This window comes from Ranitomeya imitator, chromosome 3 (assembly GCF_032444005.1).
Source record: "Ranitomeya imitator isolate aRanImi1 chromosome 3, aRanImi1.pri, whole genome shotgun sequence".
Classification (NCBI taxonomy): Eukaryota; Metazoa; Chordata; class Amphibia; order Anura; family Dendrobatidae; genus Ranitomeya; species Ranitomeya imitator.
This window is the reverse complement of record NC_091284.1, coordinates 473,869,116-473,996,899: the sequence shown is the minus strand read 5'-3', so window position 1 is coordinate 473,996,899 and position 127,784 is coordinate 473,869,116. Positions and strand designations below refer to the sequence as shown.

Here is a 127,784-nt window from a genome sequence, read left to right as displayed (position 1 = left end):
GTGTTATATATAAAAAAATGAATCCAGAGCACAGAATAGTGTGCGGGTAAGAAATTTAACCCAGGGAATTTTTTTAATGTTTTCTTTTGGAGAGTTATATAACACAAACAAGTTACACAAATCACATAATACTTGATGGATCAAAGTATATTCTATTTTTTAACCGCCACCCCCCCCCCAAAAAAAGCTGCAGCTATATATTTGCCAACGGACTGCACAGTCCCAATCTCTGGCTACAGACTGGGTTCTGTCACTCTCCCTGCTCTTGCGACTCTCACCTCCTAGGCTAAATGCAGATTGTATGTGATATAAACAGCAAAGCAAACGATTAGCCCTTAGAAGGACTGTTAGTATGATGGCTCAGCTTCAACACCAGTATCCTCACTACAGGCCTCTGATTAGTTATACTGTGCACACAGGCCTAGACAAGCACTCTCTCCCTCCAGGAGCTATGCAATGGCGTCAATGTGCCAAAACGGGCAGCGTCTGTTCTTTTATAAGCCCTGATGATGTCACACGGCCAGCCAATCACAGTCATGCCACAACCAAGATGGCTACGGCATTACAGTAATGAGCAGGCAATCCCCGCATGCTTATTTACTGTGTAAGAGGTGCCAAAATGCAGGGCGTGCATTTCAATTTTACATAGAGCACTACCCATTACTCGCCGAGTAACGAGTACATCTGAGGACCGAGATACTCAAATGATAAGCGAAAAGGATGCTATCTACATATATGTCCATCGTGAAACATATAAGGGGGGGTGTGATGGTGTGGGGTGCTTTGCTGGTGACACTATTGGTCATTTTTTTCAAATTCACGGCACACTTACCCACCATGGCTGACTCCAAAAATGTACAAAAATACTTAAGTGGAGATGTCTAGCCATAAGGCGCTGTGTCACATTTGGAGAAAATCAAATACTGTATGTCAGCACAAACACCTCATATCAATTGTCAAGAACGGTGAAAAGAGGGAATGGTTTGGGCTGGTTTTACAATCACCGGAGATACCTTGCAGTCACTAAGTCAACTATGAACTGCTCTGCACCTGAGTATTCAAGATTCAACTGTGAGGCGATCCATCCAAAAGCTAAAGCTTTGCACAAAACTTGGTCATGCAACAGAACAATGATCCAAAGAATACCAGCAATAGCTGAAAAAGAAAAGAATTAAGATGATATAAAGATCCAGTAAAAACCCAAATCTCAACCCAACTATCACAGAAATACCACGACAGAGTTGGGTCAGACGATCGCAGCATCTGGGGACACTTACACCTGTGGTTGTTAGAACGGCTTCTGCAAGGGTTAAACTGCTTAGTGGGACTTCTGTAGTACTCTGTCTTATTGTATCAGCTATTTTTGAGTTGGTTACTCCCTGCGGGTTTAAAAACCTTCATCCTTGTTTCTTTCCTTGCCAGTGACAGCTTACCACTTTCTGGTTTGGAGTTGAAGGAGAGTTCAGAGTTAAGAGCAGGAGGTTGGAGTAGTTTTCAGGAGATTTCTGCTTGGATTTTGTTTGTGTGTGTTCCTATTTATCCGCTTCTCATTTGTTTGTTGGTTTTCCTTTATCCTTGTCTGTTTCCCCCTGTGTGTCTGGTTTGTGTTATTCCATATTTTTCTGTCCCATTTCTTCATGGGCGGGGGGAGGAAACATAGGTTTCATATAGGAGTATAGCGAGGTACAAAACCCCGGCATCTCCACCATCAGGGTTAATCTGGGGATAGCCTAGGGTTCCCTTAGCTTGAAAGAACCCATTGTCCTTGCAAATCCTACCACAATATCATGACACCAACTGAAATGCTATGGTGGGATGTGAGAGAGCTGTGCAGAAGCAAAAGTCTACAAACCTCAATTAATTTAATCAAAGTAGTAAATAAGAATGGGTCAAATTTCCTCCAGATTAATGGGAAAGACTTGTAAAGTCCACGGAAAACTATTACCGTACTTAAAGTTATTGCTGCTAAAGGTGATTGGCAATCTATTGATTCATGTGGTGTACTTAACTGTTCATATGCTGCTTCTGCATTTTGGCATAGCTTTTGGCAAAAAAATAATAACACAGTGTGATTTGTCATGTGTTGTTTATCTCGGGTTGTATTTACTTAATTTTAAGACCTTGTAAGGACAAATGTTCTTTTTCCTGATATGTAACACCATACTCTTGACTCATGACTGTATGTTTCTTCAAGATTTTTTTTTTCCAATTGCAAGTATACTGTGACAATTTTTGGATCAAAACTACTTAGTACCTACAGGAAAGACCCTACCTTCTATTTCACTTTTAGAGCCTCTTGCTATATGTTATATGTAGACAGTATACATATACCGTAAGTAATTAGCAAGCAAGTATTATATATACATACACATACTGACCAACGATCACGTTATTAAACTACGTTGAATCAAAGAGTGTTTTAGTTTTTTTTAAATGTTACAACTTTTTTAACATATATGCCAACAAAACAATACATACAAGTTAAAATAGTGCCTCTAAACCGCTAAAATACTATAATAATAGGTAAGCGTAAGAAATACATAAATCCAGGGAAAAATTCAATTGTAACAGTTTTCAATTAGACATCAGGATTATATTACTTTAGGACATAAACAGTCCCAGATGAAAAGACAGCATTGTGTCAAAGGACATATAGCATGCTGAGAAAATACCTCGAAGTGCAAATTAACCTAATGTATATTCTTTCTGTTAATAAATCAAAAATTATCTGTAAAAATTATTAAAGTGCTAATGTCAAAAAGTAGTACATAGAGCGTAATAATAGCAGCTAAATCTATCAAATTATCAGTAATAATACCTTAAGACCACGTACAAGCAAAAAAACAGCATCAGAATATGCAGGTTGAATGGCTATAATAAACCAACCTATTCAAAAAAGCCCAACCAACAGATCGGATCAATACCATAAGTCGCGCTAAATTAGCAGTGTTACTGAAAAATGCTTGAAACATGGTAGATCACGCTGTAATCGTATATGGGAGCAGGTAGGGACCTGTTCGGACTGGTGAATATAAAGAAACAGGTAGAGACCTGTGCGGAAAGTTGCAGAACAGAGATAGAGCAAGACCGCAAGAGCGGATGCAAAGCAGAACCACAGGAGGCGGAGTTAAGAGCAGGAGGCGGAGCCAATAACAGAAACACAGCTAAGAGAAAAGAAGAGGAAGGCGGAGCTAAGAGCAGAGAAGGCAGAGAAGGAGAAGGTGGAGCTAAGGACGGAGCCGCTGGAGGCAGAGCCAAGAGCGGAGACGCTGGGGGAGAGCCTAGAGCGGAGATGCTGAGGACTGAGCCAAGAGTGGAGACGCTGGGGGGCGGAGCCAAGAGCGGAGACGCTGGGGGCGGAGCCAAGAGCAGAACCACAGGAGGCAACGCCAAGAGCCAGAACCGCAGGAGGCAAAGCCCAGAGCCAGAAGGCGTAGAGCCACAGGTCGTGGTGAGCAGAGCAGAGAAGCGCAGAGCCACAGGTTGTGGCGAGAAGAGAGGTGCAGAGCCACTGGTAGTGGTGAGTAGAGCAGAGAAGTGCAGAGCAACAGGTAGTGGCGAGCAGAGCAGAGAAGTGCAGAGCCACGGGTTGTGGCGAGAAGAGAGGTGCAGAGCCACTGGTAGTGGTGAGTAGAGCAGAGAAGTCCAAAGCCACAGGTAGTGGCGAGCAAAGCAGAGAAGTGCCACAGACTGTGGCAAGCAGAGCAGAGAGGTGCAGAGCCACTGGCAGTGGCAAACAGCAGAGATAAGGCAGAGGTACACACAGCAGAGTGGGAATGGCAAACAAACAAGGAACAGGAATGGACATAGACCAGAGTTCAGACAGGAACAGAGACAGATACACAAACAGAACACGGATAAAGGCCTGCAAATTGCAGGCCTCAGAGTCAGACACAGAAGTAACGGAACACAGATTCAAACCAGGGTACGACGCCCCACTGGGTGGCAGGCACGGAGAACAGAGACGAGACCTGGCACCTCAGTAGCAAGATGCTGAGATACTTTGCTCAGGTGTCCTCCAATGGCCTTAAGTATCAGAGGTCTCTAGGCAATTGGCCAGGGACACCATAGGGAGGTTTACACAGTCTCAATAAGAATCCAGATTTGCCAGTGCCGCCCCCCTATGCACACAGCCAGGAAGTGTACACAGAGCAAGCCACCATGAAGCACACAGCATGGAGTCGGCAGCAGACAGATCTCACAGCATGGCACAGGGTGAATGAGTTGATGTATCAGGCAGGTGGAGGATGGAAGGCCATGCAGTGATGCCGGCAGGGTTGTTACACTTGTCCCTGCCGAGGAAAGATTTGTCTTCCTGTGCTGTGTGATAAAGTTACGTGGTTGGAGTGGAGTTGTTCTAGTAGTGTTCTGTGGTTTGCTGTTGTACATGTGTGTTTATCTCCTGGTCCCTGTTCCTATATAGTTTATTCCTCCCTATCCCTATCCTCCTATTGTTGACTAGTGCTTTTGTATAATAGAGGTTTTCTGTTAGCCCTGTTTTGTCTTTGGGTTTTGTTTACCTTACATTTCTGTCTCATGGGGTGGGGGAGGGGACAAATCAGGGTTTAGCAGGAGCATAGTAAAGTCAGAGACTTGGGCTTCTCTACCTTCAAGAGTACCCCTGGGACAGGGATAGTTAGGTTCCCAGTTCCAGTGACAGTTGAGGCCCCCCTTCCTTAACAAAGACTGTCACAGCTTGACACCAATAATTTAACTGTGAAAGAAGCTGCTTTCTGCTTTGGAGGTGGAAGTGGCCCCTTTACCTCTTGGTTTTCTGTCCAGCTGCACAGGTTTGTCTGCCCCTAGTTTTACATTTGAGCTATGATTATATTATACACTGCTGGTGTGAGTGCTGTCCACTAGGGTTGAGCGAAACGGGTCGAACATTTTCAAAAGTCGCCGACTTTTGGCTAAGTCGGGGTTTCATGAAACCCGATCCGACCCCTGTGCGGGGTCGGCCATGCGGTACGCGACTTTCGCGCCAAAGTCGCGTTTCAATGACGCGAAAAGCGCCATTTCTCAGCCAATGAAGGTAAACGCAGAGTGTGGGCAGCGTGATGACATAGGTCCTGGTCCCCACCATCTTAGAGAAGGGCATTGCAGTGATTGGCTTGCTGTCTGCAACGTCACAGGGGCTATAAAGAGGCGTTCCCGCCGACCGCCATCTTACTGCTGCTGATCTGAGCTTAGGGAGAGGTTGCTGCCGCTTTGTCAGAAGCAGGGATAGCGTTAGGCAGGGTCCATTAACCACAAAACCGCTTGTGCTGCAGCGATTTGCACTGTCCAACACCACCCTCGGTGTGCAGGGACAGTGGAAGTTTTTTTTTTTTTTTTTTCCCCTCAGCGCTGTAGCTCATTGGGCTGCCCTAGAAGGCTCCCTGATAGCTGCATTGCTGTGTGTACGCCGCTGTGCAAACCAACTGCTTTTTTCAAAGCACAAATCCTCTTGTTCCTTCCTTTCTGCACAGCTATCTTTTTTGTTTGTCCACACTTTTTATTTCATTTGTGCATCAGTCCACTCCTTATTGCTGCCTGCCATACCTGGCTGAGATTACTGCAGGCAGGGAGATAGTAGCTGCCTGCCATACCTGGCTGAGATTACTGCAGGCAGGGAGATAGTAATTGTAGGACATTCCCTGTTTTTTTTTTTTTTTTTTTTTTGGTGGGAGATTAAGATTGGCAATTTGGCATTTCTGCTAGAGTGCCATCCCTGTGTGTGCCATCTCTCTCACATAGTGGGCCATAGAAAGCCTTTTCATTTTTCTGTATTTTTTTTTGTGGGGTGTATAAATTCTCCCTGATAAAAATACAGTGGGAGATTAATATTGGCCTTTGGGCTTGTGTGCCAGTCCTGAGTGTGCCATCTCTCTCACAAATAGTGGGCCATAGAAAGCCTATTTTATTTTTTTTTGGGTTTTATAAATTCTCCCTGAAAAAAAGGGAGATTAATATTGGCCTCTGGGCTTCTGTGCCAGTCCTGAGCGTGCCATCTGTGCCAGTCCTGAGCGTCCCATCTCTCTCACAAATAGTGGGCCATAGAAAGCCTATTTAATTTTTTTTTTGGTTTTATAAATTTTCCCTGAAAAAAGGGAGATTAATATTGGCCTCTGGGCTTGTGTGCCAGTTGTGAGCGTGCCATCTGTGCCAGTCCTGAGCGTGCCATCTCTCTCACAAATAGTGGGCCATAGAAAGCCTATTTAATTTTTTTTTTGGTTTTATAAATTTTCCCTGAAAAAAGGGAGATTAATATTGGCCTCTGGGCTTGTATGCCAGTTGTGAGCGTGCCATCTGTGCCAGTCCTGAGCGTGCCATCTCTCTCACAAATAGTGGGCCATAGAAAGCCTATTTAATTTTTTTTTTGGTTTTATAAATTTTCCCTGAAAAAAGGGAGATTAATATTGGCCTCTGGGCTTGTGTGCCAGTTGTGAGCGTGCCATCTGTGCCAGTCCTGAGCGTGCCATCTCTCTCACAAATAGTGGGCCATAGAAAGCCTATTTAAATATTTTTTTGGTTTTATAAATTCTCCCAGAAAAAAAGGGAGATTAATATTGGCCTCTGGGCTTGTGTGCCAGTTGTGAGCGTGCCATCTGTGCCAGTCCTGAGCGTGCCATCTCTCTCACAAATAGTGGGCCATAGAAAGCCTATTTAATTTTTTTTTTGGTTTTATAAATTTTCCCTGAAAAAAGGGAGATTAATATTGGCCTCTGGGCTTGTGTGCCAGTTGTGAGCGTGCCATCTGTGCCAGTCCTGAGCGTGCCATCTCTCTCACAAATAGTGGGCCATAGAAAGCCTATTTAAATATTTTTTTGGTTTTATAAATTCTCCCAGAAAAAAAGGGAGATTAATATTGGCCTCTGGGCTTCTGTGCCAGTCCTGAGCGTGCCATCTGTGCCAGTCCTGAGCGTCCCATCTCTCTCACAAATAGTGGGCCATAGAAAGCCTATTTAATTTTTTTTTTGGTTTTATAAATTTTCCCTGAAAAAAGGGAGATTAATATTGGCCTCTGGGCTTGTGTGCCAGTTGTGAGCGTGCCATCTGTGCCAGTCCTGAGCGTGCCATCTCTCTCACAAATAGTGGGCCATAGAAAGCCTATTTAATTTTTTTTTTGGTTTTATAAATTTTCCCTGAAAAAAGGGAGATTAATATTGGCCTCTGGGCTTGTGTGCCAGTTGTGAGCGTGCCATCTGTGCCAGTCCTGAGCGTGCCATCTCTCTCACAAATAGTGGGCCATAGAAAGCCTATTTAAATATTTTTTTGGTTTTATAAATTCTCCCAGAAAAAAAGGGAGATTAATATTGGCCTCTGGGCTTCTGTGCCAGTCCTGAGCGTGCCATCTGTGCCAGTCCTGAGCGTCCCATCTCTCTCACAAATAGTGGGCCATAGAAAGCCTATTTTTTTTTTGGGGGGGGTTTTAGAAATTCTCCCTGGAAAAAAAAAGGGAGATTAATATTGCCCTTTGGGCTTGTGTGCCAGTACTAAGCGTTCCATCTCTCTCTCTCTCTCTTAGTCAGTGGGCCATAGAACGCCTATTTTTGGTTTTATTTGTTTTCTAAATTCTCCCTGAAAAAATCATTTTATTTTATTTGGTTTCTAAATTCTTCCTGATAAAATCATATTTTTTTTATTTTTATTTTTTCTAAAGTCTCCCTGAAAAAAAAAAAAAAAAAAAAAAACAGTGGGAGATTAATATTGGCCTTTCTGCTTGTGTGCCAGTCTTGACTCCTGGGTGTGCCATCTCTCTCTCTCTCTCTCTCTCTCTCTCTCCAATTGTGGTCCATAGAAAGCCTATATTTTTTTTCCTTGATTTGGGTTCCAAAATCTACCAGAGAAAATAACTCCATCAATCATTGGTAGAAAAATATTGGCCTCTGGGCTTGTGTGCCACTCCTGATTCCTGTGTGCGTCATCTCTCACTCAGTGGCCCATAGAAAGCATATAGTTTGTTACATTTGTTTTCTAAATTCTCCCTGCAAAAATCAATTTTTTTTTTTGGGGGGGTTTCTAAAGTGTTCCTGAAAAAAATAAAAATAAAAAACAAATAATAGTGTGACATTAATATTAACATTTGTGCTTCAGTGACAGTCCTGCGTGTGGGGCATCTCTCTAATTTGCAGCCACCAAAAAAAGAGTGTGTAACATTGTGCCTGATTTTCGCGGTGGTCTCACCAACCTGTAAAGGGGTAGCTAAATCATACTGAAGTTATAGCTCACCGTGTAAGTTGTGTGACTGCAACAAATAACGTTAGTTTGGTTACGTTTTTAAAACAATGAGGAAGTCTAGTGGAAGAGGTCGTGGCCGGGGGCGTTCATTGTCAGCTGGTAATGAGGGTAGTGGTAGTGGTGGAGCATCAGGTGGTCGTGGGGAAAAAAATATTGCACCTAAGTCTGGAGCTGTGGAGCCAAGTTCGTCGTCCGGCTACACAAGGCCTCGAACGCTCCCTTTTCTGGGATTAGGAAAACCGCTTTTAAAGCCGGAGCAGCAAGAGCAAGTTTTGGCTTATCTTGCTGACTCAGCCTCTAGCTCTTTTGCCTCCTCTCGTGAAACTGGTAAAAGTAAAAGCAGCGCGTCGTTAGTGGATGTTCACGGTCAGGGACAAGTCACTTCCTTGTCCTCTTCAGCAAAAACAACAACAGAGAAGAATGCAGCAGGCGACACAACGGGTTACTCCATGGAGCTCTTTACACATACCGTCCCTGGCTTAGAAAGTGAAGCAGTTAACAGTCCATGCCCATTACAAATTGAATCTGACATGGAGTGCACTGACGCACAGCCACAGCCAGACTACTATGCTGGTCCTTTGACTCAGACCACAACATTGCCCTCGCAGGGTGCTGATCAAGAATCAGACCCTGATGAGACTATGTTGCCCCATCACGAACGCTATACCACCGAACGACACGGTGACACAGACGAAGTTGCGCAGGAGGTACAAGAAGAGTTATTAGATGACCCAGTTCTTGACCCCGATTGGCAGCCATTGGGGGAACAGGGTGCAGGCGGCAGCAGTTCTGAAGCAGAGGAGGAGGAGGGGCCGCAGCAGGCATCAACATCGCCACAGGTTCCATCTGCCGGGCCCGTATCTTGCCCAAAACGCGTGGCAAAGCCAAAACCTGGTGGAGGACAGCATGGCCATCCGGTTAAAGCTCAGTCTGCAATGCCTGAAAAGGTATCCGATGCTAGAAAGAGTGCAGTCTGGCATTTTTTTAAACAACATCCAATTGATCAGCGCAAAGTCATCTGTCAAAAATGTTCTACTTCCTTAAGCAGAGGTCAGAATCTGAAAAGTCTCAATACTAGTTGCATGCATAGACATTTAACCACCATGCATTTGAAAGCTTGGACTAACTACCAAACGTCCCTTAAGGTTGTTGCACCCTCGGCCAATGAAGCTAGTCATCAACGCAACATCCCTTCCGGCAGTGTAGGACCACCATTTAGCGCACCACCTGCTGTATCTGTGCAGGTATCTTTGCCAGGCCAAAGCAGTCAGGGTCAGGGAATCACCAGTTTCGTAGTAGGAAACACTGCATCTAGGGCACCGGCGGCAACAATACCATCTCCCACCGTCTCTCAGTCTGCCATGTCCACCGGCACCCCCGCTAGTTCCACGATCTCCATCTCTCCAGTCCAGCTCACCCTACATGAGACTATGGTTAGAAAAAGGAAGTACTTAGCCTCGCATCCGCGTACACAGGGTTTGAACGCCCACATAGCTAGACTAATCTCGTTAGAGATGATGCCCTACCGGTTAGTTGAAAGCGAAGCTTTCAAAGACCTGATGGACTACGCTGTACCACGCTACGAGCTACCCAGTCGACACTTTTTTTCCAGAAAAGCCATCCCAGCCCTCCACCAGCATGTTAAAGAGCGCATCGTCCATGCACTCAGGCAATCTGTGAGCACAAAGGTGCACCTGACAACAGATGCATGGACCAGTAGGCATGGCCAGGGACGTTACGTGTCCATCACGGCACACTGGGTAAATGTGGTGGATTCAGGGTCCACAGGGGACAGCAAGTTTGGGACAGTTCTGCCTAGCCCACGGTCTAGTAAACAGTTGTCTGTAGCCGTTCGCACCCCCTCCTCCTCCTCCTCCTCCTCGTCCTCCTGCAGAAGCAAGAGCTCGTCCACAGACCGCAGTCGCACAAACACTCCATCCGCACCTGCCACTGTTGCACACCAGGTCTCCCATTATGGGGCAGCTACTGCATACGTCAGCAGGCTGTATTGGCTATGAAGTGTTTGGGCGACAATAGACACACCGCGGAAGTTCTGTCCGAGTTCTTGCAGCAAGAAACGCAGTCGTGGCTGGGCACTGTAGATCTTGAGGCAGGCAAGGTAGTGAGTGATAACGGAAGGAATTTCATGGCTGCCATCTCCCTTTCCCAACTGAAACACATTCCTTGCCTGGCTCACACCTTAAACCTGGTGGTGCAGTGCTTCCTGAAAAGTTATCCGGGGTTATCCGACCTGCTCCTCAAAGTGCGTGGACTTTGCGCACATATCCGCCGTTCGCCTGTACACTCCAGCCGTATGCAGACCTATCAGCGTTCTTTGAACCTTCCCCAGCATCGCCTAATCATAGACGTTGCAACAAGGTGGAACTCAACACTGCACATGCTTCAGAGACTGTGCGAACAGAGGCGGGCTGTTATGTTTTTGTGGGAGGATACACATACACGGGCAGGCAGTAGGATGGCAGACATGGAGTTGTCAGGTGTGCAGTGGTCGAAGATTCAAGACATGTGTCAAGTCCTTCAGTGTTTTGAGGAATGCACACGGCTGGTTAGTGCAGACAACGCCATAATAAGCATGAGCATCCCCCTAATGCGTCTGCTGATGCAAAGTTTGACGCACATAAAGGATCAGGCGTCTGCACCAGAGGAAGAGGAAAGCCTTGATGACAGTCAGCGATTGTCTGGTCAGGGCAGTGTACATGACGAGGTACCGGGCGAAGAGGAGGTGGAGGATGAGGAGGATGATGGGGATGAGTATATTTTTAATGAGGAAGCTTTCCCGGGGGCACGGGAAATTGGTGGCGTGGCAAGGCCGGGTTCTGGTTTTTTGAGGGACACAAGTGACGTAGATTTGCCTGCAACTGCCCCTCAACCAAGCACAACCGCAGATTTGACAATGGGAACTTTGGCCCACATGGCGGATTATGCCTTGCGTATCCTCAAAAGGGACACACGCATTACAAAAATGATGAACGATGACGATTACTGGTTGGCCTGCCTCCTTGATCCTCGCTATAAAGGCAAATTGCAAAATATTATGCCACATGAGAACTTGGAACTAATATTAGCAACAAAACAATCAACTCTTGTTGACCGTTTGCTTCTGGCATTCCCTGCACACAGCGCCCGTGATCGTTCTCACACGAGCTCCAGGGGCCAGCAGACCAGAGGTGTTAGAGGGGCAGAAATCAGAAGTGGCGTTGGCCAGAGGGGTTTTCTGACCAGGTTGTGGAGTGATTTTTCTATGACCGCAGACAGGACAGGTACTGCAGCATCAATTCAAAGTGACAGGAGACAACATTTGTCCAGTATGGTTACAAACTATTTTTCATCCCTTATCGACGTTCTCCCTCAACCGTCATTCCCATTTGATTACTGGGCATCCAAATTAGACACCTGGCCAGAATTGGCAGAATATGCATTGCAGGAGCTTGCTTGCCCGGCAGCTAGTGTCCTACCAGAAAGAGTATTCAGTGCTGCAGGTTCAATACTAACAGAAAAAAGGACTCGTCTGGCTACCCAAAATGTAGATGATCTAACCTTCATTAAAATGAACCACAACTGGATTTCAAAATCTTTTGCCCCACCCTGCCCGGCTGACACCTAGCTTTCCTATGAAAAGGTCTTGCCTGTGGACTATTCTGAATGACTTTTCCAATCTCGTAATTTTCTTCACCTGATTGTCCAGCATACGACATGTTTCCACCTCACGAAATGGCCAAACTCCCCACACGGGGTCGTGCTATCGCCACTTTGCGCTTGGACCCTTGAGAGTGCTGTTTGTCTGAAGAGGTGGGTGTGGCCGCTTTTGGTCGACGGCACTGCCACTGGGTCCCTCATAGTACAATAAAGTGTCTCTGGCGGTGGTGGTGCGCACCCAACGTCAGACTCACCGTTGTAATATGAGGGGCCCTGTGCCTGTACCGCCGGCCACAAGCCAGTTCCCCCCCCCCCAGCTCAAACAGTGCTCTACCACTAGCAAAATTATCTCTCACAGCTTCACCAATGTGTAGTCTAGGCGCTGACATCCTTCAATGCCTGGCACTGACAATACCATTGTTTTGACATTTTTGTTATGTTAGGCCTTCGAAGCCTGTCTGCGGTCACTCCTTCCACTAGACTTCCACTGACCAGACCACTGCTGCCCGTGTACCCCTGGAACCAATTTAAAATTGCCTACAGCCATGTGTTAATATTTTAGGCCTTCGATGCCTGTCTGTGGTCACTCCTTCCACTAGGCCTCCACTGACCACACCACTGCTGCCCGTGTACCCCTGGAACCAATTTAAAATTGCCTACAGCCATGTGTGATTATTTTAGGCCTTCGATGCCTGTCTGCGGTCACTCCTTCCACTAGGCCTCCACTGACCACACCACTGCTGCCCGTGTAACCCTGGAACCAATTTAAAATTGCCTACAGCCAGCCCAATTTTTTTATTTTAGGCCTTCGATGCCTGTCTGCGGTCCATTCTTTCAACTACTACTACACTGACCAGGGCACTGCTGCCCAAGTACCCCTGGAACCAATTTAAAATTGCCTACAGCCATGTGTGATTATTTTAGGCCTTCGATGCCTGTCTGCGGTCACTCCTTCCACTAGGCCTCCACTGACCACACCACTGCTGCCCGTGTAACCCTGGAACCAATTTAAAATTGCCTACAGCCATGTGTTATTATTTTAGGCCTTCGATGCCTGTCTGTGGTCACTCCTTCCACTAGGCCTCCACTGACCACACCACTGCTGCCCGTGTACCCCTGGAACCAATTTAAAATTGCCTACAGCCATGTGTGATTATTTTAGGCCTTCGATGCCTGTCTGCGGTCACTCCTTCCACTAGGCCTCCACTGACCACACCACTGCTGCCCGTGTAACCCTGGAACCAATTTAAAATTGCCTACAGCCATGTGTTATTATTTTAGGCCTTCGATGCCTGTCTGCGGTCACTCCTTCCACTAGGCCTCCACTGACCACACCACTGCTGCCCGTGTACCCCTGGAACCAATTTAAAATTGCCTACAGCCAGCCCAATTTTTTTATTTTAGGCCTTCGATGCCTGTCTGCGGTCCATTCTTTCAACTACTACTACACTGACCAGGGCACTGCTGCCCAAGTACCCCTGGAACCAATTTAAAATTGCCTACAGCCATGTGTTAATATTTTAGGCCTTCGATGCCTGTCTGTGGTCACTCCTTCCACTAGGCCTCCACTGACCACACCACTGCTGCCCGTGTACCCCTGGAACCAATTTAAAATTGCCTACAGCCATGTGTGATTATTTTAGGCCTTCGATGCCTGTCTGCGGTCACTCCTTCCACTAGGCCTCCACTGACCACACCACTGCTGCCCGTGTAACCCTGGAACCAATTTAAAATTGCCTACAGCCATGTGTTATTATTTTAGGCCTTCGATGCCTGTCTGCGGTCACTCCTTCCACTAGGCCTCCACTGACCACACCACTGCTGCCCGTGTACCCCTGGAACCAATTTAAAATTGCCTACAGCCAGCCCAATTTTTTTATTTTAGGCCTTCGATGCCTGTCTGCGGTCCATTCTTTCAACTACTACTACACTGACCAGGGCACTGCTGCCCAAGTACCCCTGGAACCAATTTAAAATTGCCTACAGCCATGTGTTAATATTTTAGGCCTTCGATGCCTGTCTGTGGTCACTCCTTCCACTAGGCCTCCACTGACCACACCACTGCTGCCCGTGTACCCCTGGAACCAATTTAAAATTGCCTACAGCCATGTGTGATTATTTTAGGCCTTCGATGCCTGTCTGCGGTCACTCCTTCCACTAGGCCTCCACTGACCACACCACTGCTGCCCGTGTACCCCTGGAACCAATTTAAAATTGCCTACAGCCATGTGTGATTATTTTAGGCCTTCGATGCCTGTCTGCGGTCACTCCTTCCACTAGGCCTCCACTGACCAGACCACTGCTGCCCGTGTACCCCTGGAACCAATTTAAAATTGCCTACAGCCATGTGTTAATATTTTAGGCCTTCGATGCCTGTCTGTGGTCACTCCTTCCACTAGGCCTCCACTGACCACACCACTGCTGCCCGTGTACCCCTGGAACCAATTTAAAATTGCCTACAGCCATGTGTGATTATTTTAGGCCTTCGATGCCTGTCTGCGGTCACTCCTTCCACTAGGCCTCCACTGACCACACCACTGCTGCCCGTGTAACCCTGGAACCAATTTAAAATTGCCTACAGCCAGCCCAATTTTTTTATTTTAGGCCTTCGATGCCTGTCTGCGGTCCATTCTTTCAACTACTACTACACTGACCAGGGCACTGCTGCCCAAGTACCCCTGGAACCAATTTAAAATTGCCTACAGCCATGTGTGATTATTTTAGGCCTTCGATGCCTGTCTGCGGTCACTCCTTCCACTAGGCCTCCACTGACCACACCACTGCTGCCCGTGTAACCCTGGAACCAATTTAAAATTGCCTACAGCCATGTGTTATTATTTTAGGCCTTCGATGCCTGTCTGTGGTCACTCCTTCCACTAGGCCTCCACTGACCACACCACTGCTGCCCGTGTACCCCTGGAACCAATTTAAAATTGCCTACAGCCATGTGTGATTATTTTAGGCCTTCGATGCCTGTCTGCGGTCACTCCTTCCACTAGGCCTCCACTGACCACACCACTGCTGCCCGTGTAACCCTGGAACCAATTTAAAATTGCCTACAGCCATGTGTTATTATTTTAGGCCTTCGATGCCTGTCTGCGGTCACTCCTTCCACTAGGCCTCCACTGACCACACCACTGCTGCCCGTGTACCCCTGGAACCAATTTAAAATTGCCTACAGCCAGCCCAATTTTTTTATTTTAGGCCTTCGATGCCTGTCTGCGGTCCATTCTTTCAACTACTACTACACTGACCAGGGCACTGCTGCCCAAGTACCCCTGGAACCAATTTAAAATTGCCTACAGCCATGTGTTAATATTTTAGGCCTTCGATGCCTGTCTGTGGTCACTCCTTCCACTAGGCCTCCACTGACCACACCACTGCTGCCCGTGTACCCCTGGAACCAATTTAAAATTGCCTACAGCCATGTGTGATTATTTTAGGCCTTCGATGCCTGTCTGCGGTCACTCCTTCCACTAGGCCTCCACTGACCACACCACTGCTGCCCGTGTAACCCTGGAACCAATTTAAAATTGCCTACAGCCATGTGTTATTATTTTAGGCCTTCGATGCCTGTCTGCGGTCACTCCTTCCACTAGGCCTCCACTGACCACACCACTGCTGCCCGTGTACCCCTGGAACCAATTTAAAATTGCCTACAGCCAGCCCAATTTTTTTATTTTAGGCCTTCGATGCCTGTCTGCGGTCCATTCTTTCAACTACTACTACACTGACCAGGGCACTGCTGCCCAAGTACCCCTGGAACCAATTTAAAATTGCCTACAGCCATGTGTTAATATTTTAGGCCTTCGATGCCTGTCTGTGGTCACTCCTTCCACTAGGCCTCCACTGACCACACCACTGCTGCCCGTGTACCCCTGGAACCAATTTAAAATTGCCTACAGCCATGTGTGATTATTTTAGGCCTTCGATGCCTGTCTGCGGTCACTCCTTCCACTAGGCCTCCACTGACCACACCACTGCTGCCCGTGTACCCCTGGAACCAATTTAAAATTGCCTACAGCCATGTGTGATTATTTTAGGCCTTCGATGCCTGTCTGCGGTCACTCCTTCCACTAGGCCTCCACTGACCACACCACTGCTGCCCGTGTAACCCTGGAACCAATTTAAAATTGCCTACAGCCATGTGTTATTATTTTAGGCCTTCGATGCCTGTCTGCGGTCACTCCTTCCACTAGGCCTCCACTGACCACACCACTGCTGCCCGTGTACCCCTGGAACCAATTTAAAATTGCCTACAGCCAGCCCAATTTTTTTATTTTAGGCCTTCGATGCCTGTCTGCGGTCCATTCTTTCAACTACTACTACACTGACCAGGGCACTGCTGCCCAAGTACCCCTGGAACCAATTTAAAATTGCCTACAGCCATGTGTTAATATTTTAGGCCTTCGATGCCTGTCTGTGGTCACTCCTTCCACTAGGCCTCCACTGACCACACCACTGCTGCCCGTGTACCCCTGGAACCAATTTAAAATTGCCTACAGCCATGTGTGATTATTTTAGGCCTTCGATGCCTGTCTGCGGTCACTCCTTCCACTAGGCCTCCACTGACCACACCACTGCTGCCCGTGTAACCCTGGAACCAATTTAAAATTGCCTACAGCCATGTGTTATTATTTTAGGCCTTCGATGCCTGTCTGCGGTCACTCCTTCCACTAGGCCTCCACTGACCACACCACTGCTGCCCGTGTACCCCTGGAACCAATTTAAAATTGCCTACAGCCAGCCCAATTTTTTTATTTTAGGCCTTCGATGCCTGTCTGCGGTCCATTCTTTCAACTACTACTACACTGACCAGGGCACTGCTGCCCAAGTACCCCTGGAACCAATTTAAAATTGCCTACAGCCATGTGTTAATATTTTAGGCCTTCGATGCCTGTCTGTGGTCACTCCTTCCACTAGGCCTCCACTGACCACACCAATGCTGCCCGTGTACCCCTGGAACCAATTTAAAATTGCCTACAGCCATGTGTGATTATTTTAGGCCTTCGATGCCTGTCTGCGGTCACTCCTTCCACTAGGCCTCCACTGACCACACCACTGCTGCCCGTGTACCCCTGGAACCAATTTAAAATTGCCTACAGCCATGTGTGATTATTTTAGGCCTTCGATGCCTGTCTGCGGTCACTCCTTCCACTAGGCCTCCACTGACCACACCACTGCTGCCCGTGTAACCCTGGAACCAATTTAAAATTGCCTACAGCCATGTGTTATTATTTTAGGCCTTCGATGCCTGTCTGCGGTCACTCCTTCCACTAGGCCTCCACTGACCACACCACTGCTGCCCGTGTACCCCTGGAACCAATTTAAAATTGCCTACAGCCAGCCCAATTTTTTTATTTTAGGCCTTCGATGCCTGTCTGCGGTCCATTCTTTCAACTACTACTACACTGACCAGGGCACTGCTGCCCAAGTACCCCTGGAACCAATTTAAAATTGCCTACAGCCATGTGTTAATATTTTAGGCCTTCGATGCCTGTCTGTGGTCACTCCTTCCACTAGGCCTCCACTGACCACACCACTGCTGCCCGTGTACCCCTGGAACCAATTTAAAATTGCCTACAGCCATGTGTGATTATTTTAGGCCTTCGATGCCTGTCTGCGGTCACTCCTTCCACTAGGCCTCCACTGACCTGTCTACTGCGGCCCGTGTACCCCTTGAACCAACCTAATAAAATATTTAAAAAATTAATTTGATTATAAAAAATAAGATCGTGTTGAGATCTCAAATGCAGACATTTTAACAATCAAAACAAACACACAACAAATATCTGGAACTGTACTACAAAGGTCCAACAGCTACAATTTCTTTCTCCTGCAAGAAGTTAACTGAAAGTTTTTTGGAGTTGTTAACACAGATATGGCATCCACCGAGTGTTGTCCTGTCGCGTCTCCTTTAAATTATTTCCAATAAGATGTTAAACTATTAATTTAATAAAATCAATAATTAAAAAAATAATTGAGTAAGTCAAAAGCACATTGCAAATAAACATTAATTACAAATCAAGAAGCATGGCGCGTCCGAGGGTGAGTAGATACCGAATAAGAATATAATCACCCTCGGGCGCGCAATGCTTATTTACAACAGCCTTCCTTCCTAAGAATCAGCCCTTCCGTGGTGTAGAGAGAGGTTGTTGTTACACTCCAAGGTGTTCCCCAGGTTGCCTTTCCTGAGCTTCGATCTTCCGGCTCTCGTTTAGTAGCTGTTGGAAACTACGCTGCATTAGGCCTACTAATTGTGTATGGGTGAAACAGTGGCGCATCTGCGGTCCCTCCTTCCACTAGGCCTCCACTGACCTGTCTACTGCGGCCCGTGTACCCCTTGAACCAACCTAATAAAATATTTAAAAAATTAATTTGATTATAAAAAATAAGATCGTGTTGAGATCTCAAATGCAGACATTTTAACAATCAAAACAAACACACAACAAATATCTGGAACTGTACTACAAAGGTCCAACAGCTACAATTTCTTTCTCCTGCAAGAAGTTAACTGAAAGTTTTTTGGAGTTGTTAACACAGATATGGCATCCACCGAGTGTTGTCCTGTCGCGTCTCCTTTAAATTATTTCCAATAAGATGTTAAACTATTAATTTAATAAAATCAATAATTAAAAAAATAATTGAGTAAGTCAAAAGCACATTGCAAATAAACATTAATTACAAATCAAGAAGCATGGCGCGTCCGAGGGTGAGTAGATACCGAATAAGAATATAATCACCCTCGGACGCGCAATGCTTATTTACAACAGCCTTCCTTCCTAAGAATCAGCCCTTCCGTGGTGTAGAGAGAGGTTGTTGTTACACTCCAAGGTGTTCCCCAGGTTGCCTTTCCTGAGCTTCGATCTTCATGCTCTCGTTTAGTAGGTGTCGGAAAGTAGGCTGCATTAGGCCTAAAAAATGGGGAATGGGGTGGAGAGAGATGGTGTGTTACACTCCAAGGTGTTCTCCAGGTTTCCTCGCCATTGCTTCGATCTTCCGACTCTCGTTTAGTAGTTGTAGAAAACTACACTGCATTAGGCCTACAAAATGGGTATCGGGTGGAGAGAGATGGTGTGTTACACTCCAAGGTGTTCCCCAGGTTTCCTTGCCATTGCTTCGGTCTTCCGACTCTCGTTTAGTAGTTGTAGAAAAGTACACAGCATTAGGCCTACAAAATGGGTATGGGGTGGAGAGAGATGGTGTGTTACACTCCAAGGTGTTCCCCAGGTTGCCTTTCCTGAGCTTCTATCTTCAGGCTCTCATTAAATTGTGGTTAAATGGAACAACTGCATTTGGCGTACTAGTTGGTTTGGGGCCTACTATCGGTGTCTGCCACTCCTTGCTGTTCTCCTGGTTTCCTGTCCTGAAATTCCATTTTCAGCCTCTCGTTAAGTAGTTGTTAATGTTAGACTGCATTTGGCCTACTAGTTGGGTTGGGGCCTACTATCGGTGTCTGCCACTCCTTGCTGTTCTCCTCCACTGAACAAAGCTGTGCCGCCTGTTTACTACGGTTGCCAATTTTGAACTGCATTTCGACTACTTACTGATTTGGCCCTACTCTCTGTGTCAGCCTCTCATTCCAGTTGTCCTCCACTGCAATGCCCCCTGGTTATTCCTGTGTTACCAATTTTGAACTGCATTTAGCCCACTTTATTCTTTGGGCCTATATCTGTGTTTCCACTTCATCGTGCCCATTGCCCAGCCAGTGATAGATGAGTCTGCTGGTACATTGACCCATAACGCAACATTCCCCGTGCACGCTACACAACAACATTGTGACCCTGCTGAAAGTCAGGTTGCTCTTCCCGCATACCATACCACCTTACACGGGGACAAAGAGGAAGGTGCAGATGAAAGTGCAGGTTCCTTCATCAGGTGGGGGGAGGAATACTAGTTGGCGACGTCACTGGCACAGGGCCTCTCATAGTACGCAAAAGTGTTGCTGCCGGTGGGAGGCGCCCCCGCCGTGCAAACACACCGCTGTACTTTGAGGGGCCCTGTGCCAGTGCCAATGCCAACGAGTGGGCCCCCCCTGCTTGCTCAGGATCACAGCACTTGCAAAGTTGAAATACTTACCTCTCCCTGCTCCACTGCCGTGACGTGGTCCAGATTTACTGGGCCCACTAATTACTTGAACCAGCCCTACCCCCCACAACTTTAGCCAAATGACCCCCAATTTCAAATGCCTTCCAATTATTTTAAGGTAAATTACGCTTGACAAGCTTCATTAAGAAGAATGGATGGTTTTGACATTAAAATGGGCACTCTAGGTGTTTTCCTGGCCCCCACTCACTGCCGACTATGCTGCCCCATTGACTTGCATTGGGTTTCGTGTTTCGGTCGATCCCGACTTTACGTCATAATCGGCCGATTTCACTCGACCCGACTTTGGACATAGTCGGGTTTCGCAAAACCCGGCTCGACTCTAAAAAGGTCAAGGTCGCTCAACTCTACTGTCCACAAATCGCATGACCCATATATTATCCCTCATCAATAAGCACACTGAGCTCCTCACGCTAACCCATCCTGTGTGTGGAGGTATTCACATCAAAGGATCATCCCGTACTTTTACAACCATTGCAAGAAAAAACCTGGAATGAAAGAATAGTTAGATAGAGGTGTAAAATACAATATGGACATTGTATATTACTGTTCTCAAGGGGCTACATTGGCAACCCTATAACACTTTATGTGAGTTCACCCAACCATTTGGACAGGTGAGAATGCAGATGTGACTCAGCAGGGTCAGAAATACATACAGGTTTGGGGCTGCTGTCATTTCTGATTCCCAGTGTACCACCAAAGGTGCTTTACTTATGTATTAGTCCATATATGAGCAGTTACATGTATATGAGCATGATACTATGTGGAGGGCCCTGGGGAGAGCATTATTCCATATGGAGGACCATGGGGAGTGCATTGCACCATGTGGAGGACCATGGGGAGTGCATTATATTTTATGGAGGACCATGGGGAGTGCATTATAATCTATGGAGGACAATGGGGAGTGCATTACATTCTTTGGAGGATCATGGGGAGTGCATTACATTCTATGGAAGATCATGGGAGTGCATTATATTTTATGGAGTACCATGGGTAGTGCATTAAATTCTATGGAAGACCATGGGATGTGCATTATATCATATGTAGAAACATGGGGAATGCATTATACCATATCGATACCATGGAGAGTGCATTATACCATATGGAGAACTATGAGGAGTGCATTATACCATACGGAGGACTACGTGGAGTGCATTATACCATATGGAGGTCTATGGGGAGTGAATTATGACATACAGAGGACTATGAGGAGTGCATTATACCATATGGAGGACTATGGGGAGAGCATTATATTATAATGGAGGACTATATGGAGAGCATTATTCCATATGGAGGACCATGGGGAGTGCATTATACCATGTGAAGGACCATGGGGAGTGCATAATGGAGGATTATGGGGAGTGTATTATACCATATGGGGGACTATGGGGAGTGAATTATACCATATGGAGTACTATGGGTAGTGCATTGTACCAAATGGAGGACCATGGGGAGTGCATGATACCATATGAAGGACAATGGGGAGTGCATTATACTATATGGAGAGCCATGGGAAGTGCATTATACCATATGCAGGACTATGGTGAGTGCATTATACCATCTGGAGGACTATGGGGAGTGCATTATAGTATATGGAGGACTATGAGGAGTGAATTATACCATATGGAGGACTATTGGGACTGCATTATAGCATATGGAGGACTATGGGGAGAGCATTATACTATATGGAGGACTATGCGGAGTGCAGAATACTATATGGATCACTATGGGGCCAATTGCAAGCAATTATACAGTGTGAAGGTTGGTGTGGGGCCGTTATATTGCGTGGAGGGCTAGATCAGACCATTATACAGTGTGGAGAGGTGTGGTCCATGTAGGCCTATTATACTGCACGGAGGGCTGTGTGGGGGGTCACAGTTGGGGATTATACTGTGTTAGGGTCACCATACTTTGCCTTGGGAGTTCAGGTGGGGTACAGTAGAGTCTTTATACTATGCATGTGGAGGTTAATGTGGAGAAATTCACCATGGGGGTATCATGCTGCATTTGGGGCACACTTTTATTGGCATCATACTTTATGGTGGCAATTAAAAAGGAATCTGGGACTTCAGCAGGTCTAAAATTACTTTGTCAAGGCTGCAAAGTTGTGAGATATGCTCTTTTGTGACCCCAACAAATATTTACCTTATTGTTCAGACTATAAGACGCACTTTCTCCCAAAATTTTTTTGGGGGGAAATGGGGGTGCATCTTATAGTGACAATATACTTACAAAATACTGTGGCGGCAGTCCCAGTCTGACGCTGCAGGGCGATGCAGCCTCCCGTCCAAGGCTGGTGCGGCGGTCTTGCTCTGTAGTGTGGGAGTCGTGCTCTGTGGTGCAGCAGTGGTGCGGGGGGGCTTTTCTGAATGACCGGAGGCCCCCGCAGATCCATTGCTGTGATGCGGTAGCCTCCGGGAAAATGGCCGCCGGGGGTGGCGCATGCTCAGATTGAAATCTGAATCTGAGCATGTGCCACCCCCAGCAGCCATTTCCTTGGAGGCCATCGCATCGCAGTAATGGATCTGCGGAGGCCTCCGGGCTTTCACAAAATGACGGCGGAGCCCTGCCACAGCACAGAGCATCACCGCTGCACCTGTCGCAAAATGCCAGCGGAGCCAAACCCCACCACAGAGCACCACCACCGCACCTGTCACAAAATGCCGGTGGAGCCCTGCCGCACCCCTGCCTAACCTGTCGCAAAATACCGGTGGAACCACTGGGAACCACAGAGCACCACCGCCGCACCAGCCTGGGATGGGATTTACCGAAGGGCACCGCACCAGCTTGGACCAAAAAAGAACCCATGTGACCACGTTTCCCCGTGACCACTCCTCCACCTGTGCTGATCCCCCCCCTTCCCCGGTAAGCTGAATTCAGACTGTAAGATGGACCCCCATTTGACACATTACATTTTTTTCCCTATTTTCCTTCTGAAAAATTGGGGTGCATCTTATGGTCCGGTGCGTCTTATAGTCCGAAAAATACAGGTTTTTTTTTGGAGAGAGGGTCCAAATAAAAGTTATGCTATGTGGCCCCTGCTGGTGTATGCAGTAAACGTGCAAAAACATGATGTGAACAGGGCTTTATTCTGCCTTTCCCTAAACCCACCTCAGTCTTGTCCTCATCATTGACTTTTTTCATTAATTAGTCATGGACACAAGGGAGTTTTAGACCATCTTCTCAGCCTGAATGATGAAGCAACATAGTGATCGAAAACTGATGAAACATTCATTGCTTTGTTTCTGAGAACTATCCCCAGGGAGCTATATGGAAAGACAACACACAGTATGCGATCATTTTCATTATAATTCTATAGTAGGGAAGCACAGACTTTCTCAGCTCATTTCCTGTCTGGGTGGGTGTCACATCTAACTCATAAGTAAATGAGATAGGGGGCAAGGAGATGGTTTTAAACTCCTTCCTCAGATTTGTGGACTTCCTATTCCCTGCTTTTTATACAGCGTTTGATCCTTCATGTCTATCTGGTGACCTCAGTGCAACAGTGATGATATTATCACAAGGTGACATTGTCTACTGTAAAAGCACTATTGACATTACATTGTGGTGCAAAGGCCAATTCAATGACGTGCTAAATACAAGTAAGGTGAGGACACAATTGTACCTCTGAGTACTCCAATAGTAACTCTGACATGAAAATAATTCATCTGTGTTTCCGAGTATGGACCGCAATGTATAGCCCGCCACGGGTCTCCTGAACAGAACTCGATAGCCTTATATATACCTATGGGGCTGTTAAGTTTGGTCAGGAGACCCACGGCCAGTCCTTACATCATGATATACAGAAATTTTGCACTCAAACGTGACAGATAGAGATGCAATTTTATTTGTGATAACATTTAGAAAACTAAGGAGACGTTTCGATCTACAACTTGACCTTCATCAGTCTGGAGCTGGATAGGAGAGTAACTGCTTGTGTAGCGCAGGATAGAGGTATGCAGTATCCATCACTTTGCAGAAGTGTTGTGGACCAAAACGTCTCCTTATTTTTTGAGGATATACCACAAATAAAATTGCATCTTTATTTATCATATCTGAGTACCAAGTTTATATATACAGTGGGGCAAAAAAGTATTTAGCCAGTCAGCAATAGTGCAAGTTCCACCACTTAAAAAGATGAGAGGAATCTGTAATTTACATCATAGGTAGACCTCAACTATGGGAGACAAACTGAGAAAAAAAAATCCAGAAAATCACATTGTCTGTTTTTTTTATCATTTTTTTTGCATATTATGGTGGAAAATAAGTATTTGGTCAGAAACAAACAATCAAGATTTCTGGCTCTCACAGACCTGTAACTTCTTCTTTAAGAGTCTCCTCTTTCCTTCACTCATTACCTGTAGTAATGGCACCTGTTTAAACTTGTTATCAGTATAAAAAGACACCTGTGCACACCCTCAAACAGTCTGACTCCAAACTCCACTATGGTGAAGACCAAAGAGCTGTCAAAGGACACCAGAAACAAAATTGTAGCCCTGCACCAGGCTGGGAAGACTGAATCTGCAATAGCCAACCAGCTTGGAGTGAAGAAATCAACAGTGGGAGCAATAATTAGAAAATGGAAGACATACAAGACCACTGATAATCTCCCTCGATCTGGGGCTCCACGCAAAATCCCACCCCGTGGGGTCAGAATGATCACAAGAACGGTGAGCAAAAATCCCAGAACTACGCGGGGGGACCTAGTGAATGAACTGCAGAGAGCTGGGACCAATGTAACAAGGCCTACCATAAGTAACACACTATGCCACCATGGACTCAGATCCTGCAGTGCCAGACGTGTCCCACTGCTTAAGCCAGTACATGTCCGGGCCCGTCTGAAGTTTGCTAGAGAGCAATTGGATGATCCAGAGGAATATTGGGAGAATGTCCTATGGTCTGATGAAACCATACTGGAACTGTTTGGTAGAAACACAACTTGTCTTGTTTGGAGGAAAAAGAATACTGAGTTGCATCCATCAAACACCATACCTACTGTAAAGCATGGTGGTGGAAACGTCATGCTTTGGGGCTGTTTCTCTGCAAAGGGGCCAGGAAGACTGATCCGGGTACATGAAAGAATGAATGGGGCCATGTATCGTGAGATTTTGAGTGCAAACCTCCTTCCATCAGCAAGGGCATTGAAGATGAAACGTGGCTGGGTCTTTCAACATGACAATGATCCAAAACACACCGCCAGGGCAACGAAGGAGTTGCTTCGTAAGAAGCATTTCAAGGTCCTGGAGTGGCCTAGCCAGTCTCCAGATCTCAACCCTATTGAAAACCTTTGGAGGGAGTTGAAAGTCCGTGTTGCCAAGCGAAAAGCCAAAAACATCACTGCTCTAGAGGAGATCTGCATGGAGGAGTGGGCCAACATACCCACAACAGTGTGTGGCAACCTTGTGAAGACTTACAGAAAACGTTTGACCTCTGTCATTGCCAACAAAGGATATATTACAAAGTATTGAGATGAAATTTTGTTTCTGACCAAATACTTATTTTCCACCATAATATGCAAATAAATTGTTAAAAAAAACAGACAATGTGATTTTCTGGATTTTTTTTCTCAGTTTGTCTCCCATAGTTGAGGTCTACCTATGATGTAAATTACAGACGCCTCTCATCTTTTTAAGTGGTGGAACTTGCACTATTGCTGACTGACTAAATACTTTTTTGCCCCACTGTATTAATGAGATACAGTAGAATCCTACTTGTGCACCGACCCACCAGAAGTGTTGTGTCTACTTTTCTAGTCCATACTTCATGGTCAGTCAGTATTCGGACCATGAAACATGGATGTGTGAAACAGTCCTAAGTAGGGTTGAGTGAAACGGATCGGACAAATTCAAAAATCGCCGACTTTCGGCAAAGTCGGGTTTCGTGAAACCCGACCCGATCCTAGTGTGGGATCGGCCATGAGGTCAGCGATCTTCGCGCCAAAGTTGCGTTTCATATGACGCTTTCAGTGCCATTTTTCAGCCAATGAAGGAGGACGCAGAGTGTGGGCAACGTGATGACATAGGTCTCGGTCCCCACCATCTTAGAGAAGGGCATGACAGTGATTGGCTTGCTTTCTGCAGCGTCACAGGGGCTATAAAGGGGCGTGCACGCCGACCGCCATCTTACTTCTGCCGATCGTAGCATAGGAAGAGGTTGCCGCAGCTTCAACAGAAGAAGGGATATAGTTAGGGAGGGAAGATTAAGCCCCGAAACTGCTTGTGCTGTAGCGATTTCCACTGTCCAACACCACCATTTGTTTGCAGGGACAGTGGAGGCTATATTTTTGTGCATCAGCTCTGTAGCTTAGGCTGCCCTATAAGGCTCCCTGATAGCTGCATTGCTGTTTGCACGCCGCTGTGCAAACCAACTGCTTTTTTAAAAGCAAAAATCCTGTTGCTCCTTTCTGCACAGTTATCTTGTTTATTTGTCCACACTTTTGTGCGCAGCAGTCCTTTTTATTGCTGCCATACTTTTCCTGAGATCATTATAGGGAGATTGAAATTGTACTACAGTTCTTGTATTTTTTCATATATCTTCCAGCCACTTTCTGCCACTGCATTGATTCAAAGTGACAGAAGACAGCATTTGTCCAGTATGGTTACCAACTACTTTTCCTCCCTTATCAATGTTCTCCCTCACAGGTCATTCCCCTTTGATTACTGGGCATCTAAAATAGACACCTGTCCTGAATTGGCAGGATATGCATTACAGGAGCTCGCTTGCCCTGCTTCTAGTGTGCTATCAGAAAGAGCCTTCAGTGCTGCTGGTTCAATACTGACCGAAAAAAGGACACGTCTGGCTACCCAGAATGTTGATGATCTAACCTTCATTAAAATGAACCAATCATGGATTTCAAATTATTTTGCCCCACCTTCTCCTGCTGACACGTAGCTTGCCTGAAAAATGTGTTGCTTTTGGTCTCCTCTTACTGACTTCTCCAATTCCTCCATTTGCAGCTGCTGAATGTCCACCATAGGCCATTTTTATACCTCACTAAATGGGCTGACTCCCCCTACAGGGCCGTGGTCACCCCCTGGCGCAAGCACCCGTGCGAGTGCCGTTTGCCTGGACAGGTGGGTGCGCCCACTCTTGGGCGACGGCAATGGCACAGGGTCCCTCAGAGTACAATGAAGTGTCTCTGACGGTGGTGGTGCACAACCAACGTCAGACACACCGTCGTAATATGAGGGGCCCTGTGCCAGTACCCCCGCCCACGAGAGAGTGTTCCCCCCCAGCTCGAACAGTGCTCTACTACTTGCAATACTTACCTCTCCCTGCTCCACCACTGTGTAGTCTGTGCTGTTAAATCCTTCAATGGCACTGCCAATACAAATTTGTTGAAATGATAGATGATAGTTAAAATATACAGGGGCCCTGGCCTCTATTTATACCAGTCAATACTTTGCGCCTACTACCACTGTCTGCTACTCAGCAGAGGAGCCCACCCATGTACCTAGCTATGCCGCCTGTTTAGTCCTGTTATCAATTTTGAACTGCTTTTAGCCTACTTTTGTATTTGGGCCTACTAACCGTGTCTGCTCCACTCATTACAGTTGTCCTCCACTGAACAAAGCTAGGCTGCCTGTTTAGTCCTGTTACCAATTTTGAACTGCATTTAGCCTACTTTTTTTTATTGTGGGCTTACAAACTGTGTCTGCGCCACTCATTACAATTGTCCTCCACTGAACAAAGCAATGCCGCCTGTTTAGTCCTGTTACCAATTTTGAACTGCATTTAGCCTACTTTTTTATTTTGGGCCTACAAACTGTGTCTGCGCCACTCATTACAGTTGTCCTCCACTGAACAAAGCAATGCCGCCTGTTTAGTCCTGTTACCAATTTTGAACTGCATTTAGCCTACTTTATTATTTGGGCCTAAATCTGTGTTTCCTCCTCATCCTGCCCATTGCCCAGCCACTGCTAGATGAGTCTGCTGGTACATTGACCCAGACCACTACATTCCCATTGCACTCTACACAGCCTGAATCTGACCCTGCTGAAAGTCAGGTTCCCCTTCCCACATACTATACCACCTTACACGGGGACAAAGAGGAAGGTGCAGATGAAAGTGCGGGTTCCTTCATCAGGTGGGGGGGGGGCATACTCGTTGGCGACGTCACTGGCACAGGGCCCCTCATAGTACGTAAAAGTGTCTCTGGCAGTGGGAGGCGCCACCCGCCGTCAAACACACCACCGTACTATGAGGGGCCCTGTGCCAGTGCCAACGAGTGGGCCCCCCCTGCTTGATCAGGATCACAGCACTTGCAAAGTTGAAATATTTACCTCTCCCTGCTCCACTGCCGTGATGTATTCCGTGTTTCCTAGGCCCACGAAAATCTTGAGCCAGCCCTACCCCCCCACAACTTTAGCCAAATGACCCCCTGTTTTCAATACCTAACTATTATTATAAAGTAAATTAAGATTGACGAGCTTAAGAAATAAGAATTGATGTTTTTGGCATTAAAATGGGCACTGTAGGTGTTTCCTGTCCTCCACTCACTGCTGACTTTGATTCCCCATTGACTTGCATTGGGTTTCGTGTTTCGGTCGGCCCCCGACTTTTCGAAATAATCAGCCGATTTTACCCGACCCGACTTTTGACAAAGTCAGGTTTCGCGAAACCCGACTCGATCCTAAAAAAGTAAAAGTCGCTCAACTCTAGTCCTAAGTCTAGTGGGCTAAAAACATAAAAAGTCTGCTTTGGTTTCACGCTTTTGCGGAATAGAAGAAACTAAGAAGACTGAGAAATTAAGAAGAAACTTAGAAGACAGCAGAGATTCTTCTGCAAAAAATCCCTTCTTCTGAAAAAAACAAAACAAATTCTGTATATACAAGTGATATATTTTAATACTCTATACTATTGTATACAATGCATACAATCTTCAGAAATGTTTTTCCAGGTAGGTTGTTGTATGCAGACGAGTTTATAAAGATCAATTCACACTATACTCTTGGGAAACACACGTCTCCTTGTGCCCCTGCACACAGACGACGTTAATTGTTACTACCGGGAACACAACCGTCACAAGCTCCCTCACTAATTACAGCGTGTGGCCTCAGTCTGTTCTCCTGTCACACAGCAATGTTTTCCATTCATGGTGACGTGATATTCTGAGCTTTATAGATGCTGAATTTCTTAACTGATATTCAAATGCCTATCTGGAAATATATTACAATTGAGAATTTCCCATGAAATTACTCTAAAATTGAATTAATATGATCCTCAACCTAAGATGGTTACTACTATGGCATAGGATAAGTCTGAACCATACCCTCCCACTATAGGAAAGGCAGGGGAGTAGAGATGAGCAGATCGATTTGCGGGACTCGGGTACAGTATCCAGGTCAGCGGTACCTGGCAATGAGACGAGAGGCCCAGGAATATCTTACCTACCGGCATCCCGGCGCGGGATTTTTTCAGTCAGGGCTAGTGAATGTTATCTGTGCGACATGACACACAGATGACATAGCACCTGCCCTGGCTAATCAAAAGTTGCGTCGGAGATGCCAAAAGTTGAGAGAGTTGAGGCCTCCCATCTATCCACCAGGTACCACTGACTTGGATGCTGGACTGGAGTCTCGTGAATTGTTTCCCTCATCTCTACGGGGAGGCATAGTTCAGACTTACCACTGCTCTCCCCATGTTGTAGAGGCGGCCATCTTTGATACAGGATGGGGTCAGCTCTCTAAGGAGCTGAGGCCCTGGGAGGCAAACAGAGGGTGCCAGGTAGGGTGGCTATACTTGACTATGGATAGTCAATTTTTAGTGACAGAGTGAAGAAGTACAATGAGGATTTTAGACTATTGTGTTAATTGTAATGATCAAATCACTTTGATCTGCAATAACATATTGATCCCTTTTATCGCTATGATCTTGTAAACACCAAGAATAGACATGGCAGCATCTGATTTTACTAGAATGATTTAATGAGCTTTAGAAACATGTCTATATTACTGTGTGGCAATGGCTACCTCAGACTGACGTGCCAATATCAATGGCATGTCCTCTGAAACCAAAATCGATGCTGTACACTGCACCACTGGCGAATTCTAATGAGTGTTTTGCAACAGGATTTGGCGTATAAAGACTGACGCAAAACCCAAACCATTGCTGGTAGTACTAAACAGATGTCAGTCTGTCGCTAATTTGGTTCAGTAGGACTGCAGCGGTCCAGTTGTACGTATATCACACCATAAGGCTATGCTGACACATGGCGAATTTGTTCTGGAAACTTCATCTGTATGAGTCACTGTAAACCCATTTTATCTTAGTAGCATAAGCACAGACATGTCACGAGAAATCCACATCAGAAATACTCGCAGTTTTTCATGAAGTTTTCAGTTGTTACAATGTTTTTGTTTTTGTTAATAAATCCTTTTTTTCCTGCTTGCGGCATTTTGACTTGACTTTCTTGCAGCTTCCTTTCCACAAGGAGTATCCCCCTGAAAGAAGAGACATGTCACATTTTTTTCCACAGTGTGATTTTCAAAATCTCATCAGAAAAAAAAAAAACCCTCATCGTATGATGAGCAGTGTGGATTTCCCATTGAAATCAATAGGAAACAAATGCAAAGATTATTTTTATATGGAGTTTAGAACAAATCCACTTTGAACCAAAACCTCCTAAGCCAAGCTCAAGAACCTAAACTTGGCTTCTTGGTTTGTGGTCAAAAAATTGAGCAAGGAGCGTCCTCAAGGGTACGGGACAATAGCTGGGGTGTCCATTGTCTCATTCCCCTTAGGCCACGCTCAGTATGCGCTCAGTGTTTTACCTCAGTATTTTACCTGAGTATTTTACCTCAGTATTTGTAAGCCAAAACCAGGAGTGGGTGATAAATGCAGAAGTGGTACACATGTTTCTATTATACTTTTCCTCTGATTGTTCCTCTCCTGGTTTTGGCTTACAAATACTGAGGTAAAATACTGACCAAATAGTGAACTTGTGAATGTGGCCTAATGACACTGCTAATGCTGAAAGTACTGAAATTCTAGTGTAGCCTTGTGCTTATTATTATTATAGAATTCTGTTCCTCTCTCAATTACTTTAGTTCTTTTAATTATTATTTCTCATTACTATCTTTAGAATCTCTTCCCAATTACTCGTTTTTTTAGTATCACCACCATTATTATATTTCTAATTATATTTGTGCATTCTATTCCCCTTCCAATTTCTCTAGTTCTTTTTATGTTTCTATGCATTCTTTATTAATTATTATTATCTGTAGAATCTATTTCCCTCGCAATTATTTTTGTCCCCTTTATGTATTATTATCATCATCTGTGGAATCTGTGACGTTAGTTTTCTTCTTCAGGCCTCTGCACTGTTTGCTGCTGCTTCTGGCATTCTGAAGCTGTGCCCATCGGTACTAGCACTCATCCTCATCCTCATGTGCTCCTCGGCCTCTATGATATAACAGGAACTCCTGTCTGACTTCATTTCATGACTGTAAGCATTAACCCTTCCTTGCCCGGGGTTCTTTCTCGCTGAGGACACATCTGTACTAGATGATAACCAGTGGATCAGGTTCCCCTGGTGCCAGGAGTTCCCCAGTCATTATCTACATTGCAGATCTGTGTGGGCTAGCTGGTACTCGCAGATGGAAGATCTGTGTAGATTGCGGGAGTATCAGCCGGCAGCAGAGGAGGCCGTCAGCCAGTGCGTCCCCCCATCCTGCCGCCAACCCTCGGGCCTGTCCGATGCCCTCCCCTGCTGCCGCCCTCCTCCCGCAGCTCTGCTGTCAGTCTGCGCTGCCTGCTGCTGCACTGGCCGGGGGGCGTGGCCTCGGTGACAGACCTTCGGGTCGGCTCCACTGATGACCGTGGGTTCCCGCCCCTGAGCGCTCGGCATTGGTCGCCTCCTAGTAGTGGGCGGAGCGCTGGGGTCCGGCCGCTGTCGGTGGTGTAGGTGTAGCGGAGGCGGTGAGGCTGACAGGATGTGCGGAGCTCCCGCTGCGGCCGGACACAGCATGGAGACCGGTGTGTGGAGTGCGGCGCTCAGCGGATAGACGACGTGAGTGGCCTGTGTGTGGCGGGTGACACGGGCTGGCAGCCATGCAGGGAGGGTGTAGCGCTCACGGGGCATGCGTGGGTATGGGCCCCGGGCTCCTCACTAGTGCTGGAGATCCGCAGCAGGGGGCAGTACAGCTCGCGGTGTCCTCCGGTGGTCCTGGAGGGCAGGTGTGTGACCCCAGGATCTGCCCACCCTGGCACTGTGTTACACCCTGTCTGCTCCCAGTCTCTGGCCAGTCCTCCCTGCCGCTGATGGCAGTGTCTACAAGGGGGCATGGCTGGTTGCTATGGAGAACAAGGACACTTTCTGGGAGACCCCCTTAATAGAAAAGCTGCAATCCCTCCGTCCAGATAATTGGGGAATTGCTATTCCTGCACTGACAGTGATGGCTCCTAAGGCTGTAGGCGCCAGTCATGGGCTCGGACCCCACCACCCACTTCGGGCAGTGCCACGCGTGCCCGCAGCAGTGGAGTCATGCCCTGTGCTTCTAACCACAAGGTGTGGACATGACGGACAGCAGGGTGCCCCCGATATATACCCAGCATATTGGGGTATGTTCACACTGTGTCTATTCCGGTTGTTTCTTGCAAAGACTCTGATGAAGAAAAGGTGTCAAAAACAAACAAACACTTAGGTAACAACCCCCAAAAAGTCCATTGTGAACCGGGCTTCCTAGGCTCATGTTTGCTTCTGGCGTTTGGCTGTGTTCTGACCCTCCACCGACCTCCGCTGCCTGTATCCTAGGAGTCAGTGCTGCTCTGTGTGGCCTGTCATGGAGGGTCTGAGTTCTAACCAGGATCCCCGGGCTGTTTGCCCTATAAAGGTATTTCTACATTTGGGTTTTATGCATACCTAATAAAATCTACTTTGTGCTTCTCCCGATGGCTGCATATTGGAAAAGAGGCAGCAATACCAGGGGTGGACGCACGCATGCACCTGTGCATTACCAGTATATTGGACCCTCGCAGTCATATAATGTATCTATGGAAGATGCTGTTTGCTGCTTTTGGAGGTAGCGGTGGGGTTCCTTTACTTTTTGACCCCCATTTGCTGCTTTAGGGGTAGAGGTGGGGTTCCTTTTACCTTTTGGCCCATTTGCTGCTTTGGAGGTAGCTGTGGGATTCCTTTACCTTTTGGCCCATTTGCTGCTTTGGAGGTAGCGGTGGGGTTCCTTTACTTTTTGGCCCATTTGCTGCTTTGGAGGTAGAGGTGGGGTTCCTTTTACTTTTTGGCCCATTTGCTGCTTTGGAGGTAGAGGTGGGGTTCCTTTACTTTTTGGCCCATTTGCTGCTTTGGAGGTAGAGGTGGGGTTCCTTTACTTTTTGGCCCATTTGCTGCTTTGGAGGTAGCGTTGGGGTTCCTTTTACTTTTTGGCCCATTTGCTGCTTTGGAGGTAGCGTTGGGGTTCCTTTTACTTTTTGGCCCATTTGCTGCTTTGGAGGTAGAGGTGGGGTTCCTTTACTTTTTGGCCCATTTGCTGCTTTGGAGGTAGCGTTGGGGTTCCTTTACTTTTTGGCCCCTGTTTGCTTTGGAGGTAACATAGTAACATAGTAACATAGTAACATAGTAACATAGTAACATAGTTAGTAAGGCCGAAAAAAGACATTTGTCCATCCAGTTCAGCCTATATTCCATTATAATAAATACCCAGATCTACGTCCTTCTACAGAACCTAATAATTGTATGATACAATATTGCTCTGCTCCAGGAAGACATCCAGGCCTCTCTTGAACCCCTCGACTGAGTTCGCCATCACCACCTCCTCAGGCAAGCAATTCCAGATTCTCACTGCCCTAACAGTAAAGAATCCTCTTCTATGTTGGTGGAAAAACCTTCTCTCCTCCAGACGCAAAGAATGCCCCCTTGTGCCCGTCACCTTCCTTGGTATAAACAGATCCTCAGCGAGATATTTGTATTGTCCCCTTATATACTTATACATGGTTATTAGATCGCCCCTCAGTCGTCTTTTTTCTAGACTAAATAATCCTAATTTCGCTAATCTATCTGGGTATTGTAGTTCTCCCATCCCCTTTATTAATTTTGTTGCCCTCCTTTGTACTCTCTCTAGTTCCATTATATCCTTCCTGAGCACCGGTGCCCAAAACTGGACACAGTACTCCATGTGCGGTCTAACTAGGGATTTGTACAGAGGCAGTATAATGCTCTCATCATGTGTATCCAGACCTCTTTTAATGCACCCCATGATCCTGTTTGCCTTGGCAGCTGCTGCCTGGCACTGGCTGCTCCAGGTAAGTTTATCATTAACTAGGATCCCCAAGTCCTTCTCCCTGTCAGATTTACCCAGTGGTTTCCCGTTCAGTGTGTAATGGTGATATTGATTCCCTCTTCCCATGTGTATAACCTTACATTTATCATTGTTAAACCTCATCTGCCACCTTTCAGCCCAAGTTTCCAACTTATCCAGATCCATCTGTAGCAGAATACTATCTTCTCTTGTATTAACTGCTTTACATAGTTTTGTATCATCTGCAAATATCGATATTTTACTGTGTAAACCTTCTACCAGATCATTAATGAATATGTTGAAGAGAACAGGTCCCAATACTGACCCCTGCGGTACCCCACTGGTCACAGCGACCCAGTTAGAGACTATACCATTTATAACCACCCTCTGCTTTCTATCACTAGCTGTGGGGGTAGCTGTGGGGTTCCTTTACCTTTTGGCCCATTTGCTGCTTTGGAGGTAGCGTTGGGGTTTCTTTACTTTTTGGCCCATTTGCTGCTTTGGAGGTAGCAGTGGGGTTCCTTTTACCTTTTTGGCCCATTTGCTGCTTTGGAGGTAGAAGTGTTGTTCCTTTTACCTTTTTGGCCCATTTGCTGCTTTGGAGGTAGAGGTGGGGTTCCTTTACTTTTTGGCCCATTTGCTGCTTTGGAGGTAGCGGTGGGGTTCCTTTACTTTTTGGCCCATTTGCTGCTTTGGAGGTAGCGTTGGGGTTTCTTTACTTTTTGGCCCATTTGCTGCTTTGGAGGTAGCAGTGGGGTTCCTTTTACCTTTTTGGCCCATTTGCTGCTTTGGAGGTAGAAGTGTTGTTCCTTTTACCTTTTTGGCCCATTTGCTGCTTTGGAGGTAGAGGTGGGGTTCCTTTACTTTTTGGCCCATTTGCTGCTTTGGAGGTAGCGGTGGGGTTCCTTTACTTTTTGGCCCATTTGCTGCTTTGGAGGTAGAGGTGGGGTTCCTTTTACTTTTTGGCCTATTTGCTGCTTTGGAGGTAGCGTTGGGGTTCCTTTTACTTTTTGGCCCATTTGCTGCTTTGGAGGTAGAGGTGGGGTTCCTTTACTTTTTGGCCCATTTGCTGCTTTGGAGGTAGCGTTGGGGTTCCTTTACTTTTTGGCCCATTTGCTGCTTTGGAGGTAGCGGTGGGGTTCCTTTTACCTTTTTGGCCCATTTGCTGCTTTGGAGGTAGCGGTGGGGTTCCTTTTACTTTTTGGCCCCTGTTTGCTTTGGAGGTAGCGGTGGGGTTCCTTTACCTTTTGGCCCATTTGCTGCTTTGGAGGTAGCGGTGAGGTTCCTTTACCTTTTGGCCCCTGTTTGCTTTGGAGGTAGCGGTGGGGTTCCTTTTGGGCCCGTGTGCAGCTGCCACAATGGAGTGTCCGCCCCCGAGTAACACACTGGTGCACCTCCCTGCAGAAATATATACTAGTAGTAAGAGATCAAGCCTCTTGCTAGACCACTCAGGAAAAAGCCAGAACAAGAAACCAATACATTTAGCAGCAGCTAGTAAGAGCGTAGCACAGTGAAGTCATTGGAAAGCTATCCCCCAGGGACTCATCAGAGGGTCCCCGAGTATTTGTGTAGCTAGCATTAGGTGTGTAAGTGGGAATCCGTTCTTGTAATGTACTGCCAGAAGGAGATGATGGGGGTCCCTTTCCTGTACTGTGGTATTCTGGGTGATTTGCAGAGCGCGGAGTCTCTTGGTTTTAGCACAGCACAGTAATGACATGCGATTTCAGGAGTTAATAATTGATGTCCCCACCAGTACTTTGATACTTGTGGGTAGGTTTGGGGGGGATTCAGCCATGCTCTTAGCCCTATTGATCAATTATTGGTATTGTCTCTACTGGGTTTGTCTCCGGTGGGACATTATAGGTGAATTTGTTCAATAAGTCCAGATGACATGCACAGTCCGGTTCTTAAAGACCTGCCATTTGTGTCTGCTGAATCGTTTGAGCAGTCTCCTGACTATCCTGATATTTTCCATCATTGCTTTGTGTGATAAGTTGTCAGGCTCATTTCTGTATAGCTGGCCTGTAAGTGCGCAGTAGTACTTCTGCCTCTGCTACATCTTGTTTCTGCGGTACAACCAGGGGAACGTTGATGTATAGGGAGAAGCTGCCCTGAGCCGGACATCCTGGGTGCCTTCTCCCCAGCATCTATAGCTGACATAGGATTAGGCAGGGCACCCATCACTAAGGCCGGGCTATTAAAACGTGGAAATCGGGGTGATCCCCTAAGAGCTTGTTCACATCTAGTGTTGTTTTATTTTTTTCTGGGGAGCATTTTTCGGTGTGAAAATTCCACATCTTTGGTGCATTTTGTAATGTATTTTTGCAGCTAGGCATCTTTTATGGCAATGGTGAAAGATGTATGCGTTATGTGAATGAGATTTTTGGAAAACTGACAGAAGAGAGCTTATCAAAAACGCTGTATGTGAACGAGCCCTAATAGAGATGCTGGTGAGTGGACGGCACGTCATAGTAATTCCATATCTGGAGCTGCAGATTGTCGGCTCGCTCACCCTAGGATAAGGGGCTACTGACACCTCACGTCTTTTCTTTCTGAAGCTCTGTGACTTTGAGGTGTATTTGTGACTTTGTTCCGTTATTCATTTTGCTAGTGAGTCATTATTTCTATGTTTAGTATATGTGGTTGTTTCATATTTCTAGTGATCACTTCCTATTATATAGCAGCCGTTTTATATGCATTAACAATATGGCTTATTCTCAAGTATTTGATGCATTATTCATTGCAGCTAAGGTGGCGCTTTATTAGCACTGATAGTGAAGAAGTCGTATCACGAAGACACGTCCTGTCCATATGTCATAAACGACAGAGACACTAATAAGTGGATCCTACTCAGGGGTTCTCCAGTCTATTTTTAAAGGGGTTGTCCACCAGTGCACCAGAAAAAACCCGAAAACATTATACTCCGTGTCGGACTGGGGTGCACAGGGCCCACCAGTAACCAAATTCAGGTTTTCAACTACATGCAAATGTGACATTACCCAATTCATTGTTACAAATTTGTGATTAAGGATAAATGAATAAGACGCTGCCATTGTCTGTACATAGTGATTCAAGTATATTGTGCCATGTACTGCTTATATAAGAGGGTGGTGCCCCACTCCTGCACAGGGGCCCACCAGGGGATTCTCCTGTGGGCCAGTCCAAGCCTGATATACTTCCTGGACCAGCTGTCATTCCTCCGATCCCTGTTCTGTGTCTCCTGGCAGTCACAAGATGTAAGACAAAGATTGTGTGTTCCATTTTTTGCTGCAACAGCATAGCTTTTGAGACAACCCCTGTTAAACTTAACAGGGAAAATCCAGCCTGTAAAAAGAAAGGAAAAAAAATAGATTTCACTCTGACAGTCTCCTCTGGACTGGAAGCGATGATGCCATAAGCACTAAGGGACTTGACCGCTAAGGCCACTGAATGGCTCTAGTGCCAAGTGATTGGTGGTCAGGGTGTCATTGCTTCTCATCCAGTAGGGCGATGGTTCCAGGAGTGAGTATGTTTTCTAATTTTCTTTTTCCTATTAGCTTTCCCCTGCCAAGTTTAAAAATATACAAAAGAACCAATTTAGCCTGACCATTTTTACATTTCATTGAAGTACATTTTGCTTTACAATGGTGGATTAGCTATAATCCAGTTGATATGTTGTTCAGAGTGAAAGTGGTTGCCCGGGACTTCTATATTGATGGCCTATCATTAGGATAGGTCATCAGTATCTGATGGGTAGGGGTGTGACAGTGCACCCTGCTGCTCAGCTATTCCCTCATTGTCCGGAATGGCTCAGATGGGGAGCTGCACTGCACAGTGCCGTCAACGATATAGTGGTATTGGATGGGTACAGAACATCTGATCCACCCCATAATGTTTCGAATGCAAGCGGATGTGCGGTACCTGAGTGCGGCCACTATACAATTGACAGAACTGTTCTGTGCTGCACCACAACTGCACACTTAACCTGCTGCCATCGGCCCTGGAAATACCCTCCCCGATTAGATATTGATGACCTAGTCTAAGGATAGGCCACCAATGTAAAAGTCCCAACCATCCCCTTAAATTTTAACTAGTGATGTAGAAATAATTCCTTTTGGTCAATACTTTTAGGTTACTTATTAATTGGGTTAAATCCACTCTCCTTCCTCTGGACTCTACTCTCCCAGGCTGCTGTCTGGGGAACACTCACCTGCAAATAGTGCACAAATTGAAATAGCTGGGTATAGTGGTTTCTTCTAGCCCTACTAAAAAGGTGTTGAATGATCGTGACCTTCTTCTCCATAAATTTACTTTATGATTTGTTTATATAGCACCATTAATTCCATGGTGCTGTACATGAGAAAGGGGTTACATACAGAGTTATAGATATCGTTTACAGTATACAAGTTTACAGTGACAGACTGGTACAGAGGGGAGAGGACCCTGTCCTTGCGGACTTACATTCTATGGGATAGTGGGGAAGAGACAGAAGATCGGGGCGAGGCGGCGGCTCTGGCGATGGCGAGGCGGCAGAATGGTTATTGCAGGCTGTAGGCTTTCTTGAAGAGATGGGTTTTCAGGTTCCGTCTGAAGGATCCGAGGGTGGTGGATAGTCGGACGTGTTGAGGCATGGAATTCCAGAGGATGGGGGATATTCGGGAGAAATCTTGGAGGCGGTTGTGTGAGGAACGAATAAGTGTGGAGGAGAGGAGGTCTTGGGAGGATCTGAGATTACGTGAGGGAAGATATTGGGAGATTAGTTCAGAGATATAGGGAAGGGGATAGGTTGTGGATGGCTTTGTAGATCAGTGTAAGGCTATGTGCACACGTACAGGTTTTCCGCGTTTTTTTTGCGTTTTTTCACGCTAAAAACGCTATAAAAACTAATTAAAAACGCATACATTATGCATTCTATCATTTAGAATGCATTCTGCATGTTTTGTGCACATGGATGCGTTTTTTTCCGCGAAAAAAACGCATCGCGGTAAAAAAATGAGCATGTTCATTATTTTTGCGGATTTTCTGCGTTTTTCCCGCAATTCTATGCATTTGGGAAAAAACGCGTCAAAATCGCGGTAAAGACGCATGCGGATTTCTGGCAGAAATGTCTGGTTTTTGTCAGGAAAATTTCTGCAAGAAATCCTGACGTGTGCACATACCCTTAGTAGTTTGAACTGGATTCGTTGGGGAATTGGGAGCCAGTGGAGGGATTTGCAGAGGGGAGAAGCAAGGGAGTAGCGAGGAGAGAGGTGGATTAGCCGGGCAGCAGAGTCGAGGACAGACTGGAGCGGTGCAAGAGAGTTAGCGGGGAGGCCACAGAGGAGGGTGCACTGTAGAGGTTATGTGGTGCAGGCTTCCAATGTCAGTATCTGGTGTGACCAGATTAAAATGAACCTAATGCCTCAACTACTTTGCATATCGCGTAACTCAACCATAAGGCTCCCACTGAGATCGTTTCATAAAATCCAGGGCATTTTTAGGACATTTGTGTGGAAGAAAAAGGGGGCAAGAGTCAAATGAAAAAACATTGCAGGGGATTATGGATTCAGGGGAGTTGGCTTTACGTAACCCTTAGATCTGTAATTTGGCTGCAGCAGTTGGGGTTGGTGGGACAACCGAACACAATGGCTGCATATGTAGCGGGGCATTTCCCTCCTTTGGCAACCTTGGAGGTGGTTCGACCTATCCCAATGTCAAAAGCTTGGGACAAAGTTAAAGTGGTTTTCCACAAACAAAAGCTCATTTTATTCACTAGATCTTGGAACAATAATAAGTAAACATGGGTGAACCCAAACAGTAAAATTTGGCATCTGTACCAGATACCTACTGTTCAGGCATGGACCCCAAACACTGATTTCACCAGCAAGTCCGTGTTACTGCTTGGGTTCGGCACCCTGAATACCAGGTGTTTCTCGCACTGTCATGTGCATGACAGAACGGCAAACGCTACCTCTGATCGGCGGTAAAATCATTACGCCTGCTGCCACTAATAACAACGAGAGCAGATGGGGGTATTCTTCAGCCAGGACCTGCGCTCTAAATAAATAATACAAATTTTTTTTTTTTAAAAATGGCGTGACTTCCCCTGTATTTTTGATAGCCAGGCAAAACTGACAGTTGCGGGCTGCAACCATCAGCTGTCATCGTTAGCAAGGCTGGTTATTAAGAATAGAGGGGTCCCCACGCCGTATTTTTTAAAATTATTTGAATAGTTTCAAAAAAACTGCTTTGAGTCCCCCCATTTTTGACAACCAGCCATGTTAAAGCAGAGAGCTGGGGGTTGGCATTCTCAGGCTGGTAAGAGGCCATGGATATTGGACCCCTCAGCCTAAAAATAGCTGCCTGCTGCCGCCAAGAAAAAGCGCATCTATTAGGTGAGCTAATTCTGGAGCTTTGCCCAGCTCTTCCTGCTTGCCCTTTGGCGGTGGCAAGTGGGGGGTTCATATTTGTGGGGTTGATGTCACTTTTTGTATTGTCCGGTGAAATCAAGCCCACAGCTTCGTAATGGAGAGGCGTCTGTAAGACACCTATCCATTACTAATCCTATAGTTGTATGGCAAATAAACACACAGCCAGAATAAATTCTTTCATTTGAAATAAAAAAAAAAAAAACAACACACTTTTAGTTTTTTATTTAAAACCTAGATGGTGGCCTGACCGCGACCAATTAACGAAGCATGGTTCAAATTCCGCGCCAATTTGCGGGCGGACTGCGACTGTCACTGATTGTACGCGGCCTGGCGTGACCAATCAGTGAAGCCAGGGCCGGCTCCAGGTTTTTGAGGGCCCCGGGTGAAAGAGTCTCAGTGGGTCCCCCTCTTTAACACATACCATGATTCATGATGCACAGATACAGCCCCCGTAGCGTATAGCACAGCCCCCGTAGCGTATAGCACAGCCCCCGTAGCGTATAGCACAGCCCCCGTAGCGTATAGCACAGCCCCCGTAGCGTATAGCACAGCCCCCGTAGCGTATAGCACAGCCCCCGTAGCGTATAGCACAGCCCCCGTAGCGTATAGCACAGCCCCCGTAGCGTATAGCACAGCCCCCGTAGCGTATAGCACAGCCCCCGTAGCGTATAGCACAGCCCCCGTAGCGTATAGCACAGCCCCCGTAGCGTATAGCACAGCCCAAGTAGCGTATAGCACAGCCCACGCGGAATATGTAGCACAGCCCACGTAGCGTATAGCACAGCCCACGCGGAATATGTAGCACAGCCCACGTAGTATGGTATATTGCCCAGCCCACACAGTATCTAACACAGCCCACATAGTATATAGGAATGTGGACTCCATATCCCTGTTAAAAAAAATAATTAAAATGAAAAATAGTTATAAACTCGCCTTCCGTCGGCCCCCGGATCCAGCCCAGGCATTTACCGATGCTCCTTGCGACGCTCCGGTCCCAAGAGTGCATTGCAGCCTCGCAAGATGACGTAGCGGTCTCGAGAAACTGCTACGTCATCATCTCGCGAGACCGCAATGCATGGACTGGACTATCGTGAAGAGCGGGAAAGGCCTGGGCTGGATTCGGGGGCCGACAGAAGGCGAGTATATAATGATTTTTTTTAATTATTTTTAACATTAGATCTTTTTACTATTGATGCTGCATAGGCAGCATCAATAGTAAAAGGTTGGTCACACAGGGTTAATAGCAGCGTTAACGGAGTGCGTTACACCGCGGCATAATGCGGTCCGTTAACACTGCCATTAACCCTGTGTGAGCGCTGATTGGAGGGGAGTAGGGAGCGTCCATTTCGCGGCCGCACTGTGCCCGTCGCTGATTGGTCACGGTCAAACAACCATGACCAATCAGCGACTTGGGATTTCCGTGACAGATAGGCAGACAGACGGTAGTGACCCTTAGACAATTATATAGTAGATAACAAACGGTTATACCCGCCTAACACCCATTCCATTGAAGCCCTTGTGTCCTGTCATAAAGCATCGCTTTTTGATTGTGTGTATGCTACATGTTTTAGTTTGGTCATGGGTTGAGGAAATGCAGTTGACATAATGTTTAAATAGTAGTAAAGATTATATCAATAGTTCTTGCCGGCTGTTTCTGAGATACTCAGTGTCATATTTGGTGTATATGCTAATTGGGTGAAAGTTGTTAATCGGCCTTGTTTAGGAGATGAGTTTGTTTATTTTTTGATTCTTAATTGGTCTTCTGTTTTGAGCCTGCATGCAAATGTAATGTTTTGCCTTTGGTATTAATGTTATTTATTGTAAGTTCTCAAAATATGATTTACAAAAAACGAATAAATAATACTTGGTGATTATAGGAACAATAATTGGTAATATAGAAATATTAGGGTTAATAACTGGTGATCTAAAAATAACTGGTAATATAAGAATAATAGGGTTAATAACTGGTGATGTATGAATAATAACTGATAATGTAGAAACAGTAAGGGTATGTTCTCACAGTCAGTAAACGCTGCGGGTTGGACGCTGCGTACATCCGCAGCTTACAACCCGTATTGGCCTGATGTTACAGCATAGTGGATGGGATTTCAAGAAATCCCATGGCCACTATGTGGGCACGGACACCTCCGGCTTCCCTGCAGAGACAGACATGCGGCGCGTCTTTCCAGACCGCATCATGTCTATTTATCCTGCGGAGACGCTCAGTCTCTGCAAGATAAATATCACCCATCCAATGTATTGTGCGCGGTGATTCCGCACGGTTCAATGAACACATGCGGAATAACCTGCGTTGAAAAGCCGGCAGCGTTTTGGACGGAGCGGACATGTGCTGTGTCCAAATTGCTGCCAATTACTGACTGTGGGGACGTAGCCTTATAAATACTGATATAGAAATAATAACTAGTAGTATAGGAAAAATAACTAATGATATAGAAATTATAACTGGTCATATAGGGTTAGTAACTAGTGATATAGAAATAACCATCAATATAGGAAGAATAGCTGGTAACGTAAGAAGATTGCTGGTCATATAGAAATAACTGATAATATAGGAAGGATAGCTGGTAAAATAGGTAATTCCCCTCTAAATACTACAGGAATGCCCCGCAAGAGAATCGATATGACTGTGACTGATAATCTTGTTAGACGTTATGCCTTGTGGTTCTTTGTGTCCTGAATCTTTTTACACTCAGCCGTAGCCCCAGTCTTCCTTTTAGGGTGTGCTCACATCTACATATAAAAAGTAGGTGAGATTCTCAGCCAGAAAAGTTGGAGAGTGTCAGACCAGTTTTTTTCTCACCTAGCCTCTGTATAACATCAGCTTTTACATACAGTTATTCTTTGCATTTCAAACTAGTTTTCGAACTAATAAAACAATCTTGTATACAGATATAGATGGAAATATGTAATTGAGATATGTAATTAGTGCAGTTTCTGAGTAGTTTACTGTACATGTATTTAGCTAATAATTAAAGAATTTAAAAGAAAGAAATGGCGTGGGGTCCCCCATATGATTCTTAATTGGCTAAGGGAAAGCGGACTGGTGGGGGCTGATGTTTATAGCCTGGGATGAGGATAATAAATATGGAGCTTCCCAGGCTATTAATATCAGCTCACAGCTGTCTACTTGGCCTTTACTGGTTATTAACAAGGGTGTTAACATCCCCCCCAAAAAAGAAAAAATAACTTGAGTCCCCCTACTTTTAATAACCAGCAAAGGCTAGGCAGACAGCTGCAGACATTAATAACTTAGGAAGTGGCCATGGATATTGGCCCCTTTACAGAGTAAGAACATCAGCCCCAAGCCACCCGAAAATGGTGCATCCATTAGATGTGTCAGTTCTGGTGCTTAGTCTCGGCTCTTCCCACTTGCCCTGGTGTATTGGAAATGGAGTAATAGTATAGGGATTGATTTCAGCATTGTAATGTTAGCTGACATCAAGCCCAAGTGTTAGTAATGGAGAGGCATCTATAAAACGCCCCCATTACTAACCCCATAGTCAAATGTAATAAGCACAGAGTAAAGTACTTTATTTGAAATAAAAACTCCCTGACCCTCTTTTACCCATTTATTAATATACAAAAAAAAATAAAAAAACCCACAAAGCCTCTCCTGTCCGCCGATGATCCACTTGCCCAGCGACGAGCCCTACTCCGCTCCATGTGGATGCTTTGCTGAGCGGTAACCTAAAATACGACTGCTCAGCCTGGCATCCGGGAGAGCGTGAAGAATGTAGCTTTAGAGCCGAGTGCTGACCTCAGTAAGGTGACTGGAGTCCATAGCTGGTTCACGCTGTGACTTTACTGTGCTCGGCTGATGAAATCTCGGATCTGATATGAGATGGGGACTTAAAAATCGCATGGTCCGTGTGGGGTTCCCCCCCCACCCCCCCTTCATCGCACCCATTGACTTTCATTGCTGAGTCTCGGCCATTGTACACGGCCATACGCAGCATGCTGCAAATATTTCCTCACTCCAATTCCAGGTGAGGGAAAACTCGGATACGCACTGCCTAATTGGCTAACATTGTAGTGAGTGCCATGCCATGCATGTAACGCTGATGTGAGCGAACCCTTACTGAAAATATATTTTTCTCTTGTCTTTAAGTAAGAGACAAGAAAACGGAGCAGAACTCAAGGTGAAGTTGCCAGGGACTGAGCTGGAGAAGTGAAAGAACGTCATTATGTGGTGTGTAAGCGGAAGAGCTGAGCGTTCCCTGTCCTGCCAGCTGAGGCGGTTCCATTGATGCATTCCCAGCGCTGTGTAAAACCAAATTTACCTTTTTCACTTTTTGCATCGTTGATACTTGGAGAAGATATTACGGAACCACTGTGATGGTGCAATGAAATGAGGCTCCGAAATGGAACTGTTGCCACCGCGTTAGTGTTCATCACTTCTTTTCTTAGCCTGTCTTGGTACACCGCCTGGCAAAATGGGAAAGGTAGGTAATTGGCTCGAGTAATAATAATATTCTACCATCCTATAATGTAATCCTCTCCTGTCGTATCACTGGTCTGCTTACAGCGACATACTATGACTGATCCCCGCTGCTAACCCTTCACACGCTGATCCCAATTCCTTGTGGTGTGCGTGGGCATGAAACGTTTCCTTGTTCTACAGGTAGCTGGCAGCAAACAGTCCGAGGTCTATTCCCGCGTCCTAGGGCTGCCTGCTTATATAGCCACCATATTCTAACAAATATAACTTTACCTATACACAGACTAATGTTCTTCCATATACAACTATTTGAGTGCACAAAAAGTATGTATAAATAAAATATATAACAAGTTTCACATTAGTTATTTCATTTTTTCAGTAAGTTTAATAATCTAACAAAACATCAAATATAGATAAAAGGAACGTATCGCATATAATTATTATATATATTTGTTTTTATTTATTGAAACCAGATATTGCTAAATATTTTTTGTAATCGGTTCTTATTTGATGTACACTATTATATTATGTTTTTTTTGTGCATTTGTATTATGAAACACCAAATAAAATTGACATATATAGGAGAAACACATCACATATATTGTTTTTTTACAAATTTAAATTATATATTTTTTCTAATTTGTTTATTTTCTAATTTTAGACTTTAAATTCTGTTTTGTGCCCATGACTACCGTATATTATTTTATATAAGTAGTGACCTGAAAAAATATGTTGAAATGGGCTCTTCAAATTCGGAATCTAGGGGTCCGACTCTCTTCACGCAGATACAGATATTAGAAATGACCTTGTTGCTCAGCCAGTGCAGCCGATTCTTCTGCTCTGTTCGTCCTATGTCTACATAGTAATGACTGTGCTGGAGACTGCAATGTTGTCCCATTCACAACAGTAGGCCACTTCTGCAGTTCTCGGCAGCTTCACATGCACTCTAGTTTTTTGCAATATATATGAAATAAAAATGTGTCATATTCCACACGATGTGTAAAATCTCCATCTGGCAGCAAAATCTAGGTTACTGTGCAGTGTGTGATTAATCACACCTAAGCTGCCTCTCCTGCCGCAGAATTGGCAGCCAGATGTTTATCCCACACCAAGGTTACAGAGGATTGAATGAAAACTTATAGCCCCCATTCATCATTTGCATTTACTTTTTTGTCTTGTGGTATTGGTTGCTGTTTTTGCACCAAAATAATACCTATAGTCCCCTCCCGTGTCGGCGGCGTTCCAGCTGTGTCGGCACTCTCGTTCCTGGAGCTCACGTGAGATTCAGCCCAAATCATTGTGTAAGGGTTTAATGTGTCTTAGACATATATATGGAAGTAATATGTAGGGGGTCTGCTTAAGGCCCCTTTCACACATCAGTTCTTTGCCGTCAGTCACAATCCGTTGGTTCGACGGATCTGTCGCAGATTGTGAAAAACTGATGCGACTGAATCCGTCGCATCAGTTTTTCATCCGTTTCTTCCGTTTTTTTCATCCGTTTTATGACGGATCCATTTTTAAAAAACGCCCAATAGGAGGCTCCCAAACGTTATTGGCTACTGAAAACCTACGTATACAGTGTTTCTACACCCCATATTTGACAGGTTGTAGAGCAAGTGGCAAAAATGGAAGGTGTGATTGTGAACATTTTACTTTTGAGGCGAATCGTTTGGAAGCGATCGTTCTTGAAAAGGAGAGAGTAAGACAGCGTATCATGCTTCTGCGCCGGCGTCATTTTTGGATCCACCCAATCACTGCACTGAGAATGACATGGGGTGTATTCTACGTTATATATGGCTGGGTTGCTGGTAGGCCTGGCTGGGTCACTGGATACTTTAACTCTTGCTGGCTGGACTCTTGCTGGCTTGCTTGCTGGGACACGGATGAGTGAAACCCTACCTGGCAGGTTTTATATACCTTTCCTAATTGGGGGGCTGGCTAATTGGATCCTAATTAAATCGGAGCATGCTGAGTTTCATTTGACAGATCTGGAGCCCATAGGCTTCCATTCAAGCAAATGACGGACGGCAACAGATCCGTCTCTGTCCGATTTTTCAACGTGCACAACAAAACTTTACTTTGTCCGTCTTCTCCGGTCGCCGGACAAACAATTTTTGACGGATCCAGCGAACGACGGATGAAACGTGAAGCCATCCGTCGCTAATACAAGTCTATGAGAAAAAACGGATCCGGCGGCATCAGTTGCCAGATTCATTTATTCAACATTCGACGGATTGCGGCTGAAAAAAACTGATGTTTTGCTTTGGTGCTTGATCCTGGAGATCTTGCAGTTTTTTTAGTTAATGCATTAAAAACTGTGGTTCCCTTTTAAATTTATTACAGTTTAAGAATTATCCCATAATATACACAAACACATATTCAGGAGATGATATTTAGCTTGACAGCAGCGTTGGCAGTCATTGAAGATTTTCCTTGGCACATCCTTAGAACTTCTGTTGGATAAGTACGTCCATGGCAAACTTAATCCATAGTTTTCTATATTAGAAGCCACAAATATCTTATTTATGTATATAATTATTTTACTGTCCTATTTCTGAGTGCCGCGCATGCGTGAGGAGATTAAATAGGCACAAGAGACCCAGAGTATTTTCATACTTTGTATTGCATGATAACATTTCTTTAGTCCTTGAGAAGCAATTGCTACAATAAAGAAACATTTGCCCTTTTCCAGGTTCCTCTATTATTGCACTCACTGTTGTGCTGTGTGCACACGTTGCGTTTTTTTCGCGTTTTCTTCATATAAAAAATGCATACATATGCATCATATCATTTAGAATGCATTCTGCAATTTTTGTGCACATGATGCGTTTTTTTTTCTGCAAAACGCATTGCGGTAAACGCAGCATGTTCATTAATTTTGCGGGTTTTTTTCGCATTTTTCCCCGCTATATAATGCATTGGGAAAGCTCCGGAAAAAAACGCATGCGGTTTTCTTGCAGAAAATGTCCGGTTTTCTTCAGGAATTTTCTGCAAGAAATTCTTTTGTGTGCATATACCCTTAAAATTCCTCAAAAATAAAAACTTCAAGAAGACCTGCATATCCAGACCAGATTTCCTGTTAAGGATTATTTTGAGAGGACCACCCAGTGGGGGTCTACTTTCCAATGCAGTTTTGGATAGTTGTCGCAATAAGATTTCACCGTATGTCATACTTAATACATTTTGATTCAAGATCAAACACTAACATTAGCCAAAGGATGAAGACTTTCTTATAGCACTGTATGTGCTTGTGCAAACGGATTATGTATTTAATCGCTGCTGTTCTCCTACTGCTATAATATTAAAACCTAATTTCACGAAAACATGAAAATTCAAGTGTAACGGAGTCCAACATCACGCTCCTCCCTGTTATTATAGCGCCATTTATTCCATGGTGCTTTACATGTGAAAAGGGGTATACAAAAGAAAAACAAGTACAATAATCTTAAGCAATACAAGTCACGACTGGTACAGGAAGAAAGAGGACCCTATCCACGAGGGCTCAGTTTACAAGGGATGGGTGAGGATACAGTAGGCAAGGAGAGAGGTGGTTGTGCAGCAGTATAGTGAAGAGATGGTGTCGCAGGTTACCACGACAGAGAGGAGCCAGAAGACTAAATAATCTGATGGCTTCTACTCCTGCACTGAAAAGAAGCACTTCACCTTCTTTTTAAACAGTGTAGTTTTGCAGTTCAGAGGTTAATCGGCCATGTTGGAAGCTCTGGGAGTCTGGGCTCTCAGCTGAGCGTGGTTAACCACTTCTCTCCCCTATATAATCGGAGTCCTGACTGACACACATTGTCAGAGCTAGCTTATGCTGTATGGCTGGGAGGATAGTTATTTGGTTATATGAAAAACCCACCAAACGCCTTATCAGTGACTGTTGCTTGCTTTAGTAACTGTAATAATTCCATTCTTCTACTTTGATTTGTCCCCATTCTCCACTCCTTGGTGCATTCCTCTGTTACATTTCAGTAAATATTTGTATGCCTGGTATTTTTCCATCGCCCCTATTTGTGTTGCCTTGTTCATCTGGTTGGTGTACTGCAGTGCACAGCTGCTCTCCCCTTCCCTGCATGGGGGAAGGGAACAGACTGAGGGCGGATTCAGGAGATAAGGTAAGGTACGTGGCTCCGGCATCTTCATCTTCAGAAGTAACCCGGGGAACTGGCTGAGCTAAGGCACACCCTAGCATTAGGAACAGGGAAGGAGCCCCTGATCCCCCGGGTTACCTGACATCTGAGTCTCGACACATGGTTACTGCAGGTTGTACGCATGTTGGAAGAGGTAGGTCTTCAGATTCCTTTTGATGGTTTTCACGGTAGACGAGAGCCTGATTTGTTGGGATAGAGATTTCCAGAGTAGGGTGGATGCATGAGAGAAATCTTGTATGCGATTGTGAGATGAGGAGATAAGAGGGGAGTAGAGAAGGAGATCGTGTGAGGATCGGAGGTTTCGTGTAAGTACCGGGAGACAAGGTCACAGATGTATGGAGGAAACAGGTTGTGGATGGTTTTGTATGCCATGGTTAGGGTTTTGAACTGGAGACTCTTGGCAATGTGGAGCCACTGAAGAGAGATACAGAGAAGAGTGGCCAGGAAATGGCGTGGGACAAGTGGAATAGTCGGGCTGCAGAGTTCAGGATAGATTGGAGGGGTAAGATTGTTAGAGGGGAGGCCACAAAACAGGAGGATGCAGTAGTCAAAACTGGAGATGATGAGGGCATGCACTAGTGTTTTTGCAGATTCTTGATTAAGGAATGTACGGTTTGGTTGAATTATTTTTGAGTTTGAGTCTGCAGGAAGTAGAAAGGGCTTGGATATGTGGAGGAGAGATCAGAGTCAAGGATTACCCCCAGGCAGCTAGCTTGTGGGACTGGGGAGGGTGAGCAGCTATTGACTTTGATGGCTGTTGGTTGATCGAAATAGGGCGGAAAGATGATGAATATTGTTTTTATCCATGTTAAGTTTTAGAAATTTAGCATAGAAGAAAGATGAAATTGCAGACAGACAATGTAGGATTCTGGTTAGTAAGGAGGTGATATCGGGTCAAGAGCGGTAGATCTGTGTGTTATCAGCATAGAGTTGATACTGAAAGCCATAGGACTTTGAGTTGTCCCAGGCCAAAGGTGTAGATGGAGAAGAGAGAGGGGTCCTAGAACTGAACCTTGGGGGACGCCGACAGATGGTGGGCGAGATGATGATGAGGTGGTGTGCAAGTGGGAAATGCTGAATGTCTGGACTGTGAGGTATGAAGAGATCCAAGATAGGGCAAAGTCTGTTATGGTGGGAGTGGTCCACGGTGTTGAAGGCAGAGGACAGGTCCAGGAGGAGGAAGGAGTGGTGTCGCTTTCATTTGGCAGTTAGTAGGTCATTGGTAGCTTTAGTCAAGGCAGTTTCGGTGGAATGATGCGATGGAAAGTCAGATTGTAAGCAGTCGAAGAGTGAGTAGGAGATGAGGTGGGAGGACTTTTGAAAATGGAAATGTTGTTCCAGTGGTTTTGAGGCATAGGGGAGAAGGGATATGGGGTTGATAGCTAGACAGAAGCATTTGTATCCCTTTTTTTTAGGTTATTTTATGGCAGTATGGGTGTGTAGTTGACGTTGTTTAAAATGAAGCTATAATCAGAAAAGATCTATTGTTTTATATCTGGTTTTTTGTTGTTAATGTATTTTATGGCAAAAACTTTTCTACATATCACAATCTGTATTAAAAAAAAAAAAAAAAATAAAAAAAAAAAAAATGCAATTTTCACGCTGCCACTGGGGATTTTCTTAGACTTTAACCTTCTGTTGTTTCAGGAAACTACACATGTACATGGTTGAATTGGTTAAAGTCAGACCCTATATTTTGTGTTGATTCATCTATTGAGCTTGTGCAAAGGTCATTGTGAAGGACAAAATAGCTGTGACGTCGCATATTATGATTGGTAGATTCTTTGTTATTACCATATTTTTCGGACCATAAGACGCACTTTTTTTCCTCCAAATTTGGGAGGAAAGTGTGGGTGCGTCTTATGGTCCGGATGTAACGTGGGGAGGGGGTGGTAGCAGCAGCAGCGAGTGGGATCCACTGTGATCCCACTCACAGAAGGCAGAAAAATGTTCCCACTGCCTGGCTGCTCCAAACCATGTGATCCCGATAATTAAAGTGCAGTGAATATTCATTAGCTGCTTCCCCACCCACCTGTCAGCTGAGCAGGGAGCAGCCATTGAATAGTCCTTCACTTAAGCAGCAGACACACATGGTTTTCCCAGCACCGCATTCCTGCAGCTGCTGGAGAGATCTGTGTCCAGTGGAGGAGGGGGCAGCAGCAGGGGCTAGAGGAGACAAGATAGCCACATACCTGCCTGGGCTGTGCTGGATACTGAGGCATAAGGACCTGTGTGATGTCATGAAGTGGGCGGGCTGGAGCATCACATGGCAGCACAGAGCCCTCCCTCTTCTTGATGTCATCACAGGTCCTTGAGACTCCCTACTAGAATCTGCAACCTTCCTCTTATGACCTGTGCCGTGGAGAGGCAACAAAAGGGAGGGCTCTGTGCAGTCATGGGATGCTCCAGCTTTTTACCTCACCACAGTGGCTGCCTGGCTGGCTGCCACAATTAATAGGTTAGTCTTTACACACACAATAAAGCACTCTGCCACTCCTGTGGTGAACTAGAACTCCCAGCATGCCAAATGATCTGCAGGACATGCTGGGAGTTATAGTTCTCCCATGAGATCATAAAGCAGCACTCCAGTGTTATTTTTTAGTGCTGGAGTGGTGCTTTAAATATAAGCCCTGTGCCCCCATTCTTATACTCACCCTCCAGCGTCTTCATATAGTACTTTGAAGACACAAAAGAGAATAGTAAAACCAAAAACACTCAGTTTGAAAAAATGTTGCAGTAATCCGCAAGTGCTAGTAAAAGATGTAAAAAACAGGGTATTTGGTTGATACGTTTTTTGCAAAAAATGTATACTAAGCTGCTCTACCAATCTTCACGGTATACCCTTATCAGAGCAGTCCTAACTAATGTATGCAATCCCTATCTGATGTATTTAAAAACCTGATCATCTGTATATAACCTGTGTGAACAGGGTTCAGAGAGGAAAAATCCATGTGTGCATACAGGGTAGAACAGCTTTTGTGCAGATAGCCCAAGAGGAGTGGTGGAACTCCCCAGTCTTGTAGACACAAGAGAACAATTATGGAAACAGGAACACATGGGCTACTTGCACAGTGAACAAGTCTGTATGATCATGTTCACACACCACCAAGAAACCTGAAGACACAAAAGAGAATAGTAAAACCAAAAACACTCAGTTTGAAAAAATGTTGCAGTAATCCGCAAGTGCTAGTAAAAGATGTAAAAAACAGGGTATTTGGTTGATACGTTTTTTGCAAAAAATGTATACTAAGCTGCTCTACCAATCTTCACGGTATACCCTTATCAGAGCAGTCCTAACTAATGTATGCAATCCCTATCTGATGTATTTAAAAACCTGATCATCTGTATATAACCTGTGTGAACAGGGTTCAGAGAGGAAAAATCCATGTGTGCATACAGGGTAGAACAGCTTTTGTGCAGATAGCCCAAGAGGAGTGGTGGAACTCCCCAGTCTTGTAGACACAAGAGAACAATTATGGAAACAGGAACACATGGGCTACTTGCACAGTGAACAAGTCTGTATGATCATGTTCACACACCACCAAGAAACCTGAAGACACAAAAGAGAATAGTAAAACCAAAAACACTCAGTTTGAAAAAATGTTGCAGTAATCCGCAAGTGCTAGTAAAAGATGTAAAAAACAGGGTATTTGGTTGAACTATAACTCCCAGCATGCCAAATGATCTGCAGGACATGCTGGGAGTTATAGTTCTCCCATGAGATCATAAAGCAGCACTCCAGTGTTATTTTTTAGTGCTGGAGTGGTGCTTTAAATATAAGCCCTGTGCCCCCATTCTTATACTCACCCTCCAGCGTCTTCATATAGTACTTTACAGCCACCACACTGGTCCCGCAGCATCATCTTCTACCCGCAGCTTCCAACATAATAACATACTATTATATATAATAACACCACATATAATAGTATGTTATTTATGTTAGTTTTACCACTTTTTTTGTTTGAAATATTTTTTTCCCTATTTTCCACCTGTAAAACCTGGGTGCGTCTTATAGTCCGAAAAATACAGTATATGTGTATAGAGGGATTATCGTTATAATCCTGCCTTTGATGAGCCTGCTGAAAACCCTCCTGAAGGTACAGGAAGTATGAGTTCATAAAAAAAAACAAAAAAACTTATGACCAGTGTAAAAATTAGAAGATTGCTATTTTTTGTAAAATAACTTGATGTGGGAAAAAAGCATTGCCCAGCTTTTGTTTCTGTAGTGTTTGCTTAAAGAGATTGTATTGCCTATATTTTATTCACTAATAAAAACTAGGTACTACTATATATATTCTTTTTTCCTAAGTTATTGTATTCTCCATGGTAAAATCATTATTGTAAAATCAGCGTTGATTAGCTGCGACAAAAATGTGTCCACGGACAAATTGTTGTGGCAAAGATCTTACATCAAAAGTGCAGAAGTCCGAAATATCTCCATTATTTTTTTTTTATTTTCTTTAAAGTGCTTTTACAATTTCATTTTTTTACCATTATATTGATTTTAGCTTTTGTATCAAATTTTAAAAAAAAAAATTAACTTTTTTTTTTCATTTCTTATTTTCTGTATTTTTCCTTTTGAACCATTATAGACCATACAGTATGTCATTATCAACATCTAATAGTCTGGCATTGAATAACATTAGCTGTAACTATAACTTACAGCTATGTACTCGAATGTGTACATTTCTTGGACTCCTAGGTCAGGATTTTTTGTCTATAGACTGAAATATCTTTATATTTTTCTTTTTGCTGATATTTTAGGCTGGTTTTCAAATCTTCTTTTTCAGTCCTTCCCTGTTGCACATGTGGGAGGGGAGCAGAAAGCTCTTCTTTATTCTTGGTCGGTGGGTACCATGTCCAGCTGTGAGATGTGTGTGATACTGTGTGGCACAGCTCGGGTAAGCGTACAACGTCCCACTCTAAATAAGTTTCTCTTGAAGAGTGCACATTTTCGCAGTGGAAATGCAAACATTGCAGAACGTGAAATGAATCAATCTATTGACGTGCACTAGAATAAAGGGCTTCTTTCAGCTCTCTGTTTTTGTAGAAAAACTGGAGTACTTAACAAAAAATGATATGTTCCAAAGGTAAAGCCTTCATTTCTGAAAGCTTTCTGCTTGGGCTTTTGGAATGGCAGAAAAGCAAACACAACACGCTTATTTCCTGGAAAATTAATGTTGTGACTTTAGCTTATGCCACATCATATTAATAAAGCCTGATCTATGCTGGTGGGCACACGATCTGCCAGGATGTCATGCCAGACACCCGCTTTGGCTTTAGAGGGTTTGTAATTTCATAAAATAAATATAAATCGTGCTTTATTATAAAGCAGACCTGGGCTTATAGAATATAAAATATCTATTGACGTCAACAGAAATTCCAGAATGTAGATATAGGAAATTTATATAGTCCTATCCTGCTTACACACCAGCTTGGCTGCCTTCTTAAAGAACATTATAATCATTTTTAACCCAATATATATTTGTTGGTCTTAAATCATATAGTTGGTACATACAAAAACTAATTTGTCACACACCTTTACCGTATATTGTTTAGTTTATGCATTCTGGTAACATCTCTGTAATACTAGCACAGACAGAGTTGGCTCAGTTATCGTTACCAACCAATCAGCTTTCATTTTTCAGGATATTAAAGTGGAAGAAATCAACTTTTATCAGTGTATATAAAGTTTTGATTGTATTTCCTGTTACGCTCCTCCCAATGAGTCTCCATTATACCATAGCTGCAGAAAAAAAGACAAGACAGGCCGCACATCCAAAACCTATACATTGATCTATTGCTGCGAAGCAAAAATTTACAAAACTGAACATGAGGTTTTTAGTTGAACCAGACTGTATGAAGCCCAGTGCCACATCACTGCGATCCTCTCGGTGGGTCACTGACCTTAAAGGTGAGGCACCATACGCTAACCGCAAGCTGAGGCCCTGGAGCCCACAGCTCCCCATAGCACAGAACCACAGCAACAATTTCCACCACTTAGCACCAACACCAAATGAAAGGAGCAAAAATGTCGCCAAGATGTCTGCAATATGCTTCCGTTGGTAGCACAGTTTTTACTACACCTGAATTATAATACAGGGCTGATGTCCAATGCAGAACAAGAGACATGCTATTCATTACAATGGCAAATAATCTAATTGTATATTTCACCTGGGGAAGTGCATCCTCCAAGCCACTGGTCCATATGAGTAGTTCTTGAGCAACATAGACATTCCGAGCTGGTTCAGCAGGATAGCTGATTCGGGATGTATTGGTGCTAAAGAGGAGATATGATGAACCAGTGTTTGATGGCTAATGTAGATAAACTGGGGTTCAATAGATGACACAGTGAACCGCATGAGAAGGCTGACGCAGCGCAGCTGGAACAGCATGAGGGGGCTTACGCAGCACAGCTGGGACAGCATGAGGGGGCTGACGCAGCACAGCTGGGACAGCATGAGGGGGCTGACGCAGCACAGCTGGGACAGCATGAGGGGGCTGACGCAGCACAGCTGGGACAGCATGAGGGGGCTGACGCAGCACAGCTGGGACAGCATGAGGGGGCTGACGCAGCACAGCTGGGACAGCATGAGGGGGCTGACGCAGCACAGCTGGGACAGCATGAGGGGGCTGACGCAGCACAGCTGGGACAGCATGAGGGGGCTGACGCAGCACAGCTGGGACAGCATGAGGGGGCTGACGCAGCACTGCTGGGACAGCATGAGGGGGCTGACTGTTATGAATAGGTAATTCAGAACCACAATGGACCTTGAAGTTCAGAGCACACAAGTGACCTGACAAAAACCACAAAACATAGGACGAGCTCTGAGACGTGGGAACTCTGCTGACCGCAATCCCTAAACCTATCAAACCACACTAGAGGTAGCCGTGGATTGCGCCTAACGCTCCCTATGCAATTCGGCACAGCCTGAGAAACTAGCTAGACCTGAAGATAGAAAAATAAGCCTACCTTGCCTCAGAAAATTCCCCAAAGGAAAAGGCAGCCCCCCACATATAATGACTGTGAGTTAAGATGAAAATACAAACACAGAGATGAAATAGATTTAGCAAAGTGAGGCCCGACTTACTGAATAGACCGAGGATAGGAAAGATAGCTTTGCGGTCAACACAAAAACCTACAAACAACCACGCAGAGGGGCAAAAAGACCCTCCGCACCGACTAACGGTACGGAGGTGCTCCCTCTGCGTCTCAGAGCTTCCAGCAAGCAAGCAAAACCAAAAAAGCAAGCTGGACAGAAAATATAGCAAAAGGTAACACAAGCAGAACTTAGCTTATGCTGAGCAGACAGGCCACAGGAACGATCCAGGAGGAAGCAAGACCAATACTAGAACATTGACTGGAGGCCAGGATCAAAGCACTAGGTGGAGTTAAATAGAGCAGCACCTAACGACTTAACCTCATCACCTGAGGAAGGAAACTCAGAAGCCGCAGTACCACTCGTGACCACAGGAGGGAGCTTGATCACAGAATTCACAACAGTACCCCCCCCCCCTTGAAGAGGGGTCACCGAACCCTCACCAGAGCCCCCAGGCCGACAAGGATGAGCCATATGGAAGGCACGAACAAGATCGGCAGCATGGACATCAGAGGCAAAGACCCAGGAATTGTCTTCCTGACCATAACCCTTCCACTTAACCAGATACTGGAGTTTCCGTCTCGAAACACGAGAATCCAAAATCTTCTCCACTATATACTCCAGCTCCCCCTCCACCAAAAGCGGGGCAGGAGGATCAACAGATGGAACCACAGGCGCCACGTATCTCCGCAACAATGACCTATGGAATACGTTATGGATGGAAAAAGAATCTGGAAGGGTCAAACGAAAAGACACAGGATTAAGAACCTCAGAAATCCTATACGGACCAATGAAACGAGGCTTAAACTTAGGAGAGGAAACCTTCATAGGAATATAACGAGATGACAACCAAACCAAATCCCCAACACGAAGTCGGGGACCCACACAGCGTCTGCGATTAGCGAAACGTTGAGCCTTCTCCTGGGACAAGGTCAAATTGTCCACTACATGAGTCCAAATCCGCTGCAACCTGTCCACCACAGTATCCACACCAGGACAGTCCGAAGACTCAACCTGCCCAAGCTGGACAGAAAATATAGCAAAAGGTAACACAAGCAGAACTTAGCTTATGCTGAGCAGACAGGCCACAGGAACGATCCAGGAGGAAGCAAGACCAATACTAGAACATTGACTGGAGGCCAGGATCAAAGCACTAGGTGGAGTTAAATAGAGCAGCACCTAACGACTTAACCTCATCACCTGAGGAAGGAAACTCAGAAGCCGCAGTACCACTCGTGACCACAGGAGGGAGCTTGATCACAGAATTCACAACAGCTGACGCAGCACAGCTGGGACAGCATGAGGGGGCTGACGCAGCACAGCTGGGACAGCATGAGGGGGCTGACGCAGCACAGCTGGGACAGCATAAGGGGGCTGACGCAGCACAGCTGGGACAGCATGAGGGGGCTGACGCAGCACAGCTGGGACAGCATGAGGGGGCTGACGCAGCACAGCTGGGACAGCATGAGGGGGCTGACGCAGCACAGCTGGGACAGCATGAGGGGGCTGACGCAGCACAGCTGGGAGAGCATGAGGGGGCTGACGCAGCACAGCTGGGAGAGCATGAGGGGGCTGACGCAGCACAGCTGGGAGAGCATGAGGGGGCTGACGCAGCACAGCTGGGAGAGCATGAGGGGGCTGACGCAGCACAGCTGGGAGAGCATGAGGGGGCTGACGCAGCACAGCTGGGAGAGCATGAGGGGGCTGACGCAGCACAGCTGGGAGAGCATGAGGGGGCTGACGCAGCACAGCTGGGAGAGCATGAGGGGGCTGACGCAGCACAGCTGGGAGAGCATGAGGGGGCTGACGCAGCACAGCTGGGAGAGCATGAGGGGGCTGACGCAGCACAGCTGGGAGAGCATGAGGGGGCTGACGCAGCACAGCTGGGAGAGCATGAGGGGGCTGACGCAGCACAGCTGGGAGAGCATGAGGGGGCTGACGCAGCACAGCTGGGAGAGCATGAGGGGGCTGACGCAGCACAGCTGGGAGAGCATGAGGGGGCTGACGCAGCACAGCTGGGAGAGCATGAGGGGGCTGACGCAGCACAGCTGGGAGAGCATGAGGGGGCTGACGCAGCACAGCTGGGAGAGCATGAGGGGGCTGACGCAGCACAGCTGGGAGAGCATGAGGGGGCTGACGCAGCACAGCTGGGAGAGCATGAGGGGGCTGACGCAGCACAGCTGGGAGAGCATGAGGGGGCTGACGCAGCACAGCTGGGAGAGCATGAGGGGGCTGACGCAGCACAGCTGGGAGAGCATGAGGGGGCTGACGCAGCACAGCTGGGAGAGCATGAGGGGGCTGACGCAGCACAGCTGGGAGAGCATGAGGGGGCTGACGCAGCACAGCTGGGAGAGCATGAGGGGGCTGACGCAGCACAGCTGGGAGAGCATGAGGGGGCTGACGCAGCACAGCTGGGAGAGCATGAGGGGGCTGACGCAGCACAGCTGGGACAGCATGAGGGGGCTGACGCAGCACAGCTGGGACACCATGAGGGGGCTGACGCAGCACAGCTGGAACTGCGTTTGGGAGGGATGCCCAGAACAGTTTGTTGGCACGTTTGTTGCAGCAAAAGTCCAGCATGGCAACAATAATGCCAGCTAACTGAATAATCAGGTGGGTCCTGTCCCCGAAGCCAAACGTAAATAACCCAGGATGCTTATGTCATTGTAGTGCCTCGGGTTGCAGTAGAAAAGATGAAATGGTCAGGGACGTCCTATAACAATTAGCGAGATTCCTGCCCTAAGTTTTGAGAGGCTGTAATATGATTGGCCTTTGCAGGCAACTGTCCCCCCCACCCCACCCCACAGGCCATGTTCCCACATAGCATAAATGCTTCATTTTTTTTTTGCAGAGAATAAGCTGAGTTCAAGAATTCAAGCACGGTGGATGCAATTTCATAAAAATACATGCAAATTTTGAGTTTAACGATATTCTGAACTGTGCACTTTTACCATATAGTCTTCTCTTGGAAGCCAGAAACCAAAATCCATGTAACTAACATAATTGTGTTATCTAAGTTCAAAATACCAGTATTTCTGCACTAAAATATTGATAAAAAAATGCTGCATCAAGTCTGCACCAAAAACGTTAAAAAAAATAAAATAAAACGCACTAATGAGAGCGGATTGCTATTGCATTGCATATTTTGCTGTTGACCCCTATATAAAAAACCTCAACGGAAAAAGTGCAGCGCTTCCACATGTGTGGACATGGTCTTGTTCTTGCAATGTCTGGACGACTGTTACTACATTTATGTGAGTGATATTAGGAGCTCCTCATATAAAGGCAAATTCTGAATGTGACACTTTAAAAAAAAAATGTACAAAGTTTTTACATTTTTGTGATTTCTAGAAAACGTTGTTACTCTTACATGGCATATCAAACATTGATAAAAAATATACACAAATACGATATTTTACCACCACTCCCCATCTCTTACTCACAGCCAATGAAACGGAGATTACCGTATATACTCGAGTATAAGCCGAGATTTTCAGCCCAAATTTTTGGGCTGAAAGTGCCCCTCTCGGCTTATACTCGAGTCACGGTGGGCGGCAGGGTCGGCGGGTGAAGGGGAGAGGGCTCTGAGGCATACTCACCTAGTCCCGGCGCTCCTGACGCTCCCCCTGCCCGTCCCACGGTCTCCGGGTGCCGCAGCTCTTCCCCTGTTCAGTGGTCACATGGGACCGCTCATTAGAGAAATTAATATGGACTCCACTCCCATAGGGGTGGAGCCACCTATTCATTTCTCTGAGCGGTGCCAGTGACCGCTGACAGGAAGAGCTGCGGCACCTGGAGACAGTGTGACAGGCAGGGGGAGCGCCGGGACTAGGTGAGTATTTTATATTCACCTGTCCGCGTTCCACACGCCGGGCGCCGCTCCATCTTCCCGTCCTCTGGCACTGACTGTGCAGGTCAGAGGGCGCGATGACGCATATAGTGTGCGCGCCGCCCTCTGCCTGATCAGTTAGTGCGGAGAGACGCCGGGACGGGACGCTGAGGAGCTGCAAGCAAGAGAGGTGAGTATGGCATTTTTTTTTTATTATTGCAGCAGCAGCAGCAGTGGCACAGCTTTATACGGAGCATCTATGGGGCAAAAATGAACGGTGCAGAGCACTATATGGCACAGCTATGGGGCAAGAATGAACGGTGCATAGCACTATATGGCACAGTTATGGGGCAAGAATGAACAGTGCAGAGCACTATATGGCACAGCTATGGGGAAAGAATGAACGGTGCAGAGCACTATTTGGCACAGCTATTGGGCAAGAATGAACGGTGCAGAGCACTATATGGCACAGCTATGGGGCAATAATGAACGGTGCAGAGCACTATATGGCACAGCTATGGAGCAATAATGAACGGTGCAGAGCACTATATGGCACAGCTATGGGGCAAGAATGAACGGTGCAGAGCACTATATAGCACAGCTATGGGGCAATAATGAATGGTGCAGAGCACTATATGGCACACCTTTCTATGGTACATCTATAGGGCAATAATGAACGGTGCAGAGCACTATATGGCACAGCTATGGGGCCATAATGAGCGGTATGGAGCATCTATTTTTATTTTTGAAATTCACCGGTAGCTGCTGCATTTTCCATCCTAGGCTTATACTCGAGTCAATAAGTTTTCCCAGTTTTTGTGGCAAAATTAGGGGGGTCGGCTTATACTCGGGTCGGCTTATACTCGAGTATATACGGTAGTTGTTTTTTTTAAACCATAATTTTTTTTTATAGTGGTAATTCGAGATACACTTGTTTGATGCATATAGGCAACATACACTGTTCCCCCTGGATAATTCTGCTGAAATTCTAATTATTCTGGGTCTGCAGGCGGCTTTATTCGGTACGTTGTAAAGTCGCTGATTACAGAATTCTGCACTAAAATTGTCCACTTTGTTCTGATTCTGCTTAGAGCGTATATTTATAAACCTCAAAGACAAAGAGGAACGCTGGCAAATAACTTGAATTTCACTCTGGACGCTCCATTAACCATGTAGTAACTGTATCTAAAAATAAAAATGCAGAGATGGGGACTGTACATTGTGAGCCTCATTGATGTCACTGATTGACAGTGACGTGGAATATGTTGACATTTTTAAAAGCAAAAGAAAATACTTTGTCTTAAATTTTGAATCTCTGTTGGATTTGTGGTGATCATTGGTAACAGTTGAAAATCTCCTGTCATTTGATATTTGCATTATTTTTCTATTTTTAAGAAATTATTAAATCTTAAGATAAAGGGATAAATGATTGTTCCTATTGGAAAAACTAATCGTAGTGACATATTCCATATTAGCATTTTATTTTGGAATGTATCTCTACCCTTATAAGTAGGGATGTGATTGGTCAGTAATCTGGGATATCTGATATTCCAGCATCTGCAAAACTCTGTTAATGATGTAGAAAAGAGCCTTTTTTTGTAGTAAAATAGATTAGATGGATACACCCTGCTCAGCATAAATGAGTATATCCCCTTTGAAATGTTAGATTTTATTCAGTATCCCACTGAACAAATAACCATTTCAAATATTTTGTCAAGAATGGGTTTCATGGACCATTTTTTTAACCCATGATGTGAAAGTAAGGGTATTAATTTAACTTTCATTACAAAATCTTCAGTTTTACTCAAACTGAGTAATTTCCTCTGGTAGCCTAGTTTTGCTAATTCCCCCTTACACTGATCACATGCACGCATGCAATGAAGGATTGCGTACTGATGCTGGACAGCAGAGTTGGCAAACTTTCCGCTCCCATCCCATTCCAGGCAGCAGTCAGTGTCTCTTATGTCAGATATAGACACTCCTGCTGTAGTGTCTTCTATTTGAGATGTAAATGCTCCAGCCACAGTAGTGTCTCCTGTTTTAAGATGTATATGCTCCAGCCCCAGTGTTTTCTATGTGAGATGCAGATGCTCCAGCGCCAGTATCTCCTATGTGAGATGTAGAAGCTTCAGCACCGGCATCTCCTATGTGAGATGTAGAAGCTTCAGCCCCGGCATCTCCTATGTGAGATGTAGAATCTGTGTTTGGAATAACTACAGCTATAATTTCTTTACAAAACTTATCGCGAAGAGTCAACAGTGCTTCTGACTGATTCAAAACTGGAAAATCTGTTACAAGTAGCAACATCAATGCCTCCCCCTCAAATAAAAAAAAATCCGCATTAGCCATCACATTAAGAGTGAGTTATTTGTTTTACCACATTATAGCAGGATAATTTTTAAGCTGATTATGTTGTATGGCCCGATAACTGATGTTACAAATATACAAGTGGCTTTCGCAGAAAAAGTTCCCAACCCCTGTTATAAAGTGACAGAAAGCTGGTAATCTTTGGTGGAGGTGTGGTTGGACTAGGAGGCACAAGGCCAGTTGTCCTGAAGTTCTAATCATCTGCTGATAAAACACTGATTATATTGAAACCGCAAAATATAGCCTAGTAAGTGACCCGTCCCTGTAATCGGGCTCTTTTCTACTACACCGTGATGCTCTCAGATTACGTAGCAAAAACCTGCCGATTAGATTCCCTTTAACTTTTATACTTGCAAATGATTTTTCTAGAGATGCCTGTTGGTGGGGATTATTTTATATTGTGATAGAGGAAAACTAATACGGTGCTTATTTCTGTATAAATTATAACTGAGGCATTGGCATGATTTTATTTCTGCAGAGAAATTGATTGCTTATCAGCGGGAATTCCATGCTCTGAAGGAACGGTTACGAATTGCTGAACACCGAACTCTCCAGCGCTCCTCAGAGCTCCATGCCATCCTGGATGAGTTCAGGAGGGCAGTGGTGGAGGCAAATGGAAGCAGAGATGCTTTAAGTCATTTTTCAGGTAAACTGCTATGTTCCCTTTACAAATTATAATATTTCCATACACTGACAAGATTTTGTTACCTTTATGGACAGTTAAAGGGACTACCTGAAGTAAATATCTGACAGTTTAAAATATTAATATGACCCCCAAGAGCCAATTTTAGGAGCCCTATATCTATATTCTTTGGTCAGATTGCTTTTTGAATGCCTTCCGTTGTACCCTGAGCTTTCTTATTTGCAAAAATCTTCTATAAATAAATCTAATCCAAGGTTCAGCGTTTCCACTGCTTCAGGTTTTGACATGTCACAGAATCCAGATGTTGTTTTGTGATGATTATGACTTTCAGTGATGCATGTATGTTTTATGCATTGTATTTGTGCATGGATTTGCGAGAGAAAGGATTCCATTAAGGGGTTTCTTTTCTTTAGAAATAGCGAAAAGCCGGGCAACTGTTTGCCTGCAGTCTCAGCAGCGTACACTGACTGGAGATTATGCATGTCTACAGATGTCACATTAAATACAGGCCAGTGATTTGAGATGACAGTACAGTAGGAATCCCCTGTAGGGCATTATTTAAAAATCACTTTTGTGTTCCAGGATTTGTCTAATAGGATAGGACTGCTGACTGTGCAGAATGAAATGATGAGATCATTACTTGGGTGCATAACTACATTAGGCACGGTAGAGAACCGAAATGTCACATGTAACATTCACACTTTGGTCAAACATATAATACCATGATACAACTAAATATAAAAAATACAACTTGGGATGCTGAGTAAAATCTAAAGAAAACAAAAATGCAATGATTTGAAGAAAAATCTTATAGCCGTATTTTATTCACAACAAAACTAGAACACAGTTCAGAAGGAGAAAATTAGACATTTTTCCATTTCCTTTGAAAAAAAAAAGCAGTTAGAAGTTGATGTCGGCAACACATCTCAAAATCTCAGAAAATGTTGGAACGGGGTTAACAGAAGGCTGGAAAAGTAATTTAGTAATTAGTACTAATGAATTACAGCTGGAGGGTCTGTTTTCTATTAGGGCACCCTGCTGTGTCAAGAGAGCATGTTAAGAGAGGCAGAGTCTCTCATAAGCAAAGATGGTCAGAGATTCACCAATCTGTGTCTAAAAACTGTAGAACAATTTTGGAAAAATGTTCTTTAATGTAAAATTGCAAAGACTTTGACTATCCCATCACCTACTATGTATAAGATCATCAAAAGATTTCAATATTTTTCAGAAATTATGTGCAAAACGGCTATAATCCAGTCGTGCAAATCCACTGCATAAGCTCAGGAATACTTTCCAAAATCGTAGTCTATGAATACAGTTCACCGTGCAATCCACAAATGCAAGTGTAGCACTTTCATGCAAAGAAGAATCCATATATTAATGTTATCCAGAAACTGTGCCATCTTTTCTGGGCCAAAGCTCTTTTAAAATGGACCAAGACAAAATGGAAAATTGTTCTGTGGTCAAATGAATCAAAATGTTAAATTCTTTATGGAAATGGTGGACTTAAGCTGGATGGCCTCACTGCTCTTATCAGCACACAGTTGAAAAGCCTGCATCTCTGATCGAATAGGGCTGCATTATTACCTATAACATGGGCTTCTTACACATCATTAAGGACCCTATCAATGCTGAGCATTACAGAGCGGTTTTAGACCAACATATTGTCCCATCCTGACATCATCTATTTCAGGAAAGGCCGTACATATTTTAGGAAGACAATGCTAAGCTATCAGGCTGTGTGCACACAATGCTGATTTAGTGCGGATCCACAGCGTTTTTTTCCGTACAGAAACGCTGCAGTTCCGCACAGTGATTTACAGTACAATGTAAATCAATAGAAAAAAAAAAATCCTGTGCTAATGGTGTGGAAAAATCCGCATGAAAACCGCTGCGGATCAAAAGTAGCATGTCACTTCTTTTGTGCGGTACTGCAGCGTTATTGAACCCTTCCATTATAGAAATCCGCAGGGGTAAAAAACACAGAAATCCGCAGCAAATCTGCAGCAAATCCGCAACAAAAATGCACAAAATCCGCATAAAAAAACGCATCAAATCTGCACCTGCATTTTCTGCCAGGAGATGCAGATTTTGCGCAGAAAATTCTGCACCACAATCCGCAACGTGTTCACATAGCCTTAGTCTAAATAATCAATCATTGCATTCTTGCTTTCTTTACATTTTACAGCATCCCAACCTTTTTGGAATTAGGGTTGTATATATGTAAATATAATACATAACAAGTTATTTAAAGTACATGTTAATATATATGCTGGACATCCCATTGGTCCAACCAGTGCCCCTGGAGATAAGGGGGTCCACTTCCAAAGCAGATGGAATTGTGCATTATGATGAGCTAAGGGACTGCAAACGGCCCACATATTGTTCTTGTACAGGGACCCTCTTCTCTCTGTGTCCACCACTGATCTCTGGCATGGTAACATACCAAAAATTAGATGTAACCTGGTGTGTGTGTGTGTGTGTGTGTGTGTGTGTTCGTGCGCTTCCTGTGTTGTGCTTATTATCAGTAATCAATAATATTTTACAAATTTCTTTTTTTTTTTTTTACTACAGCCTAAGAACTAACAAGCAGGTAGTTGCTAGCAGTGATCCGAGCATGCTTGGGTGTTATTCGAGTATCTTTGGTGTGCTCAGATAATGTTTGAGTCCCTGTGGGTGCATGGTTCGCAGCCTGTTTGTTAGGCAGCCGCAACACATGTGGGGATTGCCTAACAGCCGCAAAACATTGAGCCGCAGGGACTCAAAGACCATGTTTGTGGAAACAGTAAGTGTCTATGGTGCAAAATGTTGAAACATGGATGTACTGGTTTTAAATCAAGGGTGACTGGAGAAACTTTTGAGGTTTACCAACATCTGACCTGTGACACGTCATTTTCTGTTTACCTGTTGGAGCGTGGGATCGGTCTCCAGTATGTGTGAAGCACCACGTTGCAGGTTCACAGCAGAATGAATGGCCACAGGCACAACATCAAAAATGGAGTAACCAACCATAGCCTGTCAAGGCATTTCCTAATGTACCACCAAAAAAGGCATGATTAATTTGTTTGACCATTCTTGAACATATACCCGAGACTAGTCCGGATTGGATACAGAGGCTGAATAACAGGTTCTGATTAATAATAGTATTAAGTTTATAGGTTTCTGTATTAACGCAAATAAGTCCTGGCCAACGATTTTGGTCCAGATCTAGTGGAGTCGCCCAGTGGGATGGGACCTTAGGAGTATTTGAATTGTACCCACTTATTATTATTATTATTAACTATTATTTTTTTTATCCTCTTTCTAACAATTGTTTAGTTTCTAATATTGTTTTGACTTTTATGTGATTTGTAATCATGTAAATTTTACTTATATTCATGATTTTTAAAGCCAGTATGCCGTTAATTATCACCCAATCACATCAGTGCCTATGTCTTTACAGTACTGAGTGTGGTATACATTTTGTAACTTCCTGATGAAGGGGCCAGATCATCCCTGAAACGCATTGTTGAATAAATCGACTTTTCTGATCTGACCTGGGTGGTTCCTGACTCAGAGCATGGCCCCCCGTGTATCTCCACCGCCCACCTTTCATGGTTTTTCACAGTTTCCTTTGGTTGTTATAGAAGTGCAATTGTTGCTCAATCCTATAGATCAATAGGATTATCTGACAAAATGTCTACATCTAGTCCCAACTCTTATGCATCTCTCACTACGTGTCCTATTAAACCTGTCTACAGCTCATGCTAATGGCTGCTACGCGGGGAAAAATATATATACTACAAATGGCGCTCCAATACTTTAAAGGTATATAATGAAAGCACAATTCTTCAACATAAAAGCTATGGGATGTTCGTGGTTGGAGGTACTCTTTAATATAGTAGACATTGATGCTGCCTGCTGACCACACGTTTTCGCTTATATGACCAATCTGATTGTGTTACACTTTATATGTAGGGACTGCATTGCTTTGTTAGCATTGATTTATGATAATTTAGTGCATCACACAATTCTAAACTTCAATGTTTCTTGTCTTTGTTTTTTTCTAGATGAAGCTCAGAAATTGTTAAAGGATTTAAATTACAGAAAATCTCTTCAAGTGCCAAATATTTACTACCATATGCCTCATTTATTAAACCATGAAGGAAGCCTCCAGCCTGCTGTGCAGGTTGGTCTTGGAAGAACAGGAGGTACGAACTTCCAAGATAAATGCATAATCTGTCTGTCAAAATCATCAATACATAGTTGTTGTTTTTTAGTTTTCCATTTTTTCCTATTTTTTTTTTTTTTTTTCTGTGCTCTTTTTTTCCATTTTTCATTCCTTGTTTATCCCTCTCATTTCTGTCTTTCGTTCAGCAGGATTATGCTCTTTTATGTAAAGCGGGCATAAATACGGCTGAACTAGATCTTAACTTTTCTTTGGTTCTGCTAATGTGAAACATAAGCATGTGCAGATCCATCAAAACTACCTGGATCTGTCCACTCGTGTGATAAATCCACAGGGGACAGAATTGCTGTGGATTATGCCTGCGGATTTGTACAGGTAATATCCACCATTGAATAAAGAAGCAGGGAGGTTGAAGACATTTTACGAGTTTCATTCTCGTGCTGTGCAGAAATATACGTGAGCATGCAGCTTGTTCATTTGGCTGGGTATTTGCCACAGATTTTAAAGACCTGGTTTTACATTAGAAGGGGCAAAATCTGCTGTGAATTTTCTCTAAAATTTGCATACTTTGTGGCAAACTCTACAGCAGACATGCCTATCCTTCGTGGACTGAGTTGGCAGATTGAATCTCTTCTGCATATATTGCTCCAATCTTTTAGGGTGAAAAGGATTAATTCAAGGAGTTTCCTAGATTCCATTGTTACTTAAATGTTTCTTTTAGCATGAAAACAAATGAAGTGATGACATTTTGTTCGTTAGAAAGATTCTTTGAGTTACTTTAAACATGGATATGAATTAATAAATATATAAGTGGTAAATGTCAGTGCTTACAAATTAGAGGTTAGATAAATATTACACTTAATACCAGGATAATTTTACAACGATTATACAGATTAATTAAACATGCCCCCTATTTGTAAAGTCTAAAGGTACCGTTACACTAAACGATCTACCAACGATCACGACCAGCGATACGACCTGGCCGTGATCGTTGGTAAGTCGTTGTGTGGTCGCTGGAGAGCTGTCACACAGACAGCTCTCCAGCGACCAACGATGCCGAAGTCCCCGGGTATAGGCCGCGCTTAGTAACCCGATATTTACCCTGGTTACCATTGTAAATGTAAAAAAAAAACCACAACATACTCACATTCCGGTGTCTGTCACGTCCCTCGCCGTCAGCTTCCCGCACTGACTGTCAGCGCCGGCCGGCCGTAAAGCAGAGCACAGCGGTGACGTAACCGCTGTGCTTTACGGCCGGCGCTCACAGTCAGTGCGGGAAGCTGACAGCGAGGGACGTGACAGACACCGGAATGTAAGTATGTAGTGCTTGTTTTTTTTTTAGGTAACCAGGGTAAATATCGGGTTACTAAGCGCGGCCCTGCGCTTAGTAACCCGATGTTTACCCTGGTTACAAGTGAACACATCGCTGGATCGGCGTCACACACGCCGATCCAGCGGTGACAGCGGGTGATCCAGTGACGAAATAAAGTTCTGGCCTTGTAGCTCCGACCAGTGATGTCACAGCAGGATCCTAATCGCTGCTGCGTGTCAAACACAACGAGATCGCTATCCAGGACGCTGCAACGTCACGGATCGCTATAGTTATTGTTCAAAAGTTGCTCAGTGTGAAGGTATCTTAACATATGTGTGGTACTATGTAGCAACATTTTATATTATGTATGTATGAGAGGAAGAAAGGCAAAGTGACCTGAGCGTCTGCAAGCTGAAAGGATGACGATTGATCTTTCCAGATGTGCTGTTTTTTCTAAATATTGTCTCATCCAAATGTAATTAGTACAGTACGTCATCGCAGATCTTCAGGTACCGTCACACTAGACGATATCGCTAGCGATCCGTGACGTTGCAGCGTCCTCGCTAGCGATATCGTCCAGTGTGACAGGCAGCAGCGATCAGGATCCTGCTGTGCTGTCGCTGGTCGGGGAAGAAAGTCCAGAACTTTATTTGGTCGCTGGACTCCCCGCAGACATCGCTGAATCGGCGTGTGTGACACCGATTCAGCGATGTCTTCACTGGTAACCAGGGTAAACATCGGGTAACTAAGCGCAGGGCCGCGCTTAGTAACCCGATGTTTACCCTGGTTACCATCCTAAAAGTAAAAAAAAACAAACACTACATACTTACCTACAGCCGTCTGTCCTCCAGCGCTGTGCTCTGTACTCCTCCTGTACTGTCTGTGTGAGCGTCGGTCAGCCGGAAAGCAGAGCGGTGACGTCACCGCTCTGCTTTCCGGCCGCTGTGCTCACACAGACAGTACAGGAGGAGTGCAGAGCACAGCGCTGGAGGACAGACGGCTGTAGGTAAGTATGTAGTGTTTGTTTTTTTTACTTTTAGGATGGTAACCAGGGTAAACATCGGGTTACTAAGCGCAGCCCTGCGCTTAGTTACCCGATGTTTACCCTGGTTACCGGCATCGTTGGTCGCTGGAGAGCTGTCTGTGTGACAGCTCTCCAGCGACCAAACAGCGACGCTGCAGCGATCCGGATCGTTGTCGGTATCGCTGCAGCGTCGCTAAGTGTGACGGTACCTTTCGAGTTAGCTGTTTGCTGTCAGATTCCAGTCTGGTGAAATCTTGTTAGTAAAACAAACACAATTTACGTAACAAGGAGATGATGTGATCTAACATAACTTGTAGGTTTTCTATTAAATAAAAAATTCTCTTATTCTGTATTTTTGTGACTTTGTAAACATTCTTTGTCTTTTTGTTTTTTTTTCCTGCCAGTGTCAATTGTAATGGGCATCCCAACCGTAAAAAGGAAAGTTAAGTCTTATTTGAGTGAGACTCTACATTCGCTAATTGATAAATTGTCTCCAGAAGAAAAACTCGACTGTGTTATAATAGTCTTCATTGGAGAGGTAAGTACATCCCGAGTATATAAGATACAATCTGTTGTACATTTTACATCAGTGAGAAGGGAAGGACCCAGTAAAGCCTTAGTGATTTCCACTCTTGCCGAGCAGCTTGGGGGCCAACCAGCGGCAACATTAGCGTGAAGTCTGTAAATTATTATTTGCGTAACTTAGAAATGATAGGTTGTGCATTTCTATGTTTGTTAGGTTTCACAGTAAAAAAAAACATTCTTAGTGTATTAAAAATATACATAATGTATTTAGCAGATAAGAGTCTGTTCACACTGCATTTGTAGAGAGGAGGTATCTCTTATGAAATGCTATGCTTTCCTACTGCATACATTGCTTGTAAAGCCCAAAATGTAGTCTGCTATACAAAAGACACACACATAAGCATGTGCTATTAGTTCTGATATGTCATTTTCTCTCTCTAGACAGACCTTGAATATGTACATAGTGTGGTCGGCAGCTTAGAGAAAGAGTAAGTTAATTCTTGATAAATGCATATACATAAATAGCATGTACTCTCAACAGTTCATTATCAGCCCAGATATTGATGATTTGCACTCGTTAATTATTCATAACTGTTAATGAATGCTATTCGCGCTTCTCATAATGCTTTTTGAAAAATTATTTTATTCTCTACCTTGTGTTGGTTGATTGTAGATTGTCATCTTTTTCCATAGTTTGGAAATTAGATTCTTTTATTTGCTGTACCATGCAAGGGACACCTTATGTGGGTGGAAGGAGATGCAGGGGACGCATATTGGGTAAGAGAGATGCAAAGGAAATGCATATGCGGAGAGGGTGCAGGGGACATTATTTGTGTGGCGTGAGATGCAGGGAACTGACTAGCAGTGAGTCTATAGTTAGGCAAAAATATTCTCTAGAACTGAGATATTGACTGCCTATTTGGGTTCCTGATTTACTTTCTAGTAACCCTTCAAACCTCTTTGAATTAACCTCCAAAAATTGCATTGAAAAATTTTATTCTCTGGGTTGCTGTATACAAAGAAAAGCGCCAATAGTGATAAGGTATGATGAAACTGAAAATCTGTTCCAGTTAATCAGAACTGAATCATGAGATGTCAGGAGTGTAACATGAAGTCTGTGGGTTAAAGGGGTAACGAGTGACCTGTCAGTATAAGGACACTTATAAGCCATGCAATACTCCTCTGGGAAATTAAATATGTAAATTGCCTCTTCAGTGAGGAAGGCGACTGGAGCTCTAGTGCCACTGATTGGAAGTAGTAATCTTAACAGTCATGGCTGGAGTCAGCCTAGCCTATAAAAAAAAAAAAAAAAAATCAGTCCGATGTTGATCCAGAAAGGTAGGACAAGTACAATGCGATTTTTCTCACCTAGCATCTGTATGACATCTTTGACATGCACATCCAATCTGTATGCAATGTGTTTTTAGCATCATCTTTTACATGTCATTGTCATTTAAACCTAGTTTACAAATGAGTAAAGCAATCTTGTTCTGTAGATATTTAATGTCACAAGCTCCACACATAAAATAAACTAGCACCCTTTAGTGCCTTTCATGTGGCAGTAAAGGGTGTTTAGCCTTTTTTAACCTATTAAATAATTTATTTAAAGGAAATGGCGTGGTATCCCACCATTTTTAATAACCAGCTAAGGGAAAGCTGACAGTTGTGAGCTGGTGTTATTATTCTGGGAATGGGCCAATATCAATGGAGCTTCTAAGCCTATTAATAGCAGCTCACAGCTGTCTGCGTATCATTTACTGGTTATTAAAAAGGGTGAACCAAATAAACTGATGTGGTCCTTCCTATTGTTAATAACCAGCAAAGGCTAAGCAGACAGCTGTTGGCTGATATTAATAGGTTGAGAAGGAGAAGAAGCCATTGATATTGGTTTCTTCACAGACTAACACCAGCACTCAGCCGCTCCAGAAATGTTGCATCCATTAGATGCGCCATTTCTGGCACTTCTCCTCAGCTATTCCCGATTGTCACTGCACCAGAGCAATCAGGGTAATTGTTTTGAGGTTAATGTCTGCTGTATAATGTCCGCTGACATCAAGCCCAGGGGTTAGCAATGGAAAGTTGTCTGTCAAACACCATTACTAACCCCATAATCAAAAGAAATAAACACACATGAGAGGTGACCTCAGTAATATGACCGCTCACCACTGCCACTGGAACACATTGAGAGTAGCGTGAGAACCAGCGGTCATGTCGTTAAGGTTACTGCAGGTCACAGCTGGCGGTTCTCACGGTAACCTCTGTGTGAGCTGCCCGCTGTGAACTGGGGTGAACTCAGTAAGTGTTACCGCAGTTCACAGCTGTCCGGGTCACATGCTGTCTTCTGTGGGTCACAAAGAGGGTACCGTGAGAACCGCCTGTTGTGACCTGTGGTAACCTTAATGACATCGCCGCTCGTCACTGCAGCCGGGTTCACGCGCTACTCGGTGTGTTCCGGCAGCCGTGGTGAGCAGTCACATTACTGATGTCACCTCTTATCACAGCCTCCAGGTGTAGCAGAGTTGGGGAACATCGTGGGACGTCCATATTATGAATTTATGGTGGCCCCTGTGGATATGTTTTTTTATAATTAATGGGTAAAAGAGGATATTTGTCTGGGTGGTTTATTTATTTTTTTTACAATTAAAGGACTTTTGTGTGTGTGCATGTTTTTTCTTTTGACTATAGGGTTAGTAATGGGGTTGTCTCACAGACACTTCTCCATTACTAACCCTGGGCTTGATGTCAGCAGTCATTACACAGCTGACATCAACCCCAAATCTATTACCCTGATTGCCAATGCGCCAGGGCAATTGGGAACAGCCGAGGCTAAGCGCCAGAATTGGTGCATATAATGGATACGCCATTTTTTGGCGTATAATCTCACTGACCTATTTCTATCAATTCTATTCTGACAGTTAGGGCTGTTAATGTACTGTACTTGGCTGATGAAATGTCGGGTTTCCTTTTGAAGTGTTTGCATAAAAATCGGAAGGCATGCTCACGGTCTGTGTGCTGTGCAATTTTTTTTCTCGCACTCATTGACTCATTGGTGAGTGCGATCCTATTCTCGCAGACAATCGCAGCATGCTGCATTTTGTTTTTTTTTCCTCAGTCTGATCTGAGCTGAGAAAAAACTTGCAGATGATCACTGACTCATTTGGTCAGCATGCAATGCAATATTTTCTTGCATTGCACTCTTCAATTTAAACGCCTGTGTGAGTGAGCCCTATGACTTAGGCTATGTGCACACATTGCGGATTAGCCTTAGGAATTTCTGGTGCGGATTCTGCCTCTCCTGGCAGAAAACACACCTGTGGATTTTTCGCGTTTTTTGTGCAGTTCCGCAGCGTTTTTTGTGCATTTCTGCTGTGGTTTTCTTGCAGATTTGCTGCGTTTTTTACCCCTGCGGTTTTCTATAATGGAATGGGTACAAAAACGCTGCAGATTTACAAAAAAGAAGTGACATGCTACTTCTTTTAAACCGCAGCGTTTCCGCAGCGGATTTTCCGCAAAGTGTGCACAGCATTTTTTTTTCTCATTGATTTACATTGTACTGTAAATCAATTGCGGATCTGCAGCGTTTCTGCACCTCAAAAAACGCTGCGGATCCACAGAGAATCCGCAACGTGTGTACATACCCTTAGGATAGCTAAAAGCCAAACCATCATGTCCATTGAAATTCTGTTTTGACTTTTATCCCAAGCCATACACAAAGACTCATTAAAGGGTCAATATTGACTTTTAGAATTGCTGCTTCCAATTGGTAGCACTAAAGTTTGTCTTCTTCCTATGTGAGGAAGCAATTTGCAAATAAAGGCTATGTTCACACTGATTTTTTTTTTTTAGCAGTTTTTTAAAGCACATCCTCTCTAAAATTAATTTTAAAAAAGCTTTGACTTAATTGCTGGACATCTATGGTTTTATTTCTTTGCCTGTGTGGATTGGATGGATTGTTACTGACATCTGGTGAGAATTTCATATCAATAGCACCTTTAGAAATATTTGCGTATAAAATTGTTGACGTGTTCAATACTTAATTCACCTGCTGTACCTGGTGGGAAAAAAAGACAGCTTGTAACTTCTTTAAAGAGGATCCTCAAGGAAACCTCTCCAACCTGGACACTGTCCAATCAAAAGGCTGCAGAGAATGCTTTAAAAGGTCTAATGTGGTGACAGATTCCCATCTAAACTATTAGATAGATTATACACTGCTGAAAAAAGTCCTACCTATGTGTGTCATATCAGATGTCTTATTGATAAATCATGTTTTATCAGTTTAAGTAAATGACCAGGCTCCCAGGCTCTGGGGCGGATGGTGCCTGGAAGATAACTCTGCCTCTAGAGCTCATTATGCATGAAGGGGAGTTACCAGTGTGATGTGTAATGCTCTTCTGATCACTGACTGCAGAGCTGTGTGTGATTTATAGCTGATACATCTGCAGTTCCTCTCGGCTTCAGCTTCTGACTCACAGACAACAAGGTTGTAATACTGTTGCAGTACAGCAGAGCTCAGAGAGCTGCAAAAAATGTGTTTTCAAGAAGACCGATTTAATTTCTCTTGTTATTTTTTAGCTACTTGTCTCACACTGGTAGCTAACCTATATGTAAAATAAGCTCTGGAGGCAGAGTTATCTTTCAGGCGACATCTTCCTCATTGCCTGAAAGCGGTCACTTACATACAAGAAAAACCTGGATTTCTCTGGTATAAGTCATTGGATTGCAGATATCAAGGTATCATTTTAGTCAGATTCCTATGACCTGCGTGCCAATATAGATGGTTTAGGAGGGTTGATCCTACTGAAAGAACTCCTCAGTGTTCACAGAACACTACCTTAGAGTCAATATTCTGACTATTTGTATTTTTTTGTTAGATTCTCAACAGAAATCAACGCTGGTTTAGTGGAAGTGATTTCTCCACCTGCGACCTATTATCCAGACTTAACAAATTTAAAAGAGACATTTGGAGACTCAAAAGAAAGAGTTAGGTATGTGATACATTTACATATTGGTATGCTTTGCCTTCATATCATAACTCTACTATCCATGACTGATGGTCATACAGAAAACAGTTACTTCCAATTTATTGCTTCTAAACATGGTTCTACATAGGGTGTACTTAATTTTTCACACACCGCTCTGCTTTTTTGTTAATTATCCTCTGTTCATCTAATGATTTTTTTTTTTTTCAATTGTGTCCTGATAAGAAAAACCATAGAATTCAAAGATGGTGTCTCATGACTGTATATTGATTCAGCTTGAAACAGTCATTTACTTTTGATGCTGTGTCCTTCTCTTTCCATATACTGTATGTATCCATCATGAAACTCTTACTATGTCATTCATTTACCCTTCTGTTACAGATGGCGAACCAAACAAAATTTAGACTATTGCTTCCTAATGATGTATGCACAGAGGAAGGGTATTTATTACATCCAGGTAAATATATCCTCATGATCTTCTTGTATATAGTACTAGCGTGGTAGAACTATGGCGTGTACCTACCACGTGCTTTCGTGAGTCTATTTGAAGTTGTGTTGGCTTTCACATGTCAATAACGAATTATCATTGGTTTTACTGAATTAATAATTGGGATAATTCCCTATATCTTTACAGCTTGAAGATGATATTGTTGCCAAGCAAAATTACTTCAGTACAATAAAGAACTTTGCACTTCAGCTGTCTAATGAAGAGTGGATGATACTGGAGTTTTCCCAGTTGGGATTCATTGGTAAGGAACTTTTAGAGGTAATCTGTCACCATCAATATGATTCCGTTTCTGACACGCCAATTTCATTTTTTTTCTTATGTCTGCCTAGGATGTACTTTGATGAAATTCACTTTTTTTTCTTTGAAGGGAATTAGTCACCAGGTTTTTGCCACTTAATCTGAAAGGATGATGATGTAGGGAAATAGACCCTGATTCCAGTGACGTGTCACTTACTGGGCTCCTTGCTGTAGTTTTGATAATCTGCTACTGATAAAACAGTGATTTATTTATTGGATGCCATGTATCCAATCCATATTCATGAGATTTGTTTAACCCTGCCCCTCCACTGATTGGCTGCTTTCTACCTATGCACAATGTACACAGAAAGCTGCCAATCAGTGATGTGGGCGGGGTTATACAGAACTCTGCAATCAGAGAACTAGTGGATCTGCAGCAGATAGTCATGATTTTTATCAAAAGTGCAGCAAGTAGCCTAGTAAGTGATACATCACTAGAATTGAGATGTGGGGCTAGACCTAACCACCCCCAAGGATTTTTAGATTTCTTCTTGGATACAGTAATAAAGAAAAAGTTGTCAGGCAGTGGTGGAAAACAGGTTAAAACTGTTTTTGATGAATATGATAGATTCTGCAAGCATCAGGAGTCAAACAAACTAGATTTCACCAATACATGCAAGGCTAGAAATGCCATAGTCAGTCAGACAGTTACTACCTCATGTTGCTCTCAGAAAGGGCAGCTTATGGTAGCGACAAATACCCTGAAACTGTTGTTATTATTTTAACTATTTTTATCCTGCGTAGACAATGTGAGTGCAAATAGTTCTGACTTTAAAAAGTGAAGACCAACACTGTGGCTAAAGAAATATTGAATATTTTTCATCTAGCACATACATTTGGGGACATTCATAATTGTCCCTATTGCAAAAACTGGTCTAAAATAAAAAAAAAAAAGTCACAAATAATCGTACATGTTAAGATTTATGTTTTTGTAAAGTTTCCACTTGTGGATACAATTGAGCTTACTGGAAGTGTTAGGTCAGGGTTGGGTCAGAGGATGCAGCCTGGTGTTCACGCTCGGCCATGACTTGTGGCCACGTGTAGGCCGCAGAGCACACTCTGTGAACTCCATGGCTCACTCATGGTCGTAAGCACCATATTACAGTGAACACTAGGCTGGAGATGCAACAAAGGTTTGTCGGACCAACCACATGCAAGGAGCAGTAAGGGCGGCCGATGTGACATCTGTATACACAGATGCTTGAACTTGCTGTAGTAGTATCATCTGCTAAATGACCAAGGTCCAGCTTGCCCTTACAGATACCGCTAGTATTTCTGATTTATCATTGCAGGGAAAATGTTTCAGGCTCCTGATATCACACTTATTGTTGAGTTCATCTTTATGTTCTACAAAGAGAAGCCTATTGACTGGCTTTTGGACCACATCTTATGGGTAAAAGTCTGTAACCCAGAAAAAGACGCGGTAAGTTTTAGTAAAGGCTTATTTCTGTTAACGCAGCGCTCCCTTAAAAATGTTTTTATCCTCTCAATATTATTCAAATCATCATATTACATAGCACTGTGTGCTTACAATTCCTCAATTTGCCTTTCTACCCAGATAATTCTTCTCATGTCCATTGGGTCTATGACATCACATGGTTAAAAACTGACTAGCTGAATCCTTCTAAGCTTTGTGTAGAAACAGGAGATCAATTTTCCCTGCATGAGTCATCACTGCAGAAGTCTATGGCGGCTGGGAGGAGAGAGCATCTGGGTCAGGAGTTGAAGTGGAGAATGACAACTGCAGGGACATGAGACTTCCTGTTTCTACATAGAGCATGGAAAGAGAATAATTAGCTGGGTAGAAAGGCAAAATGAGCAATTGTAAGTACTCAGTGCTATATAATATGATCACTGCAATATATTAAGAGGATAAAAGCTTTAATGGGCGTGCTTCTTTAAAGGAGTTGTCCAGCATTGGGCTACAAGTCTGCAATCACTTTGTGATTGCATACTTGTGAGTTCTCACATTGTGCGCACTGAGAGGATTATCAGGGAGTGTGAGGTCATGTGACTGAATGTGATTTGCTTACTTTTGACTACGTTCCGACAATACGTGTTTTGCCTCTTGCATTGCCACTTGCATTGAGCGAGGCAACACACGTCTAGTCAGCATGTTACCACATGCATGCCAGTTGCTTGCTTGCGGTCATGCACCCGCTGCTTCCTGCATCAGAGAATCCTCACAGCGTGCAGTGTGTGCAAAGGGACGATTTGTAAAAAAAAAAAGGAAAAATAGGGCCCGCACACCTTTAGTATTAAGTTAATATACAGGTGCACTAATATGCTGTGTGGCCAATATATACACACACATACGCAATGCATCAGCACACTGTGACTAATGAATCCATCAACTCCCATATTGCTATAAACATTAGATACGTAAGGTACTTCATAGCATTTTTTGAGCGCAAAAGCCATCCAACGAATTCATAAATCTGCAAACTTAAGGCCTAAGGTTGGACAACCCTTTTTAAAGGGGATATCTGGGACTTTATATTAAAAAAAAACGGACCTAAGCACTAATAGGCAGGTATTTGCAACTTCCCTGCCTATTGTGCACGGCGCCGTTCCTCCCCGGCACAGAGCTGTCACAGACCACTCCTGCTGGGGATTCGGAAGCCTCTGCTGATGTCACGTCTACAGAGTGTAGGCTTAATTTTAATTCCGCTTTGTTGATGGAGTGTGAATTCCGAAGTCAATCTGATTGACAGCCGGATCCCGTCTGCCTGACTGGGGAAGCCGGTTGTCAATCAAAATTATGTCTGAGGTCACGTCCCGTCAGCAGAGGCAGCTGAATCTGCATCAGTAGTGTCTGTGACCGCTCTGTGCCAAGGGAGAATGGCGCCGTGCACAAGAGGCAGGTAAACTGCAATTATCAGCCTGTTGGTGCTTAGATACATTTTTTTTTTTTTTTTAAATAAAGTCCCAGATATAGACTATTAAGCTTAAGTGGTGTTATTTTCAACACATATATGATCAGTACGTTTCCACATTGGTATCACTGCTGCTGATAGTGGTACAGACATAAGCATAGAAGCATATGCCTTACATCAAATAGGCAGTAATCATTTACACTTGCTGGAGATTCAGGCTATGTGCCCACGTTGCAGATTGGTGTGCGGATTTTTCCTCACTGTTTTTGCAAAAATCCGCAGGTAAACTGCACTGCAGATTTAATGCGGATTTACCACGTTTTTTTGCGGTTTTGGTGTGGATTTCCCCTGCGGTTTGACACCTGCGAATTCCTATTGAGGAGCAGATGTCAACCGATGCGGACTCCGCGCAAAGAATTGACATGCTGAGGAAAAAACACCGCTGCGTTTCCGGGCTTTTTTCCGCACCATGGGCACAGCGGATTTGGTTTTCCATAGGTTTACATGGTACTGTACAAGGCATGGAAAACTGCTGCGAATCCGCAGCGGCCAATCCGCAGGCAAATCCGCAGTGTGTGCACAAAGCCTCTTACTTCTCAACATTTATTTCCACGATGAACATCTTAAGCTAAGCTTGCTCTGCAATATAGTTTACATTCCTTGAACTGTGCACATTTGGTACTTTACTGCATAAAGAGTTAACTTAAAAGGGTTGTCCACCTTTGGAACTTTTTTTTATTTTTTACTTAAAAGCATGTATTTGGATCTAAGAAAATATAATTTTTGCAATTGAGTTTCATTAAAGATTTTGCACCTTTTAGCTTTTTAAAAGCTTTGTGTCCCTTCACACTCAACTTTGATGTGCTCTATGGGCATAAATCAGTTGAAAAGCTCTCAGCATAGACAGATAAGTGCTCTAAACTCCTTGTCAGACCATCATAGTGGCCTGATTGATGGATTCTCAGTTATCTTATTCTGCAGCCAATAATCGTGCAGCACAGAGAAGGGAAATAGTCAAAAAATGTTTAGTGTCCCAATTGCAAAAAGTTTTTTTTTGCCCCAATAACATCCATTTAAATGGGAAAAGGTTGGAAAATGAGGCAGCACATCCAGTGAAATTAACCTTTTATTAAAGGGGTGGTCCGAAACTAACATTTATTTTAATTCTAAATGTCTGTCTATTTAATATAATAATTTAATCTCTTCACTAATGTACTTTAATTTAAAAATTCCCTATCGTTCCCTCAGTACACAAACTGTTTTGTTTTATTTTTTTTACCTACTTTGATGCTTCATTTGAGAACTCCCAGTACATGCTTTAATACTCAAACAAGTTATTATCAGGGGTCAGACACTGCGGTCACTGCCGCAGCCTCTGCTCCCTTCCTTGAACCATAGCATCATCAGTGACGTCCGTTTCAGTGGCTGGGCTATTCCTTGCTCTATTGAGTATGCATTAGTTGTCCATTCCGACTTATGCTTAGTATGATCTTGTCACTGTGCAATATTCTTTTTAATGCACAGTAACGGTGTGCTCCCCTGCCAGCTGTAATGAGAAGTAACACACCAGCAAGAGAGCGCACTGTGAATTTGCATTAGAAGTAGAAGAACCACTGAGTAGAGATCAGCTCTGCCCCCACAAGTGATGTTAGAGCAAAAAACAAAACAAAGTTACTGTTCATTAATGCCCATTCAGGCCTGGTCACTTACCACCCCTTTTCACATTAGACTTACGTCGGCTGAACCCATTAATATTATTGGGTTTGGCAGACAGTCTAATTCAGGCGTTCACAACATTTTTGGTCCAAGGGCCTCATTGGTTCAGTATAAAAATGAGAAGGGCTGCACAAAATGTAAAGGGGAACTTAAATGAATACATCACCAGAACCACCATCAGTACATTAGTATATCACCAGTACCAAGTTTTAAGTATTTGTAGAGGATTTGAAGAGATCCCGCTATGTTTCTGCTCCAAAAAATGCGTGGACATGTACTAACTTACACTGAGTTTTTGGAGCAGAAATTGAGCAGATACTCACAAAATCCTCCTCATAATTTAAAGACTCTAAGTTGAATGAACTGCAATATCCACCGTCAGTACATAAATGCATTCCCAGAACACAGTTAGTACATGAATACTGTGCCAAAATCAACACCTGTACATTAATGCATCAACAGAACTACCATCAGTACATGAATAAATCACTAGGCTTTGTACTATAACCAATTGCAATGTCAGGTCAACCCTATATACAATTGTACCACATCAACCTACACTCCCAGTATGTCCTTACCAATATAAGGAGATACTAGGATGATTTGTTGCACAAAATATACCCACCACACTGCCCTTCATAATATTCATCCTGCACTTTCCCTCTGCAAAATATCCCCCACGCTGCCCCTCTGCATAAAGTTCCTCCCCCCCACTTCTTTTCATTTTACTGTGCCCCATTCACAATTGTTCCCCCATTATGTGCCCTCAAAGTAAGACCAACATGCTTCCCTATCAAAAACAATAGGATGTTTAATCTTCAGATTCTTGATGGAGCGCTCACTGTTGCCTGGCTGTCTCCGCTGCCTCTGTGATGCTTAGGTGCCAACCGCAGTCTTATGTGGTCAAAGCGTGATGACTTCAAGTTGGGGCAGAAGCTGATGGGCGTTACTCTGCTTCAGTCCTGGCGCTCAGGTGTTCAAAAGTATTCACTTCTGAAAGACGTGAATACATTTGAATATAGGAAGAAGGGAGTATTGTCTCTGACAGCTCTACGCAAGCAGCAACAAATCCTTTGGCGGGTGCATGTTTGTGAAGGCCAGTCCTTCTAATTTGTACATACGTAGATTTCCCAACTGTCCCTGATCATGTCAGGACAGAAGAATCCAGCATGCTCGATTTCAGAATCCTGATCCTTTTCTTCTGTAGAGATAGGCCGCTGCCAGAGTCTTGCGAAAGCTAACGGTGAACATTTACCATTCGACGTTAATATCATGCCGCTGGTCAGTCCCCGAAAATGGACCTTGACTGTGATTATTATTGATTGGTAGTAATCATTGAGAAAGCTTATTTTAGTTGAGCACTGTGGAGAATATATTATTTTTGGGAAACTGATGTTAAAGGGAGAGAATACTATCTTTTATGTGTTTATAATTGTTAATACTTTCACTTTCTTTTTACTTTTTAAGAAACATTGTGACAGACAAAAATCCAATCTTCGAATCCGGTTTAGACCTTCTCTTTTTCAGCATGTCGGGCTGCACTCTTCATTAGCAGGGAAAATACAAAAACTCACGGTAAGTTGAAGCATAATTCTGATTTTTATTATGGTGAAATTTCACAGCAACTCAATTACTCTGTTGGCTTAGGACATTAGTCATTTTGGTTTCTAAACTTTATAAAACAGGAGGGTTTTAGCATAAGATAACTTTAAAAGGTTTCTGTACTATTTTGAATAAATTCTGATGAACCCCCCCCCTATATCTGCAAGATCAGCCAGCAGTATGTGTCTATAGGGGCCTCCACAATCTTCCCTGAGAGAATTTTTTTTTTGTTTTACACTTTTTTATTTAGTTTACTTTGGAGATGTTAAACCTGCAATGCCACAGTTGCCTATACAATACACTGATAATCTCCTATGAAGCCTATTAGTGTACACATATAGTCGTGGCCGAAAATTTTGGCACTGTTGAAATTGTTACAGAAAATGAAGTATTTCTCCCAGAAATTGATTACACTTATACATGTTTTCTTGTACACATGTTTATTTCCTTTGTGTGTATTAGCACAATACAAAAAAAAAACAGGAAAAAAATGCAATTTGGACATCATTTACACACAACCCCAAAAATGATCCAAAGAAAATTGATAGCACCTTTCTAAAATTGTGAGTAAATGACTGTTTTAAGCATGTGATGCTCATTCAAATTCACCTGTGGTAAGTAACAGGTGTGGGTAATATGAAAATCACACTAGAAACCAAATAAAAAGGGGAGAAGTTGACTCAATCTTTGCATTGAATGTTTGTGTGTACCACACTAAGCATGGAGAACAGAAAGAGAAGAAGATAACTGTCTGGTGACTTGAGAACCTAAATTGTAGAAAAACATCAACAATCTCAAGGTTACAAGTCCATCTCCAAAGATCTTGATGTTCCTTTTTCCACGGTGCACAAAATAATCAAGAAGTTTACAGCTAATTCCACTGTAGCTAATCTCGCTGGATGTGGAAGGCAGAATAATTGATGAAATGTTGCAATGCAGGATAGTGCGGATGGTGGAAAAGCAGCCGCAATCAAGTTCTAAAGAAATTCAAGCTGTCCTGCAGGCTCAGGGTGCATCAGTGTCAGCACAAGCTACCCGTCAACATTTGAATTAAATGAAACTCAGGAGGATTCCACTGCTGACACTGAAACATAAAAAGCTAGACTGCAGTTTGCCAAATGTACGCGAGTACGCCAAAATCCTTCTGGAAAAGCATCTTGTGGAGAGATGAGACCAAGATAGAGCTTTTTGGTTAAGCACATCATTCTGTTGTTTAACGAAAATGGAATGAGGCCTACATTGAAAAGAACACAGTACCTTCAGTCAAATATGGTGGCGGTTCAAAGATATTTTGGGGTTATTTTGCTGCTTCTGGCACTGGGTGCCTTGACTGTGTGCAAGGCATCATTAAATCTGAAGATTACCAAAGTATTTTTGGTCACAATGTAGTGTCCAGTGTCTGAAAGCTGAGTTTGTCCTAGGTCATGGTTCTTCCAGCAGGACAATGACCCACAGACATACTTCAAATGGATGGAAACAAAGCACTGGAGAGTTCTGAAGTGGCCAAGCAATCAGTCCGTATCTAATTTCTCATTGAACATCTTTGGAGAGATCTTCAAATTGCTGTTGGGAGAAGACACCCTTCAAATATGAGAGACCTGAAGCAGTTTGCAAAAGAGTGGTCCAAAATTCCAGTTGAGAGGTGTAGGAAGCTTGTTGATGGTTATAGGAAGTGATTGATTTCAATTATTTATTCCAAAGGTTGTGAAATCAAATATTAAGTTGATTGTGCCAACAATTTTGTCCGACCCATTGTTGGGGTTTTGAGTGAAATGATGTCCAATTTGCCCTTGTTTTCTTTTTTTTTTTTTTTTGTGGTGTTCAAATACACACAAAGGAAATAAACATCAATAAACGTGTAATTGCAATAGTTTTCTGGGAGAAATACTTCATTTTCTGGGACAATTTTAAGGGTGCCAACTAGTGATGAGCGAGTATACTCGTTGCTCGGGTTTTCCTGAGCACGCTCGGATGGTCTTCGAGTATTTGTGACTGCTCGGAGATTGTTTTCATCGCAGCAGCTGCATGATTTGCGACTGTTAGACAGCTTGATTACATGTGGGGATTCCCTAGCAACCAGGCAACCCCCACATGTACTCAGGCTGGCTAGAAGCTGTAAATCTTGCAGCTGAGTCAACAAAAACTAAATCTCCGGACACTAACAAATACTCAGAGATCATCCGAGCATGCTCAGGAAAACCCGAGCAACGAGTATACTCGCTCATCACTAGTGCCAACACTTTAGGCAATGACTGTAGGCATACTATCATGTCAGACATATAGGTCTTTATTAGGCCTCCAGCTACCATGGTAAACCATCATCACCCCACAATTGCATTGGCTTGCCAGAGGGATAGCAGCCATATTTGTTTGCGTTTACATTCCACTGTTTTGTTTTTTTGTGCAAAATTCATGAATTGCGTGTGTCATTTTGATTAATTTAATGGACGAGAAATCGGCACTCTGTCTTCCTTATAAAAATGACCTTTTTTTTCTTAAATGCATGTAAAACTATGATACAAATATTCAGACACCGAAGTGTTTCGGTTATTACATTCCCTTACTCACAGCTCAGTGAAAATCCCCAGTCAAAAAGAAAAGGGACTTAAAAGAAAAATGCAAATGATGATTCATGCCCATGTGTTTCCCTCTTTCAGTGCTTCACTAGATATCTGCTGTAAAGAATGGGGGGGACTTATTGGCAGCTTAGGCTACGTTCACATTTGCATTGTTGTGTGCTGCGTCGGTGACACAACGCACGCTAAACGCTGCGTTTTGTGACGCATGCGTTCATTTTTATAGCGCCAAAAAAATGCAACAAGCAGCGTCCTCTTGCGCCCGACGCACCGCAAATGTGAATGTAGCCTTACAATCCTCCCGAAAAAGTGCAGCTGTAATGGGAGACCTGGCTCAGCAAGGTGGCCCAACTTCTCTGCTTTAAAGAAGAAATTCACCCCCCCCCACCAACTATCTCCTATGAAAAGACTCCCTCATGGATCCAAACCATGCAGTCTAACTGCTTTGTTGAGTCAGCTATAATTCCAAAAGGAGTTATGGAGATGGTATTTCCTAGCCGTAGATTGTGTATATTTCCGAGATTCCCAGAACATAGCGAACATCCACCTGGGTCTTGACCTGTTTTAGCACCAAGGAGTATGGAGATACATAGAAGAGCTAGTAAAAACCAGATAACAAAGCTGTATTTGGTCCTAACGCGTAGCAGGGGCCCGGCCTGATCCGATGGCACCAAAGCGCCTCCCTAGCACTGTCTATTAAGGATTCTGGTGATTTTAATTGCCAGAGGCAAGGGGAGGGGATTTAGGTTTAGTCCAGAGGGCAGTGACCAAATGGATTTAAATGCTCATGTTCAGCATGACCCATTGCTTTTTGTCTGGAGTGGTCGCAATGACATATCATATGGGGAGAAGTCAAGGATCAGAGGGGCTCACGTATGGCAGCCCCTGCCCCAAGGCCTTTCATGTACTGGTAATTGACCCATATATTTTGCTTTTATCATTTGTCCTACCGCTATCTGTATTTGCATATCTGACTCTAGCATATGTAAGTATCTTGTATATAGTAGTCTAGTGTGCCCTTAAGGCGATTAAATATATAATTTAACCTTGGGCTGCTCTTTTATCTTGATCCACGAATTTACATGTCTGTTTCTCATTTAAACTTTCCATGCTGCTGGGGCTGGTTTCTGGCCCAATATAATCCTGCTAGCAGACTGGGCTTATATCTAACGAGGAACTGGTGGCAGTCCTACCCGGCTTGCAGCACTCTGTTTCACTGGGGCTAGTGAAAAGGGCCTGTCAGGGATGTTAGCGAGTGTGGTGCCACGTCAGTAACTGCATGGGCCACATCCTGTCACTCCCCATGCTTCTCTTGCCCCGTATGGACAGGGGGTGTCTGTGTAAAACTGTGCCAAGCTGAACTTGCATGTTCCTAGGGGGTGTGGAACGTCAAGGTGGTGATAGTGGGGATACTGCATTACGTGATCCATCTGGCATAATAGTGATGTCAGGTGGGGGGCGAGGTACAGGTTCTTCACATGTGTTGGCAGCAGTGGGATTCTGCGTGATCTCTGGTGCCATCCATCACATCTGCCTTTGCTCTTCCTATAGGATAAAGATTTTTTAAAACCATTACTTCATAAAATTCACGTGAATCCTCCAGCTGAAGTTTCAACATCCTTAAAAGTATATCAAGGTCACACCCTAGAAAAGACTTACTTGGGGGAGGACTTCTTCTGGGCCATCACCCCTGTGGCTGGAGACTACATTTTGTTCAAGTTCGATAAACCGGTGCATGTTGAAAGGTTAGTAGTTTGGTGATCAAGTACTGCTTCTTCACACAGTCATTTAGAGTTCTAGGTTGTATAAGGCCCAAGAATATTCAAACAAAGGTGATATATGGACCCTGGGTCTGGATATTATTTCCATGAGTTATCAATTCTATCTGAACGTGAAGTGTAACAGATACATAATATATTGTTATGAAGCAAATGATAAGCCACATTTAAAAAGAAACCATTTTTGTAACTAATACTAGACACAAACTACAAAAAGTACAGAACTTTCTCTAGGTAACAGTAAAGGACAGAGCCTTTAAATAGTTGATTGACAGAATAGCAGAGAGTTGGACCACACCTATCTAATATTTAATGACTTTTCTTTATCATAATATCATAAGGCACCAATTCTTTTAGTGTACTCTAACATTTACACACAGCTGATGTACGCCGCAGAACAAGTCTATAGGCTGGCATAAATGTACGCTATAATAAAAAATAATGATAAAATTCCCTCTTGGATTTTTTTTTTTTTTTTTTAAATTGAGAATGGTGTAAAAGTGAAAGGAGGCTAACATTTTAGTTCTGAAACACAGGTACACCATGGTTTGTGACTTCTTTTTCCAATAATTCTACCGCCAGTCATATACAGTGCCTTGAAAAAGTGTTCATACACAATGAATTTTGCGTTTCCGTGCGGTCACCGCACACCTCAAATCGCCGCATGCGGACACATCCGCATACAAAGCATGTCCCTGCGTACCCAATGTTAAAGATAGGTACGCAGGGAAAAGCAAGACGCATGTGGCAGTAGGCGAAGCGTGGGCAGAGCTTCACGGAGGAAGAAAGGAGGAAGTAAGCTGCCATCCGCAGCCCTCTTCAACGCAAGTGTGAAACCACCCTCTTTACTACTTCAGTACTATATTATATTGTACAATTTAAGGTGGATTTCAACTATGTCTTATGACCTATGGTTGAGATTGATCGTGCAACACTTTCAGTAGAGAGCTGACCACTAGAGATACCTACTGATAGTGGATGTTTTATTAGTGATTAATGCCGGTCAGGGGAGGAAAGTCACACTTGCACAATCTTGTCTTGCAAGGACTTGCTCAGACACAGGATGGGTACAACCTATCTATTGATAGGTCATAAAAGATTCTGGTGGGAGAGTCCCTTAACATTTGTACAGAGGTCGAGAGACTGAGATGTGTGAGACAGCAGGTTTGTTGATTTTACAGGTGTCCTCTACACCTGTCCGGAAGCTACTAAGTCAGGTGATTGTGCTTGAAAACTGGTCTACAATGAGCTAAGATTATGCTTTCATTTATAGTTTTAACAAGGAAGAGAATTGGAGTGTAAACAATCCACCAAAAAGTAAAATCCAAATAGTTTATTTAAGACTAGATGGCAGCCCGATTCTAAAGAATCGGGAGTCTAGAATCCATATATACTTTATTTATTCAAATGTAAGAATAATACAATTAATAAATAATAGTAAGAAAGAACAAAAAATGGCTGCACTCACCAGCTCTTGACAATTCTTGTTAGCTCTGTGTCATTAGTATCCTTACTATTAGAGCTCATGTTGGCTAAGCTAAACAGCTTTAAGCGTGGTGGTGGCAAACAACAGGTTAAAGGGAACCTGTCACCCCGTTTTTTGAGATTGAGCTATAAATACTGTTAAATAGGGCCTGCGCTGTGCGTTACTATAGTGTATGTAGTGTACCCTGATTCCCCATGTATGCTGAGAAATACATTACCAAAGTCGCCGTTTTCGCCTGTCAATCAGGCTGGTCTGGTCAGGTGGGCGTGTTCACAGCGCTCTTTTCTTCCCCAGCTTTCCGTTGGTGGCGTAGTGGTGTGCGCATGTCCAGAGTTCCGACTTCCCTGCGCCCACGTGAAGACACAGCGCGCGATCTGCGCTGTAATCCCTTGCATCGGTGGGGGCGGCCATCTTCTTGGGGCCGCGCGTGCGCAGATGGAGTGCTCTGCTGCATGGGGCTTCAGGAAAATGGCCGCGGGATGCCGCGCGTGCGCATTAGAGATCGCGGCGGCCATTTTCCCAAAGCCGAGATGCGCTGTGAACACGCCCACCTGACCAGACCAGCCTGATTGACAGGCGAAAACGGCGACTTTGGTAATGTATTTCTCAGCATACATGGGGAATCGGGGTACACTACATACACTATAGTAACGCACAGCGCAGGCCCTATTTAACAGTATTTATAGCTCAATCTCAAAAAACGGGGTGACAGGTTCCCTTTAATAAGAGGCAGTGTCAGGTAGTAGGAAAATAGCCAGTTAATAATAGGCAATAGTTCTTTGCAGGAATGCAGATATTAATAAATAGGCAGTTTATATTGCAGAGAAATTGCTGGGCAATAATGGACAATGTCCTTATGTGGCAAATAATAGAGCAATATACCCAATGTGGCAAAGAAGAGGTTAATAAACGGCAGTCTCTCAGTATAACAGTCAGTGAATAATAGGCAGTATATGGAGAAAACACCAAACAAAAGTTCAAAATTGGTGTGAAAATGTCACTGAACCACTTCACAACTAAATATATATAGTTTTGGTAAATGGTATTATCATTTTTTTGACGAAATTCGGCAGGAGCTTGAAGAGCAACGTCACTGGGCCCGCCTCCACGCAGTAGAAACTTGCTGTGAGGTAAAAATTCAAAAATCACACCAAAATGGCGGGCGGAGTGTGTCACAGTACGGCACGTTTCTGATTGGTCGCTCGCAGCAGGCGGCAACCAATCAGACACTGGACACTGTTGACGTCACTTATCTCCGGACATTAGCTCCGGACATTAGCTCCGGACATTAGCTCCGGACATTAGCTCCGGACATTAGCTCCGGACATTAGCTCCGGACATTAGCTCCGGACATTATCTCCGCACATTAGCTCCGGACATTAGCTCCGGACAAAGCCACGGAAGTTGGCACAAATTGCAGGAAGTAGTATTCTAGGCAATTATATATTAGATTATACATATATGGCACTGAAAAATATATATAACACAATAAATAACAGGACATAAGCTCCTTTGAATTGAGGACTCAAGTGATCACAGCCCCCCTGACGAAGCCCACGCGAAACGCGCACAGGGGTACACGTGCGGTCGACCTGGCAGCTATAGTTAAGAGTAACTAATTTGCACATGATACTTTATATGAATGCCATGGGATGATATTGTTAATGTGATACGCCATCATCGGTCACTGTGACTATATTAGTATGTTTATGGCTTTTCCTGTCATGGGTATTAAGATACAGACTGTACTTGTAGCACGGGCACTTTATTAGTTTTTTGGTTTCTTCTTACCCTGATGTCCTGTCGGTCTACATGTGGTGCTGCGCTTGAGTCCTCAATTCAAAGGAGCTTATGTCCTGTTATTTATTGTGATATATATATTTTTCAGTGCCATATATGTATAATCTTAAACTACCGTATATACTCGAGTATAAGCCGAGATTTTCAGCCCAAATTTTTGGGCTGAAAGTGCCCCCCTCGGCTTATACTCGAGTCACGGTAGCGGTGGGGTCGGCGGGGGAGAGGGCGCTGAGGTATACTTACCTAGTCCCAGCGATCCTCGCGCTGTCCCTGCCGTCCCACGGGCTTCGGCGCTGCAGCTTCTTCCTCTCTTCAGTGGTCACGTGGGACCGCTCATTAGAAAAATGAATAGGCGGCTCCACCTCCCATAGGGGCGGAGCCGCCTATTCATTTCTCTAATCAGCGGTGCCGGTGACCGCTGATGGAGAAAGAAGCTGCGGCACCGAAGACAGCTGTGACAGGCGGGGACAGCGCGAGGATCGCCAGGACTAGGTGAGTATGTTATATTCACCTGTCCACGTTCCAGCCGCCGGGCGCCGATCCATCTTCCCGGCGTCTATCTGCGCTCTGACTGTTCAGGTCAGAGGGCGCGATGACGCATATAGTGTGCGCGGCGCCCTCTGCCTGATCAGTCAGTGCAGAGAGACGCCGGGACCGGACGCTGGGAGCTGCAATCAGCGAGGTGAGTATGGCTTTTTTTTTTTTTTTTTATTGCAGCAGCAGCGGCCATGGCACAGACTTATACCGAGCATCTATGGGGCAATATGAACGCAGCAGAGCACAGTATGGGGCAGATATGGGGATATATGAACGCAGCAGAGCACAGTATGGGGCAGATATGGGGATATATGAACGCAGCAGAGCACAGTATGGGGCAGATATGGGGATATATGAACGCAGCTACTGATGTCTCAATTAATTTTACTTTTATTGGTATCTATTTTTATTTTTGAAATTCACCGGTAGGTGCTGCATTTCCACCCTAGGCTTATACTCGAGTCAATAAGTTTTCCCAGTTTTTTGTGGCAAAATTAGGGGGGTCGGCTTATACTCGGGTCGGCTTATACTCGAGTATATACGGTATTTGGATTTTACTTTTTGGTGAATTGTTTTCACTCCAATTCTCTTCCTTGTTAAAAATATTGCTGGGAGTGGTTCCATGGCTAATGCATGTGGTGGCTGGGTTATTTAGGCCTGCGGTCACCGGTATTTACACCAATACTGTCTAAAAGGTCTTTGTTTGCTTTCATTTATAGGTATCTGTTCCGCAGTGGAAACCCTGAACATCCTGGAGACTTGTTAGCAAACACAACTGTGGACGTTTTACCTTACCAGGTATAATAATTCCTGTTTGCTGAACATTTTACAATGTAGTTTAGAATTATTATGCATAAAGAATTGATAACTTTAGTAAATACTTTAGAGCCTATTGTAAAGTCCAGAAGGGCAATTACAATTCTGTATGCTTCCAAACTGTAATCTCCTAGCATTCCGTGCTTGATGAACTGCATTCTAGTAAGTGTAGATTTTACACTAGGAATTGTAAGTAATCTAATATATAGGTGCAGCTGAGCTGTAAGACATGTACAATTAGGTCCAGAAATATTTGGCACTGGTGCAAGTTTTGGCCTTTAGCCATTTATATAGGTTTAGCTTGAATATGTTTTTGTAATCAATATGGGCTTAGAGTGCAGACTCCCAGCTTTAATTTGAGGGTATTCACAGCCTCATTGTAGTAAGGGTTTGTGAATTACAGCTCCTTAATAAGTAGCTGCTTTTTAAGGTGACCAAAAATAATTGGACATTTATCTCAGAAGCTCTTTAATGGGCTGCATTGGCTTTTCCTTCATTGATTCATCATCAATTAAGCAAGTAAAAGGTCTGACGCTGATTCCAGGTGTGGCATTTGCATTTGTAAGCTGTTGCTTACATCCAGAAAAGACCACAGTGGTGGATGATTACAGAATCCTATCCATAGTGATTAAAAGCCTTTCTACAACATACTCCCAAGTAAAGAACACTCTAAAGAAAGTAGGTGCTACAGTATCTAAGTCTACCATAAAGAAAAGACTTCACAGGAGCAAATACAGAGGGTTCACCACAAGGTACAAACAATTATTCAGCGTTAAAATTAAAAAGACCAAATCAGACTTTGCCAAAGAATATCTAAAGAAGCCAGCCCTGTTCTGGAAAAACATTCTTTGCACAGAGGAAACTAATATCAATCTGTACCAGAATGATGGGAAGAAAAAAGTATGGAGAAGGCTTGGAACGGCTTGTCATCCAAAGCACGCCACATCCTTTGTAAATCATGATGGAGGCAGTGGCATGCATGGCTTTGAGTGGCACTGGTTCAATAGTGTTTATTGATGATGTGACTGAAGACAGAAGTAGCCATATGTATTCTGAAGTGTACAGGGCTATACTTTATGCTCAGATTACAACCACATGCAGCAAGGGTCATTGGACAGCGCTTCACAGTACAGATGGACAGTGACCTAAAGCATACTGTGAAAGCAACCCAGGAGTTTAAGGCAAACAAGTGGAATATTATTCAATGCCAAGTCAATCACCAGACCTCAAGCCCGTCAATCATGCATTTCACATGCTTAAGACAAAATTTAAGGCAGAAAGTCCCACACATAAGCAACAACTAAAGTCAGCTGCAGTAAAAGCCTGGCAAAGCATCACAAAGGAAGAGACTCGGCGTTTGGTGACGTCCATGGCTTCCAGACTTCATGCAGTCATTGTCTGCAAAAGATTCTATACAAAGTATTAAAGATGAACATTTTATTTATGGTAAAGTTAATTTGTCCAATTACTTTTGCTCCCCTGAATTGAGACTTAGTAGAAAAATGGTTGTAATTCCAAAACATTTCAAAGTTTTCACATAGCACCCTGAGGATAGAAAATATAAAAGGGACAGCACCGCGCAGGATTAAAAATATCACAAATAAAAGTGTAAAGCTGATGCACTCACCAAACTGAGGTTGAAGGGACAGCGTGTTTGCCCTGGGGGAGTGTCCCAAACCAAGGTCCTAGTTACTCGGTCTGCTGCACGGCTCCTGGTCAATGGGGAGATCCTCAGTCGTCCGCAGGTGAAAGGTTAAAAGAAACAGAAATCCAGTCTGGTGCTGGCGCTCTCGAAAATGTGATGATTGGCTTATTTAACCCATTTCTGATATTAGACGTACTATCCCGTCAAGTTGGTATGGGCCCGTATATGTCTAACGCGATCAGCCGTGCTCACGGGGGGAGCGCGACCAATCGGGGCCGGGTGTCGGCTGACTATCACAGCTGACATTTGGCACTATGTGCCAGGAGCGATCACAGGCCGCTCCTAGCACATTAACCCCCGGAACACTGCGATCAAACATGATCGCAGAGTTCCGGCGACATAGGGAAGCATTGCGCAGGGAGGGGGCTCCCTGCATGCTTCCTTGAGACCCTCAGAAAAACGCAATGTGATCGCGTTGCTCCGAGCGTCTCCTTCCTGCAGGCCCCGCAGGGGCTCCTTCTCGGTCCTGCAGGGAGGTGGCTTGCAAGCGCCTGCTCAGAGCAGGTGGCGGTAAGACTCCTGAAGTGCCTGTCAGATCGCTGATCTGACACAGTGCATTGCAAAGTGTCAGGTCAGTGATCTGACACTATAACATGATGTCCCATACTGGGACAAAGTAAAAAAAAGAAAAATATTTACATGTGTAAAAAAAAAAAAAATCCTAAATAAATAAAAAAATATTGTTCCAATAAATACATTTCTTTATGTAAATTAAAAAAAACCCCCGTAAGGCTATGTGCACACATTCAGGATTTCTTGCAGAAATTTCCTGAGCAAAACTGGACATTTTCTGCAAGAAATCCGCATGCGTTGTTTTCGACACGTTTTTGTGCGTTTTTGACGCTTTTTTTTCCAGGAGCTTTCCAATGCATATAAATAGCGAGAAAACCACGAAAAATCCGCAAAATTAATGAATATGCTGCATTTTTTACAGTGATGCGTTTTTTTTTTCGTGGAAAAAACACATCATGTGCACAAAAATTGTGGAATGCATTCTGAATACCTTCGACTCTGCCCTGTCCTTCAAACCACACATCCAAGCTCTTTCCACCTCCTGTCGCCTCCAGCTCAAAAATATCTCCAGGATCCGTCCTTTCCTCAACCCCCAATCTACTAAAATGCTTGTGCACGCCCTCATCATCTCCCGCCTTGACTACTGCAACATCCTTTTCTGTGGCCTCCCTGCTAACACCCTTGCACCTCTCCAGTCCATCCTTAACTCTGCTGCCCGACTAATCCATCTCTCTCCTCGCTACCCCTCCGCTTCCCCCCTCTGCAAATCTCTTCACTGGCTCCCATTCCCTCAGCGTATCCAGTTCAAATTACTAATACTGACCTACAAAGCCATCCATAACTTGTCTCCCCCATATATCTCTGAACTAATCTCCCGATATCTTCCCTCACGCAATCGCCGGTCCTCCCAAGACCTCCTTCTCTCCTCCACACTTATTCGCTCCTCATCCAATCGCCTCCAAGACTTCTCCCGAATATCCCCCATCCTCTGGAACTCTCTGCCCCAACACGTCCGACTATCAACCACAGTCGGATCCTTCAGACGGAACCTGAAAACTCATCTCTTCAGGAAAGCCTACAGCCTGCACTGACCCCGCTGCCGCCTCATCACTATCGAAGCTACCGCCTCACCAACACCGGAGCTCCTGCAAACCCCAACCTACTGTCTCCTTCCCCATAATCCTGTAGAATGTAAGCCCGCAAGGGCAGGGTCCTCGCCCCTCTGTATCAGTCCGTCATTGTTAGTTTGTTTACTGTATCTGATATCTGTAACTTGTATGTAACCCATTCTCATGTACAGCACCATGGAATCAATGGTGCTATATAAATAAATAATAATAAATGATGGGATGCATAATGTATGCATTTTATGCGTTTTTATAGCGAAAAACGTGAAAAAAAGCAACGTGTGCACACAGCCCCCATACAGCATCATCAGAGAAAAAATAAAAAAAATTATAGCCCTTCGAATATAGCGATGCAAAAATAATTTTTTCTATAAAATCGTTTTTATTGTATAAAAGCGCCAAAGCATAAAAAATGATATATATGAGGTATTGCTGTAATCGTACTGACCTGAAGAATAAAACTGCTTTATCAATTTTCCCAATTCGGAACGGTATAAACGCCCCCCCACCCCACGAATTGCTGGTTTTTGTTCATTCTGCCTAACAAAAATCGTAATAAAAAGCGATCAAAAAATGTAATGTGCCCGAAAATGATACCAGTAAAAACGTCAACTCGTCCCACAAAAAACCCTCACATGACTCAAGATGACATGACACAAAATATGGAAAAATTATAGCTCTCAGAATGTGGTAACGCAAAAAATATTTTTTTGCAATAAAAAGCGTGTCTTACTGTGTGACAGCTGCCAAACATAAAAACCCGCTATAAATAGTAAATCAAACCCCCCATTATCACCGCCTTAGTTAGGGAAAAATAATAAAATAAAAAAATGTATTTATTTCCATTTTCCCGTTAGGGTTGGGGCTAAAGTTAGGGTTGGTGCTAAAGTTAGGGTTGGGGCTAAAGTTGGGGTTGGGGTTTGGATTACGTTTACGGTTAGGTTTGGGGTGTGTCAGGCTTAGGGGTATGGTTAGGGTTGGGATTAGGGTTAGGGGTGTGTTGGGGTTAGGGGTGTGTTGGTGTTGGGATTAGGGCTAGGGGTGTGTTGGGGTCAGGAGTGTGTTGAGGTTGGGATTAGGGTTGGTGTGTTGGGGTTAGGGGTGTGTTGGGGTTGGGATTAGGGTTAGAGGTGTGTTGGGGTTAGGGGTGTGTTGGGTTTGGGATTAGGGTTAGGGGTGTGTTGGGGTTGGAGTTAGACTTGGGAGGTTTCCACTGTTTAGTCACACCAGGGCTCTGCAAATGCAACATGACGTCTGATCTCAATCCATACAATTCTGTGTTGAAAAAGTAAAAGAGTGCTCCTTCCCTTCCAAGCTCCGCCGTGCGCCCAAACAGTGGTTTACCCCCACATGTGGGGTATCGGCGTACTCAGGAGAAATTGGACCCCAAAAGTTGTTGTCCAATTTATCCTGTTACTAATGGGACAATACAAAACTGGGGGCTAAAAAATCATTCTTGTGGAAAAAGAAAAGTATTTTCACGGCTCTGTTTTATAAACTTTAGTGAAACAATTGGGAGTTCAATGTGCTTACCACACATCTAGATAAGTTCCTTGGGGGGTCTACTAAAGATGTAATTCACTATTAGGAAAAAGGAACTTATATGTACATGTGAACCATATATCTTAAAAAGTTATGCTCTAGTGAAAGGTAATAATACATTATAAAGTCTAATTAAAAATAAATTAATATCTCTAAACTTTCTTGATCAAATCATTCAAACCATTCGGGTACAAGGTTTGTAGCCGAAATATCCAAAAAGATTCCTTCTTATTTAATATTTGATTGCGATTCAGCACTCAAGAAGGTATAATTTCTACTGGTGTAGCTGTTATTTGGATTTTTTTGTTGTGCTTTAATAACATATGCCACGATAAGCTATTTTTTAAAAATAAGCCAATCATCACATATTTTCGGGATCGCCTGCACCAGACTGGATTTCTGTTTCTTTTAAAAAATTTCAAAGGATTTGTTAATTCATCCCCTTTGATTAAACCTGAAAGTACACTTCAATTGCATCTGTCATTTTATTTTAAATCCAAAATGGTGGCATGCAGGGACCAAGTCGCGAAGATTTGGTCACTGTCCAAATATTTCTGGACCCAACTGTATGTGTAGGTTAGGATGTAAGTAGGATTGTCAAGTTTTTCATTGTGAGTGCAGATTATTACTATAATATGCTTGCTATCCAACTGAAAAGAATATCTAGGAGAAACATTTGGAGGAGCTATATTAAGGCTACCATTCAAAGTAGATGGCTCTCTGCCGAAGGATGGTTTGGCTAATTAAGCCAGCAGCGTCAAGTGCTTCTCACTAAATTAGCATATCATCAAAAAGTTAATTTCAGTTCTTCAATACAAAAAGTGAAACTCATATATTATATAGTCATTACAGACAGAGTGATCTATCTCAAGTGTTTATTTCTGTTTATATTGATGATTATCGGCCTCCCTCTTACCAAACTCTCCCCGCTCCAATCTGTCCTGAATGCTGCTGCCAGGATCATATTCCTCACCAACCGGTACACCGATGCCTCTACCTTGTGCCAGTCATTACACTGGTTACCCATCCACTCAAGAATCCAGTACAAAACTACTACCCTCATCCACAAAGCACTCCATGGCTCAGCACCACCCTACATCTCCTCTCTGGTCTCAGTCTACCACCCTACCCGTGCCCTCCGCTCCGCTGATGACCTCAGGTTAGCATCCTCAATAATCAGAACCTCCCACTCCCGTCTCCAAGACTTTACACGTGCTGCGCCGATTCTTTGGAATGCACTACCTAGGATAATACGATTAATCCCCAATCCCCACAGTTTTAAGCGTGCCCTAAAAACTCATTTGTTCAGACTGGCCTACCGCCTCAATGCATTAACCTAACGATCCCTGTGTGGCCTATATTAAAAAAAAAAAAATAAAAATTAATTAACTGGTTCATGCAGCTTTACATGAACACCCAAGCCTTACACTATGGCTGGTCCGAATAACTATAGCAATTGTTACCATCCACCTCTCGTGTCTCCCCTTTTCCTCATAGTTTGTAAGCTTACGAGCAGGGCCCTCACTCCTCTTGGTATCTGTTTTGAACTGTATTTCTGTTATGCTGTAATGTCTATTGTATGTACAAGTCCCCTCTATAATTTGTAAAGCGCTGCGGAATATGTTGGCGCTATATAAATAAAAATTATTATTATTATTATTATTATTATTATTATTATTATGATTATGGCTTACAGCCAATGAAAACCCAAAAGTCATTATCTCAGTAAATTAGAATAATTAACAAAAAACACCTGCAAAGGCTTCCTAAGCTTTTGTAAAGGTCCCTTAGTCTAAGTAGTCTCCACAATCATGGGGATGACTGCTGACTTGACAGATGTCCAGAAGGGGGTCACTAACACACTACACAAGTAGGGTAAGCCACAAAAAGTCATTGCTAAAGAAGTGGGCTGTTCAGAGTTCTGTATCTAAGCATATTACTGGAAAGTTCAGTGGAAGGAAAAAGTGTGGTAGAAAAAGGTGCACAAGCAATCGGGATAACCGCAGGCTTGAAAGAATTGTTAAGAAAAGGCCATTCAAAAATTTGGGGGGAGATTAACAAGGAGTGGACTGCTGCTGGAGTCATCGCTTCGACGTATCCAGGACATGGGCTACAAGTGTCGCATTCCTTGTGTCAAGCCACTCATGATCAATAGACAACGCCAGAAGCATCTTACCTGGGCCAAGGAGAAAAAGAACTGGACTGTTGCTCAGTGGTCCAAGTTGTTGTTTTCAGATGAAAGTAAGTTTTGCATTTCATTTGGAAATCAAGGTCCCAGAGTCTGGAGGAAGAGTGGAGAGGCACACAATCCAAGCTGCTTAAGGTCTAGTGTGAAGTTTCCACAATCAGTGATAGTTTGGGGAGCCATGTCTTCTGCTGGTGTAGGTCCACTATGTTTTATAAAGACCAAAGTCAGCGCAGCCGTCTACCAGGAATATTTTAGAGCACTTCATGCTTCCCTCTGCTGACAAGCTTTTTGCAGATGGAAATTTCATTCTCCGGCAGGACTTGGCACCTGTCCACACTGCCGAAAATACCAACACCTGGTTTACAAACAACAGTATCGCTGTGCTTGGTTGGCCAGCAAACTCGCCTGACCTTAACCCCATAGAGAATCTATGGGGTATTGTCAAGAGAAAGATGAGACACCAGATCCAAGAATGCAGACAAGCTGAAGACTGCTATCAAAGCAACCTGGGCGTCCATAACACCTCAGCAGTGCCACAGGCTGATCGCCTCCATGCCACGCCGCATTGATGCAGTAATTGATGCAAAAAGGAGCCCCGACCAAGTATTGAGAGCATTTACTGAACATACATTTCAGTAGGCCAACATTTCAGATTTTAAAATCATTTTTCAAGCTGTTGTTATCAAGAATTCTAATTTACTGAAATAACACTTGAAATAGATCACTCTGTTTGTAATGACTCTATATAATGAGTTTCACTTTTTGTATTGAAGAACTGAAATAAATTTCCATCTTTGATGATATTCAAATTTAGTGAGAAGTACTTGTATATCAGCCAGCCTTCCGACACAGAGGAGAACTCATTTGGATAAGCACTCCTATGTTTGCTTTGATGGTCACCGCTATATCTCTATCTATCTTAAAAAACACTCCCACTGAGTGTTTTTATACATTAAATGTGTATATATGTGCTTGTATTAATAAACTTTCCAACCACTGCTCTCTCCGGTGTCCAGTGCTGTTCTTTTCTGCTTCTTAGTGACATCGGGGTCTCACTTTATTCTCTGTGTGAGCCGTATGTCTCACAGTAAGAGCCTATAGAGTTTCGTTCTGACGCTCCATAGGCTTGCATTGTAAAGGTTAATGCATATACACACAACTAATGACTTAAAAAACATAATAGGAGTTTTTCTTTAAGCACACTGGGGGCATTCAAAAGGGTTGTCCAGTAGTTAATATATATTAATTACTGCCATTGTTTAAAATATCTCAGTTTCATGAAAAAGTTTCTTTAATTCTCATAAAATTAAGTGTGGTTTTTCATTTTTAGAAAGACATTTGGGATTTAAGCAACAAAACCAAAGCCAATCGCCTTTCAGATGCGTTTTTCAGAATAGGTAAGATTCTGGTAATTTTTGTCTTTGTATTGTATTCTTATGAGTTTAGATTGAAAGAAAGTATTTAGAACTCGTCAATGATTCCCTGCTTACTTGCTTCATGTGTCGTTGTACCTCAACCAAACGGGCATTGTGTTTCTATGGATAGCTAGAGATAAGTGGCTACCAGTTGTCTTCTGAAGCCATTTGTGGTGACCACTGAAAGTATGACAGTAACCCCCTATTGTTGCCCACTGCACACAGCCTCATAAGATGGTAAATGGCAGTGTGAGTTTCCTAAATCTAGTGTTGATATTGGAGATATGAAATTAAAGAACTATATAGAACTGCGTTTCTCCAGCATAGGACATTGCGCATGCTCCCTGTAGAATGCTTGAGTTCATGTATAAAATAATGGTAAGTGTGATCATTCCACATTTTAAAGTGAAGGTAATTTTCTTTCTGTCTGCTTATATTGGGTAATAACACAAAGCCAATATCATGTTAAAATAAAACAAACTAAAAGAATATACAAACAGAACATGAAAACTGATTAAAAAAAGTCCCTTTTAAATATGTACCGTATATTGATATTAGTATAGGTCCTCAATATCAAATTAGTAAGGGTCGGACATTTAGTACCACTAACGCTAAGCTGTTACCAGGTTCTGCGCCTGCCAGAAGAATACTGTGTACCTCCAGCCCGTCTCCAAAATGACATGGACAACCTATCCTAATAGGCCATCAATATCAAAGTTCTGAAAACCCTTTTAACTAAAATGGTTGAGACATTTTTCTATAATCTTTTCAAAGGGAAATTTGAAGATGGAGTTGCAGAAGGACCTGTAGATCCTGGGCTAAATCCTATTTCAGCATTCCGACTTACAGTTTTACAGAATTCTGCGGTTTGGATCATCCTAAATGAGGTAAATACCAGCCCTAGATATTATGGTTATGGGAAAAAACTCTTCATCCAATGGGGTCTCCATCTTAATTCTCTAATCCTTACGTTTAAACTTGACTTGTCCTCTTGTTAGCATCTTCCATACATGTCTACGGAGCCAGTGTCTGATGTATTACACAGCAGACAAGGCCAGTAACTCTCAATGGGCTCAAAAGCAGATTGTAGCAGTTTAACCCCTTGTAAACTGCTGTCAATAGCTGCAGCTAAGCTGTTTCACAATCTCCCAATCCTCCTGCCCATTGTGGGAGATTGGTCCATACATGTAAGTGTATTATTTAATCTGTGCCCTTTCTCTACATACTGGGGAAAGTTTACCCATGAGCACTTTGCTATATTAGTCCCTTAGCTTTCCATGTACTTCCTTATACATGTGTGCTTTACCATTTGTTGTATATGCATGAGTCCCTGCAATGGAGCTTAGCAGACTCTGTATTTATAATCCCTATTTGTCAGTGATATGAGGCTGTGACAGAGGTTCACCTTCCAACAAGACAATGACACAAAGCATGCTGCTAAAGAAACACTCGAGTGGTTTAAAGGGATACATGTAGATGTTTTGGAGTGATCTAGTCAAAGCCATTGCAGCTGTGATTGCCGCAAAAGGAGGCTCTACAAAGTACTGACTTTAGGGGGGCTGAATCGTTATGCACACTGATGTTTTCAGTTATTTTGTCCTATTTGTTTGCTTCACAATTAAAAACAAATCCCAAATGTTCACAGTAGTAGGCATGTTCTTTACATGAACTGATGCAAACCCTCAAAGAATGAGTGAAATTCCAGGTTGTGAGGTAGCAAAACACACAAAAATCTGAGGAGGGTGAAGACTTTTGCAAGACACTGTATGTTTTCTGTATGTTTTCTGTGTTTAGGCAATTTGCAATCGCTCTGCAGTGAAATCAGAGCAGGCTGTTATCTCACACAGTAGTAACCTGGGCTCCTCCTGTGTGAGACATGACAGCCTACTCTGATCGCACTGCAGAGCGATTGCAATATGCCTGAACTCAACAAACTTAAGTGTGATACTGACATTTTGTGCTGTCAGCTTTGGGCAGATAGTGAGGATAGGGGCTGTACAGCAGAAGTGACCTTGCTTTCAGAGATAATTGAAGTATTTGTAATGTGACTCAGCTGGATTTACCCTAACCCCCTCCACACTGACTTATACAGGAGAGGGTCATTCCATATCAAGTGATCCAAATATGAATATTTTTTTAAACTGACTTCTTTAGATGTTTTTATTTTTTATGAAGTACAACTTTAGTTACCGTATATACTCGAGTATAAGCCGAGATTTTCAGCCCAAATTTTTGGGCTGAAAGTGCCCCCCTCGGCTTATACTCGAGTCACGGTAGTGGCAGGGTCGGCGGGTGAGGGGCTGAGGGCGCTGGGGTATACTTACCTAGTCCCAGCGATCCTCGCGCTGTCCCTGCCGTCCCACGGGCTTCCGCGCTGCAGCTTCTTCCTCTCTTCAGCGGTCACGTGGGACCGCTCATTAGAGATATGAATAAGCGGCTCCACCTCCCATAGGGGCGGAGCCGCGTATTCATTTCTCTTGTCAGCGGTGCCGGTGACCGCTGATAGAGAAAGAAGCTGCAGCGCGGAAGACAGGAGGGGACAGCGCGAGGATCGCCAGGACTAGGTGAGTATGTTATATTCACCTGTCCTCGTTCCAGTCGCCGATCCATCTTCCCGGCGTCTATCTGCGCTCTGACTGTTCAGGTCAGAGGGCGCGATGACGCACTAGTGTGCGCGGCGCCCTCTGCCTGATCAGAAAGTGCAGACAGACGCCGGGACCAGACGCTGGGAGCTGCAAGTAGCGAGGTGAGTATGGCTTTTTTTTTTTTTTATTGCAGCAGCAGCGGCCATCGCACAGATTAATGTGGGGCATCTATGGGCCACTATGAACACTGCAGAGCACTGTATTGGGGCATCTATGGGGCCACTATGAACACTGCAGAGCACTGTATTGGGGCATCTATGGGGCCACTATGAACACTGCAGAGCACTGTATTGGGGCATCTATGGGGCCAATATAAACAGTGCAGAGCACTGTATTGGGGCATCTATGGGGCCACTATGAACACTGCAGAGCACTGTATTGGGGCATCTATGGGGCCACTATGAACACTGCAGAGCACTGTATTGGGGCATCTATGGGGCCACTATGAACACTGCAGAGCACTGTATTGGGGCATCTATGGGGTCACTATGAACACTGCAGAGCACTGTATTGGGGCATCTATGGGGCCACTATGAACACTGCAGAGCACTGTATTGGGGCATCTATGGGGCCACTATGAACACTGCAGAGCACTGTATTGGGGCATCTATGGGGCCACTATGAACACTGCAGAGCACTGTATTGGGGCATCTATGGGGCCACTATGAACACTGCAGAGCACTGTATTGGGGCATCTATGGGGTCACTATGAACACTGCAGAGCACTGTATTGGGGCATCTATGGGGCCAATATAAACACTGCAGAGCACTGTATTGGGGCATCTATGGGGCCAGTATAAACACTGCAGAGCACTGTATTGGGGCATCTATGGGGCCAGTATAAACACTGCAGAGCACTGTATTGGGTCATCTATGGGGCCAGTATAAACACTGCAGAGCACTGTATTGGGGCATCTATGGGGCCAGTATAAACACTGCAGAGCACTGTATTGGGGCATCTATGGGGCCAGTATAAACACTGCATTTCCACCCTAGGCTTATACTCGAGTCAATAAGTTTTCCCAGTTTTTTGTGGCAAAATTAGGGGGGTCGGCTTATACTCGGGTCGGCTTATACTCGAGTATATACGGTAATTACAAATTAAAAGTTTTGAATTTTTTTTCTTCATCAATTTTTTACAGACCTCTAAAGTTTTGAAAAAGCGTGAATTTTGGCCTGGTATGGCTTTACATTTTCTATCATATCTCGGGCTAGAATTAAGTTAAAGAGGTGGAGAGGCATTATTTTTTCAGAACGGTACCGGCTTTCATTTGATATGTCACAAGACTGTTTCTTTACATTTTGTTTTGGAGAAATCAAATTCAAAATTTTGATGCGCAATTGTGAAAAAAACATGTTTTAAAATTCTGAAAAAATGCATGTGTTACTTGTGTCCTTTATATTTGTACAGGGATTCAACTTGGGACCTGTCAAATTTCATTTTCTTTTTTAAGCCTTGAATCATCGGATTTTATGTTTGTGCGAGTTTCTTCCTTTTTTCTTTTCAAATTACAACTTATTGAATTCAACATTTATATGCAACAATAAAGAAACACAAAAAATAAATACCGAAGTGCCAGAATAAATACATCTTAATCATCATAACACAACTTGCTCAGCATTTTCAACCTGAATGCATCGAACAAGAAAAAAAGGTGATCATATCCTCAAGTGTGATTTTCTAAATAGTCTCATCCTAATTACATGTTAAAAACAAGATTAAAGGAACCAATATTTTTACCACCTATTTATAAGTTAACCATTTTTTTTCTATTCTATCACTAAATGTCATTTCTGAAGTGTTTAAGAATAGTACAGTAGTTAAATCCTCGTTCTATAAAATATGAGCGAATCAAACAATTAATAGTAGGTTTTTACACTGGCCTTCTATCATTGTGTCCCTTCTAGTGGGTGAAATGTCATCTTTTCCATAAGTGCTTACTAGCAATGGACAGCCTGTCATGGTGTTGGGCTCCACCTGAGTCAATATCTGATTTTTGTTCACTTTTACAATGTCTGGTTTCCTTGGATACACAAAGGACGGCGCTGGACCAGAATGTGCAAAAAAGTCACTTCTACATCTTCATTTTCACAATCTTTGGAGAGTCCAGTAGCCGCCACCAGCGCCGATCATATTCAGGGGTCACATCACCAGTTATGTCATCCATTGCCGATCTTGTGCCGCCTTCTACCACGTCATGGACTTCACTGTCTTTGCTGAATGAAAAAACCCTTGTTTTTATTTCTGTTTCCCTACATGAGATGACAGTCCGGTATTGCTGAGTCCCCTTTCTGCTTCCTGTAACCGAGGTTTTCACAAACTCCTCCTCTTCATAGTCCTGGTTTGTACAATACATGAACTGGATGTTAAGAATATTTTTCTCCCTCCATTTGAGGAGTTTCTTGGGTGTTAAGATTTGGAGTGGATGTGGCCTCTGGAGGCCCGAGGTGCCGGCCGGTCATCTGCTCTGCAGTCACCGTCTACCCCTGGTCATTCTCATGAGCCCTAACAAACCTTTCTCCTCTGTCCTCTCCTGCTTCTAAGCTGTAACATAATAACATAATACAGTAATATCTAAAAATCCTGGATTATTTGGTAAATCCAGACCACACACTGTTAGACCACACTGGCAGGGTGGATTTGATTTAAATCTAACTGATTTAAATCACGATTTAAATCACTAGTCAGTAAGGCTTGATTTAAATCAGTGATTTAAATCAAAGTTTCTACCTAACTGAATTTGACTCCGCAGAGGTCCCAGCCTCTTCTTCACGGCAAAAATGTTACAACCTGAACAGAGTTGAGAAAAAGACCTTAATCCTATTGTTCTAAAAACCTATGAATACAGAATCAACCCCTTCAGTGCCAAGTCCAAGAAGTTAGACAATATGTTTCTGATTGTTTGGAGTGGAATAGATCTGCACAACACAAGAAGAATGTGAATCTAAGTGTGAGGAGGAGGAAGGGCAAGCTTCATTAAAATATTCCCAAACTGGGTCTCTTTTACGGCCTGCTGCCATTATAAGGAAAGAATGTAATAAACCTCAGATCGTACACACAAACAGATCCAGACTTGTCTGTCTGTGGCTATGCTACAGTATTGTGCTCAAAGTTTCACTTTAATTTTCTTGTCTGCTTGCCCTTCCTCCTCCTCACACTTAGATTCACATTCTTCTTGTGTTGTGCATATCTATTCCACTCCAAAAATCAGAAACATATTGTCTAACTTCTTGGACTTGGCACTGAAGGGGTTGATTCTGTATTCATAGGTTTGTAGAACAATAGGATTAAGGTCATTTCTCAACTCTGTTCATGTTGTAACATTTTTGCCGTGAAGAAGAGGCTGGGACCTCTGCGGAGTCAAATTCAGTTTTGAGAACTGCGTAAGTAATGCGGGCGTCTGTGATAATATAGGAGAGAAACTGCCCACTAATCCTACAGAAACCTCTGGAAGAGCATGACATTGTGAATGTTACACATATACAGGTCCTTCTCAAAAAATTAGCATATAGTGTTAAATTTAATTATTTACCATAATGTAATGATTACAATTAAACTTTCATATATTATAGATTCATTATCCACCAACTGAAATTTGTCAGGTCTTTTATTGTTTTAATACTGATGATTTTGGCATACAACTCCTGATAACCCAAAAAACCTGTCTCAATAAATTAGCATATTTCACCCATCCAATCAAATAAGTGTTTTTTAATAACAAACAAAAAAACCAACAAATAATAATGTTCAGTTATGCACTCAATACTTGGTCGGGAATCCTTTGGCAGAAATGACTGCTTCAATGCAGCGTGGCATGGAGGCAATCAGCCTGTGACACTGCTGAGATGTTATGGAGGCCCAGGATGCTTCAATAGCGGCCTTAAGCTCATCCAGAGTGTTGGGTCTTGCGTCTCTCAACTTTCTCTTCACAATATCCCACAGATTCTCTATGGGGTTCAGGTCAGGAGAGTTGGCAGGCCAATTGAGCACAGTAATACCATGGTCAGTAAACCATTTACCAGTGGTTTTGGCACTGTGAGCAGGTGCCAGGTCGTGCTGAAAAATGAAATCTTCATCTCCATAAAGCATTTCAGCCGATGGAAGCATGAAGTGCTCCAAAATCTCCTGATAGCTAGCTGCATTGACCCTGCCCTTGATGAAACACAGTGGACCAACACCAGCAGCTGACATGGCACCCCACACCATCACTGACTGTGGGTACTTGACACTGGACTTCAGGCATTTTGGCATTTCCTTCTCCCCAGTCTTCCTCCAGACTCTGGCACCTTGATTTCCGAATGACATGCAAAATTTGCTTTCATCAGAAAAAAGTACTTGGGACCACTTAGCAACAGTCCAGTGCTGCTTCTCTGTAGCTCAAAAGTGGCTTTACCTGGGGAATGCGGCACCTGTAGCCCATTTCCTGCACACGCCTGTGCACGGTGGCTCTGGATGTTTCCACACCAGACTCAGTCCACTGCTTCCTCAGGTTCCCCAAGGTCTGGAATCGGTCCTTCTCCACAATCTTCCTCAGGGTCCGGTCTCCTCTTCTCGTTGTACAGCGTTTTCTGCCACATTGTTTCCTTCCAACAGACTTACCATTCAGGTGCCTTGATACAGCACTCTGGGAACAGCCTATTTGTTGAGAAATTTCTTTCTGGGTCTTACCCTCTTGCTTGAGGGTGTCAATGATGGCCTTCTTGACATCTGTCAGGTCGCTAGTCTTACCCATGATGGGGGTTTTGAGTAATGAACCAGGCAGGGAGTTTATAAAAGCCTCAGGTATCTTTTGCATGTGTTTAGAGTTAATTAGTTGATTCAGAAGATTAGGGTAATAGGTCGTTTAGAGAACCTTTTCTTGATATGCTAATTTATTGAGACAGGTTTTTTGGGTTATCAGGAGTTGTATGCCAAAATCATCAGTATTAAAACAATAAAAGACCTGACAAATTTCAGTTGGTGGATAATGAATCTATAATATATGAAAGTTTAATTGTAATCATTACATTACGGTAAATAATGAAATTTAACACTATATGCTAATTTTTTGAGAAGGACCTGTACAGCCTTTATTCTACTGAGTTAAACAACTCAGCTTTATCTCATGATGGAAGAACCTTTGGATGGTAAAATATTTTCCTCAAAAAGCAGTTTACTGAAAAAAATCCGATTTAAATAAAAAAAATCCGATTTAAATAAAAAAAAAATCCGATTTTTTTTTTTTTTTTTTTTTTTTTTTTTTTTAAAAACATTGATTTTTATCCACCCTGGACCACAGGCTGAACAGATCTGAATTCAAGATTTTCGAATTGACACTGTAATAGTTTTATTATTTTAAATATGATCCCAACTTGTATTTTGTATTTTAATACAGATGTGGCTAGGAGCATAGCAGGCACATGTGCAGTTTTTGAAATTTTTAAATGAAACGTTTTTTTCATAAATGCATTTTTAAATTTTGCATATTAACAAAGCTACTCTTGTGACATATCTGGTGAAAGCCTGTACAGTTCTGAGTAGAATGGTGTTTATTTTATTTCGCTATCTTTTTTCTAGCCTGAGTTATGACGAGTCATGTAAAGGCGGGCAACATTGAAATTCGCACTTTTTCCGAAATTTCAAAATCAATTAAAAAGAAAAAAAAAATCTAGAATTTTTTTTCTTCTTCACATTTTGCATTCTCTGACACTATTACCAAATAACGAAATCTCAAAAGAATTACAAATATAGAGGTAAAAATCATTGGTTCACTTGACATGGGATGACCCAGGAGGTTAGACCAGGAGATCAGATTTGTAACATTACATCTTACACACTGAGAAATCTGCTACAATCAATGGTGGGTTTGTCTTCTCTCCTTTGAATGTTGCTGCCTGTTAGGCAACATCATACAGGGAGAAGTAGTACACCACCCCTCCCCTCAAAACTATCTGATACCAGCCAGTTGGACTTAATGAGCATTAACTCATTAGAGGTCAAATACTTTAATTGCGAATATCTCCACATAGTGGTGAAATAAAAAACAAACACATTTTATTCTACTCTGCAGCCACTATTACATAGTGAGTCCATTGGTGAAAGATCCTCTTTAACTAATTTGTCTGGTATTATTGTCTGTTCCACAAGTAGAGAATATATATATTGAAAACTGTTTATAAATAAGCATAAAATGTATTGACCTAAATAAGGCTACTTTCACACTAGCGTTAACTGCAATCCGTCCCAAAAACGTCTTTTTCCCGAAAAAACGGATGCGTCAAAAAACTGCAAAACGTATGCAACGAATACAGCATTTCGACGGATCCGTCGCAAAACCGTCGCAAATCCGATAAACGGTTCCGTTGAAATGCTGGATGCGTTGCATACGTTGCATACGTTTTTTCCATCCGTTGCATACGTTTTTACGACGGATCCGTTTTTAAAATGGGAGGCACCAAAATTTGATTGGCTACTGGAAACTAGGGAAATCTATATACTGACTGTATTTACAGCACATCTTTGAGGGTTTTAGTTTAGTGGCAATGATGGATGGTGTAATTGGGAGGATTTCGAGTTTGGTTACTGAAGTTATATTTGAGACGAATCGCCTGGATATCATAGTGCGGGAGAAGGAGGCGGCAGCAGAAAGACGGATGATGCAACGGAGAAGGCGACGATTCTGGATACATCCAATCAATGAGCTGCGGATGACCAGGGGTGTCCAGTCCACTCTCTATCTGGAGTTGCGGTGCAACCCCCAAAAATTCTTTAGTTATGTACGGATGAGGATGGAACATTTCGATTATTTGGTTGGAAAAATAGAGGATGTCATCCAAAGGCAGGACACAAGGATGAGGCTTGCCATCACACCGGCGGAGCGGCTCATGGTGACACTGCGGTAAGCATTTTTTCTTTATGTCATTGCTCATATTGAATGTGAGTACATGCTGCAGAGAATACTGCGCTGACACATTGCGCCGCATTTACTGTAGCATGTCATTTGTTGGTTTATGTGAGGCCATTCCACTTGTTTTTTTTTCTTGTGTCATTGGTCATATTGAATGTTATTACATGCTGCAGAGAATACTGCGCTGACACATTGCGCCGCATTTACTGTAGCATGTAATTTGTTGGTTTGAGGCCATTCCACTTGTTTTTCTTGGTTGATGGTCTGTGCAATTTTTTTTTACATTTTTTTTTATTTTTCCCTGCAGCTTCCTAGCTACGGGTGAGTCTTTGACTTCACTCCATTTCCAATTCCGGCTGGGGATTTCCACTATTGGCGGAATTGTGAAGGACACATGTCGTGCGATTTGGGACACTTTACAGCTGGAGTATATCCCACAACCAACAATGGAAATCTGGATGAGAAGTTCCGAACAATTTGAGCGAATGTGTAATTTTCCAAATTGTGTTGGTGCTGTGGACGGCAAACACATTAGGATTGCAAAACCGGCAGGAACAGGATCAGAGTACTATAACTATAAAAAATACTTCTCAATTGTACTCATGGCTATTGCTGACGCCAACTGCCGATTCCTTGCTGTGGATATAGGAGCGTATGGCCGGTCCAACGACTCCCAAGTGTTTAAAAACTCTCCGATGGGTCGCTGCCTGTATGGAGATACATACAATTTCCCGCCAGCAAGACCGCTCCCAGGAACCAGTGAACCAGCCTTGCCCTATGTGTGTGTAGGTGATGAAGCCTTTCAACTGTCGCCGCACCTACTGAAACCATACAGCAGCCGTGAATTACACCGCACCAAGCGGGTATTTAATTACCGTCTTACCAGAGCAAGAAGAGTGGTAGAGTGCTCTTTCGGTATTTTGACAGCAAAGTGGAGAGTTCTGCTGACGGCAATAAAACTGGATACAAAAACTGTAGACGATGTTGTCAAGGCATGTGTGGTGCTCCATAATTTTGTTATTTCAAAGGAGCCCGTTACCTTGGATGACGAACAATTGGAGACATCCTTGTGGGATTACCGAAGTGCCTCTGTTCGCTCCACCGGTTCTGTTACTAGGATGAGGGAACAGTTTGCTGAATATTTTTTGTCACCTGTTGGGCGGATTCCATGGCAAGACATAATTGTGTGACTTTTTTTTAATTTTTTTTCTTTTTTTTTTCCAAAATTTTTTGGTAGCAACTGCCACAAAAAAAAAAAAAAAAAAAGTGTGTGTGGTTTGCTTGCTAATATAATATAAAACCATTTTGTTAAACCTTGAAAACGTCTGGTGTTTCTTTTCACTTAACCTTTCATATTTACCTTAATTAATGAACACACACACACAGTAGATTGTAAACCAGAATTATGTTTATTTCAAAAAATATATTTTTTGTGGGTAATTTTCCCACACAATTTTTTTTTTGGTAATTTAAAGAACCTTTCTTTTTTTGGCAAAAAAAAACTATGTACAAGTACATTCCAGGTTCACAGGTCCTGGTATTGTTGGGTGGAGTAACTATGGGAGGAGGGGCTGGAAGGTTGGACCACGTCGGTAGGTGGGATTGGGGAAACCCTACCTGTTGCGTCTGTAGTGGAAGGGGGGGGGAAAACAGGAGGCTGACCAGAGGGGTGTTGTGTTGGGGTAGGTGGAAAACTTACTGGGGAAGGAAAGCTGGGCAAAGATGAAGAAAACACGGGTGAATACATTTGGGTTGTGGGCCGGGTTGGGTATTGGTAGTGATGTTGATATTGAGAGTGATGTGGATATTGGGACTGGCGGTGATATTGTGGGGCATGGTGTTGAAATTGGGACTGGGATGTGTGGGGAGGTGTGGGGGTAGATTGGGGTTCGTTAATTACCTTCAGCAGAGCGTTATGGCAGCTATTCATTACCCGCATCTGCTGATCAAAAGAAAGCTTTTCCATGCTCCTGAGCATGGACTGAAAAAAAAGATTGGCTGGAGCTTGACTTACATCTAAATGCAGTCTATCCAAGCGACTGCTGATTTCATGGTGGTTTTCACTCATGCGTGATTGCATCATGCTGAAACCAGCAGTCACTTGTTCTCCCAAAATTTTAAATGAATTTTGGAAGCCTGCATTTAGATGCAAGAACTCAGGAGCATAGCTCCTTTCCTGACCCCTCTGACGCTGCCGCCATGAACCTACCGGTGGTGTAGAGGTGGCAGGGTCAGAGGGGTGGGGTAAAGGGAACGCTATCTGTTGACCATCAGATGCGAGTAAGGAAGGCTGCACTCCACTGGTAGAGGCGGATGAAGTGGAGGGGACAGAGGGGTGAGAGGTGTGGGGCCTACCGACGTGGTCCCCGGTGGCGGACTCAGGAGGGATCGCTTCAGAGGGTGCAGAGGTAGATGCAGGCGCACGGTGGCTGGAGTAGGTGCTGTGAAAGAAAAAAAAATAAGTTAATATATTGATATGAAAAAGGCCGGACTGAAACAAAAGTTTTGTGATTAGACAGGTTCTTACTGTGATGTTGAATACTTACACTCTACTCAGCATGGTTTCCCTCAGGAAGGAGAGGTTCGGGCCATATCTGTACCTCCTCTTCTTCCTTGCTGCTGAGCCACTCGGGGCCTGCATCTCCTCGTTAAACTCCCTCTTAAAGCGATCCCTCAATGACCGCCACCGCTTCCTAACCTTGGTACCTGTGAAGACAGGAATGAAGAAAAAAAAAAAAATATTCGTAAATGCAAGACATTACATTCAGCTCAAAACATCACTGAAAAGTGAATACTTACATAGTTTGCTCTGCTGCTGTGGAAGAAGGTCCTCCCACCTCGCAAAGATGTTCCGGCATACTTCCAACCAGAGCCGACGGGTGACACTGGTATCAGCATGCCTGCGGTCAGCCATGTTCCACAGTGGCTCCCGTTCACGAACCTCCTCGATGAGGGCTTCAATATCGATATCTGAATCGTATTCGGGAGCACACTGTGAAGCCTGTTAGAACAAAAAAAAAAGAAAGAATTAAAAATTAGTAGACTGAAAGCAAAAAATTAACAATTGAAGCCCCACAAAAAACCGACTCACTGATGGCCGACCGCGGCGTCGAGTCCGCCGACTCTGGGAGCGCCTGGGAGAACCTTCATGCTGTGCTGGACGTTCAGCAGCACCAGCAGCAGCAGCAGCAGCAGCAGCAGCAGCAGCAGCAGGAGACTGAAATAAAGGATAAAAAAATTAGCTTTAATGTATGTATATGTTTTCTGTGTTACGTTATATATGAAATTCTGTTTTGTGTACGGTGCAGTGTGATGTGTGAAGCAAGTGTTTCACCACTACTTACACTTGGTTCCTCCTCCACTTCGATGTCTCCACCCGTCTCGGTCCCTTCCGACAGCTCCTCATCGGATTCTGATTCCTGTTTAAACATAATAAATGCATGTAGTGACTCAAAATGATGTAAATTTAAAAAAAAAAACAAAAAAATTTTTTTTACTTACCGATACCTGCTGTTGCTGTGGAGGAGGGCTGCCGGAAGAGGACATTGTGTGGCTGTGGTCCAGGTGGCTGTGGTCCTGGTAGGTCTGTAAGTTAAAAGACACTTGCAATCTGCTCTACACATTGAAGTAGCAGATTTGGAGTCTTCAAAACTTACTTTTCAGGTTTTCTGGATGTGGGCCAGGTGGCTGTGGTCCAGGTGGCTGTGGTCCAGGTGGCTGTGGTCCAGGTGGCTGTGGTCCAGGTGGCTGTGGTCCAGGTGGCTGTGGTCCTGGTAGGTCTGTAAGTTAAAAGACACTTGCAATCTGCTCTACACATTGAAGTAGCAGATTTGGGGTCTTCAAAACTTACTTTTCAGATTTTCTGGATGTGGGCCAGGTGGCTGTGGTCCAGGTGGCTGTGGTCAAGGTGGCTGTGGTCAAGGTGGCTGTGGTCCAGGTGGCTGTGGTCCAGGTGGCTGTGGTCAAGGTGGCTGTGGTCAAGGTGGCTGTGGTCCAGGTGGCTGTGGTCCAGGTGGCTGTGGTCCAGGTGGCTGTGGTCAAGGTGGCTGTGGTCAAGGTGGCTGTGGTCCAGGTGGCTGTGGTCAAGGTGGCTGTGGTCAAGGTGGCTGTGGTCCAGGTGGCTGTGGTCCAGGTGGCTGTGGTCCTGGTAGGTCTGTAAGTTAAAAGACACTTGCAATCTGCTCTACACATTGAAGTAGCAGATTTGGGGTCTTCAAAACTTACTTTTCAGATTTTCTGGATGTGGGCCAGGTGGCTGTGGTCCAGGTGGCTGTGGTCCAGGTGGCTGTGGTCAAGGTGGCTGTGGTCAAGGTGGCTGTGGTCAAGGTGGCTGTGGTCCAGGTGGCTGTGGTCAAGGTGGCTGTGGTCAAGGTGGCTGTGGTCCAGGTGGCTGTGGTCCAGGTGGCTGTGGTCCTGGTAGGTCTGTAAGTTAAAAGACACTTGCAATCTGCTCTACACATTGAAGTAGCAGATTTGGGGTCTTCAAAACTTACTTTTCAGATTTTCTGGATGTGGGCCAGGTGGCTGTGGTCCAGGTGGCTTATGCCGGTCAGTGTGGTCCCTACTCTATCTGCAATATAATAAGTATAATGGATTGAAAGTTAGACCAAAGCAGAAATAGGTAATGTTTACCACTAAACACCATGTTAAAATGAGAAAAATATGTGAACACCCAAACCCAAAAACTGGTGCACGTTATACCATTCTTTTCCATGTCCCAAAAACAAAAAAAGGTAAACTGTGAGACACCTTTAAAAATATTTTTATGTTTTAAAAAAAAAACAATTACCTCCCCGAAATAAAATTTCAAAGGATAACCTTTATTAAAAAATGACCACTCAAACAACTCTGTATTGCATGTGTAACCATTGGTACATACACCTGATTTAAATTTACCTTTAAGAAATTATACTACGGACAATTTTTTAAGAAACATTTTATTAATATATAATTTTTTTCTTTTTTTTTTTTTTTAAATCACAATGGAGCAGAAATGCTCTTTATTTTAAAATACAAGTACATCGAATGGGAATGGTTAAGTAAATTTAAAAAAAAAAAATATAACCTCAAGCTGCAGACCATTAGACTTTGCAATAATACATCCATTTTAATAAACAAAAAAAAAAAAAAAGGTGCACAAAACACTATACTAAAGGTACTGTCACACTAGACGATATCGCTAGCGATCTGTGACGTTGCAGCGTCCTCACTAGCGATATCGTCCAGTGTGACACGCAGCAGCGATCAGGCCCCTGCTGTGATGTCGCTGGTCGGGGAATAAAGTCCAGAACTTTATTTGGTCGCTGGACTCCCCGCAGACATCGCTGAATCGGCGTGTGTGACACCGATTCAGCGATATCTTTGCTGGTAACCAGGGTAAACATCGGGTAACTAAGCGCAGGGCCGCGCTTAGTAACCCGATGTTTACCCTGGTTACCAGCGTAAAAAAACAAACAGTACATACTTACATTCAGCTGTCTGTCCCCTGCCGTCTGGTTCCTGCACTGACTGCTGGCCGGAAAGTGAAAGTGAAAGCACAGCACAGCGGTGAGTCACACAGCGATGACTCACCGCTGTGGCTGTGCTCTGCTTTCACTTTACGGCCAGCATTCAGTGCAGTAACCAGACGGCAGGGGACAGACAGCTGAATGTAAGTATGTACTGTTTGTTTTTTTACGCTGGTAACCAGGGTAAACATCGGGTTACTAAGCGCGGCCCTGCGCTTAGTTACCCGATGTTTACCCTGGTTTACCGGGGACCTCTGGATCGTTGGTCGCTGGAGAGCGGTCTTTGTGACAGCTCTCCAGCGACCAAACAGCGACGCTGCAGCGATCCGGATCGTTGTCGGTATCGCTGCAGCGTCGCTAAGTGTGACGGTACCTTAAAGGTACCGTCACAATGAACGATATCGCTAGCAAACCGTGACGTTGCAGCGTCCTGGTTAGCGATATCGTTCAGTTTGACACACAGCGGCGATCAGAATCCTGTTGTGATGTCATTGGTCGCTGCAGAAAGTCCAGAACTTTATTTCGTTGCTGGACTTTATGTAGACATCGCTGAATCGCCGTGTGTGACGCCAATTAAGCGATTTGTTCACTGGTAACTAGGGTAAACATCAGGTTACTAAGCGCGGCTCTGCACTTATTAACCCGATGTTTACCCTGGTTAACAGTGTAAAAGTAAGAAAAAACACAAACACTTCATACTTATGTTCCGCTGTCTGTCCCTCGGCGTTCTGCTTCTCTGCCCTGTATAAGCACAGCGGCCGGAAAGCAGAGTGGTGACGTCACCGCTCTGCTCTGCTTTACGGCTGGCTGGCGCTCACAATGCAGAGAAGCACAGCACGGGGACAGACAGCGGATATTTTTTTTTTTACCTTTTTTTTTTTTTACTTTTACACTGGTAACCATGGTAAACATCGGGTTACTAAGCGCGGCTATGCACTTAGTAACCCCATGTTTACCCTGGTTACTGGCATCGTTGGTTGCTGGAGAGCTGTCTGTGTAACAGCTCTCCAGCGACCAAACCGACGCTGCAGTGATCCGGATTATTGTCGGTATTGCTGCAGCGTCACTCAGTGTGACGGTACCTTAATTAGTAAATACATCAAAAATCAATATTAACCAATATGGCATTGACAAATGCACATGCAACCAACAAGACGCACACAAACATACCTGCAAGCCGAGTCATAACGCAAGCATAACACATGAACAGTCGCAATATTGACGAAGGCATAATAAGGTGCAGGCACGTGAACACATACATACAAAAGCACACAGCAGTACAAAAATAAACACACACACCCACACACACACACACACACGGCCATCAGTCCTCCGGCTGGAGCTTGATATCTTCACAGTGGCAGGCCTCACGGTGGATCTGGACTGTAGCATGGCAATGGCTGTTGCAGGATGACGGCAGGCCTCAGGTTGGATTCAGGTTTTATAAGCTCTTGCTATAGTCAGTACGTCATACACAAATGCGCACACACACACACACACAAATGGCAATTGGCAATTAACTAAAGCAATTGTTACCATCCACCTCTCGTGTCTCCCCTTTTCCCCATAGTTTGTAAGCTTGCGAGCAGGGCCCTCACTCCTCCTGGTATCTGTTTTGAACTGTATTTCTGTTATGCTGTAATGTTTATTGTCTGTACAAGTCCTCTCTATAATTTGTAAAGCGCTGCGGAATATGTTGGCGCTATATAAATAAAATTATTATTATTATTATTATTATTATAATATACTCACACTGTTGTAGTGTGTCTGGTCCTTGCTGCCAGGCTGGGCTCTTGGTGTCCGGCTGGGCTCTTGGGGTCCAGGCTGGGCTCTTGGGGTCCGGCTGGGCTCTTGGTGTCCGGCAGGGCTCTTGGGGTCCAGGCTGGGCTCTTGGGGTCCGGCTGGGCTCTTGGTGTCCAGGCTGTGCTCTTGGTGTCCGGCAGGGCTCTTGGTGTCCGGCAGGGCTCTTGGGGTCCAGGCTGGGCTCTTGGGGTCCGGCTGGGCTCTTGGTGTCCAGGCTGGGCTCTTGGTGTCCGGCTGGCTGGAGGCTTCTTCTTCTCTCTGAGTCTTGCTGGCATATGTGGGGGTTGAAGGCCCAGACCAGGTTTATATAGATTTGGGGATGTCTGGCCATTTAGATAAAAACACCTGTTTCTGAGCATGCTCAGTAGAAAAAAACGTATTGCAGCGCTGCATTGCGTCGTACGACGTGTCTCGACGCATCCGTCGCTCATAGACTTTCATTCTAGCAAAAGACGCATGCCGACGAATGCGCCGAGACACGTTTTATTGGCGGAGACAAAAAACGTTACAATCTTCTTTTTTCCAGACGACGTGTCGCCTCTTTTCGACGCATCCGTCGAAAGACGTATACCGACGAATGCAAATCCGTCGCAATACGTCGCCAATACAAGTCTATGGGGAAAAAACGTATGCAGCAAAATATTTTGCTGCATACGTTTTTTCTGCAAAACGACGCATTTTAACGTATTGCAGTTAACGCTAGTGTGAAAGTAGCCTTAACCACTATGGAAAAAAAAAAACAACAAAAAACAACAGAAGAACTTTGGGTGAATACAAATATTCCAAAGTAATTTCCACATTTCAACTTAACATGACACACGTCAAATTTGAAAAATGTAGCTGCTTCCCTAAGGGGTAAGGTTTTGAATGAAAGTTTGGACCGAATGTCTTCTAATCACACAAGAATTTACTCATTGTATTGCATTTTGGTAATGAGCAAAAAGATTTGCAGGACCCTGGTTTAGTGGCCGAGTTAGTAGTCTGTGGCCGATGGACCAGAGCCCTGCAATCCTCTTTCCACATGCTAGCATCTCGGACATCATGTTTCGTGTCACAATAAATTATGTTGCGCCTGGCCTTCGTCAACCCACTTTACTGAGCTCCACGTTTCTCCAGTTTACTTACGTCATGTGCACACTTTTTATAATGTCTCTTCTGGTTTTTTCATTTAGATCCATATAAAAAAGGTACCGTTGGACTGATCGGAATATTTTTCTACAAGAACCAATTCAAGAACTGCCATTTGTGAACAGACACCTGACTATCGTCACTGCCTGTTACATACATTTGCATGAACCTTAATTTGAATGTTTTGTTTCTTTCCAGTTCTACCTCTGTGTAACCTACTGTAGATAGAAGGTTGTATGTATGCTTCTCATTGACAAAATCCCAAACATTATATAGTATTTTTCAAAGGGGCCATAGATTCCATAAATATTCCGTAAGAAAACTTTAGAAAATATCTCTAATTTATGTATTTGAACTACAGCTTGTTCAGTGCAATATCAGGATGTTACATGTACGTTCTCACACATTATCATTATTTTTTTTTTTACAAAGACTGACAGAACAATACCATTAAAGTATATCACAGGCAATGCATTTTGTTGGAGGGATGTAAGTAAAATAAATCTATTTTGTTCTACTAATATGTGAATTTTGTAGATAATCAGGGACATAAATCTATAAAGAAGATATATATAAAATCTATTCACACAACCAGCTAATATATTTATGATTAATGAAAACACATTTGTGGTGTACAGTGATTGATGGACTTCTTACTGTCACATTTGTCTGTATATGACATACACATGTATCTTAAAGGGGAGAAACAAGCTGATTCTGAATTGTAGTAACCTCAGGTTACATCCGATTTGTTTTTCTTAAGTATTTTAAATTCGGTCATCAAAATTGCCTGTCATTCCATGTTATGGAGAAGAAACGTCTTTCTACTGTCCATTCTTGTAATATGCAATGCCAAGTGTACTTTGAAAGGGATAGTATGTAAAAGAATCAAAGGCCAGTCAGTATGAGAAGCATATAGAACAAAAAAACGGAGTAAAAAAAATGTCCCACAGAACATAATAGTTATTAGAAAAAAAAAATTTTTTATTAATACAAAATTACATATAAATCAATTTAGTAAAATGTTATTGTTGCACATACAGAGAGGAGACATGCAGGTACATCGGGTTACATAGGAGAAACTAGGTAAATCCAGAGTAGGCTAGATAGGAATGATAATCAAATGACCAAAATATCCTTATATCCTAGAGGAGCCGAAAAAATACATAGGTGGAAGAGAGCAGTACCCCATAATCACTCCTAATGAAGTAGTCATTTCCACATGCTTACCCATATGTGAACGGATGGTTCCCCCAGCTCGCCCAGCGGCCCCTTGACCCCATTTTGAGAAAGCTGGAGCGCGAAACGTTTGTCAAGGGGCCGCTGGGCGAGCTGGGTGGACCATCCGTTCACATATGGGTAAGCATGTGGGAATGACTACTTCATTAGCAGTGATTATGGGGTACTGCTCTCTTGCACCTATGTATTTTTTCGGCTCCTCTAGGATATAAGGATATTTTGGTCATTTGATTATCATTCCTATCTAGCCTACTCTGGATTTACCTAGTTTCTCCTATGTAACCCGATGTACTTGCATGTCTCCTCAATATTTCCTCTCTGTATGTGCAACAATAACATTTTACTAAATTGATTTATATGTAATTTTGTATTAATAACATTTTTTTTTTCTAATTACTATTATGTTCTGTGGGACTTTTTTCACTCCATGTTTTTTGTTCTACACGTCTCGTGGAGTTGTTCTGTTGGTCCGGTGAACCTGGGCAGTGATACTGGAGGAGTGATGGGTATTGACTCTCGGCCATATTTCTATGGTACGCTTGTTGATTATTGTTTTGATTTCAGTATGAGAAGCATAGTTTATGCCAGCAAGATTATGTACAGGCTGCAGAACCAAGATCTCGTAAGAGAATCTGCCAGCATGATTTAAACCCCCCAAATACCTTTTTATTGCCAGTCCATTCCTCTTTAATTGAGAAATCAGTGTAAAAAAAAATGTTCCTGTGTTAAGATAATCTTATAAATGTGCCCCTGCTATCTACTGTTTCATTTGCTGTGAGTGATCCATGAAGACGTGCTCCACTTATTGGTCAGCATATACCACAACTCTTGGCCAGAGAAAGAAGCATCAGACCGAATACAGACAACACAGCTGCTTCTTTCTGTGCGGTAACACATTTCCCTGTCTGTTTCATCATAGGAGCGAGTGTTTCTGCCCGAGCCTTATGAACTCACTATAAATCAAGTCAGTGACATAAGTTCAGCAGTACCTGCCAGAGCTCCTTCATCACTGACTTGATTTATGATGGGCTCAGAGGGCTGGTGACCTGGCAGAAACACTTGCTTCTGTGACAAAACAGGCAGACAAATTAGTTATCTGACAGAAAGCCGCATAAGTCACTGCTATGTTATCTGTATAGTCAATTATCCTAAGTGAGTTGTGGGTCCTCCCCTGGCCAGGAGCTGTGGTTTGTGCCATCTGTGAACTGGAGCAGCTTTGTATGGTTAGATACAGCAGATAAGACATAACCGGGGCACATTTATAAGATTATTTTGAGACAGGAACATTTTTTTTTAACAAATCCAATTGTGGATCTTATTATTATTCCAAGATCTATTAATTAAAATGCAATTTTTTTCCTCTTAAAACCCCTTTGAGTCTTCATGGGTGAATCTGGTATTGCAGCTGAACACACATGGTGCTATTTCTGGAGAAAAATGGAGAATTTTATGTTCTTTTGGACAACCCCTTTTAAATGTAATGACAAAAAACTAGATTTTGGGTACTCACCGTAAAATCTGTTTCTCGAAGCCTTCATTGGGGGACACAGGAAACCATGGATGTATGCTGCTGCCACTAGGAGGTTGACGCTATGCAAAAAAAAAAAAGTGATCTCCTCCCCAGCAGTATATACCCACCATCCAGCAGAAAGCTAATCAGTTAGTGAGAAAGCAGAAGGAGAAGCAGAGAATGTAACAGATAATAACAGAACCTGATACAACATTAAACAAGGGCGGGTGCTGTGTCCCCCAATGAAGGCTCCAAGAGACAGATTTTACGGTGAGTACCCAAAATCTAGTTTTCTCTTTCACTTCATTGGGGGACACAGGAAACCATGGGACGTCCCAAAGCAGTCCCAAGGGTGGGAAGAAGTATAATACCTTCAAGTCAGAAACTCAGGCCACTGCCGTCTGCAGGACCTTTCTACCAAGGTTCGCATCAGATGAAGCATGAGTGTGAACCCTGTAGAACTTAATAAAGGTATGAATGGAGGCCCATGTAGCAGCCTTGCAGAGCTGCGAGGCTGATGCCTAATGGCAAACTGTCCGGGAGGCCCCTACTGAACCCGTGGAGTGTGCCGTAATCCTCAGTGGACGTGCCCTACCTCTTAGACGGTAAGCTTCCAGAATGGTGGAACGGATCCATCGAGCAATGGTAGACCGGGTCGCAGGAAGACCCCTTCGTGAACCCTCTGGGATAATGAACAGAGAATCTGAGCGCTGGAAAGGCTCAGTTCTGGACAGATAAACACGTAAAGTTCTTACTAGATCCAGTTTGTGCAACAACCGCTCTCGAGGGTGAGATGGACAAAAAGATGGAAGCACAATGTCTTCATTCAAATGAAAACCGGAAACCACCTTGGGAAGAAAAGATGGAACCGGACGTAGGACTACCTAGTCCTGGTGAAAAATCATGTAAGGGGAACGACAAGAAAGCGCTGCTAACTCAGAGACCTTTCTAATTGAAGTGATAGAGACCAGGAAAGCGACCTTCCAGGAATGGAATGTGAAAGAGATCTCACGCAGTGGCTCAAACGGAGACTGCTGTAAGACGTCAATTACCAAATTAAGGTCCCAGGGATCCACTGGGGCCTTGTAGGGGGGAACGGAGTGAGAAACACCCTGGATGAAAGTTTTGAGCTGTCTTCGAACGACCAAATTCCTTTGGAACAGGACTGGCAGAGCCGAAACCTGTCCCTTAACAGTACTAAGGGACAGTCCGGACTCCAGACCCGATTGTAGAAAGGACAAGATGGATGGGAGATGAAAGACCATTGGAGCGGTTTGGTGAGCTTCACACCAGCGGAAGTATGCTTTCCATGTTCGGTGGTAAATTCGGGAAGACGAAGGCTTCCTTGCTTTGATCATAGTTTGCATGACCTGATCGGAGAAACCAGATGATTTTAAAACCGCGGCTTTTCAACGACCATGCCCCTGTGACAAAAGGTCCGGGCAATCCGGGAGTCTTCATGGCGTGTCCGCTAGAAGGTTGACCAACTCTTCGCACCAGGGTCTCCGTGGCCAATCCAGGGCGATGAGGAGCACGGGAATACCCTCCGCTTTTATCTTTACTACCCTGGGGATCAGCGGTAGAGGTGGAAACCGGTACGGAAGAGAGAACTGTGCCCAAGATATCGCTAGCGCATCGAATCCGATTGCTTGCGGGTCGCGGAACCTGGACACAAACTGCGGAACCTTGTGATTGAGCCTGGATGCCATTAGGTCGACGTCTGGAGTTCCCCATCTGAGGCAGATCATGTGAAAGACTGACGGGTTCAGAGACCATTCACCTGCAGCAAGCCCCTCTCAGCTGAGGAAATCTGCCGCCCAATCTTCGACTCCCGGTATGTGCACCACGGAAATTGCTGGAACATTCAGCTCGGCCCAAGACAGGATCCCAGCGACCTCTGACATCACTGCCCGCCTTTGAGTTCCCCCTTGGTGGTTGATGTACACCACCGCTTGGCGTTGTCGGATTGGACTCGAATTGGACATCTGTGAAGGAGCTCCTGCCAATGTAGCAGGGAGGGGAATATTGCTCGGAGTTCTAAAATGGTGATGGGTGGGGTGGATTCCTGAGCTGACCACCGACTCTGGACCGTCAAATCTTGGAACACTTCTCCCCAGCCGAGAAGGCTGGCGTCCATTGTTATGATCTTCCAGTGAAAGGGAAGGAAGGACCTCCCAAGATGAATCGACTGAAGTCGCTCCCACTGTATCAGGGACAGTTTTATCCGCGGCTGGATCGAGATACTCCTATCCAGAGAACTGATCGAATTGTCCTATCTCGCCAGAAGGAAGAGTTGGAGAGGGCGCTTGTGAAACTGCACAAATGGAAATGCTTCCATTGAAGCAACCATCTTACGTAGTATGCTCATGCAGAAGCGGAGGGAGCGGGGAGAGGAGATTCTGTGAGACCGTATTCCGTGCATGAGAGCTAGGGATTTTTCCTTGGGTAGGAAGATCTTTGCTTGTGAGGTGTCGAAGAGCATTCCCAAAAACACAAGACGTTGGACCGGGATCAGAGAGGATTTCACGGTGTTGACAATCTAGCCCAACCGAACGAGAACGTCCAGGGTGATATGCAGATTGTCCTGACATTCCGAGAAGGTTCCGGCCTTGATGAGGATGTCGTCTAAATGGGAAATGGTGATTATGCCTCTGCTGCGTAGAATGGCCATCACTGTCGACATCACTTTGATAAAAACTCTGGGGGCAGTGGCCAATCCGAAAGGTAGTGCCGAGAACTTGAAGTAGAGCCGCTGAATGGCGAAACAAAGGAATTTCTTGCGCGGTTGAAAGATAGGGATGTGCAGGTAGGCATCTTGACTGTCCACCGAGCAGAGGAATTCATCTGGTTCCATGGAGGCTATCACGGATCGGAGGGACTTCATCTTGAAGTTTCGCAGTCGTACATATCTGTTCAGGAGTTTGAGGTCCAGAATGGGACGAACTGAGCAGTCCTTCTTTTGAACGACAAACAGGTTTGAATAAAAACCTGAGAAGTGTTCTCGTCTGGGGACGGAGACTGACACCGGTCTGGAGGAGGGAGTCGATAACCTTGGAAAAAAACCCAAAATGAGAGGGATTTTTTTAGTGGACTGGACTTGAAGAAGCGAGATTAAGGGAGAGTAGAAAATTCTATTTTGTAACCATAGGAGACGACTACGGATAACCACTCGTCCCGAAACTGAAGGAGACGACCACCTACCCTGGGAGACTTCCCAGGTGGGGGGCGACCCATCATGCTGAAGAGAATCTGTTGGAGCTTGGCCTGGAGGGCCGGCGTTGTGTAGGTCTTGAACGCCAGGTCGGAGCGGGCTTAAAGGAGAGTCTTTTCCTTTGTTGACGTGCTGGGGATTTGTCCTGGTGGGGGTTACCCTGTGGTTGAAACCTCCAAAAGGAGCGAAAAGGAACTGTACGACGGGGCGTACACTTCCTTCTGTTGTGGTAGAAACGTACTTTTTCCCCCCATGGCATTGGAAATTATCTTGTCTAGTTCTTCACCAAATAGGCGAGAACCGTGGACGGAAAGGCCTGTGAGGGACTTTGTGATGCTGAGTCCGCATTCCAGGCTTTAAAGGGACTCTGTCACCCCCTCCAGCCATTAGAAACTGAAAGAGCCACCTTGTGCAGCAGTAATGCTGCATTCTGACAAGGTAGCTCTTTTAGTTATTGTTGCAGTCAAAGCAAAAATAAAGCGTTTTATAATTTCGCAAAAATACCTGTCTTTAGTCGTGGAGGCAGGTCTTAACCCCCCTTCTGCACATGCCACACAGCCGAAGGCTTCTTCGGCACAGGGCGCCGCCCCCTCCGCGCTGTTTTCAAATCAAATCCGGCGCCTGCGCTGTTTTCTGCCTGGGGCAGGTGCAGTGAGCGCTGCCCGTCTGACCTCAGATGCAGTCTCGCAGACTGCGCCTGTGCGGCCACCCAGCTTGTGAATCCCAGCCCCGCACTGTGCATAATGCATAACACACTGAGGAAAGCGGAGTGACCCATTACACTCCATCGCCCAGATCACAAGCTGTATCTGAAAAATAGAGATCATTAATAAAAAGCAACAAAACCTAAGGTAGATACGGGGCTGAGAGCAGCCCGTGTCCACCTCCTACTGACACTAAAGGCCCCTTCACATTAAGCGACGCTGCAGCGATACCGACAACGATCCGGATCGCTGCAGCGTCGCTGTTTGGTCGCTGGAGAGCTGTCACACAGACCGCTCTCCAGCGACCAACGATGCCGGTAACAGGGTAAACATCGGGTAACTAAGCGCAGGGCCGCGCTTAGTAACCCAATGTTTACCCTGGTTACCATGCTAAATGTAAAAAAAAACAAACACTAGATACTTACCTACCGCTGTCTGTCCTCCAGCGCTGCGCTCTGCTTCTCTGCTCTCCTCCTGTACTGGCTGTGAGCCGGAAAGCAGAGCGGTGACGTCACCGCTCTGCTTTCCGGCTCACAGCCAGTACAGGAGGAGTGCAGAGCACAGCGCTGGAGGAGAGACGGCTGTAGGTAAGTATCTAGTGTTTGTTTTTTTTTACTTTTAGCATGGTAACCAGGGTAAACATTGGGTTACTAAGCGCGGCCCTGCGCTTAGTTACCCGATGTTTACCCTGGTTACCAGTGAAGACATCGCTGGATCGGTGTCACACACGCCGATCCAGCGATGTCAGCAGGAGTCCAGCGACGAAATAAAGTTCTGGACTTTATTCAGCGACCAACGATCTCCCAGCAAGGGCCTGATCGTTGGTCGCTGTCACACATAACGATTTCATTAACGATATCGTTGCTACGTCACAAATAGCAACGATATCGTTAACAATATCGTTATGTGTGAAGGTACCTTAAGCTAAAACTGATTAGCTGATTAGCTTTCTGCCAGTTGGGTATATACTGCTGGGAAGGAGCTAACCCTTTTTTTTTTTTGCATAGTATCAACCTCCTAGTGGCAGCAGCATACACCCATGGTTTCCTGTGTCCCCCCAATGAAGCGAAAGAGAAAGGTGCATGCGTGTACTTAGTGTAAGGCCGGTGTCACACTTGTGGTGTCACTGCTGCCAGCACTCGGGACCGGAGTGTGCGGCTGCATGTATTTCTATGCAGCTGAATGCTCCGGTCCCGAGTGCCGGCGGCAGTGCCGGGTATTGATGCGAGAGACTCGCACGAGTTTCTCACATTGCACACGCAAGTGTGACACCGGCCTGATAAGTATAACAGCGCCAACCTGACAGTGTCTGTGTCTGCCTCTAGCTCCTCTCCATAGCATCCGATGAGCACCAGCTGCTGTCTCCGATCACACTAATAGCAATTATTTTATTCAGTTAACAGATTTTACACTTTAATTGACAGTATTGAGAATGATCAGTCCAGGAGGAGAAGAAGCAGATTTTTCTGATAAAATGTATTCCTGAGTTTCTGATTTTGATGTCTACTATTGATTTATGGAATCATAAAACAAAGGGTACTCTTTAATTCAAAGTGAAACCCAACTAGACCTAAGTTGCTGCACAGTCTTTCTTCTCTTCAAAAGTAAGCAAACGCTTGTGTAAACGTGGCTATGGGATTGAAAATGAATGTTTAGAGGGGTTAAAAGTCAGTTTATATAGTCACATGGCACTATTTTCACTGTTTCGAGGGAGATTTAGGAGTTATTGCACTAAACCAATAGTAAAGCTTACATCATATGCAGTAAGTTATTCTGCTCCTCCAACTGGTTTCTATTAGCAGCCAAAATTGTATTTTTAAAGGGTATCTCCAAAGTTTTTAGCCACCACTTATAGTGGGAGAGGGAGCCAGGAGAATGGGTGGTCTAATTGTTATAGTAATTGTATAACGCAGGATCTTATTTTCCTAAGCAAAGGGGTCTGACCACAAACACCAAGTCCCCTTTAGCATTTTTTCTGTATAGTGCCAGTCCTGTCCAGGTGCTGCGAAAAGAGCCGCTATTTAGCTTCTTACAATGTTACAGGGCAATGTGGCCCCATAATTTTATTAATCAGTGGGATTTTAGTGTTCTGACTCCTTGTGAACAGTAAGTAACAGCATGTTGTCACATAGCAATAGATTGGAAAGTTCATCTGAAGGCTATGCAAACCGTTTAAACTTGGTGTCATAAAAATGGAGTCCTTTAAAAAAAAAAATACTAATTAATGCACACAAAATTGTGGGCCTATATAGATTAAAGGAACAATTTCCATGAATATTGTCCTATAGGCTATAATCGAATAAAAATCCTGTATTTGCATGTGTACTGGAATATTGCCCTGTGTTTAACTGTTTGCCAGGATTGGCCATGCCCATCGCAAGTGCAGTTGGTCATGTGGCCTGGCATGGACGACTACTGTACATTCTGTAAAGTTGATGCATCTGCAATGATTGCTTTCATACATTTTACGTGCATCCTAAATGTTAAAATGAAGTGTTACATAATAGAAGACTGAACCAATAAAGTGTTTTGTATGATTTGCAATATTGCTCAGTTGTAAAGTTATTAAACTCAAAAAAGTGCGATAAAAGTGCCTACAAATGATATTCAACTTACAAGACATACAGTGCATTATCGATATTGGATGATGTTTGAATAATAACTTCTTCTTTGCTATTGTTAAAGGGGTTATCCATTTATCAAAAATATTAACTTGCAACAAAGCTGATCACACACAGTCAGGTTCAGAAATATTTGGACAGTGACCAAATCTTCGTGATTTGGGCTCTACATGGTGCTAATTTGTATTTAAAATGAAACAACTGAGATACTATTGAAGTGTAGACTTTCAAGTTTAAAGGGGTTTAACAAAATATCCTGTGAAACATTTAGGAATTGCAACCATTTTTCTACAAATCCTATTAATTTCAGGAGCTCAAAAGAAATTGGACAATTTAACTTTATCATAAATAAAATGTACATATTTAATACTTTGTAGAAGAAGCCTTTGCAGACAGTGACTGCCTGATGTCTGGAAGCCATGGATATCACCGAACGCTGAGTTTCCTCATTTTTGTTGCTTTGCCAGGCCTTTACTGCAGCTGACTTCAGTTGTTGCTTGTTTGTGGGTTTTTCTGCCTTAAGTTTACCACTATCCAATCAACCTTGCTGCATTTAGTTGAATCTGAGCATAAAGAATAGCCCTGTACACTTCAGAATTAATACAACTTCTTCTGTCTTCAGTCACATCACCAATAAACACTAGTGACCCAGTGCCATTGGAACCCATGCATGCTCATGCCATCACACTTCCTCCACCATGTTTTACAGAGGATGTGGTTTGTTTGGATCATGCGCCATTCCGAGCCTTCTCCATACTTTCTTCCCATTATTTTGGTACAGGTGAGATTTTGTCTCTTAGGAGAATACCTGTGTGCAGAATTATTCTGCAACTGAATGAAAACAAGTTTTCCCATCTAAA

General features: G+C 43.9%; 3 protein-coding genes across 4 annotated transcripts; 2 read left to right on the top strand and 1 right to left on the bottom strand.

The window, feature by feature from the left end:
- Positions 1 to 31,861: 31,861 nt before the first annotated feature.
- On the top strand, positions 31,862 to 118,601 carry MGAT4A (alpha-1,3-mannosyl-glycoprotein 4-beta-N-acetylglucosaminyltransferase A). Of its 2 annotated transcripts, none has more exons than XM_069757499.1 (16): positions 31,862 to 31,993; positions 44,757 to 45,090; positions 63,015 to 63,182; positions 67,229 to 67,369; positions 70,088 to 70,221; positions 70,650 to 70,696; positions 75,080 to 75,193; positions 75,569 to 75,644; positions 75,822 to 75,936; positions 77,285 to 77,415; positions 82,052 to 82,159; positions 86,314 to 86,507; positions 91,083 to 91,161; positions 99,585 to 99,651; positions 100,444 to 100,556; positions 117,684 to 118,601. In XM_069757499.1, exons 2-16 carry the CDS (start codon positions 44,997 to 44,999, stop codon positions 117,711 to 117,713), a joined length of 1,611 nt encoding a protein of 536 aa, XP_069613600.1. In that variant the 5' UTR covers positions 31,862 to 31,993; positions 44,757 to 44,996; the 3' UTR covers positions 117,714 to 118,601. The 2 variants fall into 2 exon arrangements, with proteins under 2 accessions (XP_069613600.1, XP_069613601.1); XM_069757500.1 differs by having other exon boundaries at positions 31,870 to 31,959.
- On the top strand, positions 108,522 to 110,514 carry LOC138670297 (uncharacterized). The gene is made up of 2 exons (XM_069757503.1): positions 108,522 to 109,192; positions 109,509 to 110,514. The coding sequence occupies exons 1-2, from the start codon at positions 108,837 to 108,839 to the stop codon at positions 110,389 to 110,391; spliced, it is 1,239 nt and encodes a 412-aa protein (XP_069613604.1). The 5' UTR covers positions 108,522 to 108,836; the 3' UTR covers positions 110,392 to 110,514.
- LOC138670296 (uncharacterized) lies at positions 110,673 to 112,807 on the bottom strand. Its single transcript, XM_069757501.1, has 6 exons — positions 112,703 to 112,807; positions 112,546 to 112,620; positions 112,293 to 112,418; positions 112,001 to 112,202; positions 111,748 to 111,907; positions 110,673 to 111,642 (listed from the first exon to the last, which is right to left on the bottom strand). The coding sequence occupies exons 1-6, from the start codon at positions 112,745 to 112,747 to the stop codon at positions 110,727 to 110,729; spliced, it is 1,524 nt and encodes a 507-aa protein (XP_069613602.1). The 5' UTR covers positions 112,748 to 112,807; the 3' UTR covers positions 110,673 to 110,726.
- Positions 118,602 to 127,784: the final 9,183 nt, after the last annotated feature.

Coding starts and splice junctions, on each gene's coding strand:
- MGAT4A (XM_069757499.1), top strand. CDS start 44,997: ATGAGGCTCCGAAATGGAACTGTTGCCACCGCGTTAGTGTTCATCACT. Junction 70,222..70,649: donor TAATAGTCTTCATTGGAGAG/GTAAGTACATCC, acceptor TTCTCTCTCTAG/ACAGACCTTGAATATGTACA. Junction 77,416..82,051: donor GTAACCCAGAAAAAGACGCG/GTAAGTTTTAGT, acceptor TTACTTTTTAAG/AAACATTGTGACAGACAAAA.
- LOC138670297 (XM_069757503.1), top strand. CDS start 108,837: ATGATGGATGGTGTAATTGGGAGGATTTCGAGTTTGGTTACTGAAGTT. Junction 109,193..109,508: donor CGGCTCATGGTGACACTGCG/GTAAGCATTTTT, acceptor TTTTCCCTGCAG/CTTCCTAGCTACGGGTGAGT.
- LOC138670296 (XM_069757501.1), bottom strand. CDS start 112,747: ATGTCCTCTTCCGGCAGCCCTCCTCCACAGCAACAGCAGGTATCG. Junction 112,203..112,292: donor GACGCCGCGGTCGGCCATCA/GTGAGTCGGTTT, acceptor TTGTTCTAACAG/GCTTCACAGTGTGCTCCCGA. Junction 111,643..111,747: donor GAAACCATGCTGAGTAGAGT/GTAAGTATTCAA, acceptor TTTCTTTCACAG/CACCTACTCCAGCCACCGTG.